This window comes from Nelusetta ayraudi, unplaced genomic scaffold, assembly GCF_046127955.1.
Source record: "Nelusetta ayraudi isolate G7.1 ecotype Tasmania unplaced genomic scaffold, CSIRO-AGI_Nayr_v1 ptg000004l, whole genome shotgun sequence".
In the NCBI taxonomy this organism is placed as follows: Eukaryota; Metazoa; Chordata; class Actinopteri; order Tetraodontiformes; family Monacanthidae; genus Nelusetta; species Nelusetta ayraudi.
Window position 1 is genome coordinate 10,040,490 of NW_027466054.1, and position 139,723 is coordinate 10,180,212.

General features: G+C 44.8%; 10 protein-coding genes across 20 annotated transcripts in view; 2 read left to right on the forward strand and 8 right to left on the reverse strand.

The window, feature by feature from the left end:
• trim2a (tripartite motif containing 2a) overlaps positions 1 to 9,795 on the reverse strand; it is an 18,721-nt gene extending 8,926 nt beyond the window's left edge. The window contains exons 1-5 of one of the 4 annotated variants that reach the window (XR_012927693.1): positions 4,205 to 5,829; positions 3,987 to 4,052; positions 1,761 to 1,939; positions 554 to 791; positions 1 to 122 (exon numbers count right to left, since the gene is read on the reverse strand). The exon at positions 1 to 122 is cut by the window's left edge and continues 30 nt beyond it. Coding sequence is in view for 3 of the 4 variants with exons in the window: in XM_076033808.1 (XP_075889923.1) it covers positions 1 to 122; positions 554 to 791; positions 1,761 to 1,894 (494 nt within the window). In the remaining variant the exon portion in view is untranslated. Of the gene's footprint in view, positions 123 to 553; positions 792 to 1,760; positions 1,940 to 3,986; positions 4,053 to 4,204; positions 5,830 to 9,587 lie in introns of those variants that run through there. The other 3 variants (XM_076033808.1, XM_076033816.1, XM_076033824.1) reach the window with 3 other exon arrangements.
• A 9,464-nt stretch (positions 9,796 to 19,259) lies between these two features.
• On the reverse strand, positions 19,260 to 30,207 carry fhdc1 (FH2 domain containing 1). The gene is made up of 11 exons (XM_076033839.1): positions 29,377 to 30,207; positions 28,258 to 28,319; positions 26,916 to 27,018; positions 26,741 to 26,826; positions 26,104 to 26,204; positions 25,345 to 25,415; positions 25,047 to 25,154; positions 24,440 to 24,510; positions 23,792 to 23,909; positions 23,473 to 23,637; positions 19,260 to 22,884 (listed from the first exon to the last, which is right to left on the reverse strand). The coding sequence occupies exons 1-11, from the start codon at positions 29,881 to 29,883 to the stop codon at positions 20,848 to 20,850; spliced, it is 3,429 nt and encodes a 1,142-aa protein (XP_075889954.1). The 5' UTR covers positions 29,884 to 30,207; the 3' UTR covers positions 19,260 to 20,847.
• Positions 30,208 to 42,909: 12,702 nt separating this feature from the next.
• arfip1 (ADP-ribosylation factor interacting protein 1 (arfaptin 1)) lies at positions 42,910 to 54,724 on the reverse strand. 6 transcript variants are annotated; one of them, XM_076033890.1, is made up of 11 exons: positions 54,422 to 54,724; positions 52,863 to 53,251; positions 51,861 to 51,929; positions 49,861 to 49,962; positions 48,657 to 48,765; positions 48,056 to 48,142; positions 47,088 to 47,191; positions 46,733 to 46,954; positions 46,284 to 46,441; positions 45,069 to 45,243; positions 42,910 to 44,970 (listed from the first exon to the last, which is right to left on the reverse strand). In XM_076033890.1, exons 2-11 carry the CDS (start codon positions 53,247 to 53,249, stop codon positions 44,815 to 44,817), a joined length of 1,569 nt encoding a protein of 522 aa, XP_075890005.1. In that variant the 5' UTR covers positions 53,250 to 53,251; positions 54,422 to 54,724; the 3' UTR covers positions 42,910 to 44,814. The 6 variants fall into 6 exon arrangements, with proteins under 6 accessions (XP_075890005.1, XP_075889996.1, XP_075889986.1 ...); XM_076033881.1 differs by having other exon boundaries at positions 48,041 to 48,142; XM_076033871.1 differs by having other exon boundaries at positions 48,026 to 48,142.
• A 305-nt stretch (positions 54,725 to 55,029) lies between these two features.
• On the forward strand, positions 55,030 to 69,956 carry fam193a (family with sequence similarity 193 member A). 2 transcript variants are annotated; one of them, XM_076033853.1, is made up of 23 exons: positions 55,030 to 55,405; positions 57,442 to 57,513; positions 58,314 to 58,556; positions 59,460 to 59,635; positions 59,747 to 59,914; positions 60,196 to 60,442; positions 60,532 to 60,656; positions 60,781 to 60,928; positions 61,018 to 61,092; positions 61,193 to 61,267; positions 61,361 to 61,476; positions 61,737 to 61,979; positions 62,055 to 62,211; positions 62,412 to 62,573; positions 63,216 to 63,500; positions 64,147 to 64,369; positions 64,463 to 64,822; positions 65,708 to 65,990; positions 66,079 to 66,262; positions 66,381 to 66,620; positions 67,154 to 68,054; positions 68,604 to 68,685; positions 68,889 to 69,956. In XM_076033853.1, exons 1-23 carry the CDS (start codon positions 55,187 to 55,189, stop codon positions 68,980 to 68,982), a joined length of 4,878 nt encoding a protein of 1,625 aa, XP_075889968.1. In that variant the 5' UTR covers positions 55,030 to 55,186; the 3' UTR covers positions 68,983 to 69,956. The 2 variants fall into 2 exon arrangements, with proteins under 2 accessions (XP_075889968.1, XP_075889977.1); XM_076033862.1 differs by having other exon boundaries at positions 64,463 to 64,774.
• A 4,951-nt stretch (positions 69,957 to 74,907) lies between these two features.
• tnip2 (TNFAIP3 interacting protein 2) lies at positions 74,908 to 78,247 on the reverse strand. Of its 2 annotated transcripts, none has more exons than XM_076033940.1 (6): positions 77,627 to 78,247; positions 76,852 to 77,154; positions 76,654 to 76,743; positions 76,286 to 76,549; positions 76,074 to 76,190; positions 74,908 to 75,967 (listed from the first exon to the last, which is right to left on the reverse strand). In XM_076033940.1, the coding sequence occupies exons 1-6, from the start codon at positions 77,945 to 77,947 to the stop codon at positions 75,647 to 75,649; spliced, it is 1,416 nt and encodes a 471-aa protein (XP_075890055.1). In that variant the 5' UTR covers positions 77,948 to 78,247; the 3' UTR covers positions 74,908 to 75,646. The 2 variants fall into 2 exon arrangements, with proteins under 2 accessions (XP_075890055.1, XP_075890045.1); XM_076033930.1 differs by having other exon boundaries at positions 74,908 to 75,970; positions 77,627 to 78,244.
• Positions 78,248 to 80,380: 2,133 nt separating this feature from the next.
• On the reverse strand, positions 80,381 to 83,142 carry sfrp2 (secreted frizzled-related protein 2). The gene is made up of 3 exons (XM_076033952.1): positions 82,481 to 83,142; positions 82,152 to 82,232; positions 80,381 to 81,818 (listed from the first exon to the last, which is right to left on the reverse strand). Exons 1-3 carry the CDS (start codon positions 82,983 to 82,985, stop codon positions 81,514 to 81,516), a joined length of 891 nt encoding a protein of 296 aa, XP_075890067.1. The 5' UTR covers positions 82,986 to 83,142; the 3' UTR covers positions 80,381 to 81,513.
• Positions 83,143 to 99,979: 16,837 nt separating this feature from the next.
• dchs2 (dachsous cadherin-related 2) lies at positions 99,980 to 128,140 on the reverse strand. Its single transcript, XM_076034098.1, has 20 exons — positions 125,816 to 128,140; positions 123,762 to 123,953; positions 123,424 to 123,655; positions 121,884 to 122,120; positions 118,281 to 119,312; positions 117,876 to 118,063; positions 117,371 to 117,470; positions 117,115 to 117,275; positions 116,115 to 116,967; positions 115,022 to 115,261; positions 110,975 to 111,109; positions 108,909 to 109,118; positions 107,391 to 108,251; positions 106,629 to 106,742; positions 105,696 to 105,907; positions 105,337 to 105,488; positions 104,794 to 104,924; positions 104,425 to 104,711; positions 103,804 to 103,945; positions 99,980 to 102,891 (listed from the first exon to the last, which is right to left on the reverse strand). Exons 1-20 carry the CDS (start codon positions 127,562 to 127,564, stop codon positions 100,286 to 100,288), a joined length of 9,834 nt encoding a protein of 3,277 aa, XP_075890213.1. The 5' UTR covers positions 127,565 to 128,140; the 3' UTR covers positions 99,980 to 100,285.
• A 616-nt stretch (positions 128,141 to 128,756) lies between these two features.
• Positions 128,757 to 130,521, forward strand: LOC142893424 (uncharacterized). Its single transcript, XM_076033983.1, has 4 exons — positions 128,757 to 128,959; positions 129,049 to 129,249; positions 129,340 to 129,545; positions 129,828 to 130,521. Exons 1-4 carry the CDS (start codon positions 128,823 to 128,825, stop codon positions 130,364 to 130,366), a joined length of 1,083 nt encoding a protein of 360 aa, XP_075890098.1. The 5' UTR covers positions 128,757 to 128,822; the 3' UTR covers positions 130,367 to 130,521.
• Positions 130,001 to 135,831, reverse strand: plrg1 (pleiotropic regulator 1). Its single transcript, XM_076033964.1, has 15 exons — positions 135,486 to 135,831; positions 135,184 to 135,290; positions 134,591 to 134,718; positions 134,396 to 134,449; positions 134,022 to 134,115; positions 133,856 to 133,946; positions 133,646 to 133,744; positions 133,419 to 133,511; positions 133,077 to 133,226; positions 132,205 to 132,306; positions 131,886 to 131,988; positions 131,633 to 131,741; positions 130,993 to 131,132; positions 130,680 to 130,873; positions 130,001 to 130,589 (listed from the first exon to the last, which is right to left on the reverse strand). The coding sequence occupies exons 1-15, from the start codon at positions 135,492 to 135,494 to the stop codon at positions 130,530 to 130,532; spliced, it is 1,533 nt and encodes a 510-aa protein (XP_075890079.1). The 5' UTR covers positions 135,495 to 135,831; the 3' UTR covers positions 130,001 to 130,529.
• Positions 135,832 to 136,343: 512 nt separating this feature from the next.
• Positions 136,344 to 139,438, reverse strand: fgg (fibrinogen gamma chain). Its single transcript, XM_076033976.1, has 9 exons — positions 139,282 to 139,438; positions 139,142 to 139,189; positions 138,875 to 139,061; positions 138,614 to 138,698; positions 137,896 to 138,026; positions 137,490 to 137,623; positions 137,219 to 137,403; positions 136,816 to 137,093; positions 136,344 to 136,705 (listed from the first exon to the last, which is right to left on the reverse strand). Exons 1-9 carry the CDS (start codon positions 139,339 to 139,341, stop codon positions 136,521 to 136,523), a joined length of 1,293 nt encoding a protein of 430 aa, XP_075890091.1. The 5' UTR covers positions 139,342 to 139,438; the 3' UTR covers positions 136,344 to 136,520.
• Between the last annotated feature and the right edge of the window lie 285 nt (positions 139,439 to 139,723).

Sequence of the window (139,723 nt, forward strand, 5' to 3'; positions counted from 1 at the left end):
AGCGAGGCCTTGTGCTGCTCCACCACATCTTTAAGAGGCACAGTCGGGTGTTCTCCATGTTCTCCGCTCGTGCACTCCTGACACATGGCTGTCTCACAGGGTGGACAGTAGTACTCCATGACCTTGGCAAGGGATCAGAGAAATATGAAGGAAAACATGGTATTAATCATGACGCTGTGTACAGGTTTAAATGCTCCATATAAGGAAGCCAAGCAACTCTGCCGCCAAGTCAATCTGTTCAAAACAACACCCAGCTTCAGCTTTACTTTGCCACTATGCTAACAACAGACTTTTGCTTTTTGTGATTATCATTAATACAAAACAATGTCACAGGCATAACATCCTTAAAATACTATATATTACTCCAAATCGTATATTTAAACCCTTTTTTAAAAAAAAATTAAACCCCTTTGCATAGATAAACAAGTAACATTTCTTGTCTTGCCCTGAAAAAAAAACTTTTAAAACAGACTGAAATTAATTTAAAAAGTAACTTACTCAGAAGAACTGCAAATAATGAGTGTTCTATTGTGAGTATGTGTGTGGCCCTTACGTTTCCCCCATGGTTGGGGCAGGACAGCAGCTGGCCCGCGGCCACCGTGGTGATGTTGTTGAGAGCAGCGGCCTCCTGGCTGCAGCTGTCCGGCGCTCGCTGCAGCACGTCCATCAGGTTGGTGATGAAGAAGTTGTTCTGCAAGGCCGCCACACCCTTCTCCGGCAGGATGGAGGTCTGGCGGCACACTGGGCACGACAACGTGAGGCTGTGGGCCGGGATGTAGTTCTGCAGACACCTGGAGGAGGAGGAGAGCAGAGAGGGGTGTATGTCTGGAGACAGCGTAGGTGGTGTGAGTCTATCTATCTATCCATCTATCTATCCATCCATCCATCCATCTATCTATCTTCCCTGAACACATTAGGGCAACTACTTCTACTAAGTCCCAGCAGCAACTGAAACTCTTAGAGGTCTAATTAGAAGCTTAAATGAAAGAAATCGAGCTCTGTGGAGGCTCCTGTACCGCATAATGCGAGATAGTTTGATTGATGATGAAAGAAATAAGTGGCAATACCAGTAAGAAACAAGAGAGGAAAGGAAGCAGGTCGAGTGATCACCAGGGAGAGGTATCAGGACCTTAACTAAAGTTTCCACTAAAAAAAACAACAACTTAACAATAACTTTGTGAGGAACAGAGAGAACTGATTAAAATTTCCTCACTTCCAAGAAATGTTACCATGAAGTTGATTAAAAAAAACATACTGCACTTTATACAAAGCCATATTTACAAGAACACACGAACACACAACTCCAGGTCAATCAATAGCACCTTCACTAATGTAAAGGTTTCATTGATTCAGTGTTCTACTCTAACTAGATTTCACTAATATAAATGATCATCAAATAAACATGGGAGTAAATTATTTCTTTGGCAGAAAAAACAAACTTCAAACCAAATGTGAGCTGATAAAAAACAAATGTGAAGAAGTACTTGTCCCCTTACAAGTCTGGAGCAAAGACAGCGCGACACCAAACTACGACTACACCTCAGACTCAACTCATGGCATGTCTTCAGGTTGTAAAAATAAAAGAGGCAGTTTAAAGTTCCACACACCACAACCACCAGCATGCAGCTCCAGCGACTGTGGAACCATCCTTTTCCATCACAACATTATCTTGTATCCGGTTATGCATCCAAACACTGGCATGGCCTGTTATCAGACACCCTCCAGTAGCAACCCTGATGACGTCCCACAGCTGAACTCACCTCTCACAGAAAGTGTGCAGGCAGGGAAGGACTTTAGGGTTGTCGTAGCGGTCCAGACATATGCTGCAGATCAGGAACTGCTTGTCAATCTGGCGGACGACAGGACTGGGAAGAGTGGCGCCTTCACTGGCCATCCTAAAGCTCTGACATAGGAGTCCCTCTTCCTCTTACCCAGCACCCTGCAGGGAGACACAAACACATCATGTGATCAAACGCTCTGCAGAAGGCCCGCAGAGGTGAGAGGAAGTGTGCTGGCTGTAAAGATGACGCTTGGGGGGGGGGCGTCTCTCCCTGCCGAGGGGGGGAAACGCAACAAGGACAAACAGAGACATTAATCACAGCCTGAAGGAAAACCAGATGAGAAGCAGTTGAGGTTCACATCTCGAGTCAGAAACGACTGTTCTTTTTTTGGAGTCCTTTTGATGAGGTAAACAAACCAAACCACCTGATGACGATCAACAGCTGAGAGGCTGCAGCCAGGAGAAGAGTTCAGAGGGAGGGAGTGTGAGAAAAGAGTTCATGTGTGGCTTCAACATAAAAAAGGCAGTGGAAGCGGCGACCATCAGGTAAGACAAACATAGTTGAGCCTCAAATCACTGTCATTTAAAGTTCCTGTATTAGTTCCTTTATCCAGTTTAGCATTTTTGTCAAATACAAAAAACCAAAACAACTTCACAACTGCATATTTAGCCCTCTGTTTACAACCGTCAACAAAAAGACAATTTCAGCAGGAATCCTTTTTTATAAACCCGCGGTTGACTTTTAGAATATTTCATTACAGCCTATTTGGACAAGCAGAACAACAAAAACATTCACCACAGACAACATATTAGAAAACATTGTCTTGTTAAAGTACATTTTTCTTATCTGGGATCTTATAACCTGAGATCTAATATTAACATTTGGGGGCATTACTGAACAAAATATATGACCTTGAAGTTGCTTCAGCAGCGTTATGTGTTCATTTTTTTGTCCCATAGTCATTGGCTTTAGGTGACAGAAAGTCATTGCCACATTTGGTTTTTTTCAAACCTCAATTTCCAGTTATCACAGAATGCAGTGATGTTGAAGCTGTACTTGAGTAATTTCATATTCTGACCCGACTTGGGGCATCACACAATATCTGGTGGCGCTTCCTCAGCTATCAAAGGCCCACAGAGGTGAATCTGTCCTACAAGGTTTGAGAATAAGTCCAAGAAAATCAGCCGTGACATGAATTTTGCAACCACCTCCCCCATGGGCTTTGGAGCTCCCACCCTTCACAAGCCAGCCAATAAGAGCACGGCTTGACTCTACCACGCTCCCTCTCTGTTTGCTGTAAAAAGCACTTTCGCTCATAAATATTTCAGGTTAAAGTGGAAGCCGGGAACCGTGCGTTCAGCACTCAATGGCCGAAAATATAAACACTTCCCTCCTGTCGCCGTGTTTACTCTGATTCTTTGCAAACTGCCCTCCCTTCCTTCCATCCCCTGGTTTTATTTCCCTGCAGGCTGCCCTTTATTGCCCGACATGCCACATGGCGGCCAACATAGACGCGGAAAGTGTGTCAGTGCGTTCGCCGTCCCTCCACATCCAGAAACAGGCCACCTCTGCTGTCAGTCGGGGAGGGACCCTGAGGGAGCAGACACACTGCACGTCTTCCTCCTGCTCCTCTAGCTGCTCCTCATCTGCCACATGGCTCCTCCTCTCTTCCCATTCACTGAAAACACATCCTCGCAGCCCACGCTGTGGTTCTCTCCTCATCCACTGGACAAAACAACTAGACAACAACTGCTCACGGCATGTTAATAGCTTCCTCTACCAGTCTTAGCTGATATTCACTACATCCTGCGGGTGGTCTGACGTTTTTTTTACAAGCCCCAGGAGCTACAACAAACCTAAAGGTCATCACGTGCGCTCAGGAAAACACAAGAAATTCTTTGCCTGTCAGATTCAAGCAACAAAAACATCAGCACAGCAGGGCAGCTCTGACGTGCTCGCACACCCCAGTTCTCTGTGTGCGTGTGGTGCAGCAGACTTACCGGCTCCCCCAGGGGCCAAAATAGGCAAAGAAACAGGGCATCAAAAATAAAAGGAAAGGAAGATGAAAATGCTGTAACTTCCGAAATGTGCTGCAGAAGGCAGAGGCAGCCCCGAACTGGCGGTACACAACGTCGCAGCAGCAGCAGCAGCCACACACACACACACACAAAAAGAAAAGAAAAACCCAAACCACTCTGCTCTTACATAATCAGATCTGCGCCAGCTAAGCAGAATAATTCCCTCTGGAGGGAGCCGTCACACTGTGGGCAGCTGATGGTGCAAATAAAATAAGGAAAAACAAAAAAGAATCATGGAGGCATTTTATTATCACTCAGAGCAACTTGACCTTTGCGTCGGCGTGTCATGCAGAGTTGCCCCCACCCCCCGCGAGATTCGTGGCCACGAGTGAGCGTGAGACTTACGGCGCTGCATCGGTGCTTCGATCAACAGGCTTCATCTACTCCAGCAGGCAGGCGAGAGCCACTGATGCCTCTCAAGAAGTCATGTCAGCGATGCATGGGAGCCCGGCAGGGTGGGAGAGCGCGCGCATGTTTTTGTGTATGTGTGTGTGTGAGCAAGAGAGCTCCTCCACGTCTGTCCAGGTGCTCACACACACAGCAACACAACGGTGCATTTAAGGCAGATTTTGTTTCAGTTTTCACATCGTCTCCTGCCTCTTTCCATCCTCCTCGTCACTCAATCATCCCCCTGTCACTCATCCATCCTCCTCTTCATCCTCTTCCTGCTCCTGTGTGTGCGCGCGCGCGAGGTAAACGCTGGCTCACTGCGGTGCAGTGAGTCAGCCGAAGGATGTTAAAAAAGGAGGAAGGAAAAAACTGGGACAGCGGCGAGGGGTCCCTTCCACAGCAGATAGCTGTGTGTGTGTGTGTGTGTGTGTGTGTGTGTGTGTGTGTGTGTGTGTGTGTGTGTGTGCGCGCAAGCTGCTGACTCACCGTGCGCACAGCGAGGAGGGAGAGAATAATCCGACAGCAGAGAATCAGAGGCAAAATATCAAAGGCAGCCATAATAACGGATGACGACAAAAGTAAAAAGCTTAAAAAGTTGCCATAAAATCAGAAATGCAGAGTGTGAAGCTGGATTTAACCAAGTGAGAATGTTATCACAGAGCGAATGTGGCTGAAATTAACGAAGGGGTTTGACTTGCTCTTTCTTCCACTGCCAGGACCTGGCCGCTCAGACACACCTCTCTCTGATTTCTCGGCTCTGTTTCCTTTTCTAGCTTTAAGGAACTGCGTGTTTTCAGCAGCCCGAGTCAATCTGGCCGGGGATGAGCCGCACATTTCTACACGGCTGGCAGCTCCGAGGCTGTTCCAGTGATGTCATCTGAGCCCCGGCCAAAGTCAGTGAGCTCATTCAGAAACACACAGAGACCGAGGCGACTCTGGTGAAGGGGGGGGGGGGGGGTTAGGTGCTGTGTCCACTTGGAGCAGCAGCGAGACTGCCAAGCACGGACCGGTACACTTTTTGACTTTCTCATGGGACCCGTTTGATGCTCGACTCTGTGAAGGTTAGACACAAACCGTTACACCACAGCACAGCCTAGTGGCTAAAACACTCACAATCTGTTTGAGGTTTGTTTAAAGTGCCTTTTGCAATCTTAGCACGTGCTAAACAGTAGTCCATCATGGCCTTCAGTGAAACCTGCAGCCTCAAAACCTAGGTGAAGGAGAGCTCCTCTCTCAGGGTTCACACATGAAGCTGCTGAAGTAACAATTCCAACACTGCATGTATGTTCAGCATGCTCCCAAAATCTACATTTAGAGTTTGCTGATGAGCTGTATATGGTTCCTGCCATTGTAAGGAGCCTGAATGGAATAGTCCCTGTATTTTTGTTTACATAGTAGGAAAAAAAAGAATTCATAGTGCAATCTGTAGCTGTAACTTTAGCAGATTTGTCAATGCTAGTTGAACACGCTCAGAGCTTCATAATTGGTACAAGAGGTGAAATGAGCCACATGTCACCTCCCCACTGATCTGTCCATCTTAGCTTTTAACTTTCAGTGCTTTTTAAATTCCTCCTATGCTAAAGGCAAAGTTTTCACATATTACAATGCAGGAAAAACACTGTCTGCAGAACTAGTAACAGCGTGTCATCTGCAGTAGGTGTGTGCGTGTGCGTGTGTGTGTGTGTGTGTGTGTGTGTGTGTGTGTGTGTGTGTGTGTGTGTGTGTGTGTGTGTGTGTTGATGACTGGCCCGGCCGGCTTTACAGTCATGTTAAAGCATGCAAATTTCCACTTCCTGCCTTCAAATCCCTTTGAGTCTTTTTAGTAGCAGCGACTCAGTTGTGGCTTCATCCTGGTCTTCATTTGTGGGTTTTCAGAGTAGATTCAAGCAGTCGCCTCTTGCTTTCAAACTAACCTCTCTTGTACCTCCTGTGTTTTTCTCTGTGTCTTTTAGAGAGCTCTGCTGAATCATTATATCAGCGAAGCCTGTTTAAAGGCAACATTAATCACTGGCTCGGAGCAATGAACTAATAGACAGACACACACACGGCGAAGTCAACATGTCACCAAACCTGTTTACAGTCCTCACACCCAGCAACATCACACCTGAAGCATCGAGATGCCTCACGTAGACACACAGACAACAGTACCAGCTGACTTCGCAAATCATCCGCTCTCCTTTGATCCTATCTCTGACAAAAACAAACCCCAACTGGAGAGAAGGCGGGGCAGCTTCATAAGGAGAATCAGAGGCACACTATAATTTCACAGCAGCTTGTTTCCACTCACCAGTACGAAGGGAAAACCATGTTCAAAGTGGTGATGTGTATTTTAGGCCCGACACGGCGCCTTACTCTGGTGTACTGTGGCCAGAACACTGACCTCAGCTCTTTTCCAAAACACGCAACATGGCGCGTCACCACACACACAAACACACACACACACACACACACACACACACACACACACACACAATAATGATGCTGCTTTATTCAAAACACTGTAAACAGGGCGAGTGAATAGGTGCGTCAGCGGGTGTTTTCTCTTTGGCAGCAGTAAGAGAGATCAGCTGTTTCGCTGCACTCCACCTCATCACTGCTAAACGCTCTAGATTTTTTTTTTTTTACTGATGTCTGACTCATTCCATTGTTAGTTGACAACAGAGGTAAATAGCTGCATGCCACAATAGCAGTCAGCTGATTGCTGCTATTAGCTTGCAAAGACATCCTGTCTTACAACATGTACAACATGAATAACTAACTAAAGTCAGACAGTTTCTTTGTCAGTAAACGTTTCAAATTTGAGAAAAGTTCAACTTTTAAGTCTTATGCTTATTCCACTTTTCAGAAAATGTGTGTAGAAACACACTTTTCTTGTGAAAATATCACTTTGTGATGTCACAAAGGGTGTGGGTATGTCAATGACCTCTCCCATCCGCCTTCTAAAACTGTATCAGGGCAACCAAGTTTCGTTCCGTGTGGAAGTTCCAAAAAAGTGTTTAGTTTGTCGAGGTTTTTGCCTACTGGTGTTTTTCCTTTTCTGCCTCATAAAGGGAAAAAAACTTGATTCCAAATGCTTGGCTTATTACTGCTGTGGCCTCACACAAATAGGAAACTTCACATCACACTTGGATCTATTTACCACTCATTCAGTCTGGGGGCACAACAGGACTAATATTTGTGTTATTGTGAAGTTGCTGTCATTAGACAAAAAAAAACAACCCAAAAAACACACCATAATCATCTGCAGCCAAAATAAACACTTTGCCCAGCACTCACGCTAAGGAGAGTGGAGCATCATGGGATGTTGTGATGTTATTGTGTGAGCTGAGTGAGGAATTCATTGCACTTTAAATCCTCTCAGTGTCCGAAGCCAGATGGTCCGACGAGCACCCATCATAATTTTGTAATCCCACCAGTTTAGTTCAGTGCCGTCGCGGTTTCACAACAAAATACTGGGAAACGACACAAGTCACTTAAAAAATGAAGTTAGGATTCGGCAGTACGACAACGTTAGCTCTCCAGCTCACGGTTTCAGGGAAACACGAGAGGTCAGCATTGGCCCCGCCCCTTAATTATGAGAACACTCTCATGCTAATCTACAGCATCGACTGTGGTTGGGATGATTAGAGATTAGAGCGACAGAGCCAACATCCCTCCATTTAATCAACCTCTCATCCAGCCGTACAGCAATGAAGCCAGGTCGGGAAAGGAATGGTTTTATTTTGGGGATTTTCAGAGGACCATTATTTTTCATCAATCCAAAACAATAACATTTCAGACTTCCTGGAAGGGTTGTGCAACATCCCCTGTCAAATAGTGAATTCCCCTCCTCCCCTCTTTAAGCGCCATCTCGTCAAATCTAGACAGAAAATGGCAGCAGCCAGACTGAGTGAGACAGCACGCGTGCGTCACCGGATTGTATATCTGTCCAAACAAGCATCCTGGAGACAGCAGATAAGACGCCGTTTTTTGCTGCGTTCGTTGGTGCAGACCTCAAATGGTGGCCTACACATGTACTTCTGCACTCGGAAATCCGTCAGCGTGGCACATCTGTCAACTGGAGTGAAATGAGAGCTGCGGCTCAAAACGAAATACACCTGGAAAAAAGTGGTTGTAGTCGTCCTGTCTGGAACTAAACGCAACACAATGATGTCAAAGTCAAGGCAACAATGTGTGTAACTCGAGTGTTATGAGTATCTTAATGAAAAATGAGTTTGAATACAAGAGCATTTCCTTCAGAGACTGAACCCTCTTGTTCTGTGAGGAAGATTTGTTTCATTACAGAACTGCTGACATTATTCAGAGGAAACCCATCGCTGACGGCCGAGACACCAGACAGTTACTGACGGTTTCCAGTCAAGAAACAGTATCAGTAGTAGCGCAAGACCTCTTAACCACGACCATCAAGGTACCACGTCTGAGCACACAACACACTGAACTTTGGAGCAGATGGATGCAGAAGACAAGACTGCGCGTGTGCTACGGCTACAGGTCACACAGCCTTGGTACCAGCTCAGCACCTGTATACACACCGTGACCTCCCTCTGTGTTTTTTGCTGACCACGTCCATCGCTTTGTCACACTGGAGCATCTCATGTTGGCTAGTGGCAGTAGGACACTGCACCGTGTCACAACAAACTGGTTTTCTTGAACATGACAACAAGTTTATTGCACTCAGAAACAGCCTCCACAGTCACCACATCTCGATCGAGCCTTTTGGGAGGATGGCACCGCGTAAACATGGCAACCTGTTGCATCTCATGTAGACAGTTTAGATGATAGAGGAGGGTCCAACTTGGTACTACCAAGGTGTACCAGATAAAGTGGCCAGCTGAGGTTGTAATGTGGTCTGGAAAGCTTATGAAAACAATCCATAGATATTGAATTCCTCCTAAAAATGCACCTGCCAGGCCTTAAACTGAGGCCTCTGGGGGAGACAAACAGGAAAAGGAAATAAGCGCCGAGCTGATATAATCCTGCAGCATGCACTTTATATACACTCAGAAAAAAAACTCCTCAACCAAAGGCTGTTTGACTGTACATATATATTCAAGTGATCACTGAAGGGCATGTTCCTCCTCACCTGGAACCTGTATTTCTAGTATTAGTTTTAAAAGCCTTCCAGGTAAAATCGTGCAGCCGTCTTCTAATAATAGGCTGCCAGTGGCGGGAGCCACAAACACTGACACGGCAAAGAGCCTAACGACGTGCACTCAACCAGCCGCTGGTTAATAGACGAACCCTCTCCCTCCAACCTTTGTCCCCCACCTGTCCCCCCCCCCCTCCCCCCATCCCAGACGAACACCCTCCATCCGCAGAACCCAAACACTCCACTTACTTCCACTCCATGGCTGCTCTGCTCTCCTCTCTCCTCTCCGGACTGAAAACAAGCGTTGCTTCTCTGTCAACTAATCCGCTTCATCTCTCTTTGACTCTGGTGTGTGTGCACGCGCGTGTGTGTGTGGTTGTGTGTGTGTGACTGTAGGGGGCGGTGAGTGGTGAGCGCGTGTGAGAGGCCTGAGCTGTTACAATAATCCAAACAGACTGACAGGGAAAGCTCTGACAGTGGAGGGGGCGGCGGCCTGCAGCCTGTGGAAGGGAAGGAGGGACCAATCAGAGGGTTTAGTGCCAGAGTGAGGGGGCGGGGCTTCAAGCTCGTGCTGCTCTTTAACCTCCGGCGAGGGCAAGAGTCCCGCAGGCAAGAGTGTAGAGAGGCAGATAGGGGCTGACAGAGGAGGAGACGCTATCGGACGGAGTGGAAGAGGGAGAGTGGACTGCAGCAGGAACAGGACCATCACAACAACAACAAAAAAACTCTCGACAATGACCAGAGCACAGCCACACTTCTTTAAGAGACTTGCAGCTTTACACAGAGTCAACACAAACCACACCATTTGTTTCAAAGGCTGTGGTAAACAAGACAGAATATGATGCAAGAGAACCCAGACTTGGGAGAGGCACGAGTACAATTAGAACATCTAACCAGCCATCAGTGGGATTCACAAACACATCTTTAAGACTATAAGGAAAAGAACAAGACTGAGGGGAGAGGCGAGAGGCTAGTTGGAGCTGACAGAGGAAACTCTCAAGGCAAAGCCAGTCGGCGCTGCTGATTTCTATGCCGGACATTTAACAGGATGGACACCAAGTCTTCTTTTCCACCCACTTGTTAACAAAGGCCACATGCACTGCTGGTGATGTCATCTACTACCAGAGTTCGAGCAAATAAAATGAAACATCGCATTAGTCAGATCTCTGGTACAAGTCTAAAAAGGACCATCAGGCATCCTCAGCCCTGGTGGTGCAAACTAGTAATGCGACGAATGGCCAGAGTGAGCTGGTCAAAACAGTCATTAAACTAAATATCCGTTTGTTGAGTTTTAACAATTAAAAGGACATTTCTGATTAAAAATATACTATTACTACTACTACTACTACTACTACTACTACTACTACTACAACTACTACTACTACTAGAACTAATAATAATAATAATCATCTTCATCATCACATAAATGCATCAATAAATAAATAAATCTTAATGATCCCACATGATGCCAGCTGCATGTGAATCATCTCACAGATTGTGATAGATAACATTGTGTTTTTAAATGGACTCTTTTCTTGATCCGTGCAGCAAACAAAAGCAAAGCTTCACCATTGGCTGATACTTAATGTCTGCTTTAAGAAATTGAATTACTGATGATTGAGAGACCTTTGTACAGTCTAAGCAGTTCACACACACACACACACACACACACACACACACACACACACACACACACACACACAATGTAACGCAGACATGTGTGGCAGGCCATGAATGATGTCTGTAGTAATTATCCAAATGCATCTGTTTCCTCCTTTGCTACTCCTGAGGTCCCACTTAAATGGATTACTTGGAGTGCAGAAAATGGCTCTGTAATGATTCCGTTCATTCTTGACTCATCTCTAGATGACATGGCTGTGTTATTTGTATGAGCGGCCCAGTCCACATCATCTCTTTAAAAAAATGGAATCCTTTCATGTGAATGATGGCGCTCAGTGGAACACAAAAGGGACAAAACAAAACATTGTGTAATCTGTGTGTGTGTGTGTGTGTTTACACATTTAGCCATGTGTAAAATATACATTTGAATTACACAATTTACTCTCATCAGCCCTTTTTTGAGCGTTTGATGAGAGCGTCAGGATCAGGGCCCATTGATCCTGCGAGGTCTCGGAGTCAACAGGCCGTGGATCAGCCTGCAGGGCCTCTAGCTGGAGACCAACATCAATACTCTATCAGACCACCAGCCAACATGGAATAACATACCCACCTTCACGGGGACAATCAAACACTGGCTGATCTACCGAGGTCCATTACATTTTTGTGGGATATTTCAAAATATATATTTTAAATTTTTGTTTTGGTTATGAACCCACTTTAGAAATTGAATGGTTGCACAATTTAGTATGCACAACTGTCAACTAATCCCCAACCCCTCTCCATTGAAACTGCGTGTTTTGGCAGAGGGCAGACAAGGACCACAACTTAGACACGGAGAAGGGGGGTGGTCACTCGCCGACAAAGATCCTGACAACTTGATCAAACTTAAATCAACGACTAATCATGATATAAAAAAATGAGTCATCCAATAGCGTGACTCTGGTTACGAAGCACAAGAGATCTTAATTGTTCTATGTGTGCTGACTTATTTATAAAGCCCTTTTTCTTATGGTTTATTTACTGTGGCAGAGAAACCCATACAGATTTTAATCCTCCGTCCTTTGCTCCATTTAGCCAATAAGATGCATACAGGGTGATATTATATCAAGATGATGACACTGAATGTCTTCTTTTTAATTTTATACACTCCTAAAATGTTTTTCAAACTCAACCTCACCTATTGTGTCCTCAATAATAAAATACACTGACTTTTAGGTCCTCTTGGTGGTGCTAAGTGTTCTCTGCTCATCTGCAGATTTACCCATTTCTTTATTTTCTCTACTTTCAGGTCGTGGGTTTAAACTGATTTATCAAGCATCTTTTTTATATTTTTCAGAAATCAATGTAATTTTCACATTGCACATGAATAACATTTCATGGGTCGACATATTAAATTTGAAAAGCAAGATGGACTTTAAAAATCACAGATTGTGCCGCATTCCATTTGTGGACTGAGTTTAATTCCAAACCACAACTTTAATGCAACAGAACAAAGATCTTTAATCATCAGATTAATGAACCTTAATGTAACCTATTGATGTTTGCCTAAAAAAAAAACAAAAAAACACAAGGACAGCAATTTATATTGACTGTGCCTCATCGCCAAAGGCCAGATGTCACCAGTTAAAGTGAAGGCATAGGCAAAACATCAGGGTTGAGAATGCATAAACCACATTGCTAGTATTATGCATTATAGGAAATGAGCATGGGTTAACTGGACACACACTACAACATCATGTCTGGCAGATTTGGCATGAGCTGCTTAGAGACTCACACAGCAGGCAGGTGCAGCAGCAGCAGCAGTAGCAACACAAGGGTCCATTCAGATTTCCACAGATTTAAGATGCAGATGCTACTGCAAGCTGTCAACTCGAACCAGAAGTTGTGCACATTTACTCAGCACAGAGAAACTATTTTGGGCACTTTGGTGGCAAGGATGACACAGTGAACCAGTGACAGTGATCATCCAGATTTTTAGCGCGTTAGTTTCAAAGTGTCAAACAGAATCAATGCAGACACGCGTGAACAAAATCGACAGCGCGTGTTTTTGTGAAATCAGACAAGCAGGAAGTTCCGTGTCACTCACCCGGAGGTTTTCTCTGATCTTAAGAGGAGCTGGGAACGCAACGAGGATGTGTGCGGTCCGCCTCGGCTGTGTGTGTCCGTCCCGTCCCGTGCCGTGCCGGGGGTTCGTGTCCCTCTGATCCGCAGCTCTGACTGCGTGTGAACTGGGAGCTGCTTCACTTCCAGCTCAGCTCACTTATTAAAGGCACCAGCCGCCTCAATAAAAAGGCAGAGGCGACCGCCGCAGCCGGATGGCGACTAAATCCCGTCCGACACAGCGGAGAAAAGAACTTCATCAATATTACACCCACGTTTATAAATAGCCTCGGTGCTGTTGCCATGCATTATTTCTGCTCTTACTCTCGGTTCTGGCACTGTGGAGATTGGTCACTTTCGCGTGAGCCAGTATTACTTTTAACTGAATAGTAATATTTTTTGTGTGTATGAAAACACAATAGATACACGTGTGTAAATAAATGAATACTTGAATGAATGAATGAATGAATGAATGAATGAATGAATGAACAGAGTGGTGGTGGATCTATGAGGCCCAGGCGTACACAGGTGGCCACCCAGACCGGTTAAAGAAAACAGTCTGAATGAATAGACTGATGACTTAAAAAAAATAAATAATAATAATAACAATAGTTTTTAAAAAATAATAATATTCAGCTTGTTATTCTGCTTTCTCAAGAACATACATATTTATTTTGTGTATTGTTAATCTGAGAGGCTGGTATTTACTCTGATAAAAGCACATGACATAATTTTTTTCTATTCATGGAAAATTTCCCCTTCTACTTTTTTTCTTGTAAAGATACTGAACTGAATAAAATTGTTCACCACCAGAAAAAGATGACAAAAGGGTGAAAGTTTGTTTGCAGTAGCAGCAGCAGCTACTCCAGCAGCACTCCAGATGGGACATCCCAACACCAGCACGATTTCCAGTCAGGCTCCTCCCTTTCCTACCAGAGAAGATGTCGCCATGGCGACCATATATTATGCAGCCGCCCATGAAAGAGTCTTTTCAGATTACAAACACGGAAAAAGAAAGACAGAAACAAGTTATTTGCATTCCTACTCCATTTAAGATTTGATAGAAGAAAGGCAGCCTGAGGTTTCATTGTCTGGTGTATCGCGGGTGGGGGAGGGGCGGATCCCAATGCATCTGAAGGCCTCACGAGTTTTTTAAAGAAAACTAATTCAACTGTGTGTGCACCTGCTTTGCATTCAGTGCACAGTCACAGGCTGTGTGCAGAAATCTTCATGGGTTTCCAATTTCCACCTCTGTCTTGTAAACAGGTCGATTCTGAGATCTGTGCTCTGTGCGTTGGTTTGAAAAAAAAAGTTAGCATCATTTTTGCGAAGTTGGCTGTTTGAAGGTACTGAACAAGTTGGCAACACAAATATGTCGACTGCAATACAGAAACAACTGTGCAAATTTATAAAATTCGAAAAGCCTGTTTCCAATTCCACCTAGAGTTACTGAAGAACCAGAATATTGTGATCAGAGATCAGCCATAATTTCACCCTGGACTCCCCGCAGCTGCCTGCACCTGCTGCTGTCATTAGTCCTGCAGAGCATGCTGGGATTATCACTGTCCCATGAACGGCTGTTGAATAATTGATCAGCCTCTTTTGTCTCATTCATGCTCTTCTGATTAAACGTGTGAAGGGTCTGAGTGCAATGAAAGTTGGCGGTGTCATTTTTGGATTGATAGTGAAGAGCAACTAAGAGCCGGGTGTCATTTGTGGTGGGTTCTTGTTGTGATTGCAGGAGAGAAAGAAAAGAACCTGCATGTCCTGATCACGATTCTTCTTTCATCTTCATCTTCTACCCATGTGTGTATCAATCTGATGATTACATGTGGCAGTTTGAACAAATTTAAAGTAGGCAGATACAGGGACAACTTTGGATATGAAATCAATTCAGTATTCATATTTTAGTCAATGGGGAGAAAATCTAGATGTATATCAGCATTGCTTCAAGTCTTTGAAAAGTTTTGCACTGTTTAAGCTTTATGCCAAACACAGGAAAACTGCGATTTCACTTGATCAGACTTTATCCTTTAGCACTTTTACTTTCTTAAAAAATATAAATCCAAATCCTTTACAAAAAAGTCAAAATATTCTTACCATCTATTATCTTGATTTAAATATAATGAAGAGCTAAAACTGTCCCATACTGTCCCATAGGTAAAAAGACAGCAAGTTTTGACCACAAAGAACTAATATGTTTGCAAACTATTTTGAACTTCTCATTCTCTCTGCTGTTGTGAACGGATGAGCTGAGACAGAATAAGCCCAATGGAATAAGAAGGAACTTCCAAAGAGGAAAAGGAAACAATTTGTCATGAGCGATAATACAATGCAAACCTCACCCCATGTCTGTTTCTTCCGGTCTGCTCTGGTGTCTCTGCGTCTTCGAGGTCACTCCACTTTCACTGTGTGTTGTTCTCTGGAAGAATATGAAAAGATTGACATGAGGATCATTCAATATAGCCTCTAAGCATTAAAGATAGCGAGTCTGGTAAACATTAGGATGATGCTAAGTTTTATCAATGTTTTCCCCCCAAAATTTCCAAATTTCGAAAAGATTGTCACTGTCCATGCTTGGCTTCTTTGTTTCTTACAGTGTGTGCTACAACGTGCAGTTGTGGAAATTATTCCGCATGTAAGAATATATTGACAACTGCCGGCTTACAGGCACAATGTTATTTGTCTAGGTCTTGTTTCTGTCCACGTCTAAACATGTTTAAGGTGCAACAGAGCATCATTTTTACCAGGGAGTTAAAAGCCAGCATCTTTGCTGGGAGGCTGTAAACAGAAGAATCTGCTGTGACAATTGTGTAAATTTCCCCCTCAGATGAATAACCTCATGCAATCTCTTGACTTCAGGCTGACACGTTAAATTAAAACTTGTAGCCTGATTTTCATTTTAAAACTATTGAGCCGTCTGCTAAAAATACTTCACAAACATTGGATTAAGGATAAATTTGCCTTTTATTTGTTGTTTATTTTTCATGTTCAAATGTTCAGGACTATACCTTCTGTATACCTTTACCTCCCATAAACCCCTGTAAAATAAAACATGGTACATCAAAAGTGTGACTCACTCTTCTTAGATATCCTGTGGTTGTGTCCTCCTCCCTGTCCAGCCTGTTGCATCACATTCATCAGACACTTGGCATGCAGGGGAAGGTTCTAAAATGTAACTCCAAGGGGGGGATCAGGTAACATAAACTCTGGAGATTAAAAACAAAACCAACAACAACAACCCTTCAGCTTCCAGCGGCAGTAGGAGAGTGAAAGCGCCTCTTCTGCTCTTCAAGTGTTACACTGAGCTGCGGGATGAAGAGGAGATTATGAGGAGCATAATCCCTCGCACATGACTCCAGCAACTTTGATCTGAAGGTAAACGTGCCAAGTCATGAGCAGTTTGACCCGTCAGGAAGCAGAGAAGCCAAAGGCCAGGTTGGGTGGTCACATGAAACTGATAAGTAATCAGTAGAACGTTGTGCTTTCGTTTTGTGATCTTTTGAAATACTGAACTCAACGACTAGCTAACAGAGGACTTCCAGGTAATTTACCATCCACGAGGGATGGTACGTGGGCTACCCTCTTCAACCACCAGGTGGCGCCTTACTATGACGCCAGTAAAGCTGGCTGGGAACCACTGCCAGTAAATCTGCCTGTCAACTGTCCGGTATGTTAGTCGGTGACAGCACAGTTTGGTCACCTGAGCTGAACGTGCTGCAACCGGAAGTCTTTCCGTAAACGTGACGTAAACCACCTCCATCTATGAGGGAACCTTTAAAAGCAACATGATTAAAAGTCGTTTTTCGCTCTGTTGAGACAACTATTCGAGTGGCCTAACAAGAATTAGCATAATTAAATATTTAATATTAATGTTATTATTAATTAAATCATTGTGAAAGTTCTACTATTTGCCTGTAAGTCGAAAGGCAAAGTGCTAATGTCCACGAGTGATTGAGCTCTTTTTAATACCAGTCTGTGACATAAGGCCGTATGCTGCTCTCTAGTGGAGACATAATGAAGTGCAAGAAGAAAGAAAAAGACTACTGCTCCTCAGAAAGCGTCACAAGTAGCCCTCTGTGAACAGCCGCAGTTTTTAAGTTTAGCTTACTGACGTTGACGTAGGACCTTCCACATATAGCCGTGTTTCAGCCTCAGACAGAGGAATGAAAACCTGCGTTTGGGGTGTTGTTACTGTAAAGTAATGGAAAGCAACTAGTGGATGGATTTTCTTTCTTTTGTTTAAAAACATTGATTAGTTCTATATTCTCATTTGTTCGTGCTTCTTATATTGAAATCCTCAAACGTATCTTCAAATCAATTAATAGTAATTCCTTTTTTAAATCAACAACTGCAAGCTAAGGAAAGTGAAGATGTGAAATTAGATTTCAGTGTTTACTCTCACACTTCTGCTTTTAAACTCAGAAGACCAGAAACACGTTTTGCTTTGCACAGCAACAAGTGATTTTATTCATTTCTTAGATGTCAGAATTACAAACTGCCCAAACTGCTCTAACGTCTAGACGGAACCATTTGCTCAACACAGCGGATCAGCCTTGTCTTTTTTTTCACAGGCAGAGCAGTTCAGAGTGTGAAAACCACAGCAGATCCATTACAGGTTTTTACCACATTTACTGACAAACAGGGGCCTTTTTCCTAGAGTGAAAAAAATACCACGGCTAAAATGAAAAGACACATTAAATAATTTGGTGAAAGATCAACAGAATCTTTTAATCTGTATGAATGATTAAAAACAAAATACACAAATGGAAGTCACAGAATTCCATACAGCAAACAGTTTTGGTGGAATGAGTTTTTTTCCACTGTAAAGTGACCGACAGCACTGACCTTTCTCTTCACTGGGCCTATACTTAGTAATAGTAATTGATGTTTGGACTGTCACTACGGTAACCCTCCGTCGCAGGAGGGAAGTTATGGTGAAAAGGAAGAGTATGTATTTAAATCCCCCCCCCTGCAGGCCGCTCACATGTAATGTAAAGGGCAGCCATTGTGACGCTGGGAGCTGGTAAAAAAACGAAGGCAGCAGGGGGCATTGTGGGATACACAAAGGAGGGCAGACAGAGAGGCGGGGGTGTGGGTGCACGGGAGTGAGGCATAAACTGTGTCCCACCACAGCGGCTCTGCAACTGTGAAAGCTCAAAAAGTAGTGTGTCTGCTCCCATCTCATCAACCAGGCCCATAATGCAAATGTACACAAAGGACGATGACACAGTTAGTGTGTGTGTGTGTGTGTGTGTGTGTGTGTGTGTGTGTGTGTGTGTGTGTGTGTGTGTCGTTTTGTTAACGTGTCACACAGTGACAAATTCAGTGGCATCAATACTAGGGACATATTCTATAAGGCTTATAGAATATGTCCCTAGTAACAGGCTTAGTAAGCACTGTTAAGTTTTAAATAAATAGTGCTGTACTGGTGTTTTTTATTGTTTTGTTTTTTTAATCAGTTCTCACATCAACATGAAGCTGTAATTTTCTAATTTTAATCTGAATCAGGAGATATTTGCACTTTTCTGGTGAAGAACATATACAGACACACACACACACACACATATATATATATACACAGTATGTATATGTATATATATATTTACAAAAGCATGCTTATGTGTCAGCAGTGAAGGCACTAGATAGATTCTACAATGGGCTCAATTTGTGTTCATCAACTCTAAATGGAATGCTCTCAGAAATAACTCTGCAACCGCTGTTGCGTGTTTCCTTTACAGTGTGACAGTCTAATAAATGGGAGCAACATGCAGGCCAAAAGCTCACGGCCTTTGGAGCAGCCGCCGGTTCATCCACTTCATTTGCATCACAAGGGTGGGGAAGACACCAAGAGCACGTCAACACCCAGTCAGGCATCACCCAACTGAAGATTTAGATTTTTAGATGCTGGGATTATTTTTTTAAATCGCCTGTGCACTGACATGTGTTCAACTTTTACCTTGTACTTTTAGAATGTCGTGTAAACATAGTGATAGTCAAAAAAATACTATGTCTTTACATTATGTACAAACTAAATCACTGTTGCACTTCCACGTTGTGGAAGCATCTCCTTTCCTTCTACAATCGGCTACATTACGCTTTTAAGGCAATGCACTGCTGTGAGTGTTAGCGGCACAATGCAGTGAGAAAGGCAAGAGGCGTGAAATGGTCGACTGAACTCAAGTGAGCGACCGGTTTTGCAGGTCACAGCGCTCACTTAGTCACATAAACTCATGTTACGAGTATTGATGTGTAAAAACCTGAGAAGGCTGCAGAAAAATGCATTAAGACTACTGACAAATTCCCCCAAAGAGCAACTATATGTTGAGTCAAGGCAGTGGATGGCAGTTTGAGATGTTCCCATGGATGTCATTTGGGGATGAAAAACATTGGAGTCACTCTTTACTTTTTTTTGTAATTTCCTTTTACCTTAAACATGAAACATTTTTCATTTCTAATAATTACAAATAAATTGTGACCGTTTATTTAAAATTTTTGTTTACCAGGTTTTATAAACACTATTCTTGTGCAACAAGAATGTTTAAGGGGCAAATTTAGTTTCCAGCTCCTTGTATTGGAAATCACAGCTCGGTGAACTGGCCTTCCAGGTGACATATTAATATAATGGTATTACATAAACCATTCTAATTAGCAGAATTTGCTATTAGCCGCTTTTGTGAGAGAGACTCTGGTGACACTTTCTGATCATGTAATCATTCTTGAGTTTCACAGCCCACACTGGGTGAAAATCCCTTTAGACTACTGTACCGTTTTCATCTTTCAGAGTGACTGAAGTTTCGTCAATCAGATGCAATGACAATGCATGAGTGGCGCAAACCAAAGAGAGAACTCCACTTTTGCTCTTTTCAGGACGTGAATCAGGACGTGAGGTCATGTCAGACACGACAGACTACCATATCGCCAAACTAGAAAAACAGGAACAGGCAAAACAATAATCAGTCACAAGTCAATCATGTCAGTTATCATCAATCAGGATCGTCTTAGTGTCATTCCAGTGGTTTTTCTCTTTAACGCGCTGTCATTTATCATATCGTGTGCTAATCTACAGTATTCGTGCACGTCTGCTCCACGACATTATGGAGGAGTTCTGATACATTTACTCTCTAAGGGACACACTACTATACAAGTTACGAGGGCTACCATTATCTTATAGGAGGGGCATCAAAGTGACATTGCAGTTTGATCGGGTTTATCTTATTTACACTCATCATGCAGCGCCACGTGAACATAGTTTGCATCCCAAGCTGGTAGCAAGGCCCCTGCGATCTGTCTGAGGTATCAAGCAAAAGAAACCATGAAGCAAACCAGAGCGATGCAACCAACACAGGAGACACCAGAGCAGCAGCAGCAGCAGCAGCAGCAGCAGGTTAAAGTACAAGTCTTGTGACCCTGAATGGAAGAAAGGAAAAAAAAAACTAAAATCTCTGTGGTGAATTGTCAGAGCCAAGTTAGCAGCAACACATGATAGTTCAACATTGTCGGCATCATCACAGACACGACGAGAGCACGTGGATAGCAAAGCGGGCAGAAGAGGCTCCTGTGATAAAAAAAAGCACCAGTTTTTGCCGTTTGTCAGCTCAATTGAAGCCCCCCAGAGGGGAAAAGAAGGAAGCGCGCCATCGTTCAGAGCAGCGTGGAGATCTATCGCACTCTGCAAACCTGAAGCCGTCGGCTCCTGGAGACAGTTCATAAAGTGAAGGGCCTTTTTGCATGATATGAGTTTCTGCAGCAAAAAGCGAGAAATTCAGCTCCACTTCTCCGAGTGTTTTCATTTCCAGCTGGGTTTAGTGTTTCTTCCGGCCACCACCGAGCTGCCGGGCTTCCGTCCGTCCTCGTGCGCCTGGGCAGGTGGCGGGGTGGCGGCGCGGCGGGCGTTGCGACTCGTTGCCCTAACGCTCTGCACCCGATGCAGGCCTGCCCCTAGTGGCCGCTCCTCATCCGACGGGACGGCGGTCGACGGCCTGCTCTGCCTCAGCGAGGTCTGGCGCCCCCGCAGGGAGGGGCTGCGGGATGGCGTGCCGGGGACGGACGGTGGCGGCGGCTGTAGTGATGGCGGCGGGCCGAGCTCTTTCTTGGTCCTGGAGGTCGAGGCCACGGTGTTGCGGGCAAAGCTGGGCACATCGCAGGCCGTCCGGGCGCTGGCGGCGCTGTTGTCGGAGGAGGCTGCGGTGGCGGCGGCCGGAGCCTGCAGTACCGCCAGCGCCCTCATGGTGGAGCGGCACATCTTCTCCTCAGGCGCTGCCTTGGCTGCCTTCCTCGCCGGCTTGGCACCGGGCTTCCTGGCGGCAGGGTCACGGGCCCACCTGGAGGGGGCACCGCCACCACCACCACCTCCACCACCTCCACCTCCTCCTCCCCTCCCGGACGCTTTGGCCTCGTCCGGCGGCAGGCTGGAGTGTCGCGGGGGTCTGGCCAGCCTCTCGCCCCTCCCCTGGGCTGCCGGCGTGCTCTGGTCTCGGAGACCCCGGCGGGAAGCCTCGCCCTCGCGGACCTCAGCCCTCCTGGCGCTGCCGGCCCGCGCCTGTTTGCCGATGGGCACCACCTTTCGCAGGCCCTGGCTCTCGCTGCCAGTCAGGGTGCGCACGACCCGGCCGGCGCTGGACTTGGTAGCCTTGTGGACGCCGCTCCGGGTCGGAGCGGCTCTCTTCCCGCCTTTCTCCTCGCTGTGCCGCCCCTCGGCCGTGTCGCAGCTCTCCGTGTCCCAGTCCTCGGCGCCACCAGAAGGTGTCGCGGACGCTGCAAGCTCGTTGGTGGAGGCTGGTCGGTCGCCTGGGGGCTCCTCCAACAATCGGGGGCTCGGCTCTCGCTGCTGCTCTTCGCCCACTCCGAGGAGTCGCTCCTTTCCGGGTGGCGAACTCTCCACCTCGGAGTAATCCAGCGCCACCGAGCAGTCCGTCTCCGTGCAGTCGGGGACGCTGAATGCCGGCCTCCTATTGGACACCGAGGTGTCCAACGGGAGGGGCGTGTCGCAGGTGGTGGACGAGATGGTGCTGGTGTCCTCGTCCTCCTTCTCCCTGTCGGGCGAGACCAGCGGCAGTTTGAGATGAGCTGTTTTGCTCGCTCCTCTTCCCTCCAGGTCGGCCGCTGGTGCGTCGCCTTGACGGACAAAGTTCAAGTTACTGCTGCTGCCGTTGTTGTTGTTTGGACTCGGCAGCTCGAAACCTTGCGGCCCGCGGACCAACGTGTGCTTCTCCACGCTGACGTTCATGTGGCCCGTCAGCGTGGCGACGGGAAGGCGGGGCGACTTCTGAAAGACGCAGGCGGGGGCGCTGCCCTCCGACACGCAAGACGAAAGCACAACATTGTTGTTGTCCTGCAGCCCTGGGGATGAGAACCTGGCCAGTGGGCTGATGGGCTCGGTGTCGGCGCGGGGGGACGTCGCAAGTCGGTCGATCCCGGCCAGCTCCCGGTTGTCGTCCTGGGCGAGAATCCAGGGGGTCGTCCGCCGCTGCCCCGCGCGACCCGACCGAGGCAGGCTGTTGAACTTGGAACAGTCGGCCGGACCCCCGGGACCCTCTCCGAACAACTCCAGGTAGCCCTGGAGCTCCCTGTCGGCTGTGGACGTCAGCGTGTGGCGGTGGCGCCGGGCGCTGGCGGAGCGCCCCAGGGGGCGGCCGGGACTCTGGGACCTCTGCTGGAAGAAGTCGAGCAGCCCCTCCTTGGTGAGCATCTCCACGTCGTTCTCGCTGCTGCTGCGGCCGAACACGGAGCTGTCGTCCACGCCGGCCCAGGCGAAACGCTTCTCTTCCAGCTCCCGCAGGCGCCGCTGCCGGGCTGCTTCCTTCAGCTCGCGGTCAGAGTTGTCCTGAGAGGAGGAGGGAGAAGGAGCGGGAGGGGATTAAAGAAGTGATTCTCAACTGGTAGAGTCTCAGGACCCACATTTTTTTCCTTGTTATGAAGTTGCGTCCCAAATTTAGTATACAGTACTTAAATTTATTCTACAGAAATAGAAACGCTAGTCCACTTTCTATCATATTTAGTAAATAAATTGTTCAAATTGTTGAACTGAATTGCGACACAGTGGCGCAGTGATTAGTGCTGCCGCCTCACAGCAAGGAGGTCGGGGGTTCGATTCCGCAACCTGTGTAGAGTTTGCATGTTCTCCCTGTGTCTGCGTGGGTTCCCTCCGGGTTCTCCAGCTTCCTCACACAGTGCAAAAACCTGCCATCGCCCTATGAGAACTGGTATAGGCTCATGCAAGACACCTGCGACCCTGAGTGCAGGAACAAGCGGGTATTGAAAATGGATGAATGGATATATGAAGTGAATTGTATGTCCTGCAAAATAAATGACAATTTCTCTAAATATATATATATATGTATATGCATTTTTTTTAAATCCCCCTTCTTTTAAGAAAAAGAGGGATCCAAATCCAAAATGATTTTTTTCACACCTTGACAGCTTTTTTGAACTTGATGCAGAAGTCCTGGAAGATGCGGAAGCACTCGTCCAGCTTGAAGGTGTCCTTGTCTTCGCAGAAGAAGTCGATGAGCGCGCTCCCCTCCCTGCGCAGGTCCATCCTGCGTCTCTTCAAGTCCTGGAGCGTGTGCGCTGAACTCTGCCGTGGCAGAAAGACACATTTTTCATTCAAACGTGCGCTCAGCGAGGGTGATGGAGGCCTGAGTCAGCAGCATCACACTGGCCCAGGTCCAGCGCTCCCTCGGGGGCGCGTGTGCCTCTTTATGTTACATAACTGCTGCCGTATAGTTAACCTGCAGAAAGGGCTCCAGCTGCCGCTGCAGCCCCTCGTCTCCCTGAACCTTCTCCTCCAGGGATTTAATGCGAACGTACAAGGAGGAGAACTCCAGCTCGATGTTCTCCACGGAGATCCTGCATCAAGGCGTTTGAGAAACAAGGAGTTTGGTGATGAAATCACATTATCCCAGCTGCAACAGTACCAACAACACAGACTGCATGATAATATATTACATGGGGGTAGGAGGGAAGGAGGGAGGAAGGGAGGGAGAGAGGGGCGTCTTGGCTCAGGAGCTACACTGATTGCACAGAGGTGACCTTGGAAGACTGACGGCTGCAGCATCTTGCTACATTCCCACCCTCAGAACACAGCAATTAAGTTCAAACGGGGTTACATCCTAGAATCAATTTCACTTTTTGTTGAAAAAGTTCTTTACACTTTGACATATTTTGTGATTTTTTTTGTTAAATGAACTATGCAGATAAATCTCAACCGCAGTTTGTCTGAGGTAACTCTGAATAAAAATGTAAAACTGAAAGGGACGACTGAAGGTTCTTTTTTTATTCAAATAAAATGTTGGTGTTAGGTGAACAATAAGATTCCTGTTGAATGCTTGAACAAACATCATTGAGAAAGATTTGTGTCAGTTACTGAAAGATCTTACCTGGCTGCACTCTGGACATCCTGAAGTCTTTCTGGAAACTTGAGAAGCATCTCATCTTTTTTCTTTGCTTCCTGAGAGGAGAAACACATGTGACTGCTGTGAGTTGTACTGCTATTTATCTGGTTATATAAGACTTTGGCTTTTCTCTCTCCTGGCTCTTTTTTTTCTGTTTCCTGTACCATCTGGTGTCCACCTGTCCTGTTGCCGAAGACTTTGTACAAAATTAGCACTTTCCGCTGTTGCTCGCTGCACTGAAATATGTTATTTTAGTTTCTTACTGTTATTTAGAGTGACTGTTGTAAGTGAATAAAAACAAATCATTTTGGAAAACATACGAGAATAGATTCAATCAGCGGTGATTCAGCAGATAATTGATCATTGTTCCAAAAAAAACACCATAGGTCTCCGAAGAGAATGTCCTTTTCCATGAATATAATTAAGTTTGACCTCAAGCAGTAGCACCAAAGCACAACTCACACTAACACAAACAGTAGATTTAAACAGAGAACTTTTACCCCTCTGTTCTGTTCTAACTCCTGGATTACATAATAAGGTGCAAGTCTTCAGGCTCCTGTGAGCATCCCATAAACCCTCTGAGGATGTTTACCAGGGCGACAAAGTGCAGCAGGTTCATCCCCGGCTTGTTGGCCTTGGTGTCAGCCAGTGACAGGAGGGACGGCAGCTTGAAACCCACAGCGTTGCCTGCGTAGCCTCCCTGACAGCCAGAGGGACAAAACGTTCAGAGAAAAGCAGCACATGTTTTTTCTTAGAGTTTACAAAATTCTAAGAAAACAACAAAAGCACAACAAAGACCTTCAATGAAAACAGACCAGCTGAAGTGGCCATGACCATACGGCACTTGCTGAGTTCGGTCTTTCACAGACTCAACAGCAACATGGACTCACAGCGTTCATGATGTTTCCAGCCTGCAGCACCAGATGCAGAATGGCGTGAAGCTCCTCACAGCTCATCAGCTCTACAACATCAGAAAATATGTACTGAACACAACTGAAGAATCTCAAGCGTGAACTGTCACAGACTGCAGTCTGCCTGATTTTTTTTTTATTTTTTTTTTATTTTAAAGGGATTGTGCATTTGTTGTGAATTTTGACCATAGCATAACAAATGGCAAACGTTGAATACTATTGGGAGTTTTCATTTAATGTCATGCTTTAATTTATCCAATGCAGTGTCCTGCTGCAATGCAGTAAAAAGGGTCACACTTCTGGGAGGGAAGGCTTAAAGAGAATCCAATAAAGTTCAAGAGACAAGTGTGACTCAGCCAGAGGGAGGCAGTGGTAGTGCAGAGTTTTGTGTGTTACAGCTACTGTAACTTTTCTTTACTGCATTTAGCAAAATTTAAAAAAAAATGCTTCTGTCTGTTTCTGTCTGTGTCTGTTTTCACAGAGGTTACCACTTCGAAATGCCTGTCAACTTTGTGATAACTGTATCTTAGTTCTTTGTTACTGCTGTACATTACACCATTACAGAAACAGCATTAGAGACAAGATGCAGCCTTTCTTCTTCCCTCTCACTCCTCTCCCGCTCGTGTCTCGGGTGACACATCCTGACGCTGTGTTCAGCACCACTGACAGCTCAGATATCTAGGTTACTTGTCGGAGCGTGTGTGTGTGTGTGTGTGTGTGTGTGTGTGTGTGTGTCACCTTTAGTGGCGACACGGACCACATCGATGTCGTGGCTCATTGCGGTGCAGGAGGGGCCGAACTCTTCACGGAGGACCAAGGCCTCGATCCGAACCTCGAAGCTGTGAAAATGATTTGAGAGGCTCCAGGTGTGACGTCACGGTCCGTCTCATTCTACAGGATTCAATTCACTGCTTGAAATGCTACAGTGCAACAAAAAAATGTGTCTTTCTCCGCCTTAAACGTTCAGGATGACGACTAATGGGTTCACATTCATTCATATATTTACTTTATAGGACACCACTTCATTCAGAAATACTACTGGGCAAGTAGAAGAGGAAAGCTCTCTCTCTCCCAGTCAATGTATTACAGGACATTCATCAAATCTATAACTAGTGAGTGCATGATGTTTATATAACTTTGTCAGCATGTTCTTCTTTTAAGCTCTGTTATGTTCTAACATGCAGGAAGTGTTTTCATTAAACTCAGAGCAAATCTAAAGTGTCAATCAGACTGGTTTCATGAGCGAGTGTGAGTCATAATCAGGCTTTAAAAAGGCCGAACATTTTCTTCCTAAACTGGCTGCCGCGTGAGGGGGATTGACATTTCCCATTGACTGAAACTTCAATGATTTCAGCGACCATTGAAATCAACTCACCGAGGCACCTGGATGAGGAGGTGCATAAAAGAGTCGACCAGTGTCAGCTTGTCTGGATCTCCTTTAAAGGCCTGCAGTTTTCTGATCTGTGGGGGAAAGCGAGAGGAGGAGGAGACGATGTTCAGCGGGCCTGATTGTTCTCCGTCTTTATTCCCAGCCTACACATTCAGCGCACCTCCTCTGCATCAGGCAGGAGCTTCAGCAGGTCTTTGAGCAGTTCCGCCCCGTAAATCTTCCCTTCTCCTCCTCGTATGTCCTCCACAATGGAGCGATTGGACCTGGAAGACAGTCCAGTGATTAGCAGTCTGAATATGAAAGGCACAGGTGCTTGATGTCAATGTCAAATATCCTTTATTGTCATTGCAACAGGTAGCTACAACAAAATTGGTTTGGCTTTCACCCCAAAGTGCAATAAAAAAGTAGGAAGAGTAAGACATAAGATTATAGATACAAACAATTATGAATAACAGGTTTAAAACTTTAAGTGAGATTCAGGAAACTAGACTTGACTTAACTATATGTCAATGTTTTCAATTTAACTAAGCCATAGTCCAAACAAGTGCATTAGATCATATTATGAAGTATAGCTGAGGACTTGAGTGTTGGATGTTGATCTGTGTTAAACTGGACCGTCCAATCCTGTCTTGCAGGACAGAGGCACAGCAAAAGACACAACTTCACAGCACACAATGGGTTCTGCTATGTTAATTAAGTGAGAGGAGAGCTACTCTACACATATGAATATGAATTCTGGGAGATAATATTCCACACTTAAATGCTCTTTGAGTTATGCATATAGCCTGGAGGGGCAGGGGGAGTGCAGATAACAGAGAACAGAGGTTTTGGAGCCTGAGTTCAAGAGAAAGGATGAACATAAACATCAGAGATATCTGATGATTCCACTGCTCTTACTCAGCCCCAGCGGGCAAGAGTAGAGCTGACAGTCAAATTCCATTAAAATACAGTGGGGAGCCATTCAAATACACATTCATGCAAAGCAGAGGCCGAGCACACTTTTCTGTGCTTAGCTCTGCTATGACACAAAGTCCAAAGTGCAGCCAAGAGTAACTGAATTCATTCATCCAACAATGGGGAGCGAATAGAAGCCTATTAAAATGCCAGTATTGACCCCAATCTCCTTCAGTTACCAGTTTTAAATGGATCCCTTTTCAGTCAGACGCAAAACTGAAACAGTGAGTGGTTGTCAGCATTCATATCTTTGGCACAACCAGGTGAAATAGCAACCAAAGCTGTGCTGTCCTTGGAATCTAATGACACATTTGAACCGTCTTTCCACTGTTGCTTATTGCATCCTTCAGGCCACATTCGCTCAGAATTGGCTGGTTTATTTCACTTAATCGCTTCCACTGGTTTCTACTGGCTGTGAGACCACAAACAATGAAGTTCTGCGAAGGACTGTGAAGTTCCAGGGTAAGTGGGTAGTTCCTGCAACTAAGTTCCTAACTAGGTGTTGGCATGAAAACATATTTAGCCGGTGGCTCCCTCTCAGTACTTACTTTTTGAACTGCTTCAGAAAAATGCCAACGTTCATCCCCCTCTTGGAGTCAAGGATGCTGATCTGTAAACAAGAATGAAAAGCGCCGTCAGTGACTTACTGACACGCATTTAGACCTTGTACAATTTGTGACGCCCAGGGCTGTTGTTGGTTCAGTTGCCGACAGCAACTCTTGTTGGTCGTCACCCTGTGGGACAATGAAATCCACTGGGTCACATGCAGAACATCCTTGCTTAGTAACAACAGGCTGAACATCTGTCCATTAGCAGCAGAGTGGACCGTTTTTCCAAGTCAGAAAAAAAAATACTTAATTGCTGCCTCTTGATCACTGACTGGCGCTTGTGAGTGTCAATGCAGAGTCAGACTGACAACGACTTGGTGAGAGTTTTTCTAAATTGAACTACGTTGGACTGTCAGTTTGGGAAGATGTGTCACGACCTAACTGCCACAGTGTGATAAGACGAGCTGTCAATGAACAATTGACTCGCTGCACCAGAAACATGAGTCTCCCAGTGTCCCTATCATGAGCCTCGGGTTCGTGCTGCCTCACAGTTCACATGTTACTTTCCAAGAGTCCACAATGACACAAACAAGCTTTTGTTGTTATTGTGAAAACATTTTTTCTTCTTTTTTTTTTTTACACACATGGAGAAAAGCCGTAACTGAGCACCATTACCTAACTGGTCCCTGCAGGGATTCCTCTATACAGTGTCCCGCAATGCAAAATCAGATAACGTGTGTGTAAAAAAAAGATGCTGGAAATGAAAGACTTTGTCACTTCTTAGCGGCAAAAGTGTGAGGTGAACGTTTCAGAATATGAAATGAATGAGGTGCACCATAATTTCACGACAATGATGTTGTGAAAAGCGTAATTTCATACATATTACAACATAATGTTATTCACGATTGAAAGTGTGACATTCTGAGCTCTGATGATTGATACGACTGTTATCAGTGAGAGGAACCATCCATCCATCCATCCATGGACAAGTCACCAGTTCATCGCAGGGCCACAGAGAGACAAACAAAGACAGGCAACCATTGGCACTCACACACACACACCTACGGACACCTACACACACTTTCCTCTGTTGCTGGTGTCAGTTTCCCCCTCACGTACCTCATCCTTGCTGCTCTCCTTGAAGGAACGTGACCTGGAGACGCGGGCCGAGACCCCGGCATGCTGCGTTTGCCCTCGCACATCCGCCGCCCCCACCGCCGCCCCCGTGGCCGCCTCCTGCTGGCCAAACAGCTCCTCCACGGAGCGGACGTCAATCTGGTACTGCTGCTGCCGCACCGCCAGCGTCCAGATGTTGGGCTTGCCGCGCACCTTCTCCTCGGGGATGGGCTTCCAGAAGAAGCTCCGGACGCGCCGCTTCCTCCTGGCGTTGTGGCCGGCACTCGCCGGGGGAGGCGGGGGGGGCGCCCCGGGCGGCGGCGGGGGCAGTGGCGGGGGCGGGGGAGCGTGTTGCTTGGAGGCGTCGCTGAGGGAGGAGGCCGTGGTGCTGCTGCTGCGCGTCTGGCCAGACGCGGAGGTGCAGCTGCTCCCGTCGCTGCTGCTGGTGCAGCAGCAGCAGCAGCAGCTCTCGGGCTCATTGGCTGCGGACGGACAACTCATAACCAGCATCACAGGGGAAGGAGCCGGCAGCGTGTGAGCCGCTTGTGCCGAGAGAGCACACGCTGATTCAACCGGTGTCTCAGAAACGTGTCTCAGGGAGAGTAAGAGTTTCCCTCGGGGTGCATTGGTTTCCAGTGAGGCGTCAGAGTGCCGCAGGGCCAGTCCTCTCAGCGCTGGAGGAGGTCTGCCGTCCCTTCATCTGGTCACAGCGAGGGGGACGTGTGCGACCGCGTCCATCTCCGTTGCTCAGCTCGCCGTCCGCCGCGTCGCTGAGCCGAGGCTTTGAAGGTCGTCTCCCAGCAGGGGGGTGCGGTGGTGGGCGACGATGGCCATGGGGGCTGCGAGAGACACAAAACACAGGACGGGATTATGCGGGAGGAGGAGTCTGGGGTTAGGGGCCAGTCATGCAGGTTGTCATGGACAATCTGAAATTAATGGAAATTAAGAGGGGAGGCAGATCAAAAGGGAAGGGGTGCGCCGTCAAAGGGGCTCTCGGCGAAGGAACGGGCAGATCACCATTTTTTTTTTTTCCTGCCCCGCGAGAGCTTTGAAGTGAGGCTCTGGTGTGTGAAATGGACGGAGACGTCGCGCCCGCAGCTTAGCTTCTATTACACTGTTTGCTATTGTTTTCATCCTCCAGGAGTTCTCACGTAGCTAACCAACGCTCGGATCAACGCTCAGCAACTTATGACTTTCACCGACGGTCTCATTAGAGTGAGCTGATGCGTGGAGACTTGGGGTGGGGGAGGGGAGGCGGGGATCTGATTCATTGGTTTTGCAAACTAATGTCCAATGCAAAATAATGTCAATTAAAAAAAAATATGGATGAGAATTAAAAGAAAAAGACGACTTATTTATCCAGTCTGGTACTGTTTTCTGGTATAAATCTGCAATCAATGGATAACATGATGTAACGTTATTGGTTGGTTAGTTGGCATAAATCTTAGCCAATAAGTCATTTGTTTCATTCGGTTATTTATTGGTAGTTCACACCTGTGTCAATGGGTCTGGTGAACATAATGTAGTGCACTGCAGCTTTGTGCCAAGGAGGAACACATTCGAATAAAATCAGCAGCATATTGACTTGATTTTTAATTTCCCACAGTGGAAAAATTGATCTGGATGCCTGGATCTGCTCAAGCAGGTATTTTCTTGCCTTTCCAGCCTTTCTGTCACCTGAGCCTGTGCTCTCAGTGGGAATATTTGGCTTTATTTTTTTTAAAAAAAGAAAAAGAAACATGGCCTAGACCTGCTCTACACTGTTAATGCTTTGGATTAGTAAATAACTACACAACAGTTATTTACTTTTGGCCTGAATAACCAAACTAACAAAAGCTTGGTGGAAGGAAAAAACTTAAACAAACTAGTTCGACCAAAAAACAAAACATAAATAAATCAGAGTAGTTATGGAGGCGGTAATCCAGAAACATTTGGTTTCAATTCTCCAGTCAAGTCATGAATGCAGATAAATGTGAAAAATAAAACACTGACAGATTACTGAAGTTGATGGTCCGATTCTTGTAATCACTTTCTGGCTTCTACTGTCATGCCATGGTCATCCCCATCCTTCAGCGGCCCAGTTCACCTGATAGCCAGAGAATATGACTAATTAATAAAGCAGACGTCACAAATGGCTCATGTTGCTAACATCAGCCTGCAAGCTCAGTCCATCTTCAGAGCCGGACCACACGGTCGCTCATGTCTAATTCATTGGACTGTTAGAACATCTGACCTCACACTGAGTCATCTCCTTCTGTGTTGCTCGCAAGAGGACAAGTGTGGTTGTTTAACAGATGCTGAGGAGGACAAGGACAATGCTCAGTGTCGATTGTGTTTGAATTTTGTAATCTGTCTTTATTGTATACACTTTCTGCTCGGAAATGTTTAAAAATCGGTATCTTTAAAGAGTTTGGAAAAGATTCAGTCAAAGGCAAGTGGACTGCTACAAACTAGTCCAGTTGCTACGATGACTGACTTCACAGGCAGATTTGCAGGAAGAAGTTTGTTGACCATTTTAAAGAGTATAACAAGAATCTGGATCACAACACTTTTGAAGCTCTGTGAGGTTGTGAGCCTTTTGTTTTATGGCATCACCAAGTTTTTAAAACAAAATTGACCGTACATAACATGATTACTACAATGACTCTGAGTTAGCAAGTGTTCTCTGGTGTTTCAAGAAGGAAAAGAAATTCTAAGAAAAAACAAAGCAAAACAGAAACGATAAGAAATCTGGAGGGAAGCAGAATTGTGCAGCTTCAGCCTTTGACCTTGGATGAAAATCTCAGGCTAATGTTGGTATCTATAGTTAATGGACTGCATGTTTTACAAAAAGCTGCCGCTGGGAGAAATGGGCTAAAGGTTTCTTTTCAAAAAATGCTTTTAACTTTATGTTTCAGTGAAACCTGTCACAGTCTTTCCATCTTGCCTCTTGCAATGAACGGTGTATTCCGCAGTGTTAAACCATTCTTCAAATCTCACTGACACTTGGAAACAGTCTACATCTGTGCAGACTGTTTAACAGCCACCATACGGCAGTTCTCAGGTTCTCAGGGGTGCATCCATCACATCTCTCAGTGGGTCTTGAAAACTTAACATTCATATTTCAGGCTTCCACGAAGAGACAACGAGCAGCCAACAAGGATGTGCCTGACATCCCTTGTTAAACATGATTTAGAGGGACGCACACACCTTCCGAAATGCTATCCAGACAGACCCTGGGGCAGAGAAGAGGCACCGCGCTGGGCAGACTCCACACATCCACCTGCTGTCAGCGCTCCACCTGTTGTCGACCCCGAGGCATTCCCACTGTCATCACTCTTCATTAGCGACAAGGAATTCCCCGCCCGCTGTCAGAGTCTCTTTATCTGTAACACTGCCCAAACAGGAGATCGGATATAGTCTGTTTCCAAACTAGGACTAAAACCCAATCCATGGTACAAATATATTCCAGGTTAGGGAATCGTTAGTTCGAAATGGAATTTATTGTCATTCTCAGAGTGGACCTATGTTCTAATATAAAACAAACTTTTGAAATGTCTTATATTTACCATATTATATAGCATACGTAACATGTTTGGGCCTTTTGTGAAACAACTGTGTTAAATTTAAGTGCATTAAACCTTACCTACTGCCATGACCTTCATATAGTGTAGTTTCATTCATTGAATTATGTTGTATGGATGGACATATGGCTGAAGATGCCTAAAGATAAAAGGACTTGAAAAAAAAAGTTAGGTGAAACTAAATTGAACTCTGGATTTACCTGATCTGGTCCGATATTCTTATTATTGTTAAGATGAGACAGACAGTCGAGAAAACTCATTTTAATGTGTGTGAAGTTACTTTATTCCCATTTCTTCTCACCACTAAATTCTAGCACACGATGTCTCAAAAACTTTAATAGGCATTTTCTTTGAGTTTCAGATCAAGTTTTCCTCAAGTTGAGAGTAGTTGGCATTGACTGAAGGAATAAAGGTTACTTTAATTTGTCCCCCGGTACTCAGTTACATAATGCCGCTGACTGCTTGCAGGGTGTACTATGAAAAAGTCATTGTGGAAGGCTCGGATGGTTTAGAACCGGAGGTAACTGTCAACAAGCAAGCGGGGAGCCACCAAAACAAATGAAAGCTGATCTCAATCACAAATGTGCCATGATGAAGGTCAAGGCACTGCTGCCTGTTAGAATAATCCCCTGTTGCTATACTTCCACTTTAATTTCCTTTGGGTCAGCGAACTCCCCGTCGAGCCGAGGTCTTTCACTCACACCGTAGGGGCAAAGAAGTGAGTTTTCGAGGAATGTGCAGGTCCAGTTCCGTCATCATTAGCATGGGAATGCTCGTTAGCGGACGGAGGTTTTCTGCATGGCTCAGTGGGAAGCAGCTGTCAGACCTGTTCGTTTTAAATCCCTTTGAACACCTGGGTCTCTACATGTTCAAATGTTGTCAAGAGGGCATCCGGTGACAAGGTCGCGGTGACACAAAGGGTTGAAATGACGACGATAATGCACTGGCTATTTTCCATCTTGCTTACACATGTCGACTTTTGTCTAAACAGCTCCAAATGTTTGCAAGGTTTGTGAGGCAAAACTAGTTCTTGACAGTTACTTTAGTTGTTCAACTTCATAAACTGTAACTTCCACCATGTTTGAAATGTAATTTTCTGCATTTACAAAGCCCTTTCAGTTGTCATCCGTGTAAATGGATATCAATGTAAATCTTGGCATTTTTCACTCTGATTGACAATAACTCATGTGCACTTGTGGAAACAACTCTGTGTGTGTATCTGTCTGATCTCCACATCTGGTTCACAGTGCGGAAGACAAACAGAGACATAAACTGAGTAGAGATGCCTGAATACCAAAGACAAATGAGTGCATTTAGCAAAAAAACTCTCTTTTCATACACAGAGGATATGCAATGACACCTCTGAGGTGAGCAGCAAACAGAGACAGGTGTTTACAGTACAGCAGTGCTTGCCAACAGCAGGCAAGAAGCAGCAGAGGCGGACTGACTGACTGCAGCAGCATCACTAATGTATGCAAGTCATATAAATCTCCTGTTACATAAATCACTAAGTCTCAAGTCTCGGCCTCGAAAGGAATGCAGTGTTTCTCGATTTGTGTTTTCCAGACAAAATATCAGAGAAGCTCCAAGACATATTTCGTGTCACCTGACTGACTAGGTAAAAAAAAAAAAAAGAAAAACCCACACACACACACAAACAACAAACAAAACAGAAAGAAGGCCAACTGGAGAAATTAAAACCCATTGACAAAGAGTCTTTGATTCAGGGAATCCAGGATTTATCAAATTCCAAAGGCCGAGCTCAGCCATGATGCTGTTTAGACATTTTTAGTGAGCGAACAGGAGGAGAACATGACACGGTGAATTATTCATGCCCCTGGGAAGTAAGTCTTCTGCCAGCCCAGCTGCAGATGTCCTGAACAGGTTAACCACTGAGTGAACCAGGAGGGAGAAAAAAAAAACCCTGCACATTCATTGGTCAGTAAAATATTCATAGCGCAAAGCAACATGTTCCTGAAAGGCTCGAGAAAAAAAAAAAGCCTTGTGGATTTTATTTAGAGAAGAATGACATGCTTGATGATATTCCTGGAATTCTGCAGGATGTCACCATCCTATGCATACTGTGGTCAAAATAACTGATAAAAAGAACTTGCCACAGGATTAAACAAAGGCGTGTGTGAAATGAGATGAGTCGCTTTATGTGTAGTATGGTTAGAAGTATAGGCCTCCGGCTCTTTCTCTCAAACCCAAAAAGAAGTGGTTGCCCTGTCTTTGTCAGTTGGCCTTTGAGCCGAACTACTATTGGCCGTGGCTGATGATGTCTGCAGATACTATGAGGAAAATGTGAAAGCACGGTCAGAGTAAACAATTGACACGTGAATATAGTGTCCACTCGACTCACGTCATGCTCACGTTCTTCCCATCCTCTCACTTACAAATGCGCTCTTTTCGCACAAATGAAAATCAAACACCTCTTAAAATCATCAGCCTTGATACAGCAAAAGAAATTCACATACCAACAGGGAGATGGAAAGCAACGCACAAAATGTGTTAAGTAACTCATGGGGAAAAAAAAGAAGCCAAGATAACAATGCAACTGCACATTACAGAGTGACATGGCTGGCTGACTATTAATGGGTTAAGCTGGACCAATGTTCTGTACATACAAGGCTGACCCACCTCAGACTGCCTCTGGTCACACACACAGAGAATTAATTAAGCCTGAACAGTTCAACTCTGAAATCTGCTAAATCGCTTTGGGGCGGTTGAGATTAACACTTGTTCTTGGTGTTATTTGTCTACAGCGCAAAACATAATTCCAGATGGGGGCCAAGGTTCAAGTTATGGCACCTCATGTGTGTCTAAACCCAAAATATTGAACAACAATAAAAGAGACATGAGACTTTTCACTGGGAGTAAACAATCATCCGAAGGCGGCTGATTGTGCTCGTCACTATCTGGTGTTACGAAGTTACAAATAGCTCCCAGTCATACAGTCTGCTGTTAAAGCCACCTGAAGCTGTCCCCAATGTCCCTCTGCCTCCACTCAAAACTGGTGCACAATTCACAAACGCTGCTAAAAATACACAGCAATCTTCCTTCAGCCTCTCTTCGTTTCATTCAGCGTGATGGAACAGCTGATAGCTGAAGGTGACAGTCCAGTCTTTAGAATTTAAATGCTAAGTCATTAACCACACACACACCCCTTGATATTTTGTACTCGTGTCTCTAGTGGATGTTCCCTAAACTACTTGAATAATGCAATATAAATTATATCTTGAGATGGATATAGTATTTGAAAAAGTATGTTAGCAACCATGTTGGTAGTCACATTGTTTGGACTTTGAATCAGTTTAACCAAGTCTGAGATCTGTCCATGAGATGTGAGGTGACAAACGTGGGTTTGTGGGTTGCGTGATCAAGCACAAAGGAACAACATGCCAAATTAACGATTTGAATTCTAATAGATAATTATGTAAAATTATTAAAACATTGTGTTCTTCTCATAGCACCTAAGCCCCCAATAAATGACCCATGAAAACCAGCTGCACACTGCTGTATCGGGGCAATTTGATGACCTGTAAATTATGGCACAATCTATATGAAAAAACAGTCTGACAATGTGAAGAAACAAAAACACCACAGCCTTTAGCGCCTGGTTGGGACGGAGGAGGACGGTGCCTCAGCAGAGTTTAATTAGCCATTTTAGAAGAAATTTGCAACACACCAAAAACAGGCAGGCAGAACTGGACTTAAATGTATTTAATTGAAATAAAATGTATTTTTTGAGGAGCTGGAGCTTTATTTTGATTTGATCCTGACCGATTATTTAAAAAAAATCAAACCTGATTTCCCTTTACCTCCCCTATGACATTGCAGACTGTAAAGACTGCAGACGAGTGAGGCAGAAAATTTGCCTAACAAGCATTTCTTATTAGAGGAATGTGCGAGGGCGTCATTATAATCTCCAGACAGCCGGGGGAAATTATTACTGATAAGGGACTTAATTGAGTTAAGAGCAGGAACTCGACAAAGCCAAGAGAATTAGAGACACCAAGACAAATTGGACTTACATCAAACAAACGGCATCTTACATCAGCTCTCAATTCTGCAGCACATCAGCATAAAACAATCGTATTTCCCCTGAGCTGAGGAAGAGGAAAATACATACATGTGCTTCAAGAAAAAGAAAATCTGAAAAGTTGTTTTGTAACTGCGGCCCCTTCTCTGGGCCTGTTACGCAAACACCTGCAAGGTCAGAGAATGAAGGCTTTTTACAAAGACCGTGTACAGGGACTTTGCAGCACCCCCCTCCCTGCCTCACACATACACACAACACATCGCCCTGTAGCTTTGCACAAATCTGCTAATAACAGGCTGTTCCTCAAATGAGGATTTCAGATTTGCAAGATTAAAGCAGCTGGGTTGCAGAGCATGCATGCCTTCGCTGTCAATGACTGTTTAAAGTGACTCGACGGGGGTTTGGCTAAGTAAGACTTATATGAATGACTATCCTGCCAGTAACGCAGGCTATCATCACACCTGTCAGCTGACCTACAACTGAGGAGGGAATCCTAATCGCACAAGCAACCGCAAAACCTCCTTCCAACAAACAAGTGGTCTATGCTCATCCTAGTAACAACCAACCAAGGAGGACTTATTGCAAGGCTGCCGCAAAACGATTGATCTGTCAAAGCCACAATTAAATCAGATTTGATCAAGATTTTCTTTCAGGGCTAAATGATTTCACCGGCAGACTGATGGCCACTTAGATACAAAGCGAGTGGAAGTGGAACGTGTATTGCTCGATAATTACTAACGACTTTAACAGAAAGCGATTCAGTGCCTTGTTTGTTTTCATAACAAAGGCTGTAAAAACTCATAAAAACAACAAACTGTATGAGTGTAGATCACTCACAGTGAGTAATTTATTATAAGACCTCTAATTTTTTAAGAGGCAAGGTGCAGGTTATAAGCTTACACAGAGATTGCAGTAGAGTGACTTTGGGGTTGTTTGTAGTAACTTTTGCTTCTAGAATTTTCCATACCATAAAAAATGAGGTAAACATAATTTTCGAGATGGAGGTTTGAATTATGTAATCCAATATTTAAAAAAGCATAACATGTTTCCATACAGCCTGTGTGGTGACACCCAAGTGTGCGGAAACAAGTGGCAGTCCAATTTGTCTGAAAACAGTGACGTTAACATTGTGTTTGAGCCAAAATATCACCTGTAACCTCCTCACCAGGAGAGCAACTCGGCTGCCAATTCTGACATGCACCCGGAAGTTTCTGCGCATAAGCCTTCCCAAGACAGAGAGAGTGAGGGGTGGAGGGAGCAAGAGCAACATGTGCAATGAAAAGATGTATGCTACACTAGGTTTCTTGCGATGTGTTTCTGGTAAAAAGTTGCCATTAACATTGCTGTTGGAAGCCAAACACCTGGATGACAGCCCAGGGGCAGGAAGGAACCATTGTTAGGATTTTCTTCTGTTTCTTGTCTGTTTGAGTGAGTAGCTCCCTCAGGCTCAATGAATGCAATTCTGTTTGTTTGTGAAACACCGAAATAACTATGTGGATTGGAAAAGGCCACCCGACTAACAATGACATGATATTCCAACCTTTTTTTCTCTTATATTTACATTATGACACTGTCAAATCTGTAATCACTGTAAAATCATCTATAGTAAATGTGATGATGAGTAAGATTGAAGTGTTTTTTCACAAAATAATTAAATGCACAATGGTATGCACCACAATGAAAATGTAGAACAAACACTAAAAAACTGACTTGCTAAACATACAGAGAAATAAATTGTTTATTTTTTTTTTCTGCGGCTGAACATGAAAACTCCTGAGGAGCCGATCTTCCTGTTTTCCCTTCAACTCGTCTCGTGAGATTCGCTGACGGCACTGAACTATTAGGTGAAGCAACAGCGAACATGAATGGAATCGCCCTCAGAAAATAACAAAAAACACGAACAAGGTGGAATGAAAGCCGGTGGTTCAGCTGATGAGCAGCAGTGTGGGGCGGACCGAGACAGACTACACCATCTGTGGGGCAGCGGATCAAAACCCCGAGCTTTCAATCTCACGTTGTTTGTTCTTTTGTTAAAAGGCGATCGGTGTCTGGCCCGCGGCACACCGCTGGCTCTCTATCACCTCTGGCTCTGCTCTCCGGTTGTCACTCCAGCAATCTGAGCCCGGCGCCAGAAGGAGCTCCGGGGCAGTTTTTTTTTGCGCAAACCCTCTCCACTTCAGCAGAAAGGAAAGAAAAAAATAAAATCAACGTCTGCTGCAAAAGCTCCCGTGTACAGATCGCGGCGATCCTCAGCATCACATGGACACATGCTGGATGAGCAACAGGTTATTATGGGATAAATGTGAGAGATCAGCGGGTCTGCGGGTCGCCATAGAGACGACAGCAGGGGAAACACGGAGGGAATGCAAACATGTTTACACAGCGATGGGAAAAGGTGTTTACCCACGGGACCAGAGACGCAGCAGGGCTTCGTTAGAATACACTGCCTCCTCAATAGCAACTCACGCCTACTGATCGTGATGGCAGAATCTTCCAAAATAATCACGACTACATTTTCTTTGCAGTTGTTTTCCTTTCTTTTTGCTCTGCTTACAGTTTGCCTTCCCCCCTTTATTGGACACCCAACAGCCGAAAACCTGGGTGGCATCGGGGAGGAGAGTTTGGGGCGTAAACACTGAGAAAGGCACGCAAACAAGGACACTTTAATTCTCTCCCCCCTTTGTCGTCCTCCTTTTGTTGCTGTCATCGCAAACTGAAATTGAATTTATTAGGCCAGGGCAGATTTTTGGCCCATAAAAGCCACTTGATTCGTCCCAAGTTGGCAGCAGCTATTCAGGCCCCTCTGCGCTCCCACAGAAGTAAATCAAGGCCCCCCAAACATCGTCCTCCTGGCGCTGACGTCAGAGAATTAAGTTTTTCATGTTACCCTCAGATTCCACAGCAACCAGGGGGGTGACACCACCCTCTCCCTTGACCCGACCCGGGGAGAAAACCTTTTTTTTTCTCCCAACAGGGGTATTGTTTCCAGCTCTTGAATGGATTGCCCTCTAATTCATCTCAGCATGTGCAACAGCGAAGAAAAGCCAAAGGAGCCAGCGGCGAGGCGAAAGGACAAAAGGCAACAGGGGCAGAGTTGTAAAGTCGCGTACGTTAAGCTAAAAGGGGCCGAGACAGATCCGTGACGGCATCGACCACCGCGACAACAACAACACCGCTCCTTAACGCTTCCACCTCCAAATGTCTGCTCACAGTTTTTAGCCGTGTTCCCTGAATGGGTTGCGTTGTGACGGACTTAACCTTTGACCCAAGTACAAATTTGTGAGATAATTTACACTTGCTAAATATGCGCACACTCTTGCCGTTATCATAAAATCAAAGATGTTTACTATCACCAAGGCAAGTCTTTGGTCTTGTCTTTCAGTCCGTGACTTGCCACAAAGTTTTCTACAAATGTCAGAACAGTTGGATTATCAAACCCCTCCGGTGTGTGGGAGGCATTAGTGGTGAGCACAATAAGAAAATCTAACCAAATGAAAAAAGTCGAACTAAATAAGTATTAAATGAGTATAAAATGACAGCTGTTTGAAGGTTTGTTAGATTCAATTGTCAGAGATGACTTGGCTTTGAATTAAATATTTTATATTATTCCATATTATTTTATAATTACTGTTATGTTATATTTCTAGATAGATATTTTATGCGAACAAAATTCAGGGATACAATTGAACATCTTTGTGATAAACACGTAAAGGTTATATTTGATGGTGACCTTTATCGCAGTTCAGGCTAAAGAGTCCAATTAATCTTCATTATAGAGGGAAGGGGGTCTGTGACTGCATTGAACGACACACTTAAACGCGAAGAGAGACGTGAGGGCGAGCGGTAGGACACCCAGACAGAAGGATAGAAGCGGACGTGCGCGGCACAATGACTTTTCGGTCAGTTATTAGCGGCTCGTCGCATATCTCCGGTGCCCACACAGCGGGAGATGCGGCGGCGTCCCGCTTCACTTACCCGGGTGGATGACAGGGTCCGTCGGGACGCGGTAGTCGCTCCGACGCCGTTAAAGGTGAGCCAGTGGACACTTTCCGGAAGAGAAAAGCTTGCGCTGGCCTGTCAGGTTAGCCGGCGGTCAGGTGAGCTGCTGCCGCCCTGGCCGAGCTGCGGTACACTCACAGTGCGGAGACCGACAGGCAGCCAGGCAGCAGCAGCAGGAGGCGGCAGTGTTGTGAGCGTTCTGATTCCTGATTGGCCCAGCTGGAAACGACGCGTCCACGTGCGCCGCTCTGCGCTCGTGCCCGGCACTCATGCAAGCAGCCTGTGATCACTGGCGCAATCGGCGAGAAGGACAGAGCCAGACAGGACGAGGAAGATACCAGGTTTGAGCCGTGATGCTAAACATGTCTTTTTTTTCTATTCTTTTCAAAGGTGTCGGCGCTGGTTCTTTAAATTTCACTTTTTTCCTCTCTTTTTAATTTTTTTTTTATTTTTTAAAAAGCAACTTATATTTGTGCAGCGCTAAATCACAACCAAAGTGGTCTCAAAGCGTTGTGTACAGTCAGAACAAAACCAGCTGGGGCCCCCAGAGCAAGCAAGGTGCGACCGTGGCCAGGAAAAACTGCCCTGTGGGAAGAAACCTGGAGCAGATCCAGGCTCCAGAGGGCTGTCATCTGCTTTGACCAGTTGGGTGAAAAGGAAATACAAAAATGGAGAGAGAGTGAGGGAGAGAGAGAGAGAGAGAGAGAGAGAGAGAGAGAGAGAGAGAGAGAGAGAGAGAGAGAGATATAAGTAGCTAGAGTGGCAGACAGGCCAGAGTGAGTTGCAGGGTGATCAATAAAGCTCTCATAATATAGATGTAGATATATATAAATAAATAATTAAAATATAGAAATACAGAAAGACATGCATAGCTGTATGACATATATAGACAGAAACATACATGTCTATAAATAGTATTATTGTGTAGTTCTTCATTGAGTTATTCTACATTTAAATAGACCCAGATGTACAGTATTGGGCTGCTTTAGCTGTTGTCCGTGGTTGGGAGTGCAAAATCCCCTTGAAAATGTTTTCTAAAACTGTGTCTTGGTACTGGCAGCAAACGTCCTTTCAGTCCTGTAGTCTGCTTCTTTTGCTTGTCCCACCATTCAGGAAGTCTATTAAAACACACAGTTTGCGCTGGTCACAAGCTCTTTGTGATGTCACAAAGGGCAGCAACGTGTCACTGATCCCTCTCCCAGCAGGTTAGTGACTGTGCCAGCAGCCACGAGTTTTGTCCTCAGAGCCTCAGCTGTGGCAGGAAGCTAAAATCAAATCACTTCAATGAGGCTGCTCTGAAACCCAACCCCTTTGTGATATCACAATGGGCTCAGATACAGCTCCCAAATGAGTGACAACTCATAAACTCAGCCAGATGTCTGTGTCCCCTCTTCGAGGCACCCTGTTTATTTCCCAGAGGTGAAAGGTTAAACAAAGTATTCGTTTTTTCAGTTTTATGATTGTTTGAGTGAGGCTGCTCCACTAGCGTGCACAATCAGTATGAAGTGGGAACTTGCCCCTTATTGAAGTAATGTAATATGAAAATATTTTTAAGAGACAAACTACTTTACAAATCCAATACATGGGAGTCCATATCTGGAGTTTTGTTGCACAGATCAACCATAAAATGATGCCGTCAAATGTTTGCCTATAGGTGTGGTCGCTTTTGAATAGTGTAAACCTAAGGCAGCTTCTGTAATGAGGCAGTTTTGAGATTTGAGAAAAAAATATGCTGTTTAATTTTTGAAAACCACAGCTGTTAGTCAGGAGAAGAATGCAGATTATGTTCATGAAGTACAAATGCAAGAGTGTGGAACTGCAACTGACTTCTCTTTTGTCTGTACTTCTCTCTGTGTCTCTGTTGGCCCCTGCTGGTGACTTTTCATAGTAGATTTGACCCGACCCCTTTAAAAGAACAGTGTCTGAAGATGCTTTAAGAAAAGAAACTTTTATTTTCCCAAAGAGTGTCACAACATTCACAATCCTCCCTCAATTAACATTTGTTAATGTTTCATTTCCATAAAAAAGTGGACAGCCTCTAGCGCAAAAGGAGTACCAGCACATCACCCAGTAACTCTTCAAGAAAACAAAACAAGGCCCAACGGCAGCATTGGTCAGACTTCATAGGCAAGTTAAAATAGAGATAATTACAAATATATATTTATCTATTTCAGGGAAACAATAGATTGTTTTACAAGATACACACTTTTAAACTGCTATGGTGACCCATAGGACAAGTACAAATGAGCAAAGTGAGGGCAAGACTGCTGGTCATCTGTTCCAGTACAATATGCCCTCTTTGAAAATATACTTTTTTATATAGTCCAATGAAAGAAACTGTTAGCAGCTTAGGCAAAAGTCGTGGATCAGTCAGATTTACAAAGGCAAAAGTCGCTCAAGTTAACCGCATTTTGGTTTTTCACCATGCAGTTCACCAAGTTTTTTTTTTGTATTATACTCAAATGCATATTTTTTGCATTTTGTGCGGTGTGGTGTGTGTTAATCTTTGAGAAGTCTTTGAAAACATGAAGACTTTCTGAAGTTTCTAGAGTTAAAGAAAAACAAAAACACAACCAGTGTATGTTGTGTGGAGTGTTTCAACTTGTACAAGATGTGGAGGCTCTGAATGTGTGTGTGGATCTGCATTTGGTCCATTGTAAATGTTAGTTCTCTATACGGCAGCAAAATGGGAGCGCCTGATTTAAATATCAAGACCACGCATGACACAGACATAGAGTGGAAGAGAAGAACAAATTCAAGAAATCAAGGCACATTTAATTACATACAAGCCAGTCCTTCATGTTTTTAAGCCCTCTGGAATTTAAGAACATTTTTACCCAATTCATCATATGCAAAGAAAGGGAGAGCTTAAAAAAAAAAAAGAAAAAAAAAGATGGAGAGCAAGCAGGGATCATTGGATAAAAGCAGCATCATGTCTCAAAAAGCAGGATGGGTTGTAAACAGCTATTAAGATGACGTGAAAACATGTTTGACCTTTCCAGTGCTCCTCGCATGAGATTCATTAGTCTGGCTGAGTGTTATGTGAGAAGTTTGATACCACTTGTGTGTCTCTTTAGATAAGAAGCTGGTTCGCTCACGTTTGCATCCCTGTAGAATTAGAATGTTAGCAACAACTAGGCCAACACGTGACCTCCGCTACGGTCACAGCCTGAGTTCTCACACTCCGAGTTTGGGATCATCCTCAGAGCTTTGGTACAACTTTGCCATGTGTCGCACACAAAATAATTCCCAAAATATAAGACAACAATTCTGATTGGAGTTTGCTGGTAAGAGTGTCAATGTCGCATGATTCAGATTTTCTGTTCAGCACAACAGGGGGTTCAGGTAAAATTATAGAAGAAGATAGACCGTGATTCTCCTGAAGCGTCCAGACTTTACTTTTTATAAAGCATTCATCCCCATCAAATATGGAGTGAAAAGATCATTGTTTCGATCCCATAGCTGCCCTTACAGAGCCAACATGTTTCCTATGCTGAGATACAACATTCATATGCTGGAATACAAAGGGCCATTTTATAAACTGCCAAATGCTTTTACTGCATTAGAAACAGATTAGTCAAATGGGTAAAAAAAAACAAAAAAACAATTGCATTATTGTTGTTTTGAAATAATGTAAAGAAAACTAATTGGGTACCAGCAGTAAAAGCTGATAGTACATTGTTGCTTTTCTTTTCATTTGGAGTTTCAAGATTCAAATTCTGAGAGTGTGCAAGGCGGTGGCAGAGATGGGAGGGTTTGGGACTCCTTGTCATTTCTGTTGATTTGGACATGTTGTGTCAGACCGAGTCGCAGTAGCTTGACGAGGGGCGGCTGTCATTAGTGCTCTTCCAGCCAGGATGGACTCTCGCCACCCGGCACTTTCAACTTGATGTGGAACTGCTTCAGTGTCTCTTCCAGCTGCTGTTGGTTCCCCGCGTAGTACGCCGCTATGGCGTTGTGGAACAGGATGAGCTGGTTGTGCAACACCTTCACCTGCGCGGAGGCAAGAAGTGGCGAGAAAAGGAGATGAGCGCATTGAAGTCAAACGTCTGCGTTTTCCCAGTGAGGACAAGGGCCAGCCTTCAGCTCACCTTGTTCTCCTCCAGGAACCGCAGCTTGACCGAGACGTCGTTTCGCATCCTCTCGTACTTGTCGCGATGGACCTGGAACTGCTGCTGGGACTGCTCCATCTTAGGAGTGGCGGAGGCATCGCGCGGCCCCAGATTCAGCTCCTCCAGGTCGGTACGGTATGCGTCATACTCAACCCTGGAAGTTGTGTTTTTACTCGTTCATTGTTATTGTAACCGAATGGCTGGGCCAATATTAAATCACAATGAGATAATAACGAGTGCCGCATTTCCCTGCGATGACAATTACTGAGGCTCTAAAAAGTTAAACACATCATTGGACAGTGCAATGTCTCTTCCGTACAACTTTAGTACATACGATAGTAACAAGATTGAACGTTACTGTAAACCTTTGTTTTAAATTCTCTCATTCCCATACAATTTCTGACGCTATATCAATTTTAATGTACACTCCCAGTCAAAAGTTCAGACAAACCCTATGAAGTTAATGTCTTTTCTTTCATTCTCATGACTATTGACGTTGCAGTTTCTCACTGAAGGCATCAAAACTAGGAAAGAACACACACGGAATTATGGAGGAAACAATAAAAGTGTAAAATATCAAACATATTTAGAGTTATTTGACATGTTTTATACATATATATTTGATGTCTTTATGATCTATCTGTGGTGTAGAAAGTTGAAAAGATAAAAAAAATAAATAAATTGCATGAGAAGGTATGTCTAAACTTTTGACTGTAGTGTACATTAAAGAGCTTTATAGAAACTGACTAAAAGTCTGTTTCTAAGAGCAGGTAAGACATGAATGTTCATCAAAAGGTTTGCAACTTTCATTTTATGCTTTGCACAACTGAAAATACAAAACTGCATGATCTACCCCACGTCAACTGAGGCATCAAATGAAGAGCATCTCTCTCTGAATAAGGAAGACGCTCATATATTAAACATTTCCAGACCAAACACTTGCACAGATGTGTTTGTAATAAAGAAGGTAAGCATCACAATAAGAGACAAGTGAGATACAACAGTGTAAATAGTGGCAGCTGTGTCACACAGTGGATGGTGTCTCTAACAGAAGCTGATGAACGGGGTGCGTAGCGACATTTAGCTCCTGTATTGGCGGCTACAAACACATTGAAATGTCACTGAAGTCGACAAACTGGACCAATGATTTTGTCGACTTCCTAATCTGAAAATCGAGTGGAATCAGCAACGCACCTGGCAGTTTCATACTGCTTGATGTTGAGCAAGGTGTCCTCGATCGTTTTGTCCACCAGCGTGTTCACACTGGAGATGAAGAAGTTGATCGCGCCCAGCAGTGTTTCCCCATTTTTGGCCAGAAGCTTCTGAGTGTCCGCATTGTAACCAAACTCCTCCTGAGGATCAAATGACGCGCAATTAATATCCCTGCTGAATTCTGGTTAATCACGTTGTGTCTGCGCACATTCAGAAGAATCAAAGACACAAAGTGACGGTTGAATACTAAAAGGCCCAGTGTGTAGGACAGAGTCACATCCAACGGTGAGACAGCACACTGCAGGTGATGGCGAATAAGTGGAAGCTCTTCCCCTGCAGAGACCCTCAAAATAAACCCACATCCTCCCGCCTGTATGTTTGCCAGTTAATCGAAGTGAGGATTACGAGAGCAGCCCGTCAACCCGACTTACATGGAGTTCTGGTGACTTGAGGCTGAGGTCAGCGAAGGCGTCGCCCAGCTGCCTTTGCGTCTGCATGATCTGGGAGAGCTGACCGGCCAGTGTCTGAGCCAGCTTGATGACATGCTGGTACTTCCTCTTGTTGTCGCGCAGGATTTCGATTTGAGCCTCCAGCTCCATGTCCACCGTCCTGGAGCCTCGACCCAACCTCTCTGACAGAATCTGCCTGGTGCACTGCACAGGGAGAGAGACTTTACGACCATGGACACCCTCACACACAAGATGGACTATAATAAGCATGAGGACGGAGAAAGGACAGACACAAATAATAATAGTATAAAAAAAAAAAGTGGGGAAGGAAGGTTACTTTATAAGTGTTGATGCTCCACTTTCTCACAAGGTCCAGTTTTTCCATGGCTGGATTCTTCAAATCGTCTGAGAGGACCACTGCTCCACTTTGTGGCGATGAGCCTGGATAATTAAAGTTATTAACTGTGTGAGCGATGACACAATTGGATGTGTGAGGTCGAGAGGCGTCTCAAAAATGTAGACGGTTTTTGATTGTGCGGAGGGATTGTCTCATTAATAGGGTTTCAATGGAACAAAAGCTTTAAGTTCACACATGAGAGGGATCATTCAAAACAGTGATGATTGAAATGAAATGTGACTTAACTCCTTTAAATTGGCAACAGGGATATCAAAAGAGATGAAAAACACTTTACTGGGGTTTAAGCATACAGGGAAGAGGCAGGAGGATATTGAGCCCCAAACTATGCAACTTTACACACTGTAAAGTTAGTTGAAAATTAGGAAATAGTGGCTAATGTGCATTAATAATTGCTGCAGCAGGTGAAAATCACACTCTTTAGTTTAATGAATCTATTATTCTTGTCAAATTTCATGTTTCAGGGCTCCACGGAAGCGTGACGGTGCGGCCTTTGGCAGGGTCAAAGGTTGCGAGCGGACACCCGAGTTAGAAAAGCGGCGCTCGCACCAAGATGAGCCAGTGTTGGACATCGCCAACAAGTGGCGCAAGATCGAGATCCCAGGACACGCCAGGGTTGAGCTGCGAACTGAAGGCCAATGACTGGCCGGCAAAGAGCAGGAAGAGGCTCCAACTGGCCTTATTGACGGGTTAGTTTTGCAGAGGCGACAAACAAGAGAGCGGGAGAGGGAGAAAGGTTTGATTTGAGCGCAGCGGTGCCTGTGTAAACAGGGAGCAGGTGAGAGCCAGGAAAGGCACGGCGGACAGCGGGTCGACTTAGTAGTGCATGACTGGTGGTGATTCTGCATCGTCTGATTCACCCTCGCTGCTGGTACCTTTCTGGGCCTCACTATCGCTGGCGGAGCGAGCCAGGCGGCTAGCGACAGCCGAGCTGGGAGCTACGGGCGTCACCGGTGACGTGGGCAGGCTCGCTGACCCTGGGAGATATTCAGAGTCTTATTAGCATAGCATGTCAGGTGAGGGAGGAAGCTTTATTATTAGGATCAGAATTAGTCTATTTATGTTTGTTTAAACTGTGCCGTCTCTCTCTCACTCTCTCTCTCTGTTGAGTGTATCAATAACTGAACAAAAAGGTTACATTAACCAGCGCAGGTTAAGATGGAAGATAGCCATGGCAACATCCTGGTCCACTTTTCTATGGAGCGATTATGATTTGCATTTGCAACGCGGGATCGGTGATAAAAAGGAAAGGAGGTTCACACGGCATCCACATCAGAGGAGGCTCATTAAATTCAAATTGGATGTCCGGCTTGACAAATTCAAATCCTGCCCAAATATAGCACTAGAAATATAAACACAGGAGGAAGACAAAAAGTACAAATGCAACAAATAATTGTTTAGTTTGTGCAATGTTCAGTGGCAGACTCAAATGCGGAGGGGGAAAAAATGCACAAAAAGCATCTGCGAAATACAGGAAGGGAAGTGTTTTACCCTTGTATTGTCCTGATTCGATGATGCCTTCGGTTGTGGAGGCAAAGTTGGTGGGGCTGCAGCTGGATTCTGAGGGGTTCAAGGCCCCTGGAGCGCTGGGATAAGAGTCCTGTGGGACACGAGACACAGGGATGACGCTGTTCTCCGTGGAAACACTGGAAGTCAGTATTTCATATGTGCGTTTGACCTCCGGCACCAAACTGATTCACGAGCAAAGTAAGAAAAAAAAACTGTGACAATTTCTTGTTCGGTTGTGTAGAACATCAACGATCGCTAGCAAGCCGTCAGTGCTCGGTCAGTCTTAACACGTCTTCATGGCCGTTTATGGCTGTGCTGCACATTCAGTGGGCTGCTGCTCCATCCAGAAGCACCATAAACAGAAACAAGAAGCTTGCGGGTGACTGCAGAAACATTCCTACAGAAAAGACAGTCTTATCAGAAATGCATATTTCCATGTGTCTACGTTGTGGTGCACCACAGCACAACGTACTGTGGAGTTCATCCTTGGCCATCCTAATTATTTTTTTGCCTCATTTTGGCCTTTTATTACTTGCATTCTTTATCTTTGTCATACTCATAAACCAGATGTCTTACTTATAACTCACTTAGTGCTCGTCCACACAGATCTGGATATGTTGAAAAAGGCAGCATCCAATTAAAAAAAGAAAAGTCATTCAGTCCAATGTTATTTTAAAATGATGTCACATTGGGACTGACGAACAAGAGTAGTTTCTGATTCTGACCGCGCTGGAACACAAAGTCAATAAAAACAAGCTAATGCCATCATGTTGCCATGAGACACCTCTTGTCTTTAGCGCACTGACAGTTGATGGACATTTCTTTTTAGTCACAAGTCAAACATTCATACTAGGAAGGCAAACACTAGCGCTGCTCGGCTCGTGTCCGCCATTTACCGGCTGTCGCCTTGGAGATCAAAAAGCATAAACAACACGCACACAAAAGATGACGTAAAAAGAACAAAGCCAAATGCACAAACACTGTTTCCTGTCTAGACCATAATGTGGAGGTTACTGAAAGTTTTTTCCAATGGCCTATAAATACATTTGCATGAGGACCCGCAAAGAAGACGCAACCGTTTACCCACGTGTGTCGCTCTGACACATGGCCCGTCTCTGAGCAGAGTTCTCGTCCTAAACACATCTTTACCACTGAGTGTGTCACTCCACTCTAAATGGGCCCTTACCCTCTGGAACACTGAATCAGGGCTCTGATCCAGGTCTCCATTGCTGGTGACTGAGATCTCCGCGGCTGAGCTTCTGTGGGTCTCCTCAGCCATGGTGCTCTCCTGCAAGGAGGGAAGGAGGCGACATGAAGCAGGTTATTCTTTCGCAAATGTTCTCCAGGCTTCACACACAGGAACAAAAGAGTTGGGCTGCCATCTTGTGGACGCAGCTGCGGTGGACAGGAAGCTCCTTGACCGGGAACTGCATGAGGCTTTATGTATCCTGTTCACGTGACTTTGGAGCTTCTGGCACAAGGATTCCTTTGGGATTCATAAAGTTTATCTAATCTAATCTAATCTAACCCTGCCATGTTGATGTTGCCCCTGATCCACCATTATCCACATGTATTTTTTTTTTTTTTAAAACAGACATTGGAAAATGCATGATCCTTTTGACTGTGTGTCATTAAGGCCAAGGCCGAAACTACAAAGGGGAACCAAAGAAATAATCTAAAGGTGATCATCATCTGTTCTACATCATCTATTCTGCAAAGTGAGACGGCAATGCTGATGCCACTGCTTCCTCCGCTTTGATTTACAATGACAATAACAAATATTGTAGAAAGCAATACAGGTCGAAGAATTTTATGGCAGGTCATCTCATCTCATTGTCAGGAAGAGACTTTTTTGTAAAGTAGGAACACATAGGACACAATTGTTGCAATGAGTTTATGGCAGCAGCTTTCTTGAGACTGCACTGGCTGTTTCTGCAGGTTAAAGGTTCAGATAAGTTACTTATGTGTTCCAGAAGCTGTGTGTTTAAGAACTATGACATGCCCAAGTTGCAGCACTGACTGCTTTTCTCCTTCTTGACATAGTCCATACAGTTTGTAACTCACACTCCAAACAATTAATCAGAATTCGCAATAAAAGATAAAGGATACATTTACATCCGGTTCTAAATAACTGAAGTAGCTGCCAGGCCATCAAGTTACACAGTCTGAGTAACTGTCTTTTAATTATTGAATTACAACATCAGACATATTTTGTTCAGAAACTTAATAATATGTTTCTTACGCTTCACTAACCACATGCTAATACAAATTATGCAAAGAAGTGCTAGAAAAACTCAAAACGCAAACTTTAAAGAAACGAATTAGAAGAAATTCCACTTTGGAATTTGTTTTTTAATTTGATCAGAAAAAGCATAAAAAACAGCCTGACATTGTCTTTAAAGCTCAAAGTGTGTTTCCTTCTTGGGTAAATCTGCACATCTTTTTCTTTATGTTTAACCTGAGCGTTGTCATGTAACAGACATAAATACTTAAAGGCCATATGACACCAGCAAGCCAGTAGGCAACAGATGGTTTGGCTGGCATACCACTGATAAGACAGTCCTGTCTTGCAGTCCTCTATGAAATGAGTTTAATAGAGGTAAAAAGCTTAAGAAAATAAATAAGTAATTTGTATTGACTCTGGATGCATGTATAATTTGAGTGCAGTCAAGAATGACGCAGCTGTGGGGTTTTGCCAACACTGTGTAGACCTCCATGATCGGGATAATACAAAAGGCAAAAGCAAAATACGTCATCCAACACCGTTTCCTGTGGTTCAGTAGCCGGGATACAAGCCAACATGACATGGGAGGAAGGGATTACAACAGCGAGGTTAGCGCCCATTTAGCTGCGTCAGCTCAGGGGGAAAAGAATGTTGTCTCTTGGGACTATATAAAAAAAAAGTGACTGCACCACGTTGCACAATGTCAGAGCTGCACTGCAGAAAGTACGGAAAACTTTTCAGACAGTGAAAAGGGAGAACTTCCCATAATATCTCTGCAACAATTTATGAGTCAAAAAGAAGTTTTGTGCTTTGATTTATAGCCACTTGTGATATGACGCGCAGCTGTAGCTTGGCGCCTGAAAACATGACGAAAATCCAGAGTTGCAAGAGTCACATTCCAGAAGTAGAGAAGAAATGTGGGACTGCGCAAGAATGCACCAGCCCAAATCTGTTTCACTTACCTGGCCATGTGACTGAGAGTGTCGGGCTCTGTGTGCACCCGGCTTACAAATAGGATGGCAGTTGCAAGGCTAAGGTATCATAAATACATCATGTTCATGTGAAAAAAAAAGGAAGCGTTGAGAGAGCACTGAGCAGGTGCTGAGTGAGCGGTCGTTTATAAAAGGGAAGTACAGGACAGGAAAGATAAACTACCTCCCAACAATCACTGAGAATATTAAAGGTCCCACATTCTGCCCCATTTTCAGATGTTTACATTATTTAGTTTTTGTTTTTGTTTTTTTAAATCTGAGACTGCAGAGACACAGTCTCTCACTGAGCTCTATTAAATCTTCCTTCTTCCGTCAGTGAAGTGAAGCAAAGAAAATGGCCGTGATGTGGTCCGCGAGACCGGGACAAATATTGGGCAGGGATCTTGTCGCCCTCTGTGACATCACAAAGAGCTGATTTCCAAAGCTGCATATCAAAACAGCCAATTTTTTTGCACATTATTTTTTTGAAAAGTGGAGTGAGCAAACAAAGTAAGGGGTGAACTGTGCTCAGGAAAGAGATGTATTCTTACGGAAATATTGTATAATATGGGACCTTTAACGTAAAGCAAAACAAAGAAAAGAAACCTTGATTATTCCCCAAACACAAAAAGCACCTCACAGCGTCACAAAAATAGTGGAAGGGCACCATCAGCTTCACCTACAACACAGAACAACAGCCGAACCAGCTACAGATTTCCAAAGGATCCCAACTACCAACAATTCCAAAAAAAATCCTTTTTATAATGATACAAAGCAACAGAGAGAAAAAGAAAGCAACCACAATAAAATTCCAGCTGTAACTCTGATTCCAAATGAGATCAGAACTTAGAAACAAACTCTTACAACTAATTACAAAAGGGCAAAGGCAGCCACCACCAAAGCAGATAAAGATGAAAATGGCCATATAAGCGGGAGTTCACAGTGTAGAGCTGCTTGAAAAGGTTGATTGTTCAATATGAGGGAAAATATCACCTTTGTTTCAGCGTCTGCTTCTCCACTCTCCTCTGGTGCCTCAGCTCTCTCAGCGTGACGTTCTGCCTCGAGTCCCCCATTGTCAACACTGCTAGACATGCGTGTCGCTTCACCGTCATCACAAGTCCCCACATGCTCCCTCTGACTGCCTCGGTCCACCTCCTTGTCACTTGTTTCTCTATTATCTTCAGTGCTGTCAATATCAATTTCATACATTACTCCATCCAGGTCATCTCCACCCACATCGCTGTCTACACTCGCCTGCTTTACATCGTCAGTCAACCTCTCCTCCGCTACCTCATCCTCATCCTCCTCGACCTCAATATCCAACTGAGGGTCCTCGCCAGAGGTCTTCCCAGATTCAGCCTCAAGACTAACTTCAGACATACCTGAAAACAGATGGCAGATGGAAGGTATGAACGTGCCCAATCGTGAAATCAATGATCATATTTAATGGCTCGTGTTTAGCAGGAGTAGAAGCACAATCCTCAAAAATGAACTTTTTATTCAAAGCAGGATAATGTATTTTGCAACCATTATGAAAGCTTAGCTGGGGGAAAAAACATAACCTATCGTGTACATTGTGCTCACAGTAGAAAACTAAACAAAACAAGAGAACTAGAACTGAATGACTATCGATACAAGTAATCCTGATGTAGATATAGGCATGCTGAAACATTCACAATTAACAGTCAACTATGCAAGAACGTATATTCATACTGGTGTTAATAATGCCGCTCCAAAAATCACATACATACAAACCTACATATAAGACTGATGTATAAACGAATAAAGTTTGGATTAAATTGGATATACATTGTACTCGTTAAGCAAAGTTATTAGTTATTGGAATAGCTCATACTATTCCAAACTCTACGGTTTGCCTCTATTTAGCTCTATTTTTAAATACACTCCTTTACAATCCCATGCATTACGGTTACGAATGAAGGACGCAGTTAATGAGAAGGCAGAGCAGACTGTGGGTTGCCGGGTTTCAACATGCTGCACAACAATATGACACGTTTACACTCTGACGGCACGATCAGATTGGGTGTTAAAATACGACTTCCACAACTTGAGCATTATGACACAACATGCCGTGTCCCTGCGGAACGGGATGCAAGCTGAAACGGTGGCAGCTTTCGACGAGGGAATTAAATTACCTGTTGCAGCAGTCACGTGACCACCGAACCCGTCCAGAAGTGGCAAAAGCCTCATATACTGTAGCTGTATAAACTAAAGTATATGCGCTTGGCTGCTACCAACTGTCAGCGCTATAGTATGTTTTATTCTCTAATGTGTGACAGTACGAAAGGTGATAAAAGAAACTCTCTGGGTTGAATGCTATAATCAGTTAGCTTAAATGAAGCCGTCCACTAATTTGTATTCAGGCGAATGTATGGGAGTCGTTGACGTGTTGTTAGCAGTTAGCCGCTAAGCAGCAATTAATACGGAATGTGAACTTTCTTAAAACTTGAAACTGAAATCGCTGGCACGGCGCTAATATTCGGCCACTCGTGAAACTCCACCATGATGGGACGGCAACAGCCAAAACTTACCTCTCTGCGCCCGTGGCTAACTGTTCAAGTTAGCTTTAAACGGTTAGCCGTCGTCTCCGCAGTAGTTTATTCACTGAAATCCGTGGTGCCGCCTAGCTATGGGTTTTTCTTGAAATAAAATGTCCCGTCTCTGCTAATAACAAGAGTCTTACTCAAACGGGTAACTAAAATTTCATCGGTGGTCACTCCTGAGTTTTCCTCCAGCACATCAAGATTGCTCGCAGCAATATCCCGGAAAGACTATTCCATCGTGGGCCCGAGTTCGGGCTGTCATCATAGACAGAATCATTTGCTGCGTGCGCTCTCCCCCTACTGTTGCAGTACGTTCCCTGCGGATTTTTGTACCCTTGCAGTGACTTCGTGACGTTTATGATATGCATGTTTTAGAGGTTTATTCGCGTGGTGTGGAAGTCTAATAAACTGGAAGATTGCATGCCTTTTACACTAGGTAAACATATTTAAAGTTCGCTTCAGTGTGCCTCGCGTACGTCCAACGTACAAGAAACTCAATTTCCCACAAGGCCGGTAATAGGTGACGCACGCTTACGTAATTACGCAAATGGAAGCCTGGATGAAGCGGTCCAACTAGAGGCCATATTGGAACCTAGGAAATCGACTTACACTTTGATGGAACTGAGTGTCTGTCGTTTTGGGGAGTCTCTAAATTGCTATCCCGGAACAATACCCGAGTGATTGCGCACAGCATTCCGACAGGGACCCTTCCGAACCCGGACGGCAAGTTGTCTCGCTTCTTTCGGGGGGAAAATGAGCCCAACTGATGCTAAACGAGGGGCTAAACGCAGGAAGAACAAGCGGGGCGGTGGCAGTAGCTGCAGTGCTGTCTGCACCAGCAGTGGCAAGGCCGGTGTTTCCTCGGCCCTGGGCTGTGCAGGAACAGCAGCCCCTGCCTCTGTGGTCAGCTTTTTAACACCTGGCAGCGCCGGCACTGGGAACATAGGGTCCATCCCAGGCATAAACGGGGAGGTAAGAGAAACACACGTTGTGAACCAGTTGATGTCAAGACGGGTCTGAGTAGCTGGCAGCAGTGCCTTCGACAAAACCTGTTTCGGGCCCATCGCTGATGCGAGCAAGGCAGCTAGCTAACTTAACCAACGAATGCAACGTAGCAATAGATTATGTGCCCTGTTTACTGTCAGAATCAGTCAGTGTTCTGGGTCAACTTTGATGACAGTTGTCTGGCCACGTTCTGTCGGTGTTGTCACGCAATCAGCGTAATATTGTAATAAACTGTTGTGAAGCAGTAGCTACTTGCGCTCTGCTCAAAATCTGTAACTGCGATCTTTAGCTCAAGTTGAAAGCTTGTATACGAATTGACAACAACATAGACACCTGGTGACTTTATTTTTTGTTTTTCGTGCTAATACGCCCTAAGCGTGTTGCGATGAACTCGGCCAAGCTATTGTTGTTATTAACTAGGGTTCTCTTAGCTGTGAACCACTTGGCCGTCGGCCGATATTTACGTACACAGATAAACATTACTGCTAGCCATTGCTAACTCAGAGGAGAACCTGGGAGTAACTTAAGCCTGTCGGGCCTCTTTGGGTTTTTTAAATCCGGCCTTTTATTTCATGATCGTCAAATTTGTTGGAGCTTAATGCATCAATATTTGCATACACATAGAATAAGCGAGATCTCCTAGCTTAGTTTAGCCAGCGAGCCCAGGAATACACCCGAAGTTAGCACCAAAATAACATCTCGCTTCAGCAATACATGATAATACCTCACTTATTACATTCATATTATAAATGCTTCTGATAAAAGGAAAACAAAACTGTATATTATTTCACCACAATTTATGTCGTATCCATTCTTATACTTAATATACACACATTTGCCTAATATTTGTGAAAAGCAAGAATGTGTTGAGACTTCAGATGCTTTGAGCTCACAGTTGATGTGAATGTGTCAGCTATGTGAATGGAGAATGATCGGATTCCCAATCTAATATCTACTAGAGGGGGAAAATATCATTTTATTCACATCATTTTTTTTATTATTAGAAAAATATGTTGTATCTCTGAGTCTCAGGTTTGAAATGTAATGTCACGGTTTAGGCAGTGCAAAGTCAATTGCAGAACATTTTATACACAGAAATGTTGTCTTTTACCCTCATTTTTGCCACAATACCAACAAAATCAGTCTTTGAACAGAGCATTAAAAAGCCTCACACATTTTGGAAACTTACTATTCATTGACCAGACAGAATGTAATGGAAAGGATGTGATAGCCTGTTCTGACCTGTCCCACTTCTGACGTGTGTGTGTGTGTGTGTGTGTGTGTGTGTGTGTGTGTGTGTATGTGTATGTGTATGTGTGTGTTTAGTTAAGTAATTAATTTAATTAAAATACTTCAATGACCATACTGCACTTGGCTTGTTGATCTTAAAGGCCACTCCCCTATCTCATACAGCCAGTCAGTGCTGGTCATGTTAGGCTTTGCTCCAGTAAACAGGCTTTGGGAGTGTTTATGCTAAGCTTTTCTTAAATAGGCTACACTAAGCAATGTTTGTGATATAATTAATTCAATAACGTGAGAGACAGACAGTGTAGCTCTCAGATGTCAAGCAATGTTACTATTATGATTTGATGGAAGAATCTGGAGCTGATCAAACTGCCCTAAAGTCATTGAGCAGACAGTGTTATCTCCCTCACAGTCAGTAATTTTCGTTTAGAAGTCTGTTGAAGTCTTTGTCCTTCCTGAGCTACAGTCAGTTGAAACGGCAGCCCCGGAGCTAACAAAGTCATCTGACTCTCAACAGCAACTCATTCAGAGCATTTTATATATTGCCCTTAATGTGCTGATTTAAAGTTGATGAAATGTCTTCTTAGAGTTATTTAATATATATGTGTGTGTGTGTGTGTGTGTGTGTGTGTGTGTGTGTGTGTGTGTGTGTGTGTGTGTGTGTGTGTGTGTGTGTGTGTGTGTGTGTGTGTGTACGTGTCTTTGCAAAAAGTCTGAAGCAGCAGGGTCTTTCAAGTGCTGTTGCTTGTATTCCTCAGGTCAAAGTGAACAGTGTGACACCGCAGTTTACCGATGGGCCCGTAAACGCTGACTTCTCCGGGGTCCTTCAGGTAGAAGTCAACAATGTCATTTCCCCCCCTCCCCATTATGGTCATTTGCTACAATGACCCTAACCTTGACACTTGGGTGCCAGAAGAGACTGTTCTGTTCATTAATTTCAATGTAATTACTAGTCAAGTTGTCAGCTTGTGTGTTTGATATATATACAGTTAAACACAGTTTGTTTACAGTAGAGTAGAACAGACTTTTCCATTGTACTGTGCAAAATGAAATTCGGCAGATTTTGCAGGGCAAATGGACAGTGAAACTCAGTTGTCAGTGACAAATTCTTCCTTAAATGAAATACTTGTTGCAAAGAATTTAGTGTTATCTTAGAGGTAATTTGAACTCACCCTGAAGGAGATACTTGATTTCCTTGTGTGTATTGTTGCTCCCTCCACTGGGTCAGGTAGAAACTGTGTGACACAGCACTGCATAGCGTCCAATGAACTCTGTAAGATTTAAAAAAGTAAAGAGAAAGAAAACAAACATATTGGAAACGTGTACATAATGTGCGGCATTAACAGAAGGCCGGGCTCCACGGCACTCTGAGCTTAATGGCCTGTATTGAAAAAGAACACACTGCCTTGGCCTGTGCAGCTGCGTCATTTCCTGTTTTGCCTGTAGTCTTGTGTGAATACTGTCACTTCCCGATGCTAGGACAGCATGCAAAACCGGCTGCCCCACTGAAAATTCCCACTTTTTTTTTTTTGTTTCAATTTCAGTGTGGCATTGTACGGTCATGGTAATGAAGTCATGGCTTTTACATAATGTTTGTGTCCTGCTCTCTCTTCGCCTCTGCACTACCCAGACACCGTTCACGTTTGGCTTGAACCAGCGGGCTCCCTACACCGCCGGCGACCGCTGCCTCTTGTGTCGATGTGAGCGCAAAGACGGCGCCACGCTTTCGGACGGCGGCATGGCGGGCCAGAACGGTACATCGCAGCCTGGCAAGACACCCAGCGCCCTGCAGCTGCCCCTGTGGGTGTGCTCCGACTGCAGGCGCACGGTGGAGAAAGAGGACCGACACACTGCTCTGGAGCAGTCCATGGGGGTGAGGGCAGTTGTGTTGAAAAATTCAAACTGTCAGGCTCGTTGTCTGTTCTTTTTGCTACTCGGAGAGCAACGGCTAGCTATTGTTACATTATATAAGCGCACTGCTTTAATATCAGCACTAAGGTCACCTTGACCAGATAGTGGTTTTGCTCATAAAGGAAAATGCAGTGGATGCAAGACTTACATTTGAGTGTCATAGACATGTCTACATTAAAATTACACCTTTTTGACGAGCAGTTACGGGGGCTGCATTTGCTTTGATCCATAGGATGCCTTCTTTGTTTCTGTCACAGTCCGTTTCTATTACAAGCCTGGGTGTTACTGCACCATTTTCAGCCTCCACTTAAAAACAAAAACATCTACACACCAACGGTTACACAAAGGTAACACAATCACCTATACGCTCATCTTCATATGTGGGCTGCCAGACTATGTGAAGTGCGTGTCAGACCAAGAGGGGGCGATATAACGTCACAACCGTGGCAGCCGTGGCTCAGAGCAGGTTTGAGTGTTGCGGGTACTGACACGGAAGTCGAGTTACTTCTGAATAATGCACGCAAAAAGTCCTGCCAGTAAGAGTGAGATAAATAGTTTTGGTTTTGTCTGTGTTTGGCCAGCGTCACATCACACTGGAAAGTGTCTGGCAAGAGAAAAACAAATGTTTCCAGCGTACAGGTTTAAAATAAAAAGGAGGGTTTACTGAAAAGAGAAGAACATTCAAATTGTTATGAATAATAAGTCTTTTTTTCCTTTTCTTTTGTTGATAAGTTCGGACTTGACACAGAAACCTAGCAAAGATAAATATTTCTGACTAAACAGTTGGTTCTGTCAGATCTTTTTCTTACCTTTTTTGTGTAGTTGGATCTTGATGATGGTGTTAAACCCACTTGCTTCCCCTCAGAGCCAGGACTTCCTTTTGCACATGCCTGTGAGTAATGGGAACATGGGCCAGGACGCCGCCACAGAGGACAGACTGACCACGGCAGTGCCTACATTACCCATGCTCCCCGCCCCGGACCTCACCGCACCGATGCCCGCTGACACAGTGTGCAGCTGTGAAGCCTGCAATGAACGGCGGTCAGTTCCGATTGATCACCAATAAAATATTTTCATGAATTTAAAAAAATAAATAAATAATAATGTGTCATGCAATTTGCGAGCTTCACAAGTCCTTGTCCTAAACAACAGGGAGGTCTCGGCCGAGTCAGACAGCGAGTCACTGCAGCTACAGAACCACTGGTCAGAGGTCCGCTACCTGGTCCGCTGTATATACCGACAGACGGGGACGCCACTAGCGGATGACCACGATCAACCGTTGGAGAGGGACAAGGAGGGCATGAAGGAGCTGGTCGATCGGTACAAATGTTTTCCTTGAGTTTTATTATCCATGTTTCAACTAAAGCAACCGAGGCTGAGAAATAAAAGCACAATCGGCATCAGTTTAAACTGGTCAAGTTGGAGAAAAACAATGAAATGGCATCTTTATTTTCATTTGTCAAGACGGATTAACCGAAAATTAAGACAATAGGGCCAATTCTAATTGGGAGGAATGTCAATAGCCCTTTGTATTGGAGGTCTCGTTCATACCAATGTCTCTAAACTGCATCCTATACATTTATGTCCTTTCCCTCCTGCAGGCTCTGTGAGAAGGACCCGTTCCAGCTGTACCAGCGGCTGGAGCAGCAGGCGCGCGAGTACGTCTTGGAAATGAGGGTGCGCCTGCTCAAGCACCTGGCCGCAGGGTCCAAAGTGATGGGCCCGGCGGCGACCGTGCCCGCGGTGCAGGGCCCTCCTCAGGCCTACCAGCTCATCTCCATGCTCCTGGAGGAGTACAGCACCCTCTGTCAAGCTGCACGCACCATCAGCGGCTTCCTGCTCACCCTGGTCAGTGGATGACGTGACGAGCGCTCTGCGGGCATCGATCGCATCTGGGGGTGACGGGCGGTAACGTGAATTATGCTGTTTTCCTCCAGGAGAATGAGCATCTCCAGAAATTCCAGGTGACGTGGGAGCTGCACAACAAGCACCTTTTTGAGAATCTGGTGTTCTCTGAACCAATCTTGCACAGCAGTTTACCTGCACTCGTTGCACAGCTGAAGTAAGTCCAAGGTTAACTCGAGAGACAACCATCGTTGCACACATACAGCATTTAAAACGAGCCGTGAAGGTGGTTGATGAGAATATTGCTCACTTTTTGGTTCTTCCCCGCTATCCTTCCTTAGACATGGCACAGCCTCCCATGATTCATACAATGAAGATATGTACAGGACCTTGTTAGAGGGCTACCAGCAGCTCCAGCAGGAGATGGCGTCGGTGGCTGTTGAATGGCAAGAGTGTGAGAAGAGAATCGATGACTACGTAGACGAACAGGTATGAATGGCCGAGGACGGACGGAGATGATTTATGTGGCACATGACTCAACCACGACTGGAGTCGGTGCTTATTAACTTGTTTTTCAGCTGCTTTTTAAGGTGGAAGGTCAGGGTGTCACCAACCAAAGAACAGAGCCACACAAGTCCTTGATTAGCAAAAACGTGAGTCGACCTTAGCAGTAACACTTTTTTTTTCTGTGTAGAAGTTTACATCCTTCTTTGTAAAATGAAATAAATAAATAAAATAAATTCCCATCACCAGACTTTAAAGACAAAGCAGAGGATGCTGAAGGAGGACTGGGAGTTCTTCAAGCAGAGGAGGTTCATAGAAGAACAGGTAAAAACAAAGTCGAACTGAGAATCGGTCACTGCTGATTAAAACGAGGGTCGTCTTTGCTTTCGAGTCACGTTGATGCCGTTCTGTTTTTAGTTACCCCACAACAAGAAGTCCCCCGGTGGTGACAACAACAACTTCACAGACACCATGAGAATGCTGTCGTCTCGTCTGAGTATACCAGACTGTCCGAACTGCAATTACCGCAGGAGGTGAGAGTCTTGTTTTTGTTTCCGGCGCCTACAGGTCTGGACGTTGCACGAATCCCCATTTTTAATCTGGCCTTAGTGAAAGATGAAGTAAAATGTCAAATTTTTAATCAAGTTAATTGACTTGATTTTATCTTGGCAAAACAAATGTATATTTTTGAAGGCTTCATAAACTCAAATATTAAGCTGTGTTGATGGTTGCCATGTAAAGATTGTTTTGACCTCCCATGTTTCATTTGTCGTGTCTTAATCCCCGACGCCAGGTGCACCTGTGACGACTGCAGCCTCTCCCACATCCTGACGTGCGGCATCATGGACTCTCCCATCGCCGAGGACCTGCACATGAAGCTGCCCCTGCAGGGGGACCCTCCCCACGAGTACCTGGCCGAGGTGCACCCCCCTAGCCTCTCCTCCGGCAGCTCGGCGTCGGGCTCCAACTCCAGCTCCCCCATCACTATTCAGCAGCACCCCAGGCTCATTCTACCAGAGGGGGACGCCAACACTTTGTAAGAGCCGCCGCGTCAGGCGCACTTCAGTGACGTCATTTCGCGACACCCCTCACCGCCGTTTCTCTCTTCTAGTATTAGCGATGACGACGAAGTGCCTCCACTGTCCAGTAAGTTCGGAGACATCTACCCCATGAGCGGTTACGAGGAGACCAGTGTGGGGAGCGCCGCTGTCAACGGCCTTCACGGTGACGTCAACGGGGAAGCTGTGAGCGCCACGCTGAAGGCAGGGGTGAGTTCTGCTCTGTGCAACTGCCGCTGAAAATAAAAAGAAAGGAAAAAAACGCGACAATAGTTGAGAATTTCCCGTCATGGTTTCTGTATGATGTATCCGGTGCTTGTTATGAGTGAGTCACTGGTAAACGTGTAGCGTCGCGTTCTCAAAATCCCTCCTAACCGCGTCCTTCTTGGTCCACCGTCTCCTCGGTTCAGTCGCCACACAGCTCCAGCAGCAGCAGCTCGTCAGAGGGCGACGAGGAGGAAGGCGACGGCGAGGTTGGTGGGGAGCCGCAGGGACTGTCTGAGGAGTTCTCCTCAGGAAAGAGCAACAACAACAACAACAACAGCCCCCCACCGTCTTACAGCCATCAACAGGTGTCTAAACACGAGACGCATAGTTTCTGTGCCGATACCGTTTGGAAATGCTGCTTTTGTATGACAAAAAAATGGCAAATCCAAAACCTAGTAAAGAATATATTCATCATGAGTTCAATTCCATGATTTACGCTAAAAATTTGACCAAAACCAGTTTTGGTCAAGATTTATTTTTAAATGGCCTTTCCACCCCAGGTTTGGATTTACAGTCTAATAATTGGTCAATTTCTATATTTTCAGAATATTTGATTAAGTTTACAAAAAACACATACAGTGTGTGTGTGTGTGTGTGTGTGCATATACACACATACACTCATATAGACAAAAAAAATATTATATTCAAGCTTATTGTTTCAAACTGGCTAGTGGCACGTCGAAGCTGCCACTTGGAACAAAAACTATCTTCCACTTGTAATTAATGAAACAGAGAAGCGGAGAAACTCACATTTGAGGAACTGGAACTTTTGCTGGGATGTTGCTGATCAATTTTAAACATGAAACTGCCGATGACAACCAAAGCCATTGACTCGTCAAACGGTAAACTTTAAGGAAAGTTTAGGGCCAGACATGGGACGCCACAAGCCGTTTCTCAGTTTTTGTGTGTGTGTGTGTGTGTGTGTGTGCGCGCGTGACCACCCTCAGGTAGAACAGGTCCAGCACGCCTGCGAATGCCACGTGTGCAACCAGGACCCCGGCTCCACCGCCACCACCCTGGGACCCGCCACGTGCCTGCCCCCCAGTCGGCTCCATGCCGCGCATCCGCCCACTGTCGGACCCCAGTTCTTCACAGACAGCAAAACTCCCCCGGCCCACCCTGCCCTCCACCTCTACCCCCACATCCACGGCCACCTGCCCCTGCACAACTTCTCCCGGCCCCTGCTGCACCCCACACTCTACCCACCCAGCACTCCGCTCACACACAGCAAGGTGAGGGGAATCGACGCTGAGGCCCTGCGCTGAAAAATGTGCTCACCTTTTTCCAACCACAGAAACAAGACTTTAGATGTAGTACTAATGACTACCACAAGGGGTCAGAGTTAACCCAGTCTAGATGTGCAATTTGAAACTATAACGTTTGCCGATTTAAAGGTCCAGTGTGTAAGATGTGGCTTAATTTTAATTTTATATTGGTAAAAACTAAACATACTTCCCATAAGAACATAAATAAAAGTGTAAACTCGTAGTACAATAAAAGTAATTTGGTTTTCCTACCCTAAGGATGCTTCTCATATATATAAGAATATACATAGAGCAAAAAGGGTCTTGCTCCTGGTTAGCTGCCATCTTGCGCCGCCATTTTTGAAGGAAGCCCTCCTGACAGTGCCTGAAATATGAAATGCGCAAATATACTGTACATGAGAAGCGTTCTAAGAGTAAGAAAACCAAATGGCTTTTGTTGTACTGTGAGTATACACTTTCTTGAAAGCATTTGTGGGCAGTAGGTTAAGCTTTTACCAATACAAAAATCACAAATTAAGCCAAATTTTACACACTGGATCTTAAACTCTGTCTCCTCATATCATTTTGTGGCAATTTTGTGTTTTATCGTCCTCATTTTTTACATTTTTTTTAGCCTCTTCCCTCGAATCCCACGACCAACCACACGGCACCCAAGCAGCCGGCATTCAGCCCGTCGCTGCCGGAGCACGTCTACCAGAACTGCTTTGGCGGCGCCGGCGGCACGGCGGACTGGAACAGCTCCATGCAGTGCCACCCGCTCAAGTTTGAGAACCTGTGGGATGCGGCAATGATGAAGAGCTGGAATCCATCTGTGCTGCTGTCAGACTCCCTCCCCAGTGAGCCACCCACTCAGAGACTGAAGCAAGAGGTTAAAAATAATAAGAATAATAATAATGATCCAGACTCACCACTGTCATGTTCGTCAACAGGCGAAATGCTGGGACCCCCCCTCGCCGACGTGCCCCTCCCGTCGACGTCGTCAGCCAGCCCCCAGGTGGAGCATCCCTGCCTCCCCGCCTCGCTGCCCCCTTCCTCCTCCACCCCCTCGTCGCTGTGCTCGTCCTCCTCGTCCTCCTCGTCCTCGTGCTCCTCCTCGGAAGCCAAAGAGCAGAAGAGGAGTGGCGCCAAGAAGAAGTGTCTCTACAATTTCCAGGATGCCTTCATGGAGAGCAACCGGGTGGTGATGGCCACGTCGGCCTCCACCTCCTCCGTGTCCTGCACTGCCACCACTGTCCAGTCAAGTAATAACCCCCCCATCCACCTAGCATCTAAAAGACCCAACTCTTTAGGTAATATAGGAGATTGGAGGTGTAGTTAGGTTTGTACGGATGATATCTATCCAAATGATCATTGCTTTCCTCTGGTGTAATTGCACGGCACCAATCACTTTTGTACAGTATGACCTGTGCTGTTGCAGGGTGTCAAATGAGCAACTGCGTTCACATTGTGATCAAAGTACTTTGCAAAGCAAAATGTTAATTTAGAAAGAAAACTGATAAAAACTGTGAGGTAAATGCATAGAAACCATCGCTACTCAGACAGAACCAGTGGCGTGATTCACAGAAATCAAGTTCATCAAGCAACTACGAGCGCAAACCTTGCGTGTCGCCGTCATCAAAAATGTTGCGTTATATCTTCGCTTGAAAAAAAAAAAAAAGAAATTTCGATGAGATTTCAAGAGCTCCAGGGTTTTTCAAAGAGCTGAAAAAGACAAAAAGATCTAAGATGTCTGCGGTAGTGATGTCTCAGATTCGGGCCGACAGGTGGGCGTTGACTTGACACAATGACATTTGCAGTCGAGCGTAAGCCTCTCAGGTGTCAAGAGATATGTAAATTTTCTTTGCCCTGTGGCAGCGGCAGCAGCATGTTAGGAGTGAAAGGAGAGTGAGTGAAACCAGACACAAGTCTTTGTGATGATTGTGTCTGATCTCAGAGGGTACTGAATGCCAGCCAGCTAACTCTTTGAGTTCACTGACCTCTGTCGCAATAGTTATGCATCATATAGCACCATTATTACAAAAGAGTTATCCCTTTAAATAAACTGCCTTTAAATGTATTTTTCTGTATCCCACTTATCTTGAATTTTCAAATATTTTGGAAAAAGTTGACAGATTGTGTGAAATCTGTGTCAAAAACGTGAGTTTTTCCCTCACTGTGTCTCTTTACCTCCCCAGATGACGTATTTCACAATTTAGTCAAAGAGGACCACCGGCAACCCCCTCCCACCGCCCCCAGGAACGGCCCTGCGGGTCTCACCCCCCTCCCTCCGCTCTCGGGCCCCACGCTGCCCCCCACGCCCGCCACGCACCTCCCCACCATGGCGTCGCAGCCCTTCCCAAAGATGGCCACCCCAGCCCCAGACTTCATGGAAGCCCACCAGGGTCTGTGCCTCCCGCCCACAGACCCCCCCACCTCCTTGGCAGACGGTCACATCAGCGCCCCGCCCAGCGTCTGCAGGTACGAGCGCCGCCCAAACTTCGTGTGCTCCCTGAACGCAGCATGAGAGGACGGTGTTGAGTCATTGTTGAATTGATGTCGTCCCCAGTGATCCTGACTGCGAAGGGCACCGCTGCGAGGCCAACGGGGCGTACGACCAGCCGTATGATGGGGAGGAGAGTCAGGATGAGGACAGCTGCTCTGAGCACAGCTCCTCCACCTCCACTTCCACCAACCAGAAAGAAGGAAAGTACTGTGACTGCTGCTACTGCGAGTTCTTTGGGCATGGCGGGGTAAGACGCACACACTTATAACTTGACTGAAAATATATATAAATATTTGATGAAAACTCATTTTGAATTCGTGCACAAATTAACTTCCTTTTGCAACCCAATAATTGCATTCCCGCAGCCCCCTGCTGCTCCGACTAGTCGAAACTATGCAGAGATGCGCGAGAAGCTGCGCCTGCGCCTGACGAAGCGCAAGGAGGAGCAGCCCAAACGTGAGGAGCACCAGCCGATAATCGAGCGGGACGGAGGGGTAGAGGACCACAGGCGGGTGGAGGACCTGCTGCAGTTCATCAACAGCGCCGACAGTAAACCCGCCTCCAGTTCGAAGGCAGCAAAGAGGGCGAGGCACAAGCAAAAGAAGGTTAGATTAGAATGTTTTTTTTCTCCATCTTTTTCTTCCAATCTGCTCTGACATGCTTTCAGCAAGGTTCCCACGGTCATGGAAAACCTCTAAAAGTCATGGAATTTGCAAATGCCATTTTCCACGCCTGGGCAAGTCATGGAATTTTGTAAAATCACTGAAAGTGAAAGTCATGCTATTTGACAGCACCCCTCACAAACTAGTAGAACTTTGTTGTTCTACAACAATGCTACGGCTCCCTGAACAAAATGAGCCTAGCCAACAAGCTATGCCCATGTAAAGTAGTTCAGTCACATTTGATTAGATTTCACCTGCAGTTTCCTTCATCTTTAAGCAATTATTGTATCATAAGATAATTTGAAAAGTATCACGTCTTTTAAGTATGAAAAATCTATTTATAGGTTGCGATAAGGTCATGGAAATGTCATGCTAGGTCAATGGAAAATTTTTGAAATCTTGTCTGGTAAAAATGAGTGAGAGCTCTGTTTTAAGTCTTGCTGCGTGACGCTGAACGCGTGTGTCCGTCCACTCAGATGGAGGAGAAGGCCCGTCTGGAGGCAGAGGCCCGCGAGCGGGAGGAGCAGCAGCTGTTGGAAGAGCGGCGGCTGCGGCAGGAAGAGGAAGAGGCCGCGCTGCAGAAGGAACTGCTCCGGCTGCAGGAGCTGCAGCACCAGCACCAGCACCGCGCCGCCAAAAAGAAAAGGAAAGAGAAAGCAAAGGAGAACACAGCGCCCCCTCAGAACAACCCGCAGCCCCTAAAACAGACAGCTCAGAACGTCCTGGACAACTTGCACAACGGGAAGTCGCGGCTGCTTCAGACGCTCATTCACCTCCCCGACCAGAAGGAGGCCAAGTTCGACCCGGCGCCCAGGCCCAACTCGCTGCACAGCCTGAAAAGCGGCAGCGAGAAAGAATTTCCCAGCGAGACCAACGCCCCCCACCCCTCAGCCGGCCTCCACAACGGAACGTCTGCTACGTCACGGCTGGAGGCCAACGGCAAGTACAAGGCCAAGCAGCCCAAGGTGACTTCCTGGGAGGCGCCCGCTAAGAAAGAGTTGCCCAAGAGCTCCGACTTGACGGTCAAGCTGGCCAACGGCACCGCGCCCGCCGTCGTGACGGAGAGCAAAGCGACGCGAATCAGGCCCGCCGAGACCACTGCGACTCTCGTAGCGACCGTTGAACCGAGGAAGGAGGACAGGAGCAACGTCAGGAGCGCCAGTGGCAAGCGGCAGCAGCAGCAGCAGCCTCCCACCCAGATGAAGGAGGACAGGAGAAGTCCACCGGCGTCCAACCCGTCCCCGTCCCCCCCGCCCGCCTCCCAGCCCGAGCAGACCCAGCAGAATGGGAAGCCCCCCAGCGCAGAGTCCCCCCAGCCCAAGGGCAAGACCAAAAAGAACAAGAAGAAGAAGGGGGACAAGATGAACAGCTCCATAGGTGGGTTCATGTTGCGGAGTTTCAGATGTGCTTTCCTGAAAGGCACCATCGTCTCACTGGCAGCCATCATCACAGACACCTTCAACCATAATGACAACTATATATATATCATTGGAAAAAAATACATTTCACACCACAAATCGAACAGAAGTAGCAAACCATATTCCTGGGACCTCTTTAATAGAAACACTAACCAGCAGTCGGAGACTGACTGTGACCTCACATTACAAAAGCATGTTGCCAGATCCTTAATATTCCCCAGTGCCATTTTTAAAATTGAGAAGTTGCATTAAACATATGGGCCTTTCAACCAGCAATGTGCCTGCAAACAGTTATGGGACAAAATAGTTCAAACGACAGAAGATGCTCAGCTTCACTTGGTCACTAACTCTCAGTCCTTTCAATTTAAAATAAATCCATTTCTCTGTACTTTCTATGAAAAGGGATTTACACGGAACAGATAATTGCATTTATTATTCTTTGCATTATCATTTACAATGAAGGATAAAAACAACATGACATAACATGTGCCTACTTGTCTTGCCATAGACGATGTCTTCCTGCCCAAAGACATCGACCTGGACAGCACTGAGATGGATGAAACCGAGAGGGAGGTGGAATATTTCAAAAGGTGAGTTCACTTGGAGAATCCCATGAGTTTTCACGAGTGCTGGACGTCACTGCGGCAGCAACACTGACACATTTCAAAGTCACCGTAACGCAACGTAATCAGCACTTTTCATTTCAAGGACGTCATGTTTGTGGATAAACACAAGCGGAGCAGCTTGTGGACGTGGAGGCGTTTCAGTGAATGCATTTTGTTTCCCTCCGCAGGTTTTGCCTGGACTCTGCTCGACAGACTCGCCAACGCCTCTCTATCAACTGGTCAAACTTTAGTTTGAAGAAGGCCACATTTGCTGCACACTGAGGGTGTGCTAGTGAGTGACTGTCAGGACTCAATCAGTACCTTATAACGGCTACAGCCCACTCTCACGTCTCCCCCAGCACTCCTCCGTCACCGCCAGCTGTTGTCCTTCCCAGAACTGCTGTCCTGCTGTGCCCAAATCACACCCACGCTGCCTTGCTTCGTTCTTTGTCACTGTGTGGTTCCGACACAGACCCATCTGGACTGATCCAACCGCAGAGCTGAAATGAAATGACAAACACACACACACTCAAAAAAGGAATCACAAAAAAAAATGCTACTTCTGATTAATTTTCTTTTCTCGCGTGCTTGTGTGCTTTTAGTCTGAATGGGCATTTCTCTTGACTGAAAAAAAAAAGCCATGGTCTGAAATTATTTTCTTATTAAGGCTTGTAGTCCTAGAAAAAAAGATCCTTATGTCTGAATGTTTCCCTCCAAAATAAAAGACAAAGGAAACGAGAGAAAAAATATGAAATATGAAATGAATTAAAAAAAAAGAAGAAGCTGTATTTGAGATATTGTGGCTTTACTATTCCATGGTTTACTATTTGGAGCATGGCATCTCATCCACATGATTGACAAGGGAATGGGCTCGGTCAGCTGGTCTCCACTCACTGCCCCTCTACCACCACCACCACCACCACCTCCTCCTCCAACCCCATTTCACAGAGCGGAGGAAAGCGTAATACTTGACAATGTTCTCTCTCTTTCTTTGGTTTTTAAGTACTGTTTAACGAGTAAAAGTGTTCCAGTTCCACTTTTTGCTTTCTTCCTTTCTGACCTGTAGCCAGCTTGTATCGGGAATCTTCTCGGAATGAAATTGAAGCAAGAGCGGCTCTCACACTATCAACCTGTTATAGAGTGTATATTGTATTAACACTAAAGCCACGGGCAACGGGCTACTTTTTAACATATTGTTAAGATTATTGAATCTTGTCTTTCTTTTTTGAAAGATGGAATACAGTAGTACGGCAGGATGATGTGTCTTGTGTCGAACCTTATTTCTCACACGCAGTGGAGGCGGGTCAGGACTACGGTGCGTCTGGAAAGTGTTCACAGTGCTTCACTGTTTCCACATTTTCTTTTGTTACAGCCTGATTCCAAAATGGTTTAAAATTCACTTTTCCCTGAAAATTCTACACACAACACCCATAATGAAAATGTGAAAGTTTTTTTCAGATGTTTGCAAATTAATTAAAAATAAAAATAAAAATCTTAAGAGATCACACATACGTAAGTATTGCTCAGGTGTATCCTGGTTCCACTGATCATACTTGAGATGATTTAGAAACTTGATTGGACTCCACCAATGGTAAATTCCATTGACTGGACATGATTTGACGGTGCGTGTCAGAGGAATTGTTTGTAGAACCTCCAAGACAGGAGGATTGTCTTGAGGCACAAAGAGAAAATGTTGTGCTGCTATGGAGGTCCTAATGAGCAGAGTGGCCTCCATCATCCATAAGTGGAAGAAGTTGGGAACCACAAGGGTTAGGGGCCTTAGTCAGGGAGGTGGCCAAGAATCCAAGGGTCACTCTGTCAGAGCTTCAGAGGTCCTGTTCGGAGAGGAGAACCTTCCAGAAGGACAACCATCTCTTTAGCAATCTACCAGTCACGCCTGTATGGGTATAGTGGCCAGAAGGAAGTCACTCCTTAGTGAAAGACACTCGGCAGATAAAATGCACTTGAAAGACCATGAGTAACACAATTCTCTGGTCTGGTAAGATTTTTTTTTTTACACCAAAGATTGACTGGATTTAACCCCTATTTTGGTTTAAGGCCATAACATAATGTGGAAAAAGTGAAGCACTGTGAATACTTGGCGGGTGCACTGTAACTTCCACACACCTACACACTGACGGAAAAACCACAGGGCCTTGGCAATGAAGCTTCAGGAAGTCGAGTCTGATACCATGTCTTTAAATACAAGCTACAAGCCTGTTGGCTGACTTGTCTGCACATCTACGGTAGGAACAATTTGGCATCATGGAACTACATGAAGAGTGACTATTTTTTTTCCCCCTTGCTAAGCTACCTAGCTTCTGATCTCTGTTTCTAACACAAAATAACCTTGAGATATTGAGCAATTTTAATTTTGATGTTTTAAGATCTTCAAGTTTCTTCCCAATTGACTCCAGCTGAGCTGCCAGCAATTATCCAAAGGAATCCGCAGATCTCCTTAATTTTTAGCCCTCTGTTTACAGCATTCTATTAAAATTGATGCTTTGTTGAACCGTAAATGCGTTTGGAAGGGGACAAAAACAAAGTGGTAGTGAGTGAGGTGGTTGTTGCTAAACTAGGAAAGGTTGTGGCACTTTGTGACATCACAAAGGGCTGGTTTTCTGAGCAGTGTGTTTTGACCACACTTAAAGTAAAAGGTTGACTTTAGTTATTATTGAGGAGTTCACTGAGAGGGGCGGATGACATCTTGGATAACACTGATAAACTCCAACTTGATACCCTCAACACCCTTGCTATTCATGTAAGCCTGGTTAGTTTCAGGCTTTTAATGCCCGTATGGGGCAGGAAATGTCACGTTCGGCACCTGCAAAAGCCGGAAAATCACCTACTGTTGTAGCTGTAAACATCATTGGCCACGCCGAGTGAGTCACACCCACAAATACTCATTTTTGGGAAATCCAATGATTGACAGTCATATTCAATGTTAAAAGCTGCTGCAGAATGAGTCACGTCAAATTAAGAGTTTCACTTTCGACTGCGAGGCGGGCTGAACGAGAAAGAGACGAGACAAAAAGAATAAAGTAGCTACCGAAGGGTCCCTTTAGGTATTTACATGTAGCCTTATTTCAACTATGCACATGAAACTCAAGGGAAAATTGATGTGAGGCCATTGTGAAATCTAGTACATTCCCTCAGGGTGAAGACGGTATGAAATGAGGTCACGCTTTGGCATATCTAGACACAAGATGACTTCATACATACCTTCCGCGTGCACGGTGCTTACAGGACAGCCTCAAATATGCTTGGTTGAAAATTGAACTTTTCAGGGTGTGAACTTTGAGAAAATGGCTGATTTCAATTTTAACTTGATTCTAATATTTCAATATATATGGAGAACTTTTTCTATAAAACACAACATTTCACATGTCTGTTAGCAATGTAAACACTCTCCTGTAAAGCGTTCAGTTCCATCTTATTGAGCATCAAGTAATGGAAGTGTATATACACAAGGAAAGACAAAATAGGACAATAGCAGTTTGCTCTGGAATTTTAGTAATGGTCCAATAATGACAAGTACAACTTTGTGTACAGTTAAAATTAAATGTGTGTTTTTGTTGCTTACTGCAGGGCAACATAAAATTGGATAAAAAAAAAAAAAAATCTGAAGTTTAACAACATACGTCGGTTAAAAAGACAAAGGCTCCCTGAGACATTTTTGTTTTCAATGATAATTAAAAAAAAAAAAAGTTACAGCAACCACTTCAACAAGGTAGTTTAGATTGTCTAGTATAGTTATATCAGCAGAAACCTAGTCACGTCATCCTCCCGCCACGCTGACCTGTTTGTGTTAGTTGTTCCCACTTGTTTTACACCTCAATGCTGAAAGAACGTGGATTATTACAATAAGAACAAATGTTCCAGTGCATCATGAAAGTTGCACCCGTAATTCACACAAGGCCTCAAAAACAAGGTACCGAACCAGAGGCGATCGTGTTAGCATGCTAGCTACCATGCCTCTTGATTGATGCCTCATTTGAATCAAGCATTAATGCTTTAGGTTGTGGTGTCATATACAAAATATTCAAAAAGTGGTAGTAGTAGTAGTAGTAGTGGAAGAAGAAGTAGAACTACAAGTAGTAGAAGTAGTACTAGTAGACTGTCACAGGATTTGGGATTTGGGACAACAGTACTTTAAATGTTGACAATAAAAGTGCACAGCGTTCATAGAGGTATGTGAATTGGAACACAGCTCATAAGGGTGAGTGGTGGGGGGCTCAAAGCAGTTTGACAATGACCGCAGTGAGCGACAATAAGATTATTACAAGGTGCCCCTGTTGCCTTGTAGCTTGTCATCAGCACTGATGTTTTCAGGATCACATCCACTTCTAAAGGCCACTTCCCTTCCCCCACCCTCTCGCTTCCTGGCTGTACCATTGTTACCAAAGTTAAAACCTCAGCACTTCCTCACCTAAAAGCACTTAAAAAAAAAAAGGCAAAACAAACATCAATACCCACAACACCATCATACTAATGAAAAGTCATCTTCACAAGTTGACAGCACTCTGTTGTCAGATACACTTGTCTGCCTATTTTTTTTTTCTTTTTGGGAATTCCCTCACGATGCCCGGGAAAGTCCCATTCTTTTAGGATACACAGAAGATTAAAGGCCACATCAATCCATCCCATATTTGCCTGGATAAGTGTCACGCTGAAGTTTTTCCCTCTTTTGATAAGTACATAACTAGAGCCGGGACATCCTGGTGCTCTAAAAAAAAAAATCTGTTTTCAAGAAGTGGAAACTGCTCTGCCACAGCAGTCACCTGACTCCCCTCTGAAGTTCTTAGAAAAGTTCCCAGTCATTCAGGTGGTGGGACCTGTGAGCCATTTGTTCCACTCTCTGATCAGTGGGTAAAGCGCTGGGGTGCGCGGAAGTTCAGTCACTCATAGACCCTGTTATGCGTGTGTGGCGGGGGCTTTGTGTGTGCAGTAAGGGGGAGAATCCCCTATTTAGCGAGCAGCGTTTGAGGGCGTGTGTGCTTTTTCTGCTCTGTATGTGGTGGGCTTGTCACTGACGTTGCCCTTTACACCTAAAATCGGAAGCAAGTCAGTCTGTGGTTGTATGAATTAGTGCTCAGTCTGAGAAAATAGTGCTGGAAACTAATTTAGTCACAATGACCCCCCCCTCCCACACCACCACCACCCTCCACTGAGCTGATGAGCAAGTTATCATGTGATGCTGCCGGCTGTCACTCAACAGCCCTTGGGGATTAGGGTGATGAGCCAACATTAATTTCGGTCTGAAAACTGAAAAACATTTTCAGCATTAAAGGCCCAATTATCTTAAATTGGAGGTTTGACACTTTTCAACGGGTTTCAATTTTTTTTTTTTTTTAAATAACAATTTTATCTTTGCCTCTCAAGTTGGCCAACTAATCTAAAACCTTTGATTTAAAGTAATGAATTGTGAACCAGGGTAATTTAGAGAACAAGCAAAGCTTTGGGGATTGACAGAAATTAAAACGTCTGTAAAATTTTTTTCACTTACTTAAATCTATAAATACACAGTGCCCTTAGTCTTCTGTAACTGACAATGTGTGCGCGCACGCACACGCGCACACACACAGACACAGACACACACACACTTCCTTTTTAAAACACAAAGGGGATGTCCAGCTTCCTGTGCTTAGTACACTAAACTCATGACAAAGTAACCTGGCAAACAGTGCAGCTTGCCTGTTTGCGTCAAAACAATAGTGTGCGGCCAGCGACCCGTCAGCACGGTGTCACACTGCCAGGTCATCAAGCGCCACGGAGGCGGGCCGGAGAGGCTCTTTGTCTGCAAGCCGAGCGTCTCGACGGCTTCGACGCCAGCCTTTTCAGGAACGCTCTCGCAGTGTTTACTTCAGCTGCATAACAGCTGGGTATAAATGGCTGTCACAGTACAGCGTGCCCATTCAGGCAGCTCTGGTAGAAGGGGTTTTCCACCGGGCGCAAGCAAGCACGCACACATGACAGATGGACACGCACATGCGCGCGCGCGCGCGCACACACACACACACACACACACACACACACACACACACACACACACACACACACACACACACACACACACACACACACACACACACACAGATTAAGTAGCATCAACATTTTCGTGGTTAGGCAACGGCTGTGGTTACAGCTCGAGGCTGCAGAGCAACTCTGTTGCGTAGCGTTTCAAGGAAGACACGTCTCAAGCAGTCGCTAAGTGTGCCGAGCTCGTCTTTTATTACAAAAATAATTTGCATTTCCTCGGGGAAGGGTCTAGATTGGGGTGGGGGAGCACTGCATTAAAAAAGCGTATTGTCAGTTGGTATGCATTCCTATCAATACACCATTTTCCACAAGTGAGCCTGAACATTTCTCCTGCTGTGACAAACTTTTTTTTTTTTTTTACATGTCAAAGGTCTCCCCTGGAACCCAAAGAAAATGGCTTGAACTGTACATGTCACCACATATTTATGTATAGAAAATAAATATTAAATCTTATTATTATAATATAATTTACAGAACAGAAGTGTAAAAGTTAATTACAAATAGCACCAGAGTCAATTAGATGAGCAGATCCCAGACAAGCTTATACGTCGTGAATCTCTTAATTACATGTGCAACAATAATTGTTTTCTTTTTTTGTGGCTAAATCAAGAAAGTGCAACTGGACAAACTGAGGTATTTCATTTTTTCTCTCTTTAACTGCGTTGCAGTGGCTGCAACATCCCACCACCGTGACCAGCAGACTCAACCCAACGCTGCCAAGGTGCGGCACAGCCTTAGACAAACATGAACTCAGGGAACCTTTTCCCGTCTCTTTTCTCGCTCCAATGTGTCCAAAAACATCTGTCATCCAATCCTCCGGAAATCAGATACTCCACTTCAGGAGGAGGTCCTTGGCCGTGTTCACGCCGCACCTCGAGCGGTTGGGTCACTGCTTTGCGGTGACATTCTAGACTTTGGCGCACTCTTCGCAGTGATTCAGGTACTCTGCGGCGTCCCTGTCGTGGAAGGTGGCGAGGCAGCGGGGGCACTGGAGCTCCGACAGGCCCGTGAAGGTGTTCCAGTTGGTGTTTGGTGCCGCGGCTGCACCTGTAGTGGCAGCGGCGGCCACGGGGGCGGCGACAGCGGCGGCGGCGGTGGGCTGTTTTCGAATGTCAGCCGAGGCCCTCAGGAGGGGCTCCGAGGAGTCTTTGTGTCGCCTCGTCGAGATCCTGTGCCCGATGTGCACACAACACACGGGGACCATGTCTCTGCTCTCTCTGCTCGCTCCCTGCTGAAGTCAGTGAAGTAACGCTGTTTATTTGGGTTTAAAAAACAAAACAAAAGAAAAACAGCAAGAGGAACACAGCTGCTTCATACAGGGTTCGTCCTCTCACCTGTTTGTGCAGCTGCCGTTTCAACTGATAGACCTGCTCCTTCAGGTCGTCGATCTGGCCCTGTGCTCGCTCTCGGTCGGCGCGCTCCGACTTAAAATCCTCCGTGTAGATGAGGACCTGCAGGGAAGGAAATGAGTAAGTAAGCAAGGGGGGGGGGAAAGGATTTTCCCAAACAGAGGACACGTCAACCACAAGTAGGTCAGGACACCGACCTGCTGCTCCAGAGTCTGGATCCGCTCTTTGGATTTCCTCCTGACGCTGGCCGCCTCTCTTTCCAGCTGCTCGCACTCACTGATCTTCTCCTCCAGCAGGGCGTTGAGCCTGGAGATCTCCTGGTGGAGCAGGCTGGAGCTCACCGAGCCCAGGGCCGGCATCAGGCCCTGCTCGGGGCTCTCCTTCAGCCTCTGGCACAGGCCTCTGATGTAGTCCTCCCTGCTAGAGTCGTACTTCTGCCACTGAGTATTCAGACCTTGGACCTGTGAGGTGGTCAGACGGTCCCATTAAAAGTTGTTTGGACAACTGGCTTCATATTATCATTAATATCATCATCATTAGTTTTTTATTAGTGGTGGGGACCTACGTATGAAACACGCTGCTTTAGCTGTCGATTCTCCTCTTTAAGTTGAAGGATTTGGGTGTTCAGACTGTTTGCGTCTGAGGAGTCCAACACCTGTAGAACACATGGTGCTTCAGTTAGAACGGATGCGGAGGAGGATGCGTGAAAGCAAAAGAGGTAAACATCTAAAAAAGATGCGCAAAGCGGCCAACACGCACTCACCTCTTTGGAATTCTGCTGCGAAGACACAGCCTCTTGCCTGTCTCCACCCCTCTTCTCCTTCTCCAGCCTGGCGAGCAACTCCTGGCACACCTTCACCGTGGCCCCTAGCTGACTACGCATCTGATCAGCCTCCTCGGCCAGGGATGTGCATAGCACGGCTCTGGTGGCCTCTGCGCACTCCCGCTCCTCCAAAGTGGAGCGCAACCTGTGGATCTCCTGGTCCTTCTCGTGGTCTGGCTGACTCCGGAGCCTCTCCAGCTCCTGGTCCTTCTCCTTGAGCTGCACGCTCAGCCGCTGGATTTCCTGAAGTGAGATGGAGGAGCTGGGTTACATGAGCTCAGTCAGAGAAACAGTGATTCAAATGTACGGGGGTGGTCAACAAAACAAAAGTGAAAGAGGCAAAATTCAAACTAGTCCCGATATTCTGTTTTGTTTTTAAATGTATACCTAGACCATCTTAATTCTTTCTTCAAGAATTCAGCAGTCAATATTAATATTAAGTCAATCTTAAGTTGCGCCACTTAGAAGTAATTAATTTTCAAATAGAAAAAAGATAGAAAGAATAGAAAATACAGTCCCGCATTATGTGTAATAATAATAATAATAATAATAATAATAATAATAATGATGAGTTCAACACCGCCATAGGCAACTAATTATAAGTTTCTAACTCACATATGTTTATAATTTCCCCTGATCCATAATGAAATTATTCCTAATGTATTATACTGTAGGGTATAAATGAACCCGTCACGGGATTTCAGCCCATTCGTACCTCCACCTGTTGCGCATCCTTCAGCTCCATGTCGCTGTTCTTCTGCTTCAGCTTGCAGATCTCCTTACACAGGCTCTCCAGCACCGACTTGGACGGCCCCACCACCACCGGCTCGTTACTTCCAAACTTCAAGTATATCCGCTCGTATTTGCCCAGCCTGGCCTTGAGGTCGGCGATGATATTGTCCTTGACGCGGTTCTCGCTTTTCAGCAGGTCCACCTCCAGGTGCGTCTCGTGGTAGAGGGAGTTCATCGCGCTGTAGCTCCGCATTTTGCCGCGCAACGCGTCGTCGCCGCCGTTCGCGCTGTCGTGACGATCCATGACGAGCTCAGGTGCGACTTTTTGTTGTTGTTCGCTTCTTATTTCGGTTCCACCCCCCACCTCGACCTTAATAGTCCAGCATTTGTACCAACCTCTGTCCTCGTCGGTCGCGCGTCTTTAAAACTGTGAACGTTGGAAGTCAGTTGTATCGGAGAGTGTGGCGCATCAAGAAGCACTCTAGGGGGATTTCCTGGGGAACTTCCCCTGGGAGTTTTCTTTTTTTTTTTTTCTTCTTTTTTTTTTTGAGACACTCGATGCGTCAAAGTGAGCCCGGCTCGCTCTCAAACAGTCCCCGACGACTGTCATTAGGACGCAAAAGGGGCTTTATGGCCTATTTGGTAGTAAAAGTAAACACACGCCAGTCTTTAATTCGGGTTTCAAGAGTTAAACCGGCGGCGAGACGTCGCTCAGGCGGCTGGCTGGGGAGGAAACGGCTGTGTTGCGTTTGAGACTGTCGTAAATTCCCCAAGCCCAGGTGGACCCCGCGTTCTAACGCACTAGGCAGCATATCATTAATAATTATAGAGGGATGAAGTAGCGTTGTATCATTAAAAAAAAAATTATTATTATTATCTGCGCCACACAACATGAATAACAAGGACGGGAAAAATCCCTCACGGGTTAGACATTGTCATGTATAATTCCAAACAAATTCAGACACCGCGGCCAACACAAACTCATTTTAGAAGAGTTCCCCGGCATCACTCGCCCATGGTTTTATTTGGAATCTACACGACTATTGAAATGTGAGCCAAGATTACAATTGCATCCTGTCCTCTGATGGCCGTATCAGCACACCGCAAATCCCCCCCATGTCAAAAAGCACACAATTTTCAGGACGTGAATGCATCATGAAGTGTCGTCGTGATGCAATACCCGGGCTCTGGTAAACGCACTGGATTGCGCAGTGGCGGACACGGTGGTTTAGTGTTCCAGCGCTGATTCATAACGTCTGACGGACCGTCAGTCGCCTCGTGGGACATTTCTGCCTTCCGAAATTTTGGGAACAGAACAAGAACGCAAACGTTTACCGTAACAAATTATTAACTGATCTGCATTTCCATATGACCTCATGAAACTGTATTTCTGTCGTTTGGTGATGAAGTAATCACAATTTACTGTAAAGGTGCCAAATGAAATTCAGGCAATTTCCCATCCTGCCTTTTGAATATGACCAGTTTGAGATGTATGCCACAATCCAAAATCAGCATTACTGATATCACCAAACAGTAGTTAAAATTACAGTGCATATATGAAAGTGAAGTTCAAGAAGTGTAATGTGACAATGTGATATAATGTGGTGCCACTTCATTCATATCTTCAGTGATACAATTGTGCGCAAAGGAGTTAAACAACTCGTCAGTGACCTTTATCTCATTCAATGTTGGATCCTACTGACAACAGTAAGTGTTTTCTAGACAGTGGGTGTTCTAAACTTGAAGGAAAAAAAAAAAGAAAGGAAAAGAAAGACACCTATTAATGTGAGCTCATCATCCAGTGGCCAGCGGAGAGTCCCAGAAATGACTGGGGCAGGCTGAGCACATTGAACGTGGCTGTGGAAGCAGTTATAGGGACAGGCACATGGTAGTCATGTGACAGATGTCAGGGTCATCATGTGACTCAAGGTGAGACACAAAGAAGACTTGAAAAGTATTGTGGTCGCAGCAGGAATGTTAATGACTCATCTTTCTATTAGGTTTTCTATTTCTTTTCTTTTTTTTTTAATTAGGTCAGTTGAGCCATGAAACATGTTTTTCTTTTGTCGATGTTTGAAAGTCACAAAGAGTAATATCTTATCAATACTTCACAATGTAGAACTAGACCAGGTCAGTAAAAAACACCACAATTAAGTGTACTTTTAAAAGTATTTAGACATAAAAGAAGACAAAAAAAAAAAAGAAGAAAGAAAGAAAGAAAAAAAAGTCTGTTTAAATGTCAGTAAATGTCAGGATCTATCTGATGTAGACTTCTGAAACACTGGAAGCCTTATTATTTAGCTCTTATGAACCCAAAGTATTTTATTTGATGGTATCAGTCCCTTTATCTGAAGCTATCCTTCAGATTGCACCCAAAATATTTAAATGACACATATAATACATATAAATGATTGTTTGGAATGATGACTAATTTAAAAAGTTCTCTCAGAATTAACAGGACCTGAGTTGTGTCAGGTGTGTGTTTTGTTGCGAACCACTAAATACCAAACACTAAATTAGAATATTGCAATGCAAACGTTTGATGTTCCACTTTATATGAGTTGTTTCCTTTTTCATTTATCGTACAAATACCTCTGAATAATAGCGACTGAAAAGCACTGTGACGTAAAACACAATGGAAGACTTCTAAGTGCCAGAATAGATTTCTCATAAAAATCCACTAGATGGCAGTGTTTAGTAGAACGCCAACACTGTTAAAAGACGTCGCAAAAGTAAACCCATGTTGGGACATTTTATTAACTAAAACCTTTATACAAGAATAAAAGACAGTATTTTGGTATTTACACGGCAATACTTCAAAAAGGAATTTACAATGCACGCAACAGCATGGTTATATATGATTTTGCAAAACAACACTACAGAAAAAAACTATAAGGAAATGAACCTCTTATAAATGTTTAAAATTGAAAACGAAAGTCTGGAGTAGAAAAATATTAGAGTTTAGACTGTGGTAGAAAAGTACATAGTGACTCAAGTATAAAAAGTTCACCAAGAACATTATTAAAATGTTAAACAGGAGGAGAATATAGCCAGCTATCTCTCAGTTTTGCTTGAGAAAACAGATTAAATCAAAACACAAAGATTATCCACACTCTAAATGTCACACTGCACTCAGCTTTAGACACTGGGCCCATGCGATATGAAAGTGACCCTCCAAAAAAAAGACAATTTAATTGGACACGCACACTGCGAGTAGGACTCAAAATCTCTAAATGTCTTGATAGAGCACTTGCAAATGCATTAACTTTAACTATCAAGACATCAATTTATTTCTTTGTACCTTAACTATATATTTATTCCAAGATATTTTAACTGTCTCAAACAACTGCTGACAGTGACGCCAATTTAAGGTTGTCATAGGGTCTAATTCATAAATCGGGGGGAAATGAGGCCGAGAGATTACAGGGAAAACTCACCCTGGTCTCCTGCTCCACAACCGCTGTAGTTTAAAGGGGTTAAATGTTAATTCTTTGTGTTCGGTTTGGACTTCAACCAAATGATAACTACAACAGCCCCCTGGTCTTCCTGGGACACCAGCTGAGTGCAATCAATGGGCTAACGTCACTAAGTAACTACTTAAAAAGACCACTAGGGGGCACCCAGTGCCCATGAGGCGCAAACATGAATTGGGGGACAATGAATGGACAAAACACAATTCCATCAGTGCTAGCATTTAAATGACTTCTCTACATAAGCTCAGATATGATGCTCCCGATGGTCGTGTTTGCTCTTTGCACATCAACAAACAATTGCCGTTCAGCCAGTCGCGGCTAGTCACGGAGATTACACACGACAAGCTTCTATGACGCTTGTAAAAACAGGAGGACACGGCGATTCTCCAACTCCCTCCTAGCACTGCAGCTTGCGGATGCTTCGGGAAATCCTCTTGAACTCTCTCTGTCCCTTCTGCCAGCGCCGCAGCGAGGTGATGACCAGGTTTCCGTCCAGCTTCTGGCCCATGACCAAGTAGGGGGCGTTGATGTCGTTCATCTCCTCGCAGATGCACTGCAGGCCGTCCTTGAGCCACAGCACAGTCTTCCTCAGGTCGCGCTCCGTCACGCCGTTCAGCTTGTAGATGGTCTTGCTCTTGGTCTCCGGCACGATCTTGGTGTCGCCGTTGATGTAGGAGATCTCCTTGACTTTGATCTTCAGGGCTTCAGGGCGCAAACAGTGGGAGGAAGTCAATTAAGATGTCCAAATATAATCCATTTTAGCTTTATATATATATATGTGTGTGTGTGTGTGTGTGTGTGTGTGTGTGTGTGTGTATATATATCTCGCTGTGTGTGTGTGTGTGTGTGTGTATGTATGTATGTATGTATGTATGTATACACACACACACACACACACACACACACACACAGTGAGAGAGAGCGAGAGAGAGAGAGAGAGAGAGAGAGAGAGGGGGAGAGAGAGAGAGAGCGAGAGAGAGAGAGAGAGAGAGAGAGAGAGAGAGAGAGAGAGAGAGAGAGAGAGTTTGGACTTACCAAAGTCATTCTTGCACAGGTTGTCCACAATTTCGTTGTCGTTTTCCTCTGTTTCCTTGCAGGCGTCACACACCCTGGGCACTGAACCAATGATTGGCACACGCACCCACGTTAACCCAAGCAAACCCGCAATATATCATAAATTAAATTAACAATTTTTAGACAGATTGTGCAGTAGGATAGAAACAATTGCAAGAAAAGAAAAGAAAATAGTCTATGTGTACCATTTCGTATGTTATATATATTTTAGGAAATTCTGAGGTTTTTCTTCAAATAAAAAAAGAAATAAAATAAAACGAAATAAAATAAAACGAAAAAAAGTACCGCACCTTCTTTGGTCACTGGCGCAAAGTTGTCGATGCCTGCAGGCGGGATGCACAGGTCGTTGTCCAGCGGGAACCTCTCGCAGTCCAACATCTTGGGCCAGGGGAAGCCGAACGCGGACATGACCGGCGCGCAGCCGTGCTTGACGCTCTCGCACAGGGACCTGCACGGTTGGATGGGCTCGTCCAGGTCGTCCAGGCAAACGGGGGCGAACAGGGAGCACAGGAACTTCCTGGTGTCGGGGTGGCACTGCTTCTGCACCAGCGGGATCCAGGACGAAGCCTGCTGCAGCACCTCGTTCATGGTCTCGTGACCGAGCAGGTTCGGCAGGCGCATCTCTGTGTACTCGATGTCGTGGCACAGGAGGAGGTTGGCGGGGATCGGCTTGCAGTTGTTCTTCTTGTAGAACAGGTCGTGCTGGCCGAAGTTGTACAGTCCGTGGATGGCATCGGCGCAGGGGACGGCGAGCAGCCAGAGTAAGGCCACCGCGCACCGCATCAAGACTCTCATTTTTTATATTTTTTATTTTTTATTTTAGCAGCGCGCGTAAAAGATGCGGGGGGATTTATAAAAGATGCGAGTCAGTCAGCCAGCCAGTCAGTCAGCCAGTCAGCCAGGGCAGGTTTAGAGCGTCAGTGATGGAGGATGGAGCCTCTGGAAGTGGCCAGCTCCTCATGCAACGAGAGGTTTTCTTCCCAGCGTGTCTGGGAGGAGTCTGTGTGCGGTGCGTAAAGAGCGCGTCTCCATTCAGCACTCGGTTCCCTCACGAGTCTCAAAGGAAAAACCCATTTCACTCATAGACTGTCAGGAACCCCCTACCACCCCACCCTAGCCTACCGTCCCACCTCCCGCTGGACCTGACAGTCATTTGTCTCATGATAATCTCCCTACTCTGCATCCTCACTCTCTGTGCGCTTCCATCCCTTGGCCCTCTAACAGGAGTCATATAGGACACGTTTTTTTCATTACACCCCAAAATCGGCCGCAACATATCCCGTGCCAAGACGCCCCCCTCCGCTCCTCCTCCCCACCGCGACTCGCTGTTTTTAGGCCCATGCTGTAAATAGATTGGAAATATTGCCAGCAGGGGCGTTCGGCTCAGCGCAGTGGAGCGTTCATTTTTCCATCATTAAGAGTTGAGCGGCGAGCTCCTCTGGGCAGGTCTGCAGGTTCAAGGCGCACGGTGAAATATTGCTTGGCAAAGCGTCGTGAGGAGCAGGCAGGCCTCCAGTCAAGAGCACCCGAGGGTGAAACCAGATCCACCCCTCCTGCTCAGACCCCCCTGGGCTACAGTCTGGTCGCCACACAGCCCTCCTCCTCCACCCCCTCCCCCTACTCCCTTGGAGGGGAGAGCATTTAAATGTGGGGTATAACATTTGTGGAATTTCTGGCTAAAACTCAGCTTTCCTTGAAATCACAGAACCATATTTGCCCCCCCCCCCTTGTCATGGCTCCGAAGCAGTACTTATATTTTTTGGGTTCACTTACACAGATTTATTGATAGCTGTCACTGGGAGCTGGACTAGCACGATACTGTGGGAGTGTTAGTAAAAAAAACAACAACATGGTTTTTTCCAGCATTGAGAACAGCTGAAGTATTTGTTTTCCTAATTGTATCTGTCCCACTCGAAATCTGAGAATTATTCAGAGAATTTATGCGTCACTTCTTTTTTAAAATCCTGGAACTGTGAGTGAGAGTGTTTGTGTCATTCCAGTTAACCCCATTCTGCGGATATAGCTGTATCTTTTCTTTTTTTCTTTTAACATGATTTACTAAGGACAAAGAAAACAAACAAAAAACAAACAAACTTGCTCCAAACAAAAACAAGACAGAATTTATTACAAAAACATTTAGCACAATTACACACTGTGTAATTGGAAGAATATGGAACAGCAACTCCAAATAAGCTCAATGTCAAATTATTTTCTAAAAAATGTTTTCCATAATTCTAGAAATAACCCACAAAGCATCTTCATTCTCTATACTAGTGACATACGAATTGTGAGTATATAGTATAACAGCATAAGCGATTACTTGAAACTGATTAGTGTAATGGAAAAACAGAAACTCTGGCTCAGTCACGCTAATTTACATTTATAAATAGTTTAATCTGAAATGGTTGAGTGCTGTTTTGTTTTCAGCCATGCAGTTGTTGTAGTGTTGGTTTTTGTCATGTCCATGTACAAAATATGTATGCATATATATATATATATATATATATATATATATATATGTATTTGTATATATATATATATATATATATATATATATATATATATATATATATATATATATATATATATATATATACACACACATATGTATACATACATATATATATATATATATGTGTGTGTATATATTTTAATTATATATATTAAAATTGTAACAAAAAAAACCCAAAAATTGTAACCCTCCTTCACATTCTAAAGGAGTGTGCTTGTATGTCTTTGATAGGAAATATTTCTCTTCCAGATGATGCCAGACCGCTGCATGATCCTTCACATCACTGACACACTGGACTGGCTGGTCTGCATCCAGAACTCTTTTAAAAGTTGCCAGAGAGTCTCAAATGATTCTCTGGTCTCGTGCCACAATCTCAAGATGTGCATCACACCCCAAAGTAAAAAAAAAAGAAGAAAAAGTACAAACATGTAAACAATATGTGGAATATAAGTGGTGGAAGTGAAAGGATTCCTGGATGCCTCGGACAGCTTTCGCAAATGATGAAGCTGAGGATAAACGGAGTGAACAGCTACAATTATCTGACCTTGCAGGCACAGGACTGTACTCCCCCAAACCTTCGGTCTCTGTTGACATTTTCACAGACAGAGTCGCGGCTCGGGCTGGTTGGTAAACTGATCCCAGGCCTGTGCCTTCAAGTCACCCCCGGTGGGTTCTCGTTTCAGCTCTGTGTCAAAATGAGACACAGCTTGTCAGACCTCTCGCTCCATCTGTAACCCAGTAACCCCTCCATAGTTCCTCCTCAACAATGCAGATTTTAACCTCCCCCTCCACCCCTGCCCTCGGCCTCTGCAGAATTAAGGACGAGGCTACTGTCAAAAGCGATCACAGGATGTACTCCACAGGTTCCATCGAGAAAACGCTGAAGGAGTCGGTTTATTCGGGGACCCCATGAATCTCTCTGTGAGGTGCATCTAAGCCAGCAGGAATTCTGTAATGTAAACCAAACCAGGCTCCTTCTTATGCAGAGAGACAGCCCCGCTCCATGCAGGGCCCTGGGCTTTGTGCAAAATTGCATCCGGTCAGAACAGATTAAAGGAGATTTGGTTATAGTTGGATTAAGCGTGCACGTCTGACTGGCTTGAAATCTTAAAAAGCGATCTTCATAAACAACTATAGTCTGCAGTCCGAGCCGGATTCTTTCATCTCGCACTGCAGCCCGAAATACATCAAAGAAACACAACACTTATGATACGGGCACTAAATCATTTCCAGCAAACATCATCTTGCTCTTGTGAAAACGGGTGAAGGCCACCAAATGTGTACGAATCCACAGACCAGTGGCTTTAAAACCAACAGCAGCGAGTAATTTGACGGAATGTTTGAGCCTCCTTTGATTTTCTTTCTATGATTGGCGCGTTTGGCAGACAAAAATTGTGTTTGCGGCCGAAGAAATCAGAGAGAACTCAGCAATTGTTATTATATCTTAGTTTAGTTTCGCTCATGTCATTTGTTGACAAGAACATGAAGCGAGTCTATTATAGCGTCAAACCTTGTTATTCTGAAATCTTACTCTGCAATTAGGCTAAATCACTTCCAGTTCAGATTGAGTGGAGGGGTTTGGACTAAACATCAAAACAAAAAAAAAAGGGGGGGGTTTATGGTGTTAAATTGCCTGATGAAATACGGATTACCTCCGAGTGAGATAAAAAGCTCGGCAAGCTCCACTGCTCGGGCCGCTTCTCTTCCTTTCGACCCCAATGATTACTGAGTGAGGATCAAGCACACGGCTCTGAACATTGTCCTGAAGTGTACTAATGAGCTTGTTAACTTCAATCACGTCGCCTCCACGTTGACATTTGGGAAGGAATTCATCTCCAGCAAGAGGGATTAATCTCATTAGTGCGGGAGAGTCATATAGATTGTGTCTGCTCGGCGTAATTGATGGTTCTACTGTAGCGGTCGAATTGCCACAGTATGGGGTTTCAGAGCAGCTGTGGGACACCTAGACGACTCTACCAGATGCACGTTGCAGGAACTTGTGTCGACAGGGTTAAAAAAGAAATGGCATTTTTTATTTATTTGTTTAAAGACTGTATAGCACAAACTAACAATGAGGCTCTACATGTGGCATTTTTCTGTAGTTATGCCAACTTGCTTCTCTGATTTAATGAAAACATTACTCAGATTTACCCGTTTGCAGCAGTTAGCTTGTGTGAAACTGGCACAGTTTGAGGAAACTGGACTGAACCAATCATGCCGGATGGAATAGTTTCCGGTTGCTTCGGAATTATCTTATGTGTCTGTAGTGTGGTTCACAAAAAGCACATAGAAAGTACTTGCGAAGGGAAAACAAAATGCAGAAGCGGATTGGCCGAACTCTGTGTCAATCGTGTTCAAGCACGCCCACAGCATTTGGCGGCGCTGATTTTCCTCCTGGGCTTCCTATTGGTCTGTGAGACAGCATGAACTCCACCATTTGTTTATCTTTTCTTTTGCACTGAGCTCTTGAAATAAGCCAGAAGTAAAGTAAAATTATAGATTTTATTATTTCTATCTATTTTTTCTACCTGTTGTAAAGCACTTTGGTTCTCTGAAAGGACGTTGTAAAGGGCTATATAAAGAAATTACATTACATAAAAATATATTTTCTTGTTCCCAGTCATAATGGTATTCTGCAGCAGACTGATGATTAACTGATAGTTTCTCTGCCATGTTTGTGATCAGGCGAGCTTCACTAGCATCAATACTTGCACGAGTCAGTGCAGTGGATCTCCAATTGGACTCTTTGCAAAGTTGCTAATTAGATGCAATTAGCGCTAAACCAATTCCCAACTGTTCAATATTTGAAACAAAATAAAGCTTGGTAAAAAAATATCCAAATTCTGCTACAGCACAATGTCATTGCGCGATAAACCACTGCAGTGAGTGAGACAGGTTTATGCCTGCAGGATGTCCATGGATCAGTGTGACAAGCAGATCCTCCTGTAGGGCTCTGCCCTTTGACCCTTGACCGACACTGAAACCGCAAGACTCACGCTGTGAAGGCTTCTATGGGGACATTTTACAATTGAGACCAAAGTGCGAGCAGCTTGAAGTGGGTGTTTTCTGAATGACCCGTACCTGATCTCCGGCACAGATGGAGCCCAGAGCCCTGCCACCCTCTCCATCGCCACATTCCTCGTCGGTGTAATGTTGCTCCTCTCCACCTCGTCTGCTTAATAAGCAAATGAACTTGAAAGACAGACTGAGACATTAAATGACATGGTTAGCTGGGACGAGTTTCCCTCTTGTTAAGACAAGCTAAATTGAATCCCAATCATGGAAATTCATAGTTAATAAATTGCAATTGTGCTTCTGAGACATATGGAGAGACAATAACATACATTGATCATATATGGCAAAAAAAGATATTCTTAGCAGCGTTGCTCCATAAAATAATCTATTGTATAGAAAGAGATGTACATTAAAATATGTTCTCTGTGCTGAACGTCTTTGCTATAAATGACATCAGACACGGGTGTATTTGTTAGTATCTCTGTTCACTTGATAAGTATAAGTGTGTATAATAACGCTGATGTGTGTCTGTTTGAGAATTTGTTTGTGCTGTAATTCTCTTTTTCGCCCCCCTCAGTCTTTTAGCAATTTGTGTCCTGTTGAACTTTGCATTGTGTTTCTGTGGTCTGCTTGCTGGGACAGCAGTTGTTTTTGTTTTTTTTAATTCTACAATTCCGCATTGGAACATTTATTTATTTCCTCATGCAATATGAATCCTGTCCAATTTCATATTTCTATTAGTCTTCCTCATTAGTTAAAAAAAAAAAAATCTGAGTGTCAAATTAATTGCTTAAAGGGTTATCACTCTTTTACAATTGAAAAAGACAAATTCAGTGCTATTTGACAAAGCACTCCAATTCATTTCCCTCCAACAAAGAAAATTTTAATGAGACAAACTCATTTCCACAAGGAAATGGCCGCCGCCGCACGGGACACTGAAGTCAGGGATCATTTGCCTTTTAACAGTTAGCGTTGTGAAATATGATCTCGTGCATTCATCGCAGGAATTTGCGAGTTAAAAAAAGAAAAAAGACAGAAAAGAAAAAGACCCCCTTAATTTTAGCGTGGTGGCAGCAGGTTAGCAAGTGACCCGCAGTGACCCGCGGAATACCAGACGCGGGCTCAAGTGTAAATAAAGGTTTGGCATCCAAGCGCAGTCGTGGCACCACAACAAAGAAAGACTTTATCTCAAGATATCGCCGAGGAGCTCAGCCCAGACTGCAAACAGTCCAACAGTCACCCATCTAACTGCTGGAGCTATATATTTTTTAAGTTGTTTATAGATGATCCTCTATTCTCGCAAGGCTCTTACCTTTAGCACAGTTACAAGCAATTACTGTGATTCTGTCCAGACATTCTTAACTTGCCAACAGCTACTGCAATGAATAAACACAACACGCTCTCTCATTTTTCTCAAAATCTCACTGTGCTCCCGGACACCAGAGTCTTATTTTGATAGCAGAGGGAAGAAAACAGTACATAACTAGCAACAGAGTCCTGCAAACGCTTAATAAAAGTGAGAAATGATGGCAAAAACGTTAACATCAATCAATGACGTACGCGGGAAGAATTTTCAGCACCTGCAATTAAAATTCAAGATTAGAATTCAGATTCAAGATTTAAAATTTCCCTCAGTTTCCCTCAATTCTATCGAATTCACAATTAAAACAGTGTGCCAGCCCTCTTGCATTGACAGTATTACAGAAAATCTGGAAAACATTGGCACCATTTGTCTGGGCGTCTTGTCTCTGCGAGACGGCACCCTCTCTTTTTGAAGGTGAAGCTTTCGCTTCCAGATTGTCTCTGTTGAGTGCAACGCACGTGGCAAGAAAAGGGACAAACCACATTTTTCTTGACCTGAATGTAAATCCTTAAAAGCATTTGGATTGTATAAACGTTCAAAGAAATCTCCACATCGATGATTTGCATGTTGCCCTCGCTCTTCAAAGAGCGCCCCAGGTTCGCTGAAACGGCGCCCGTTCACCCGCTGGTTCCTCTGACACAACTCACTTCGCGCCATCTGTTTTGCACGTTTGGCCGTTTAAATGCGAGTGTGGCCGAATATGTGGTTTCCCTCTGTTAGCGGCGCGAGGCAGCCGTTAACGTTGTTTGCCGCGTGTTTACGTCCGTGATGAAGAAGGTAAACAGCTGAGAGAATCAGAGTAAAGCATGGCTGGCAGTCCTGATATGTAAAAACACAAAAGGAAAAACAGGTTAGAGAGAAAAAAGGGAAAATACTCAACATGTCCGCTTCGGTGTTTATGCTTTGAGCCCAGTCATTTGTTAATAAGACTGATGGAGATGTTGGACGCACAGAGCAGGTTTAGATTAACCTCATAAAGCCCAGACAAGCTTTATCTGATGATTCATGTTCAAAATGTGGCCCGTGTCTAATGTTTTCTTGCTTGTTTTTCATCACCTAAAGCCTGGAATTTTTTTTCCTTATACGACTTCTCTGCAAAGATTATTTTATAGCTTTTTTTTTAATTATTATTTTCTCCTCAATTAAATTATATGTTCTTTTCCAAACGTGCCCGCTATGAACATTAAGTTGTAAATTTCCTGTTGTTTTTCTCCAAATGAGGCAACACTAAAAGGGTTTATGGTGAAAGTCGCCTGTGTAGACAACAGAGGGAACGCACTCTTATGTCAGTCAGAAGGAATCACCGCAGCCTTTACTACCCCTGAGTGCTCTCCCCGAGGAGACGGCCTTTATGCTGACTTGCAGAAGCGTCGCTCCCTCCATGCAGAGAGACACATGGAACAAGCCGGAGGCAGCGCACAGTAAACCTGCAGAGTCCCGCTGGGCTTGCACTGGGAAAAGACCCTGAGTTATGGCAAACTCATTGGGCGGACGCATCACAGTGTAGTTAGAGAACCCGGTGTGTCAGATTTAATAGCACACTGCAAACAATGTCAGTATTAATCCCTGGTTTGATGATTTCCCTCTTTATTGTTGCACGATTCTTATATCAACTTTGAAATCCACAGGAGCCCCCTCTTCAAAATCAAATATATTACTAAAGGACGCAATGCAAATCACTTCACTTCACTTCACTTCAGCAAGATGAATGTTATTTAAAGGTAAATGTTGCCAAAGCTTTACTTTGACGCTCAACCAATGATGCAATTCAATCCCTTTAGAAAGTCCTGGTTGAAGACTGCTAATCACACAACACTGGCATCGACCCACCAAAAGCATCAACATGGACCTCACTCAAACCAGAACACCTCCAGCCTGAACGTATCATTTATCATCGTGATGCAGCTGTTGTAGAAGGTGACTGATGAATGGCAGGAATGGAATTGGAGTGAGAATGTGTGGAATTGGAAGACAAAATGTGTAGTGTCAATGATGAGATGACATTAGTGCGTGACAAAAATGTCTGCTTGCTTTCACAACGTAACAAAAACGAGCAAAAAAGCCGTTTTGGATAAAAAAAACAAAAAACATGTGTTATACATTATTTTAAGGTCACCATCGTCACGCAAAGTGCACAATAATAAAAAGAATGAAGTGATTTGTTCTCAAGTACATAAAACAGAAGGCTCTGGCGCAACCGATGGAATGTCATTACGCTCACTCAGGCAACCTTTGGGCTCGAGAAAATATTTAGTAATTCCCCTTTATATGCAACATATCTGCAGCCAACACATGCAGCCTGTCACCATGTCAAAATGACACAACAAAGGCAGTGGGGAGGTGTGCGATTCTATTTTCATTTGAATCGCAGTTACGAAAAGAGGTAAATGAAATATGTATTTGAAAATATATGTGATAAGAGAGTGACATGCGCAGGACACTGGGGAGGGACGATGGAGGAAAAGCCTGCAGAAACTGGAGGGAAACCACAGCTGCCAAAAACAGATAAACATTTGTGAGAATGTTGTTCTCTGCATTTACGCTGGAATAAACAGTAATACGGCAACGTGATTATCAGAGCTCGGCTGTTTTGACGCCTGCTTTTTGCGCACGACAACTTGCACATCCCCAGCAGCTGCAATGTAAACGAGTCTTTCTTTAGGGCAGCTTTGTGTTTGGCAAAGACTGAGGTTTTACTCCCGGTGCAGCAACAGTATCTGTCTTTTTACGCTGCTGCAACCCACCGTACACACATTAAGAAGCACGGGCACAGTAACAACGTATACCAGGAAAAGAAATAGAGAGAAATGACGTATAAATGCACACATGCTTAATGCTGCCACGCTGTGCAGCTAATCCCCAAAGTGAAGGGCTAAAATGAGCTCCACATGGGACAGTGTGCAAAGTCCTGTGCCACTGCTTTCACAGGTCACACCCCCCACCACACACACATAGTTTTTCTTTATGTCCTCCACATCTGTGTCTATGGTCCTAATTGTTTAATACCTCTCTCCTGTGCAGCTGAGGCACTAATAGGGCCATCAGAAAAGAAAGCCCTGCCACGGCCTCCGATTGCTGCTAGCCTCGACGAGCTGATGGATATTTACCCAGTCAGTGTGTGAACTTGTGCTCCTCCGCACCTGTGTTTACTGCACTGCGTCGGTGTGGCAGGCCTTGTTTAACTAAAGTGTGCACAAGCGGCGGCAGGATGGTGTTACGGACTTTGGTTGTGGCCGTCTGCCAGCCTGCCCTTAATTTATGCAAGTTGCTGCTGAAACGAAAGGTTTTGGTGGTGAGCATCCGCTTTTGTTTTTGTTGAGCCTGGAGTTGCTACCAGCACTTTTAACCATCCCATCACATGTTACACTATATGCCTTGATTGATTAACTATTTTGAAAAAAGAAAAAAGGGGTAGAACATAGATACTTTTTTTTTTTTAACTTCATCCCTTCATTCCCCTTTTGAATATGCAGTAGTTACTTATTTTGATTTATTACTTCTTATTATTACAGAGTTTACTTTTTTTTTGCAAAAACATGTTTACATATTCTTTTTTTTCATTTAACCTTTAACCTTTTCATAAATAAATGAAATGAATGAACTGACTTGATGGTTTTCTCACATCCTGTGTTTCTGCCCCCCATGAACAAACTCCATCCTCAACTCAACTTTCTTTGCCTGTTCACACTTTTCAGATCAAACAATACTGGAAATGAGTTCTTGCTGGTATCAAAAAGGCCGTTGATACAAAGTAACCTGGGACTGTGTGATAACTCCCTTTTATTGGTCTCCCTGAAAGCACGTGAAAGGTTTATCAACAAAGGAGGCTAAAACGTATCTTTTTTCTTATTGGCCAGAGGCTGCAAACAGCGGGCTAAGCCTGCTCTTGCAGAGTATCTACTGAAGTGTTTTTCTTGCACAACAAACTCCTCCTCCACTGGATCCAGGGGGTGAAGAACCAAACAGCACTGACACCTGAGTAATAAAGGACCGCGGACGGCGGTTTGGAAAAACTCGACCCCCTGGTTGTTTCAACCTCCACCAGACAAAAATGGATGGACTGCTTTTAGACCAGAAAGAAGGAAAGCTGTCACTGCCACCTTGTCCACGCCGCTCGTCAGCCGCAGCCGGTTGAACCTGAGGTTGGGGCATAAATCTCCACCCTCGGGCGAGCCTTGACATTCTTCTCCCACGTGGTTCCTCCCCCACGGTGGACTCTGCCCTGGCATCTCAGGCCCAGCCATCCATCACGGGAGCTTTGTGGTGGGAGCGGAGGCCCCGGTGGGGAGCACCTGCCCGCGTGTTTTCACCCTCGTGGCTAAAACAACTCCAGCGACCGTCGAGAGCACTTCATCGCCGCCCGCTTTTCCCAGGGGTCAGAGGTCGTTTGAGGTTGTGAGACAAGCCTGCATGTCCAAAGACACTCTTTTAAGGTGACATTCACACGCTGGGCCCGTTGATAACCCGCTAGGCATCCTATTGCGGGGGCAGGGCCAAAGGTTGAGATATTGTTAATGTTAATGGAGGGCCACACATACGTGTGATCAAGCGAAATCGTGTACACACGCACACACACACACACACACACACACACACACACACACACACACACACTTTACAAGCATAATACAGCTGCAAATAGTAATTTAATTTAATAAAACAAAGAAAGAAAGCTGAAGCAAAAAGTTGAAATAAAACGGAGTGATATTTTTATCCACAACAGTTTCTTTTTTCACAGAGCAACTCCACAGTATTTGGTCCATCTGTTTTATATATTGGGGCCAACAAAAAAAAAAATCACTGATTTGATTGAAGCCAAATGTGATGCTCGAGGCTCTTTCATACATCCAAAGCCTTTTTGACCCTCCTTCTCTTGCCCTCCACCTACAAAGCTGCCTTCCCCCTGACCCACCAAGGGGCTCCACGTCTGACGTGTGTGTATGTGTGTGTGTGTGTGTGTGTGTGTGTGTGTGTGTGTGTGTGTGTGTGTGTGGAGGTAGGGAGAAAGAGTCTACATTATTAGGCTTCCACCTTCACCCAAACTCCATGGAACACAGCAACAGTGATTCAGTGGAGCTCGGGTTGAATTTACTGTTGCTATTTCATCAGCCAGACATGGCAAAACTGGCCTAAATGCACAGCTGATATCCGCTGAAATAAGAGAACTAGCCCACCACTAACACAACCTCACTTACTGTCACTGGCCACTTTATAAGGTACACCTAATAAATTGGCCACTATACACTGCTCACACTGTTTCAAGGTTGGAGGTGTCCATGGTTGTAGCCAGCGGTTATCTTCTCATCACTGGTCTCCCACCAGTCCGTCCATTCTCCTCCCAACATCAACAAGGCCCACATATACACACAACTGCAGCTCCACGGATGTGGAATCCCAGTAGGTCAGCAGTCCGGTGTTATCATATACAATTGCAGAGCCCGGTCCTCCTCGTTAATGAATCATGGCTGTTAACATTTTCAAACGTTCTCTCTTTTGTTTATGGAAAAAAAAAAAAAGAAAACATGTTTTCAGCCTGCAAGTAAAGCATGGCTCATACTTTCAGGCTGACAATGTATACCCAATCATTCAGCAGCACACTCTAGAATGAATGTACAGATTTTTGGACGACTATCAAGACTCTCAACATATGTTGGTGGTCTGCAGTCAAGGGACCCTTTAGTGGTTAAACCATCCTCCAGATGATTTATATATATGTATATTTATATATATTTTTTGCCAACAAGCTGCTGATAGATCGTTAACATATTGCGGCTTTCCTGTAATTAAATTGTTTCTAAGCTGACTCAGGTTTTCAACTGTCCAGATAATTCTTTCCTGAAAACACACTCTCCACGTTGACTGGAAATAAAACCTACAAACTGCATCTATTTATCCATCTATCCATCTATCAAAAATCAGATGTGCTTAATAAAGTTAGCATTGGCAAAATTAGCAGCTAGCAGTGATAATCCCCTGCCCCCCTCCTCCCCATGTATTGCATGGCTAGTTTACTGTAGCCTATCGTGACACAACAGATGAAGAATTTCCCATGTGTTTGATATTCAACTCGTAACTCACTGTTTAGGCTGTTTGGCTTTTTAAAACAAAGCAAAAAAAATCTGTTACAATTTCCCAATAAGATTCCTTCAGTGTTGGTGGGGCAACTTGATCCCTTTGCGACATTTCCCATTCGCAGCTTTAGTCAGTCAGAACCAGACAGTGCCTACAGCAAGAGTCTTTCTCCTATAAAGGCATTGATTGATCTAGTCACATTCCAACAGCTGAGAACAAATCAGATGTGAGAATTTAGACTTGAAATGCTTATCCTAATGCAATCCTTAGCCTCTATTCCGTTAGCAGTATTGGAGCCTGAGAACGGATCATCTTGAAGGTCCCAAGTTTTGAATTTATAAGCATAATAGACAAAGAGTTTTGATCCTATCATCAGATCCCTGCACCAGATCGAACAGCACAGCATAGATTGTTGATGATGCTGTCATGAATGGTGTAAAACGTAGTTTTATAGTTTTAAACAGCAAATGAGCACTCGCAAACTCCCTTCGTATGTTCCCATCATGTTTTATCTGCATTCTTGGATCCAGGTTCCACCTCCTAAACTCCGACTAGTTGGACTTGGAAGTTACCATCGTGCCTTCAATTTCACTGTTGCACAAAACTACCACAAGTATGTTCTTCTGTCATTTTTCATTGGTGTAAAAATGGTTCCAGTCCCTGCAGACTTCCCTGAGCGTCCACTGCTTTGTTCCCCAAAAGACGCGCCAATAATGACACAGAGTGGAGCAGAAGTCGCGCCCTCTTCCAGTCCATCTCCTTGTTGTACCGTAGGTCACCGTGAGTCACATACGAAAAACACGACGATGAAAAGGAGACTGCAGATTCCTAAAACACTCAGACCGCATTCTTGCACTGTATTATCACAAAGACACCAATATACACAGCGCAAGGATGCGCCCCCTCTTTGATAGACCTCCAAGATGGCAAATAGAGATCTCTGAAGCCCACAATAATGCACAGTCATCTGCTTTGGATTATCACTTGTCAAATCTGGTCAAGGATAAGCTCACAGTGTTCGCCCTGGGCCGTACTTCCCAGCAGAACAAGAGAGAAGATCATCTGATAGTCCGGTCCGATCGCCCCGTGGAAGAGGAGGTGGTTTGGAATAAAACACAGCTGTGCGCCTTCCTGTGGTTTCAATTTTACGCTCATCTCTATTAGCATTTTATTGAGATACGCACTGGGCCTCTGTACATGTTTTGCATTGTTGTTTCTGGCTTGTTTTTCTGCGGATTCAGTGACACAGCAAGTTACATTTCACTTCCACTGTGAATGGTTGCGGTGCAGAGAAGTGCACGACTGCAGATTTTTGAATTAAACTGTGTAAAACATGGTTTAAAGGGTTTCTATGTCTGTATTTTTCCACTTGAATAGAAAATATAATTTGACAGATTAGACCATATACAGAGCGACTGAATGTACAGATTGTAAGGTAATACACTGCATTACCTCACATGTGTATATAGCAGGCACACATATTTTAACACTGACAAATGTAAAATCTAATTAAATATAATTGCGGCAGTCTGATGTGGGTTTGTTATGTTCCGTGCTGCCGGAGGAACAGAGAGAACTGAGCCTTTTCGCCTCGCTCTGAGCGCAAAAACAAACTGCAATGCTGAGTTATGGCATCAGTTTTCCGTTACAGATTCCACCTGTTGTATGTAAAGCCACAACAATAGATTGGAGGAACTCCTCTGAAGTCTTCGCACATGAAAGATGGTACACATTACAGGCTGAGATCAGACAGAAAAATAAAAACAGCCAAAGTATCTCATTACAGCGTGGGCAGCTGGCCTCTAGTCTGCAGACATTCCTTACACGTTATACTTTTTTTTTTTTTTTAATTTTTAACTTTTTCTCATTTTTCTTTACCTACATGAGCACTTCCAACAATCAGTCCACTTTCAATTTAAAAGTCCCTGATTTATTTTTTAGCAGCATTTAACGAAACAAGACACATTTTTCCGTCTCCTGCTTCGTTAAACATAACATTGCTTGTTATGTTTAACGAAGGAGTTGGGTGGCTCGAATACACGCCGACAGCTACGTTGTTTTCTGTGTAAGACACTTTCAGGAACTTTTCGGGGCTTGCGTGTGACTCATTTCGGACACTTGCCGCTGACGGGTGTGAAATTATAAAACCTAACCGTCAGTTGTGCAGTTCTCCAGAAGGCTGGTTTGCGTAAATGAGTGACGGGATGATGATGATGATGATGATAGAGATCTGAGTTACATAAATAAAGTTTCCATGGAACATTAGGCTTCTTAAATATTTACGGCCCCACATTTAATGGTCCACAAAATAGCTATTTTTGTATTTTCATTTTTCATCCCAGACCCCAGCAGAGCCATCTAAATTAATTAGCTCTCCTGAAAAAACAAACTGCGAAAAAAAAATCCACCCAAAAAACCTTTAACATTATCTCAAGAACAAAGCATATTTAGCCTTATGTTTGCGGCCTCCAACAAGTTAGCTTCTAGCTTCTAGCTATTGATGTGTCATTGTACTTTCCACGTTTGGAAAGAGGATAAAAACAAATCAGCTAGAGGGTGTTTTTTTTTAAATGTAAATGTAACACCTTACTGTTCGTGCTGGGACATTAAGTTATCAAGGCCCTCTGTGACATCAAAAAGGGTAGAAGTCTTTTTTTTTAGCATCAACTTTTTGAAAGTGGAGCAAACAAAGGAGGAATGAACTCTTAATTCCTCAAAAGGCTAAAGACGGCAACATGGGTTTGTATCGTAGTGTATACTATATTTTTGCATAAACTATAAATTGTCAGGGATCCAATATGTAGTTTTCCCAGCATATTATAGACACCGTTCGTTCATAGGGTGGGTTAGAGGTTAAGAGTTTGAGACTTCATCTTGCCAAGCCGTGGGTTACGATCATTTTCACCTCTTCAAGCTCTAAAATGTGTTGATGAATGTGTGCATGCGAGAGCCAAGTACTCTTACTGTATTTTCACAAACTGCGTATCCACAAACTTAGTTGTCTAAAAGACACAATCAGCTCGACAGCTGCGCAGCCTGACTCCTGAGCGGCTCAGAAACAAGAGCTTCTGCCGGATCTCCATTGGAAAAGATCTCTTCTATCACCATGATCTCAAGGCTAGGGAGCTGCAGGAATCACAAATAAGGAGAAGTGCAGACATTGTGAAAACCCGCAGAGGTGCAAGCGCGCAGACGGGACCCGCTCAATAAATAATTACACACCTATCAGCGGCTACACGCAGCGCACACTTGGCTTGTATGGTTTCGGAATCTGACTGTTTATTATCCCTGGTGAAGCTATCTGATAAAGACTTGACTCCTCAGCTTCCTCAGCTCATGTGTTCCCTGAGGGCAGCACATGAACAGCAGACCCAGTGGAGCCATGCTAACTCACTTAGCTTTCCTGAACAATTCTTAGGAAAGAGAATTCTTGAATTTTCAAGTGTATCATGCGGTGGGCAAGAACAATACAGTCCACTGCTGTAAAAGCTCAGCTCTCTGTCTTTTAAATTAGCATCTTTAAAACCAGAACGACACTGGCTACGATAGTGTAAAAAGCAATAACATCTGAAATTAAATTGACTTCAAATTACACTGCAATGACAACACACGTGAGATCTTGTGAGATAATTTCAGGACATTCAAATTTATAATTAAGAAGTTAAGAAACCCAACTCATTTTCAATTTTTTTTTTAATGTATTTATTTATATTTTTAAAGTTGAATAAAAAACTTAAACCCCCAGGATCTATGAAATGCATAGAAAGGTCAAGAACTGTGTATTTAGAAATACTTTAAAATAAACAATGCTGTCTTTCAAAAGAATATGAGCTGATAAAGTAAAACAGTCACTGGTAAAACATCCTGCGTGTAAAACAATACATGAAGAATATACAGATCAAAAGACCTTTATTGCAAAATTGTACACACTGTGCTGTTTATAGGGTGTCAGTATCCTACAATCAGAGCACAAACGATTCAGTCACGAAAGGGAGATTATTTCTGTCTATAAAAACGCAAACGGATGGAGTGGCTTTGTAAAAATCTGTCATCACTCTAATCAGAAACAACCAAGCAACTACTACCACTTCTTGAGTCTGTTTCCAATTAATAGCAGAGGAAAATCACTTAATTTTAAATTATTCTTGATGACGTCTGCAAAAGCTTAGACAGTTGGCTAGCTTTGAAAGAATGAACAGTATAAGACTGATAATAGGAGTTGTCCTACAAGGAGGAAATTAAGTGAACTTTTTTTGAGGCATATTACTGGCAAAATACAAAACGGACGCAAAAGAAGTCTGTATTGAATACTGGTTTTTAAAAGTTTTCAGGGAGCAAGTCTTTGCCACAGAACAAAGACGTCTTTCTTTGGTAATTCACTTTCAACCTCACCTTGGCAACTTTTTTCATTTTGAAGTTGCAACTAACCGCATTAAGAGAGTGTTTCATTTTCTGCACATATTAACATGTTTACAACAAGACATTCAGTAATTACAGTCACATTCAAACATCTGCTCTAGTTCAAGAGCTGCATTACAAAGTTATAAGGTAATACCAAACCCCTTTTCTTTAATGTAGATGTTAGTTTTATTCCAAAACACACTACGACATTGACCTCAATCTGACGGACCACTTTATATTGAATGAAAACTCTGTCCAGTGTTTCCCGCTGAGACTGACACTGGGAGAGAAATATTTTTGGACACCCTTAAATTTTCAAATACGATAAAATATTGGTTTTTTTTTGTGTGTGTGTGTGTGTATCAAAAGATGTGGGTGCATCAGACAGATGCAAAGGCAAACAATTGTTTTATTTATTGTTAAAAAGTAAAAAAAAAAAAAAAGAGGAAACACTGGATGTGTGCCAAGATCCAATTTGGAAATAGGCAGAACAGTGCACCCGTAAGAAAAAGCATCTGGGTTGTGTGCAACTGTTCAAAACAGAAAAAAAAGAACTAGGAGTGATTCTTGATGCAATACATGACAAATGCATGAGGTGTCACAAACTGATATGACTCAAACAAAAATGTAACTGTGAATTACTATTAAAGTCCCATCCTTCTTTAGGGAACACCTGATGGTGGAGGAAGATTGGGACTGAATGCCACAGACGAACTTGGTCAAAGTTCATGTCTAAACTTGAATCTCTGCCTCCAACAGGCTTGCAGTGAGGGGTCCTGAGTCCACTCTTATACCCCCCAGCCCAGTGTCAGAGACAACTGGTGAGACAGTAGGCGTCCGAACAATGAGCGACGACAGTGACGGGGAGAAACTGGGAGTCATTGCTGAAGGCGTAAGCCCCGTGTTTCTTGCTAATGGTGAATATGCGTATCTACGAGAGGATGACTTCCTACTCAGACCTGGCACACGCCCTGGCTTCCGTGGAGGTACAGTCCTAATGCCAGGCTGAGCCACTCCTGTTATGAGAGGTGGCGGGTACATGAGGCAGCTGGTCTCAGGTGCTAAGTCCTCACGGCCACCTTGAAGCTCCTCATCAGGGAGCATCCCGATATCGGTGAAGACCGAGGCCAGATTCTGGTAGCGTGGCTCCCAGTCCAGAATGTATTCCCAACTATAGCTGCCCTGCAGCTGCTCGTCCAGGCACAACAGTGAAGACAGAGAATCTGCAGATGCCTGGGCCTCTGATAAGGGAGCGTACCCATTTGTCCTCATGCTCTCTTCCAAATCTTTCACTCTAAGCATTGCAGGGAGTGGGGCCTCACCTCCTCCCTCCTCTTTGAAGTGGAAGAGACTTTCTGTGCTGGCCATTCCAGACACAAAACATTTATTAACAATTTGCTCCAGCCCCACATTGATAGAGTGGCAGGAGACATCGTCCCCTGGAACAGTTAATTGTTCCATCTCTGTGGACTGCGTGCCCCGGATTGATTTGTTTCTTTTTTGACAAGGGTATTCATTAATCCACTTGATCTCCTGGTCCTCTGCAGTCTCCCCCTCTGCCGATCCGCGGCCACTGGAGTCTGACTGACTGTATATGTTGGAGATATCTCTTTTGGCCACCAAGATGCCAGGCCGTTTCATTTCCTGCAGAGAGATGCCGCTTTGAATTTGGCCATTGGGTCTTCTAAATGAGCCGGTGCTATGGTTTAGGCTTGCAGCAATGGAAGCAGCCTTTTTGATTGCCGCTTCCTTGAGTTTATATCTCAGAACCAAGGCCACGAAAATAAGGAGGATGAAGAGAATCAGCGTCAGTGAGACACTCAAGCTTAGCATGTGAGTATCTAGAGGTACACCAGTTAGTGCCTCGACAGAACTTGAAATATTGATGAAAACAACACAGTTTGTGGTCCTGGAGGACAGTCTAGGACTACTTGCAGATACCACAAGCTTCACCATTTCCTCACTGGCAAGGCTGCCTCTTCTGCGATACACGTGTTCCGACACAAAAATGCTTCCAACAGTTTTGTTGACTGAGAAAAATGGAGACGGATCTTGGAGAGAATACTCCACTATTCCATCCACTCCTCCGTCATGATCCATTGCCATCAAGTAGCCGACCACCTCGCCAGGCTTGGCTTTTTCTGGCAAAAGAAAATGGTACTGTTTCTGGGTGAAGACAGGACTGAACTCGTCAACACCTTTGATGGCTACCTGCACTCTGACGGTAGCTGCTTTCTCTCCTTTGTCTCTGGCTTCCACAACAAAACAGTACTCACTCTCACGTTCATAATCGAAGGTCTGTCTGGTGTGAATATCACCTGTTAGGGGGTCGATGACAAACGCTTCCTTCTTCTCAGGGCTCCCGCTGCCATAGTCCATGAAGCAGGAAGACAGAATGGAGTAGGTGAGATGGCCGTAGGGTCCCAAGTCATTGTCAATAGCGTGGACGGAACAAGCGTGGGTAAATGCTGGGAGGTTTTCTAGCACGGAACAGTTAACAGTGGGGAACATGAAGTATGGGGTGTTGTCATTTTCATCCAGCACTGTTATGAAGACCACTGCAAAAGCCACTTTACGCTCTTCCGCTAATTCACCGCCGTCACATGCTCGGATAGTCAGGGCATATTGCGAGTCTTCTTCATAGTCAAGAGAGTGGTTGACTATCAGGATCCCAGTGTGAGGGTCAAGCTTGTGGTGACCTTTACTGTTCCCTGAAACAATCTCATATCGCAACAAACCATTGGTTCCCAAGTCAGGATCATGAGCAGTGACCTGAAGCAACGTGGTGCCAACATGGCTGTTTTCGCTCACCTGTGCGTAGTACTCTGTGCTGGAAAAGACAGGGGTGTTGTCATTGCAGTCCGTCACCGTCACCATAATGACAGCAGAGCTGTTTAACGGAGGTGTGCCACGATCGGACACGCTTACTGTAAGCACATAGCTCTCGGTGGTCTCACGGTCTAGAGACTTACACAGGACAAGTTTTGCAACATTGCTCATCTGATTTTCAACTTGCACCATTTTTTCCTCCAGACAGAATCGGTTGTCCTCGTTACCTCCGAGCAAGGTGTAGTCTAAATGGCTGTTTTCAGGGCTCCAATCTTGATCTTCTGCAGACAGTGTAAGCAAGGTGACATCCATGGGTGTGTCCTCTGGGACCGTGAGCGTGTAGATGTCCTGGTGGAATGTGGGTGCGTGGTCGTTGGAGTCCAGGATCAGCACATCGATGGAGGCGACAGTTGACAACGCAGGATCACCGTTGTCTTTGGCCTCAACCAGAAGATGGATCAAGTTGCTGTTTGTGATTGCCTTCAAGGGCTTGTTGGTGAAAACAGACCCTGTGAGAGAAAAACTGTTAGTGAATGAATCTGGTTATGTTTAAACTTTTGCATTCAAATAAGATATAGTGACTTTGGAAGGATGGCTCTGAAACACCAACAATCAACAAGCTGTCCTGAGTGAATGAATTACGAATAAGGGCGCACTCACACTAGGCAATCCGTATCGTGAAGTTTCAACAAAGAACCGAAGATGAACACACATACTGTAAGATCTTGTAGATGTAAAACTATAAACTATAACTATAAAAAGACAGTCTACAGATGGCAAAACAAATCCATGACATGTTCTTTGATTTTCTTTTTCACCAGAAAAACATCTATCAAACAAATCTGGCTAGTTGAGATTGAAGTGCAAGCTTAATCAAACTGCCTTGTCAGTACATGGCACACAGCACCCTCTCCCGCGTTTTGATCATTTCCATATGCAGACTGTGGGATGGCAATTGAATTTTTCTCCATTTGATTAGTCCTTCCACTTCACTGTCACTTTGCTATAAGAAGATTTTATTAATTCCGAGGCCTGTCTCGAAAGTTCACAAAACACAGGAACGGAAAATCTGAGGCAACTCACCACAAAAAGCCCAATTACATTTTTTTTTAATGTCATTTTGGAACACTATGGTCAACATTGATAAAATGTTAACTCTTCATTTCAGCTTTTTGCAGCAGAACAGGGCAATCACTTTTCTTATGATATAAAACGTTGGCATTAACAAAGACATAGTTCTGTAAACCAGCCTCCGTTGGTAGAGACCTGCCAGAACTAAGGAGTTGTGGTTTCAAGCCATCACTGTTGGAATTTATCGTCATACTATGTTTTTAGGAACTTAAAGTCTCAAGTTTTACTTCCAAACATGACAATGAATCTAACTGAAGCTATTTATACTTTTATTAGAGAAACGTTCCTACCGTTTTCCGGCTGGATATAAAAGCCTTGCAAAGGGGATGAAAGCAGCCTGTAGGTGACCTTGCCATTGAGTCCAGCATCCCGGTCTGTCGCAGAAACCGTCAAAACTAGCGTGTCTGCTAACACTAGCTCTGACAACTCCACCTGAAATGGAATCCGAAAGATGAGTCACTTGTGCCAAAAGATTATGTTCTGTGTTGTGATGAATCAGTTGACAGTTTAAGGTTGTCAAGATAAAAAGCGAGAATTAAATTGTGCGATTGATTATGGAATCAGATGAGATTTTAAGAATGCCTGAAAATACTATTTATTGAAAGGCAGCAACATGGAGGCTTAGTTGAAACTTGAGCGATCCAACTGCCTTGCTAGGTTGTGAAGATTGGCTACTAAAAACATACTAAACTGTTCTAACTGGGGTATGAAAAAAAGCAACAGTGAGTCAAATTTACACATGTAAAGAAATAAAAAATAAATAGCAAAACCAAAAAAGTTGTGATAAAACTGGAGAAAATTGTGGTTCTCTTTTCATTATTTACAATAGTATTAGTGTAGTCAATTACGCTGATGGAGTTATTCTAACAACAAAGTTATTCCCTTTGACCCAACAAAGATGTCATCTCTACCTGGTAGGAGACCTCGGTGAAAACAGGGATGTTATCATTGACGTCAACCACTTGAACTTTGACCTCTCCAATGGTGTGGTGGAGGGAGTCGGATGCCGAGACAGCCAGTGTGTACTCTGTCTGCTGTTCATAGTCCAAGGCCCGGGTCAGGGTGACCACGCCAGTATAGCAGTCAATCGCAAAAGGAAAATTGATACTACTGTTGTCAGAGAAGCTGTAGGTGATAACTGAATTCATGTCCACGTCGTTGGCAACCACCTGGGTGACCATGTAGCCTGCTGGGAGATCTATAGGGAAGTCAAAAAAAATATACAGAAATGAGGTGAAAATCCAAAAAGTTTAAATGAAAGCTGCAGTGTTTGGTATTACTTTCTGATATGAGCACAGGCTCCATGGGAGGGATGGCTGGACTGTTGTCATTGACGTCCACAACTTGGACCCGAATGATTGCGGTGGTGCTGAGTGGAGGATTCCCCTTGTCCACTGCCTGCACAATCAGCCTGTGAAAAAACAGCAGTGAGACACTAAGGCTGGTTCATTGAATACAGGTATTGCAGTGGACATACTGATAAATGATGCAACTTCAGTTTGTTTGTTTACATTTTTTTTTTTATTAAAAAGGATGAGATGAATATTTTGATAAGGATTTCATTTTATTGATTTGATACAGCAAAGTGTGTCCAGTCCTCAAAAACAAGTATCGTTAAAACCTGCCACTAACTAAAGTCAGATTGGATTTGAAATCCAGTGGTGACATTTTCAATGTTGACATGCCTGTTTGCATCATGACAGTAAAATCAAGGAAATACTTCTCGGCAAAACTGGTAATGCAGAGGCCAAAAATGAAGAAGTATGACTATCTGGAGCTCTGCCTCGACACTCTTATAGCTTTTATATGAAAAGTACTCTTACCTGTATGATGCAGTGATTTCCCGGTCCAGTAACACATTGGTGGCAAGAATCCCACGAACCGAGTCCAAGATAAAAGCTTCATTGGGGTCACCTGATACTATGGAGTACTCAATATGCCCATTAAACCCAGTGTCAGCATCTGAAGCAAACACCTGCAGGATAACATAGAAATTATTTAGAATAAGTATGATTTAATAATAATTTTTATTTATAAAGCGCTCTTACAGGAGCTCAGAGTCGCTTTACGGGTAAAATGATAAAACAATGCGAGAGAATTAAAAATTAAAAACTATTAAAAAATTTTAATCGCTTCCAAACAAACAAACAAAAAATATGGTTTAGATTTTCATCTGACTGACCTGCATAATGTAGGTGTTGTGTGATTGGCCCTCCCAGACCGCAGTTCTGTAGCTGCTGTGTTCAAACACTGGCGCGTTGTCATTTACGTCCAGCAGGTTGACAGAGACCCTGCAGTGAGCCGTCTGCAGTCCATTGTCAGCCAATACCACCAGTTGGATCTGAGGGCTCACCTCAAAATCCAGACTGTTGTCCTTCTGCACACGGATCTCGCCTGAAACACAACATAAGGCCGTAAAATAACCTCCGAAAGTCTAGTTGTGAAACTTGTGCAATGTTGTAGCCAGGTGCAGCTTATTCTAGTTTTAGTCAGAAACAAAGTTTCTTTCAAAATATGTCCAAATAGTCAGTTGAAAGAATATTTTGCACAATTGAGGAGTTGTTGTTTTTTTTGCTTGGCCCCTTTTTCCCACTGAGAGAGGAGTTGGGAAAAGAAAACAATCCCTCATCTATTTAATAAATGTGCTGATCTAAGCTTTTACAGGCTCAAATTTTGTGGTTAGAAAGTATCCAGTTGAGTGTCATCATAACTACACGGGCAACATATTGTGGTATGAATTGGGAGAAGAGTTTGGGTTGAAATATGATAAGAGTCAGACAGGCAGCAATCATAACCTTTTTGGAAATACTTGAGTATAAACAACAAGATGAAGCTGATAAGTGGAATGGACATTTTGAGGCGAGACAGAAATAACATAGAATGGTTGGATTTGGATACTTGGGAGGGGTGGATGTACAATAATTGAAAGTGACTATAAATGAGGGGTATTTTTGATTAAATGACTGGGATTTTGTGCTATTATAACAGCTTGCATGGTAAAAATGTGAATGATGTTCCAAGAATGACATCTGTTTCACATCGCCCAAGCAAAGGCTCAGGATACAGTTTATCAAATCAGAGCCTTTACATGCAAGATTTCAAGCGTGTTTCTTACCCGTGTGACGGTTGATGGAGAAATCGTGGTTCTCATTGCCACTAAATATGGTGTATGTGATCCTTTGCCTGCTGCTGGTTTGCTCAATGGCCTCCACTTTTGTAATCCAAGTGCCTTCATGAAAAGAAAGTGAGACATTTAACTCCAAACCTCCTCATACAGATAACTTACACGAAAGACAGCAAGTTCAAAAGCACAACAAATAAAAAAGTAAAAAAAGGAATGGTACAGGCGAAGATTGCCTAAACATTTTACATATTTAAAAAAAATATTAAATGTTAATCAAAACATGAAAACCCTTTTTGCTGTATGATTGACCACTGAGAAGTCAATAGTCCACAAGTCGTTCTAAATTTGTCATTCATTCTTTTGTGTGATGACCTCCAGTTCATCAACTCATTGATCCTGTTTATTATTTGCAGTGATGCCAGCAGAGCACAGCATAAAAACACGTAAAACAGCTTGTAATATGTTACCAGCTAAAAAAGAGCCAGCCTCTCTAAAATCTTGGTCTTTGACTTGGTGCTAGACAGCTGTCGAGATGAATTAAAACGGAGATAACAGTGTGCCCTGTGGTACTCCATTTTCAGTTTTGAAGACCGAAAAACTTTATAAGCGACAACAGCTGATCTATAACACAAGCAATGATTTTGTCGCATAATTTAATAAAATCATGGGCTGATATGTCAGGGTGATGAGGTGGTTGATGAAGATTTCACCGATGTTGTAAAAAAAAATGGAAAAGGAGTCGGGAAGACATACCCGCTCTACTGCTTTCCTTAATAGTCGTGTTGTACTCCTTGTTGATGAAATGCAGACCCTCATGCTCTCCCTTCAGATGTATCAGAACCAGGCAGGTGGAAGTCAAAGGAGGCTGGCCACGGTCTGAAACCACGACGTGTAACTTCCTGCCGGAGAAACCTGCTCTCACGCGCCTCCTCAGCGAGATCTCGCCTGTCTCGACGTTGACATCAAACAGGTTCTCCTCATCCGATAAGATGAACTGCACACTCCCGTTCTCATCCTGGTCGCCATCCGTCGCTGTCACAGTGGCTATAATCTGGTTGGGCAGGGTCCTCATGGAGACCCAGGCGTTGATGGGATTCTGCTCACAGACCGGCACATTGTCGTTGACATCCTCCACCTGTATGGTCATCGACACGGCGGAGCTCAGCGGCCCCTGGGTGCAGCCGTCTGTGGCCACGGCTCTGAGGGTGTACTGGGCCCTGCTCTCTCTGTCCAGGGACCTGGTGGTCCGGATCACTCCGGACAGAGGGTCTATCGAGAAGGCTCCCTGGCTGCTGTCCTCCGTCAGAGAGTAGGTCAGGTCCCCATTTGATCCCTCATCGGGGTCAAAGGCGCTGACACGCAGGACCTCGGCGCCTGCGAGGAGGCCCTCGCTGACGGAGGCGTGGTAGCTTTTGCGGCTGAAGGACGGGACGTTGTCATTCTGGTCCAGCAGGACCAGCTGGAGTCGGGTGAAGGAGCTCAGTGGGGCGGGGCCGTAGTCGCGGGCTTGGATGGTGAGTGTGTAGTTCTGCCTTTCCTCACGGTCGAGCACCTGCGTGGTGCTGACGACACCTGAGTGGCTGTTGATGGTGAAGCGGCCCCTGTAGTCCTCACCTGGGGAACCAATGATGATATTCATGAAGATGTAACAGTGTGTCGTTATCCGTTGTCTGTTGTGAAGTGTGTAGAGGTGGCAAAAGAGTTCACATTCTATACTTAAAAGTATGTATACTTGTGTTAAAAATATCTGGTAAAAGTAAACGTACTGATTTAACTCAATGAACACAATTAATATATACTGACTAGATACAGACAAAATTAATATATACTGATTCAACTGAAAAGAGAATCCTCTGAAATATGACCCAGTTTTATATTGAATGACACAACAGCAGAGTTTAAATAGCTCCAAGCAACCACAACTAAAAATAATAAGTGAATTTGTATAGTTTAAAGAATTTAAAACACAGCATGTTTTTCCGATGCAAGGAGTAGAAAGTGCAGCGATTTGTGTAAAAACGTAGGGAATAAGAGTAAAAAGACCTCAGAAAAAGAAATAATCAAGTTATGTGCAGATACCTGAAAAATCTACTTGTAAAGCAGCACTGTCACAAGTACACACACACACACACACACACACACACACATACACATACACACACACACACACACACACACACACACACACACACACACACACACACACACATTTCCCACCTCTGAAAGTGTGTGCAACACTGCAGGGCAGCGACACACTTCTTATGTCCTCACCTGATATGGAGTAGTGTATAGTTCCGTTTTCCCCGTGGTCTGGGTCAGAAGCTTGGGCAGTGTGTACTGGGCCAGGCGGCAGGTTCTCTGGGATGCTGATCTGGAAGGACGACTGCATGAACTCTGGGGGGTTGTCGTTGTCGTCCAGGACTGAGCACAACACTGTGGCTGTGCCCGTCATAGGCCGAGAGCCGCTGTCCCGGGCCTGGACTGCAAACCGGCACCACCATAAGAGAACAGTTAGACTTCAATCACAATATATATTTAATTCGAGTTTTGGTCTGCTGGCCTACATGACTTCTAACTGTATCTAATGATATTGAACTATGAATTAGTCAAGTGGTAACAGTCCTGCCTATTTTATTTAGATAAATACAGCACTAACTTTGGGCGATCAGAATTGTTATCAGTAATTATTTTGCAAAGAAGGTCTCAACCAACAACCACAACCATTGCATTTTGACTGTGTGATCAACTTCAACCGGCTGCTTAATTTTCCCCTGTAGTTTTAACTGGATGGCTCAGGTTCTACAAAGTCACGTAATGCAATACACCATGTAAATGTCCCGCTTCCCTGCACAAAACTGGTATGAACAATATTAGGAAGTTATCAAGACATTTCTAGGAGTAGAGTTTTGGCCGTAAAGCATAAAGCAGTGACTTTATGGATGTTTAACAGTGTTGCAGACATTGTGAATTTAGATTAAGACCCCGTCAGCAGAGCGGCCTGCAGCAGCTTTAATACAGGTACACGTTACAGACAGAACCTTGCATTTGTTTTATTTCCAGCCAAATGCGTCTGCAGCCCGAGATGATTGTCGCCATATATTTCAGCATTTCCCAGCAAAGCCCCCAGAAGATTCTGGCACCACTTTAAGACGTCCAGGCTTTCCCTGCCATTACTTTTGTTATTACATTTAATTGTTCATCGTCCTGCTCACTGTACAAATATTATGATAAAACATCTGAAAGCGTTTTATCGCTAAACACTGCTGACTAGATTGAAGGTAATTGCCGTGTGCGCCCACAAGAGAGTGAAAGAAAAACACTTCAAACAGGCAGAGCGGCGCAGCAGTCAGTGGACGTGAGCGGCACTGTACTCGGCCCCATAAAAGTCGACCGTTTCCTCCACATAAATCCATCTGTGGAATATTGTCGCCAGCGCACAAAAGACAGACTGTGAATTCTTTATGACTCTGGTCGTCAAGCATGACAAGGGAGAAGGTAGAGAATGAGAAACAGACAGGGCCAGTCAAATGCCCCGCTTTCGAAACTGAAAAGAAATGATGCAGGAAACAGTTGTTTGAATTTAGAATTGTTTCGAATTTTTCCTGATATTTGTTCAATGTTTTTAAAGTAAGAACATTTCAGCGTCGTATGGCTGAAACGGAACAAGAAAGTGAATCATACAGACAATCTACATTTTCCTCTATCTGGCTTACTGATGAATGGTCTCAGGGCATCAGTCTTATGGTGGAATCCCTTAAATGCCCTATTACTTTCAGTTCTTAGTTTTTGTTTTTGTTCTGACATTATTATGGCAGCCTCACTTGATCTTTCGCACAAAAAAGCTCAATAAATCTATGTAAAACAGAATATTTAATATGAGCTGGAGGAGGTGTTTTATTTATCTTTTATTTATATATTTTTTTGTTATATATTTTGTTTACATCTCCCTGCAGCTTTTATTACAAAAAGTGGACGTTGCTGTGGTTTAAACTTTATGACATGTTGCCAATTAGGAAATTTCAATTTGGTTTCAGACATGCAGTCAGGTTTTGTCTATTTTTTGTATCTTTACATGACGCACATCACATGATCAACATGTGTCACTTCTGCTTCTAAACAAAACTGAGATGTTTTTTTTTATTTTTCACAATGCAACAGGCCACTGTGAAAGAAGACAGAGAGGCTTCGAGGCGAGAAGCTCTTCACGTAATGCAGTTTATCAACAGACCTCTCAGACTCTAACTTAGCTTTAACAAACACAGTTACAAAAACAACAATAATACATTAACGATTGATAATAATGAGTCTGTGCGTGTGTGCGTGTGTGTCCCTCCTACCTCTGAGAGTAAAGTGCTGCTGCTGCTCTCGGTCCAGGTAGGAGGTGGTGGTGATCAGACCGGTGTAAGGGTTGATGCTGAAGAGTTCGTAGCCGGGACCAGGCAGTAGACTGTACCACACCACAGCATTCTCCTCTGTGGGGGGGGGGGGGGGGGCACAGGTCGTCAATACACCGACGAGAAGAAGGAGAAGAAGAAGAAGAAGAACTCATCAATCATAAGGCACACAGAACATTTTGAGTACTGCTTATCTCTCAGCATTTGTTGTTCACTGACTTCCCTGCCAGTGTTGCGACTGAGCTGTGAATCAGCGAAGGGAATCACTCGGCTGCTCGTCCCACTCACCCAGAAGAACCGATCAATCTGTGGCTCGGGGAGTGGGTGACTCAAATGACTCAAAACCCGATTCCCTTTGATGAGTGACCCCAATAAATGCGAGTCAGTAAAAAGAAGTATTCCATCACCTATCATGTTACCTGACACCTCAAGTTAATGAAAAATAGAGGCTTTGTTGGAACAATAATAATGAATTAATCATGAAGTCCTAAAGGGCAAAAAAAGGGTCAATACATTTTTTTGTTTCGGACTGTTGCATGTATTAACTGAAAATTTCTCTGCATTTTTAAATTGAAATTTGAACTTAATTTGCCGAGCTGTGTGTCATTGATTTGAACAGTATGCCTTGTTAACAAAAATATTTTGAGTTTCTCATGCGTGGAAACAAGCAGATAGAGTTTCCCTCATGTTCAGTCCGTTCAACGGGAACAGCATGCTTTGTGTCTTTCGTCTGCGCATCTGTCTTAATTCTAGTGCTGGGGTTTAGCACCTCATCAGGTGAGCTCTCACCAGCTCTGCTCCTAATTAAAAACGGGTCGTGCGGCGCACAGATTGGAAACAGAACCTGTTCGCCGTGTCACCCCAGAGCCCCGACAGAGGAGAGAAAGCTCCGTCTGAGTCGTCGGCACGGCGGCCGCTTCGGGGGTCGCAGCATGACCACAGCCAGCAGGAAAAAAAAGAAATCCCTAATTAAATAGTGTACGAGCTACTGGTGAGAGAGAGAATTAAAAAAAGTGCATTGTGGGAGAGGGGGGAATATCTGCCTGATGCAGTAATTAGGCCTCACATGATGACTTCCTGTGATCAGTGTTTACCAGAGCTGGAGCGGAGCAGAAAGAGCCCTTGTGAAATCAAGTGAAGCGGAGAAGATGGTTCATGTGCAGCTCAGCCTGTTTTAACTGTTTAAAGGGGTCAAAGTCAAAGAGGAAGTACTCATTTACGAGCTCATGATGCTATTCTTTCTGTCTTAGAATCAGCTGTGCGCGTGTGATTTAGTGGATGAAGGCACTTCTCACACAATCTGAGTGTAATTTTGAAAACCCCCCTTTCAAGGAACACTTACTAATAAAGTTTCTCAAATTGTCCTAAAACACTCGATATTTCAGAATATGCCGCTACATTTATCTATATTTTATCTACACTTTATTAAGCGTTGTCTCATTATGGGCAGTGGTCACCAGGTGCAGACTGGCCATCTGGTCCACTGGGAACTGTCCCAGCGGGCTGATGGCTTAAGTGGAATTTTGTTTATTTATTTGCACGGCCACAGAAACTGTCTGACAGGCCAGTTGTCGCGGTCCGTCGACACATCCCATCGGTTTATACAGCTGTCAGTCACTGGCGGTCTGTTAATCACATAATTACTAAATTGCTAAAGCTATTGAACGGGGCAGGTGTGACGGAGCAGCGGCCATCGTGTCCTGGTGCCGCTGGCAAACAGCTGAAGGTCTTTTTTTTTTTTTTTTTTTTTTCCAAAAGACGTCTTTAAAAAATTTTGTACTGGAGATCCCGCTTTTCATTTTTGCAGCCCTCATCGCTGTCAGTTCAAGGGACCAAAAAAGGCCAAAAGCTGATTTTGTTTGGTCCCTGGGAGGCACTGACTGCATTTACAGTGTCTTAATTTCATAGCAGTCGTTAAAACATGAGAACAAACCAGCGCAATTCTCAATCCGCTCAACACGGGAGCACAGACGGACCCAAGTAAAAGATTGACAAGAGCCATTAGCGTAGCATCTCTAGCTAATGAAGTTCTTAAACAGGTGGTGGGCCAATACAAGGAGAAAACAAAGGTCATCTTGGAGCAGTGTGTTTGCGGCCCAGGCAAAGCTGTTAGGAGGGAGCTCCTGAGCGGCCAGACGAGCCGATTCAAGGAGACGGATGAAAACACGGCGCTTATTGGCACAGATGGCTTGGATTATGGAAATCATCACGGGAGAGAGAGACTGAGAGAGGACCTTTCAGATCTCCCAGAGGAGCTGTGTGCTTGCTGTTCTTGGACAATTCTCACCCCCCAAAAATGTTGGTTCAAATCTAGGGACCCACTCCCTCGACCCCCACTCCTGTACCGCCACACAAAACCTCCCACCTCTGGTATTCCGGAGGACTGGCACTGTCAACAGGACCAGATGAAATGGGATTTAGGAGGCCCCTGTGCGCAGCGTGTTAAAATAAACAGGCCTGATGTGTGGATTTGTGAATGCGGCTGCGGGTCAGATTTGCGGGGGTGAACGTGTAGCACATGGAGGAGCCGCCGGAGGAGCGAGGCGTGAGGAAATGGGCCAGGGTTTGGTTCCAATTAAAGAGCTGTTTCACTCCATTAAACTAATGGAGTGAAGCAAAAGAGCGAAGGGCCACCGCTCGGTGCAGTGTCCACGTTCGCCCACAGCATGGCAAGAGCGGCTGTTTGCACTGATCAGCTCTGGCACCCCAAAAAAAAAAAAATCACTGTTCATTATTGACATTTAAATGAGCCATTTGGATTGTTATTTTGTTCCTTCCAGGTCAGTTATTTGAAATAAGTGAACCGACTAAGAGCTTGAATTGGTTCTCCAGGCTTAAAAGCTTTTCAGTACAAATGAAAAGCTTGGACGGCGTGCAACTTTTTGCTTAAAGGCCTTCTGGTGTGAATCAAGACGAGAAAATATCAGCAGCCTTTTTTATGAACTATTAGAAAGAAAACAAACCAATCAGCTCAAAATCAAAACCATCTGCGGAGCCTCACAGCCCAGCTTGCGTGGACTGGGAGACTTGCATCAGCGGTCTGACTTTGAAAGAATTTGGAAAAACACATCAAAGTGGACTGATCCACCGTGCATTGATTTTGTTTTCGTTGAACTACACACATTCATTTTTTAGACAACAACAACAAGAACACCATTTCTGCCAAACTTTGGTGTCGACTTCATTAGTCGTTGCTTTGACCTGATTGGTTTGTTTTTTGAAGAAAGTACAAAAAGCTCTTTACTGGGATTGTCCGATGCAACTGAACCAGATATTTCGGGACACATCAAATTGAATCGTTTCGCTCTGTAACAAAAATATATTATTTTTGAGTCACATTTGTTACCATCTACCTAGACATGTGTCGAATTGAAATATCACAGACAGTCGGCAGTTCTACAATTTACCCTTGTTTATGGTTCCACAACTTTTTGCCAAAATAAAGTGCTAAATTAAAATTTCGTATTTATATTTTCAGGTCAATATTTTTTTTTTTTTATGATTTTTTCTTTGGTTTTTGTCTAGCGAATAAGTCACAAATGTGGCCACCATAACAAAACCAGATTCATAAGATCTTCTGCAGCGGACTGAAGGACATTATAAGATGAATTTACGACATAAACTTGCAACTTTGTACGTCAGGGAATGATGTCAGTCTTCACGCAATCATACACAAAGAGAAAATGCCCATGACGTCACCAACACTCGAATGCTGCCACCTGGACGCTTTTAAAGCATATTGTACTTCCTTATCTGCTGCACTTTACACCTGCAGTTACACATGGAACACAATAAAAATGCAATAAACCCAGGATGATAGAGTAACTAGCAGAAGAGAACTACCAAACATACATATCGAAGCCAGTGTGAGTGCAAGCAACAGCATCCAGGACTTTTTACACTTTTAGGACACTTGAGTCAACTCAGTCCTTATTCATCTGATATTTAAAAACAATCTTATTCTGTTCATACTGTCGACTGGACTGTTACCTGAGTCCCCGTCAGTGGCAGAGACCCTGATCACTGGCTCTCCAGGGTCTCTGTTCTCCGCCACGCTGGCGTTGTAGACGCTCTGGCCGAAGACGGGCGACTGGTCGTTGACGTCGCCCACCTCCACCGTCAGGGTCTGGGTGGAGGAGAGCGACGGCAGGCCCTGGTCCACCGCTCGGACGGTGAGACGGTGGAAACGCTGCGTCTCGTAGTCCAGAGGAACTGAGAGGAACAGGAGGCCTTAGAGAGAAGGAGGAGGGTTTGGCGGGTTATTGTCACTCAGCAGATCTCTACTGTTGGCACAGTAACACTGGGTATAAGGGTTTAGTTTAGTTTTCTTGTAGAGCTGTGCCCACTATATAGAAAAAAACACATTATGCAAGATTCATACAACAGCTCAGTCAGAAAAGGTTTTGGTGATCAATTCTTAATTAATCATGTTGAATATTTCTTCTAAATCAACTAACTAGCAAACTAATCTAAACTGACACAATACTGTATTTCCCTCAGGGAAGACTCAGTAAAAACGTCAGGTTGCATCGCCCCCTACTGGTGAGAAGCTTAATTGCTTTGGCTAAAACCTTCACTAAGCCAAGACTGTCCTTGACAATAGACCACGTTTTCAGTTTTTGTGCTTTTGTGTCAATATTTCTATTTAACATTTTGAACACACACTGCCCCTCACTGCCTCTATGTCACGTGATGCACGCACGCACGCACGCACACACACACACACGCACACACACACACACACACACACACACACACACACACACACACACACACACCTGTATACATAAGATAGCTCTGTTCTTCCTCCTTTGATACAGTAAGTGCATCAGGTTCTTATTAAAACATACTCAATTAATTCTTAATAAACCTTAAAACTAGAACACATCTCTATCAGTGAATGCATTTATCTCTTTGTTTGTATATCAATATTTTATGGATGTTTCAAGCTACTGCTTATGCTATTTAGGTGACACTTAACATCCAAATAAAAAATGACAGCTGCATTAAAAATCTTCTGTAAAGTGTTTCTTGTAAAATCACACCAATTTCCAGAAGATAATTTGTGATTCATTCATCTCACCTGTTTTCTCCTCCAGTGTGAAAAGTCCATTTTCATTTCCAGCCATGATGCAGTAGGAGACGAGCCCATTCTCGCCCAGATCTCCGTCTATGGCCACGAAATGATGGAGCAGGCTGCCCAGCTCGGCGTCCTCCATAACCTGGGCCACGTCAGCTGACGCAAACACAGGCCGGTTGTCGTTGACGTCCAGCAGGACGACCTGAGCCGTCACCGACGTCCGCTTGCGCTCCTCCTCCCGCTCGGCCCGGTCGCTGGCCGTCACAGTGAAGGCCAAGGTGGGCGTGGTCTCCCTGTCCAGGGGCGCCGCCACGCTCAGGCGCCCCGTGCGTGGGTCGATCCGGAAGGGGGGGCGCGACAGAGGCCCGCCGCTGAGCTTGGGGTCAAAGGTCAAGGAATAGCGGAGGGCGCTGTTGGGGAACGTTCCGTCAGCGTCCCGGGCGTCGAAGGCGAAGGCCAGCGAGCCCGCGGCGGCGTCCTCCTGCAGGCCGAACGTCACCAGCTTGTCGGGGAACCAGGGCGTGTGGTCGTTGACGTCCTCCACCGTCACGCCCACAAACACTGTCACGTTCGCCCCGGAGGGGGCGCTGGAGGCCACATCCTCTGCGCGGACGATGAGGAAGTAGTGCACGGCCGACTCGTAGTCCAGCGGCTGGTTGACGTAAATGTCTCCCGAGGCGGCGTCCACGCCGAAGTGGACGCTGCCGTCGCCCTCGCAGATGGAATAGTGGAAGCGGCCCTGGTCCGCCAGGGAGGCGGAGCCAATGACCGTGGAGGGCGCTGCGTCCTCCTTCACCGTGAACCGCCGCATGACCTGGTGGTCGCTGCGACCGTAGACCCCCTCCAAGCCCTGGACCTGAGAGTGAGAACCAGGGTTAACATGGCGGGTGAACTGTCATGTGATCCTACTATGGAGATGTGTATTGAAAAAATTGGCCAAATGCTTTCCTTAATGGTGTTTATTTATGATGTAAAGGAACAACTTTTATACTATTTATCCAACCTGAACATAAATGACTGCCTCCTCCTCCAGAGGTGGCGACCCTCCATCCCTGGCTGCAATTTTCAGAGTGTAGTACGGCTGAGTGTTGAGGTTGAACAGCTCCGTTGTCCTGATGTCGCCGCTCTCGCTGTCAATCTCAAAGTGTCCCTGCCCATCGTTTTCTAAATTAATTGATAATAAAAAATAAAAGCCTGTTAATCCTCAGGAAATCCCCCACGGTTGATGTATGATACACAGAGTTCAGCTCCGTTGTCACCTGTGAGCAGCGAAAAGGTGACCGTTCCATTTTCTCCTGCGTCCAAATCTTTGGCAAACATGTTTGTCACCAGCGATCCTGCTGGTAAACCGGCCCAGGTCTGTTACAATGAGAGGCATAGAGTGGTCCAATGTTAATGCAGCAAGTCCTTATCTCCAAATTACACTTTGATGGACAGTGCAAGGCCACGTATATTTGAATACAAGAAATATGCAAGAAATACAAAAGTGTTAAATGTGCTAAATTTTGATGAACAGAAAATCTAATCTGAAAAAGTTGCGGATATTTGGTGTCAAATTCGTCACGAAACCAGAGCAATGTTCTTATAAGAAGACTGTATTTAGTTTAGTAATGCTGACTGGAACCTTTTTTTACTTACTTTATCAGGCTTCTATAGTTTTATTCTCTATATCAGCCTCTTGTGCTTCTATAAAAACTTGACTTTATAGTATTCCAGGACCGCTAATAGTGAACAAAACAAAGATAAAAATCTCTACATGCACACCTGAATGTTGAGCTGCTTGCTGGCGGGGACGTGTGTGAATTGCGGAGCGTTGTCGTTGACGTCGGTGACCAGGATGTGGACGGTGGCGGTGGCGTTGAGTCGAGGACGGCCCTGGTCGGTCACCATCACCCTCAGACTGTGCTGGCTGTGGTGCTCTCGGTCCAACGCCACCCAGTTGATAATTTCACCTGGACGGGAGACGACCATCAGTGAGGATGTGGACACTTGACGTGATAAGATTCTGAGGCTTATGTATCAGCACTAATCTGTGGATTTATATCTTTCTTTTAATCCGACATAGGTTTTTACATATTATTTTATTGGTCAAAGGTATAAAAACGTATGTCTGATGAAAAGAAATATATAAACCAAAGATATAATGAACACAATTGATCTAGTACTCACCGGTTTTAGCGTTGATGCGAAAGAACTTCCCATCCGACAGCAGGATGTAGGACATCTGGCCGTTCTTCCCAGAGTCTCTGTCTGTGGCCCTGACTGTTCCCACCAGGTCCTGAGGAGACGAGCCCTCCGAGACGGTGAAGTAGTAGACGTCCCTGCTGAAGACCGGGGCGTTGTCATTGATGTCCATCACCAGCACCGTCACCGTGGCCGACGCCGTCGTATTTGCTGTGGCGGCCTCGCCGCTGGCGGTGGCGAGAACCCAAAATCGGAACCTGGTCTCTGCCTCGTAGTCCAAGTGGTTGGAGAGATACAGCCATCCCGTCTTCGGGTGAACCCGAAAAGGGACCGGAGGAGATCCGGCCTCCGCCTCCAGAGAGTAGGATATACCCGAAAAGGAGGTGTGGGCTCCTCGGCTGCGGTGAGCCCTCACCTGAATGACCCTGGAGTCCTTCCTGAAGGCCTCGCCGATCTCCACCTGGTACGCCAGCGTCTCAAAGGCCAGGCTGTCTTCCGCCAGCGAGGAATCAACGTTGAGTGCCAGGGTCAGCGTGGAGCTCTGCGGTGGCTCGCCTCCGTCCCTCGCCACCACCTCCAGGATGTGCCTCTGCTGGTGGTCCGCCAGTAAACTCTGGTTTAACGTGAGCGTCCCAAGTCTGCGGTCGATGCCAAACAAGCCGTTCCTGGTGCTTCTCAGGTGGTAGAGGACTCTGCCGTTGGCGCCGCTGTCCGAGTCGTGAGCGTGGGCAATGAACAGCACCGTCCCGGGTCGGGTGTTCCGAGACACGGTGATGACGTCGCGGGATTTGGGGAAAGCGGGGGCGTTGTCGTTGATGTCAGCGACGGTGATGTTGACCTGGGTGGTGCTGTACACCAGAGAGGCGTCCGTGTAGGACTGGAGAACCAGCAGCACGTAGGGCTGCGACTCGTGGTCCAGAGGTTTGACGTTGCTGATCAGGCCGGACTTGGGGTGCACGGAGAACCAACCCTGAGGGTCTCCAGAGGAGATCCGGTATGAAGGTGACCCCAGCGAGTCTGTGAGGGTTGAGATGTTCATTAGTGGAGAAAAAGACAACAGAAGGCCTGTTGATTTTGATCTCAAAAGTACCCAACAATGGACAAATCTAATCACCCAACATAGTTTGGATTTGATTTCTCTAATCTCTACTGAAGGTCCCATATTTTGCAAAACTCCCTCTACCAATGTGACAATGTGTGTCTCTAGCCAGACAGTGAACTTCTCAGAAGTGAGGAAAATCCACCCTTTATGTCTCTTGCTTGCTACCATTTTCAGGAATTGAGTGCTTAAGCGCACAGCTCTGGGATTTAGCCCCTTGTGAAACGTCACAAGGGGTATCACAGCTCCCTCTGTGACATCATAGATGGAGCACATAAATCTCTGGTTAGAAACAACATCCCTGAGCAGAGGTTCTGTTTGCTGCTACTCAGACCGCCGTGCTGCAACCTCGTTTTGTCACCACGAACGTGGAAGGTCCAACAAAACCTCAGTTTTAGCTGTTTTATCCAACGCTGAGCCCATAGAATCAAAAATAAAGATTTCCCAGTAGTGTCGGATCTACAGCCAGCAATTAAAGATAGAAATAATAAGCGTCTATCATCTAACTGTCAACACTAGCAGACTGCAGGAAGCTGGACTTGGTAACGGAACAGTAATTACAGTACAGGTCGGAGAATCTCATTAATCTCCCCTGAGTGTTTGCCACACTCGAACAGTGACTATGGCGATCTGAAGCAAGCAGAGAGCTTAAGGCTGCCAGACCTTTGTCAAACAATCCCAGTGCTCTTATTACGTCCTTAAATTCAGGCGTTAATCTGTTAATTGATGAGACAACCCGAGACGACTTGTCTTGTGTAGACAAACGGTTTAGCCGAGGATAATCCCGGCGGACTGAGGTGTTTTCCCCACTGTTACTGCAAATCAAAAACACCTCTCTGAATGCTGAGTGGCTGCCCCACTCCAGTCTTACCAGCAGCTTCAGCAAAAGAAATATATTACATTTGTTGATGTATTTATAATAGGAGTGTGCTATGGCAGGTCGTTGACCTGCAGCTGCTGTAGGACAGCGTACAGTGTGTCGCCCCCAACACTTATCAACTGTGCATGTGGCCTGAGAGGATTAAAGATTAAACTGCAACCTTCCTCTGCACCACCCGCTCATGTCTGGAGGGAGATTTGAACAGTGATGATGTCGACAAAGATGATGATGATGACGATGTTTGTTAAGATCACAGGTCGCAGTCACAGGTAGAACCCTACTTGATCAGGCCGTTACTGTGAATAAGAATTTGTTCTTAATGCCTGATCAAATAAAGCTTTAAATGAAAAAAATTGAAGACGCTCAAACTAGCTGCTGCAGTTCGACATTCTGTTTTAAGTGCTCTTGGTGGTGTTACAGAAAAAATCTATACAATTGATGAAGGTGGTTTGCTTTTTCTTTTAAGAGGGTTGAATACAATCAAAGACAACAAGCAGAACATATTCAGTTTTACACCTGAACAGCTCCCAAACAGGTCATCTGTGAAAGTCAAAGGGTGAATTCCAATTCCTCCCTTAACCCTCAATCTCAAAAATGCGCGCACCCGCGAGGTGCAAGTGCTGTCCCGATTCTAAGAACGTCAAGTTGAGGGACAAGATTAAGGGCTGTATCGCCCTCAATATTGAGATTCTCCGGCACCACCCTTGGCAGTAAGGGCTACCCAGAAGGCATTGTATATTTTCGCCAAGACATCTACGAAAAAGATGCCGATGAAAAAGCGAGCTACAAATGGAAGTATTTTCTTAGTTAATAAAGATATATTACGGAACCATTTTATTGTCTTAGTTTAAGAGTTTTTTTTTTTTACGGATTATTGACATCGTTGTTGAGTAACATTTTTTTTTTTTACTTTACGATGCTTGTCAGCCGGACCGGGGGTCCCGGCTTCACGTTACTTGTATACATCGTTGTGTAGTGACGGAGGACTTCTTCCTTTTTCTTCTTCTTCTTCGTCATCGTCGTCTTCTTGACAGACTGGACCTAGCTTTGGCGTAAGGCCGCCCCCCACAGTCTGAAGACGTAACTGCACTTAAGGGGTGTCCCATTTCTAAGTCACAAGATACCCTTACACTTATTTTTGAGGGCCAAGATTGAGGGCCAGAGATTGAGGGTTAAGGGCGAGGGTTGAGATTGAGGAGTTATGGGAGGAATTGAAATTGGCCCAAAGTTTATGTATGCAAAAATGTCATTTAGACTTTAGCAGACACTCAGCTATGTAGGTTATGCCTGCCAGAAGTTGTTAGAATTGGTCATGAATGTCTTTATCTCCTTTTCATGTTTGACTGCCATCACAATCAGCCATCTTGATGACATCACATGATAAACACAATTCTCAGAATTTACGAGTGTGAAGTAGCACAGTCACAGATTTCTTTAGAAACAAACAGGAAGCACATGACAGACACAACCACGCTTCACACTCACTGTTTTCAAAGTTTACATTGATACGTCTTAAAAATGAAAAACAATTACTTTTATTTTACCTGCTCTGGTTACAGCTAGAAAACTGCAATCACCAAAAACAAACAAACATACGGATTCCTCTCACCTGCTGGGTTTACTGCCTCCACCGTCCCCACGGACGTCCCCGGCGGTGCATCCTCGGACACAATGAAGGCGTAGCGGGACCTCTGGAACACAGCTGGAGCCTGTGCGCTGCGTAAAACGTTGATGTTGACCTCTGCTGGCCTGGCTGAGGTCAAGCCCTCCCCGTCCCGCACTGCTATTAAGAGCTTCACACTAGCTGCTCCCAGGTGGGTCAGGCTGGAGGTCAGGAAGAGCATTCCTGCAGACCAAGGTTCAGGTTCAAGCACTCTCACTGTTCAAAGCCATAGCTGGTTTAATTAGTTTTAATGATTCCCACAACACGAATGGTCCACTGAAAGGACCTTTAAAAAAAAATTTGGTCCAAAAATATTTGCAACCAATACACTTGTTTTGTTCCCAACAGTGATTATTATTGTCATTATTATTATTATCATAAAAACATTTGGTTTGTACTTTAGTTTCTGACAGCTGTTCTCATAAAACAAGCCATTTGTATTAACATTGGTATGTATTGATTTGACAACGTCAAAGAAGGTGGACTTAACAAATAAAGGGGTAAACAGAAAACTATTTTTAGAAATTCTAAATATGATTAGAATGGCAACAGATAATCTGTTGTTTACTATGTGGGCAGACAATGACAGATGGCTTCAGAATTGGACTATTTTTTGTGTCCTAACATTACCCCAGCATCCCATCGGTGGCTAGACACATTATTCTAAGAGACTCTGAACACACTTCTCTTTAAATGATGTCAAGTTGAAAAACAGAAGAGCTTTTGACAAGTAGTACCCCTTTCAGTACACCCTTCAAATACAGAGTTTTATTAATCAAATGTGTGTTTCAGTGTGGCAGAGTGCAGCTCTGATCTCACCCTCCCGCCACATGGCCACATAGAGCTCTCGGCTTTCTGCTGCTCCCCTGCTGAGAGGTGACACCAGCAATCACCTCATGGGGACTTAGACAAAGTAGTAGTTGTTTATCCCCGAATGCTGGGACTGCCAGCCACACAAGTTACTTAAAGATTCGACAGAGTGGACCAGTGGGCCGCTGAGTCCACGCTGATGCTTGTGTTGCGTTGTCTGACACAGACGGCTCAAGAACCCAAAGCTTCCAGTCAAAAAGAAAGAGCGTTGTAAGTATGTTGTGTTGCCTTCTGCCGGCAGGATTTCGCTTTGTGTCCTCAATCAATCAACTACTTTCATTTATAAAGAGATTTTTTAGAGTTCTTAGGGTGAGTATTCTGATTCTGAAATCACATCCAGAGGTGTCTCGAAGTGCTTTGCACAATTAAAAGAGAAAACCAACAGCCCTCCAGAGTAAGAATGAAGTGGCAGTGGCAGCGAAAAACTCGCAGTGGGAAGAAACCTTGACCAGACCCAGACACTGAAGGGCAGCCATCTGCACTGACCAGTTGGGGTAAAAAATGATATACAAATACAAAGGAAATACAAATACGGTTGAGAAATACAGACAGAGTGGTACACAGGCTGGGAAGAAGAAGTACTAAAAGTATGAGTATTATTATTGTGTCCACATACCAGTTTGTTTATCCAGTGCAAACAGACTGGACATGTCCCCAGTGAGGAGTTCATAGGTGACCTGACCGAACCTGCCCGAGTCTCTGTCTGTAGCGATGACGTTGAGGATCTCGGTTCCGGGCTGCGTGTGGCTGCTGATGCTCATGGTGTACTGGTCCGGGTTGAACACCGGAGCGTTATCATTCAGGTCCTCCACCTCGATGTGCACGTAGGTCTGAGCGCTCAGGCCTCCCTGTCATGGGGGAAAAAAATTATATAAAAGACAGAACGAGTGGGAAGGTGTGAACCAAAGCTGGAAATATTTCCTGCTTGGAAATCAAAGTGGAACGTCCACCCACTGGGTCCTCAGCTCTGATCAGGATGTCGTGGACCATCGGCCCGGAGTCGCGGTCGATATCCTGAGACACACACAACTCTCCGGTGTGCGGGTGGATCTGGAACAGAGGATGGTGGTCTTCCATGTTGAAGCCGTCAGACAGAGAGTAGAGCAGTGTGCCAAACTCGGGGCCGTCGGCATCTGTAGCAATAACCTGTAGAGGAGAAAGAAAGTGTTTGCATTAGATTCAGGCACAACAGGCAATTAATTCCATCCATTTTCAAGACCCGCTTCTTCCTGAGCTCAGGTCACAGGGGTCTGCTGGAGCCTCTCCCAGCTGTCATAGGGCGAAGGCAGGTGTTAGTGTTAGATTGAGTTCTCTTTGGTTTGGCAGACATAAAAGCAGCATTTTTTAATTCATGATATTTGGCATTGATATGTTACTTGGGGAAATAATCAAGCTTTTATTTTTTTTAAAGCTTTTTTTCAAACACAAGGGAAAAGCCAGGTGGAGACACGCCTCACGTCTGGGCTTTTCCTTGTGCGACTGAGCCCTTGATGAGCGACACGTCTCACCGATAGAGCCGCTCACTTTCTAGCCATAAAGGGATTTTATGAGCGCTAATCAGAGGAGCTGTTCAGGCTTTGGGTCAAGGTCTGAATGAATGTGCAACTCACCTGACAGGCTTTTGAACTACCATGTTGTCACCTTCCAATTTGTGTAAAGCTTTCAGCCATGGTGGCTCTTCTCAGCTCTTTTTTTTATGCTGATCGTAAAGCTAATCTGACATTGGCAGAACATAGCAGGAAGACTGTCTGGTTTTATGGCTGCAATTTGAAACGCCTTACTGAAAGATAAAACTCTCTTTAAAACATAAGTTCTCTTAGATCTGCGAGAATGAGTTGTTGGGACATCAAAGAACGATACGGACTACAATCTCTTTGAACAGTGACGTTCTTAAAGTTCCTTTCTGACTCTTTTCTGATCTTTTTTTTAAATGGTAGACTTCAGTGAGCAGCCTTGCATAATAAATAATCCACAATAAATGATCAATCCCCCTGTTTAGAGCTGAAACATTTCAGTGATTTCACTTCCAGCTAAAACTGAGACTGGAACTGGATACAGGAACTTCCTTATGTTTAGAAGGGAACATGAGCAAGATGGCTCCGATACAGGAACGCCTGCCTGGAAGTGTTGACACACTATGGGGTGCCTTTTATGACATCACAAAGAGCTAATGTACAGAATTTTCTGCTTTACCTCACACTTTCTGAAAAGTGGGGCAAGCAAAATGAAAAAAAAACATGACTAACTTGTTACAAGTTAGATAGAGACAAATTGGGCTTTTGCTCAAAACCAATTAACGATATAAACTCCTACAGTTACATGGTTTCTTATTATATCTGTTGTGTGTTTCAATAAGAGACTTTGCTAAAGAAGGCTTCTCTTGTAGTAGGACTCAACTTGTGGTACCAGGCATCACATCTGTTACATCAGAGTCTCAGTACTGAACTCTCTTGTGTGTGTGTGTGTGTGTGTGTGTGTGTGTGTGTGTGTGTGTGTGTGTGTGTGTGTGTGTGTGTGTGTGTGTGGATCTGGTGGAAGGGGGGGTGTGGTACACTGATGCCTTTGTGCTTTTTGTGCAACCAATCGAGTCTGCTGGTGAAGAGAATTTAAATTGTCTGCTGAACTGTGTTTTATGTGATTTTTGACTTGATCCCTTGAAATTAAAAGCAAAATTTGTGTTAAGGGAAACTAAGAAGTTGAAAATGAAGAAAATAGTGATAGAATAACGTCTTCATTCTGTCTGTAAACAAAGGAAGTGTTATTTGTGTGCACAATTTTTTCAAAATGGTTAAAAGTGATATTCTGAGAGCAAGAATGTTTGCAGCTAACACAGTGTGTCAGCATTCACACTTCCACACCAATACCAAAAACTCCCTCCTAAACCTTAAACAAAGAGTTGTGAGCTGTCCTGAAAATGCCCTTCACATTATCAGGACAGGTGCATCAGAGTGCCGAAAAACCAAAAGAACCACGAACAGTTCTGGGTTCTGCTTCCCCCTCCAACGTACTTGTAAGAAGCAGCTTCCGACATCGCTGTGCTCCAGTACGGAAGTGTTGTAGAGCTGCTGCAGGAAGACGGGCTCGTTGTCGTTGACGTCCTCCACTAGCACGGTGACGGTCGCCGTGGACGACAGCGGCGGATCTCCCTGGTCGGCTGCCACCACTAGGAACCGCAGCTCCGACTGCGTCTCTCTGTCCAGGGCCGCCGCCGTGGTGACCAGGCCCGTCTCTGGCTCCACGCTGATCAGGCCGTCCCGGCTGGACCTGAGGACCGAGTACCTGAGCTCCGAGTTGACGCCCTCGTCGGCATCTCGGGCCCGCACCTGGAGGAGGGAACTCCCCTTGGGGGCATCCTCGGCAATGCTGACAGTGTACGAGTCCTTCTCAAACACCGGGCGGCAGTCGTTGGCGTCAGACACCCTGAGGACGAGGATCTTCTCGCTGGTGAGGGGAGGGTCCCCAGAGTCGGACGCCCGCACCTTCAGCTCGTACAGGTCCCTCTCCTCGCGGTCCAGCTCCCCACTCACGGACAGAGTGTAGAGAAAGTTGTCGCTCTGCTGCTTCAGGGTGAACTTCCCATCGCCCCCTTCCAACGTGACGGCGAGCGAATCCTCCCCAAAGTCCGGATCCGACACCGAGATCCTGGCCACGTAGTCGCCGACCGAGGCCGCCTCAGAGACCACGGCGTCCCCCAACTCGCTGAGGAACAGCACGCTGACGGCAGGGCTGTTGTCGTTGACGTTGACGACCTTCACGCCTACGTAGGTGCTGCTGCGCTCGGGCTGGGCGCCGTTGTCCCTGGCGCTGACGATCAACTCGTGGAAGGCCTGGGCCTCGTAGTCCAGGGGTTTGTTGAGGAAGATCACACCGGTGGTCTCGTTGATGGCGAAGACCTCGTCGGGATCACTCTGCCGCCGGTTGATCTCGTACGTGACCCTGCCGTTCTCGCCCAGGTCGAGGTCGGCGGCATGCACTCGACACACGCTGGACATCAGCTGGGCATCCTCCGGCAGAGAGGCGTGATACTCTGACCGGTTGAAGACCGGCGGGTTGTCGTTCTCGTCTAGGACGTGAACGTTCAACGTGAGGGTCCCAGTCCTGGCCGGGATGCCACCGTCAAAGGCTTCCACTGCGAAGGAGTAGAAGTCCTGCGTTTCTCGGTCCAGTTTGCTGGCAAGGATGAGGTCCAGGCTTGGGTGGGTTTCCGATCCAACGCGATACTCCAGGCGGAACAAATCCAGCATCCCACCGTCAGTGATCCTGTACCCCTGGGTACCGAACTCACCCTCATCCGCATCTTTGGCACCTTCCAGCTGGAAGCGGCTGCCCAGAGGGCTCAGTTCTGACACCTCCAGGTTCACCTCATCTGCGGGGAACGCGGGTGAATGATCGTTCACGTCCTCCACCTCGAGCTCCACTCTGATCATCTCACCCGTCAAGGTCGCGGCCACGAACTCGTACTTGTCTCTGCTCTCCCGGTCCAGGACCACAGCGGTGGAGATGATCCCCGTGTCCGCGTCGATCTCCAGGTCCCTGAACACGTACGAGTCCCTGCTCTCCGAGATGAAGAAGCCGGTGCTCGGCCTGCTCAGTCCCGCCCCCAGGTCTCCGACGATGGTTCGGGCGGGTAGACCCTCTTTGACGGACAGCGTCAGGTTGAACACCTGGCCGAGCGTTTGCGCGCAAAGCAGCGCCAAGACGAGCGCAGGCAGGAGTCTGGGCGCGCCGCTTCCGCCGGCCATTCCCCAGTCACACATGGCTTAAGAGTTTTTATATGTATATGTGGAAAATCTGGTTACATAGTTCCGGGTTACTCGCTCCTCGATTGCTTTTTTTAAGCACCTACCCAAACAAAAGCAGGTAAATGCACCACTTTTGCGCGCAGTCAAACAGCCAGCCGCTATCGTCCATGGTCGTTTCTTATCGGCTCGTCCCGTAACTTTGGAAATAAAAAAAGAAAAATCCTGAATGAACACAAATCAAGTTGCGTGGTTCTCCGGGGCTCCTTCACTTACTCTCGGCAGCGCCGAGTGTCCACGCAGCCAGCAGCCCACCCACTGTGCGCACTGCGTGCGCCTCCTGGCAAGCGTCACATCCCACGCTGATCGTCTCCATCTGTGGCTCTGATTTAATTAGGCCACGAGATTAAGACCTACCGGACTGACAGGTGGCACACGAGCCTCATGTTTGAACTACAAACTGCCATGTGGGTCGCGGGAAAGCGGTTTCAGCACCGGTCCAAGTGTGGAAAGACAGCGGCGCTTCTGGAATGGTGACAGCGAGGACGATTCCGACGTAGTCTGTGCTAGAAATCCAATAAATAGACCCTTGATTGTGCTGAGGTTTGGCGCAGTTCAGTCCATGTCGAAGTAGCTCCATCTAGCGGCAAGACAATAGAAAAAGCACCTTTCAAGACGCACAACGGGCCTGATGGGGATTTTTCGACAAAGGCAAATTATTCCGCCATAAAGGTCTTCACAATAAAATAAAATAAAAATTACATTAAATAATGATCATAATAATCTCGTTTAAGAAAATTCTGCACCGATACATCCTCTAGTATTTTGAATTACCAGACTTTTACTCCTGAATATATATATTATTTTCCTATACAGATTTGTGTATAAATAGTCGTACAAGGTCGTTCATGTCCAAGATGAAAAAATAAGATCTGAAACATATGTTTAGGATATTTTTTTAAATTCAAAAATATAGACTGAAGAAAATAGAAATAAAAACATAATATGTTAATTTCTGAGGATAACAATTTTTTGGATTTGAATGTACACAGCCTCACTTTTTTGGAAGTGTAAGGCGCACAAAGGTCAGATTCATCCCCACAGTCATCGTATTACCAAAGTGAAGCTACAGGTCCAGCAGGAATTGAGACTCACCAGCACGCTGTGTCACCAGGTAACAGGTATAAGTAACCTGGGCTGGAAACAAACAGCAGAGCGACTCAGCTGCCTGCCAGGGCCATTTAGCTGAGCGCCTCCACAAGCTCCAAGATCAAAAATGCCGACCCACATCATGCTCTCCTACCAGTGGGACGACCAGGCTCTGGTGAAGAAGGTTCACGACCGCCTCAGGGACCAGGGCCTCCCGGTGTGGATGGACATCGAAGGCGGGGTGACTGGGAACATCAACGACTCGTAAGCAGCCGCCTGACGCTCTATCAACAAGAAAAGAACAAAGAGGAGAGGATAGTCATGACAGTCTGTGTGTTTCACTGTGTGTTCAGGATGGCTGCGGGCGTGGAGGAGGCCGCCGTCGTCTGTACGTTCATGACTCCGGCTTACCAGGCGTCACGCAGCTGCAAGAAAGAGCTGAGCTACGCTGATGCCAGGGAGGTCACCATTGTGCCCGTCATGCTGACTGATGGCTGGGAGGCCAGCGAGTGGCTGGGACTGATCACCGCCGGCCTGCTGTGGGTGGACTTCAGGTGAGCCGGGGCCCTGGGGGACGACTCAATTGCTGCGACATGGCAAGAAAAGAAAGTGTTTCTTTAAATCTGTAAAACGGCTTTTTTTAGAGGTGCAGCAGAGGATGAGGAGCACTTTGAGATGTGCGTCAGCTCCCTGGTGGAGGAGATCATGTTTAGTGGCGGCCCACTCCTGGCAGCTGAGGAGGCAGCAACAGACTCGACTGGTCGGGCCGGACACCTCAAACCCATCCTGGGGAAGAAACCCGGTCGTGGTTTTTGTCACAAAGTCACAAAGCTGTACATGTGTGACTCAGGTAAATGTTAGGACAAATGCAAAATAACAGTCATGATGATGACAACAACACGATGGATACACCATTATCATCAGCTTGCCAATTGTCAAGAAGTGGCTTCAGAGGGCTGGGGATGTTCTGGCTAAAGTTACTTAGCTTTCTCTCCTTTCTGAAAAGCAGAACAAGCTTAAGTAAAGTAAGTAAGTAAAGGCTGGACAGAATAGGGACACGGATTACTGTTAAAAAGTGAGTTTTGCTTGAAACCAAACCTTTAAAAATATCTGCTGTTTTTGTTAAATAAAGATGGGCTGCTGAGTGACCGTGGTGGCCCAAACACAAACACAGTGGAGCTCAACGAGACCATAGGAGACCATTGTTACTGGAAGGAGATCAAGGGTAACGGCTGTAAATACTACAGGAACCTGGTGACCAACAGATACCTGGGTATGGACAGAAACTCACCAAACAAAAGCAGGTTTATGAAAATGTGGTCTTTATTAAAAAGAAGCAAAAAACAAACATGTCGGAAGGGTGTTGTTTGTATCTTTTTTTTTTTTTTTTTTTTTTTTTACCGCGCAAACATAATTAAATCCGACTTAAATCAACTGGATTTTTTGTCCTTTCCTCTCGCAGGGATCAACTCTATCGGGACGAAGGTGTACTCAGCGATCGGCCCGTCTGTGTGTGAGGAGTGGCAGCTTCTGGTGGATCAGATGGACCAGAGCCACCAGAGAGCTGTCGTCATCAAGAACAAACACTCCGGGAGCTTCCTGGCAGTCCGAGGTGGCCATTTCGTCGGAGCGGCATCGTACAATGAAGACTGCAAATGGATTTTAGTCTAAACCAAATAAACATCTCAAAAAATGTGGCCTCTTTAATCAAAAACAAAACAGATATAAAGAAGTTTTCCAAATTAAAGGCCGTTATCTACATCAAGGGAAGCGACAGAAACGAAACAGTAACTGTGACAGCGTGGGACAAAAAAAAAAAACAACAACCCAGAAATTAAAATTTCTTTCTTTTGAGAATCTCTGGCTTCCAGTTGACTGGATGGCTTTCCTCCGTCTGCAAGAACAAATAAAACATTATTGTTGGGGCGCTGCCTGGGAACACTGGGACAGCGCAAACACTGTCAATCTGGGCGGTGAAACTTACAGCAGTGGTGTCCTCTCTGTACACTTTAATGGTCTTGTCGGCCTCGGCTGTGATCAGTTTGGTCTGACTGATGTCGAACATGCAGGCGAAGATGCCCGACTCGCTGTCCAGAGATCCAGGCTGCACGGCTGCGTGGATGCGCTGGAAGTTGTAGCCGGTCCTCCAGTCCCACATGTGGATGGTTCCGTTGTCGGCTGCGGAGAGAGCGAACCGCAGTGCGGTGTGTTGAGTGTCCCTGTTCCTTCGTTATCACCACTTGTATCACAGCCATGACTGACTAATGCTTATCAATGTCATCTGATTCATTCATTACCTCCAGACACCAAAACGCCATCGGTGTTCACAGCCAGAGTGTTGATGATGGCGTTGTGACCCGACAGGTTCTGGGTGAATTTGCCATCCGGGAACATCCACTGCTTGATGTTGTCAGCAGAACCAGAAGCAAACGTGTATCTGAGACACAGAACACAAGAGAGGGTGTTTAAATGTGAACCTAGTCTCACCTCTGCTCTGTTATTCAAAAGAGCAGCGCCAGCGACCTCTCCTGACTAAAAGGTTTAGCACGTCATCACGTAGCCAGGTGTGTTCTGGAATCAACACCCCTTGTGACGTCACAAAGGGAATAGCCACCAGAACTTTAGAGGCAGTGTTTGCGCAGGAAGCTATAAGCAGGTAGGTACAATACGACCCTCTCATTATGATCTTTTAGTGTGACCCTTGTCCTACCAAACACAACTAAGCAGGAAAGTTTACTGACATTTCTGAATTTTCATCATAACAATGCATCATATTTAAAAAAAATAATACCAATACCAATTTCTCACAGATGTCAAATTGTTAAGTGTGAGACTGTATTTTATTTTAAGTCTTCAAAATAGGAAATATGACAATGTGTGTGCAAACCAGTGGGTGCAGGAACTGACTGATGTGCTCAGAGAATGGAGGTCACTCACTGTTTGGGGTGCAGTGCGATCGTTCGCACGGACTTCTTGTGGTTTGTCAGAGTTACTCTGGTTTTCCCTGCGACCAAATCCCACAGCCTGATGGTTGAATCGTGACTTCCTGCAAAAATCAAAAACAGGCGCAACTTCATGTTAACGAGCGGCCGAACAGCAACATGTCTTGGCAACATGGATTACTTTGTGTGTGTGTGTGTGTGTGTGTGTGTGTGTGTGTGTGTGTGTGTGTGTGTGTGTGTGTGTTTACCTGTGATGACTTGAGGCTCGGCAGCCTGACATCTGACTGTGGCCACAGTGTTGGTGTGGCCACTTAGCGTGTGCACGTTAGCTTTGGTTCTAATGTCCCACACCTGCATTGAGAGAAGCAGCCAAATCCGATTGATCAACAATCCAATCACAGCTCTCCAATTTGAGTGTTTTTGATTTGAATATTAAAGAGAGCAACACAATAGAAACTGCGTAAATTGTTACGCGACTCCCAAAGCTAAACATAAGAAGGGTAAACATGACGTGAGGAATGAAAATAAATGATGTTTCAAACTCCAGAGAAGTGCAGCGTCACTTACCCTCGCTGTGGCATCTCTGCTGCATGTCACCAGCAAGTCAAGAGTTGGATGAAGGTCCAAATCATAGGCTGCACTCAGGTGTCCGTGGTAGTGCCTGATGACCTGATCAACACATCCACAAGTTCAGGAACAAAAAGAATCAGTGCGGCACAACAAAACATTTTGCATTTCAAACAACCTACAATTTTCAATTTCTAAAGTAAAAAAGAAAAAGAAAAAAAAGAAGGTGGCTGTCCAGTTCGTTTGAAATAAGACTGATTTTGTGATACTTCAGCCAAAATCCGATTGTTAGCCGATCCAGATTGAAACCGGATGGCTCTTTAGTAGTCTGAACAGTCACAAATCACATGAAATCCGATTTTTGCAAAACGGATTGAAACCACCTTTGGGAGGTAGTTTCAAATTGCATTTGGACAGATGAGTCCTGGACTGAGGAGGAAACTCATTGCCTCCTCAGTCTGTAGGGAGATACAGTAGCTCCATTCAAGCCAAGCTCCATGTATCGCAACAAGTGCCGCTGTCGCAATTATATGACGTCACACACTACATGCTACGCTGGACCAAGCCTCCGCTCCGACGTCGCTGCTACAGCAACCTGTCAGATGGGTCAATGTTGTGGCCCAGTCTGAACAGAGCCAGATCCCATTTGGACACTTGCTAAAAACAGCGTGGACAGTAAGCCCTAGAAACTGGATTTGAGAAGGAATTTGATTGGAATCAGATTCACCTACAGTCTGAACGCAGCCATGAAAATGAAAATGGCAAAAAACACAATGTTACCGTGTTAATCACATGACCAGGACACTGTCTAGCAACTCAAATATTGTGATAATTGCACAATGGGGCCTGTGGTGAGTCCCGCCCTATCTTACCTTGTTGTACTCCAGATCCCAACACTTGACCTGCTTGTCTTCTCCACAAGAGAACAGGTAAGGGCTGCGAGTGCTGACGGCCACGCCACGCACAGTGCTGATGTGTCCCGTCAGGGACAGTTTCAGCTTCCCACTGAACAGGTCCCAGATCTGTCGAGGTGGGTAAATTATTTTTCAGTTGAAATGCGTCAACTTTTTTTAATATTAGGATGCTGAAGAGGGTTCCAGAGATCTTGGAGAGGATTTGAACATCTGTTCTTAATATCTGTAGCAATACATTACAACATTTTGAACATGTTTATACCTGCACCAAATACAGAGGTGAACGTCGCCTAAACTCACCTTAATGGTTCTATCAGCAGATCCTGTGACAAACCACTGATTGCCAGGCTCCACAGCGATGGACCTCACCCAGCCAAGGTGACCGCTGATGACCTGTCACAGGAAACACAATACTGTTAGAAACAGGATCAGGCCCCAGTTTGCTGTCATTTTGCTGAACACCTTAGTAAAGAAAGACCTCAGAAACTAAAACAGAGGCTGCATGGTTAAGACCAACTTGGACTCACCCGGGACAGTTTCCACGGAGCATGCCACTGGGGTTTGGGCATGGTCGGCGCTTTCCTCATCAGTGAGGAGTTTCTAGTGCCACCTCCTTCCATGAGTGACTGAAATGAACACGTCCCTCATTAGCTTTGCACTGCGTTAGGAACGATAACAGCCGGGCTGAACGAGATGTCTGGTTTGAGTGTGAAACCCAACAAAACAGGGTGACCTACGAGAGCACTGGACTGAGGATGGGACCTCTCTCCTCCTCCGGCGTGTCGGTGGATCTCAGCCACACTGGCTGCCGTGCGGCTCGCTTCTTGCCTAAAAGTCAACAAGCATGGGTCAAACTCAGAATCCTTAGAATATCGACTACCAATTACTTTTGAAAATGTTTACCTGGCTTGAGAAGGTAACAAGGCCAGGGCCATGGAGTGGACTCCTGCCTCGCTGGGATTCCTGTGCACCTTTGTATCAGCAGTCAATGCTAAGCCTAGACAAGACATTACAACAAAATCAAATAAATACTGACGAGATTCATATTAAAGTCACACCCTAGGAGCTAATAGAAAAGAATGAGGTCAAAGCAAAGTTGGAGGTAAAGAGAAAAGGTAAAAGAGGACAGAAAAATAAGCGAACAGACAAGAAGTAAAGGAGAGAAGGGGGTGACACATAATTAAGGGCAAAAAAGTGAACACAGAGGAGGAAAAACAAGAAATAAAGACAAGAGACGATGACTGTGATGCCAGCGGCCGACTACTAAGAAAACTTACCAGGACCAGAAGGATAAGCATGAGTTCCTGTGATGAGATAATCTGGATCCTCTCCTGGAAGATAAAAGTGGGGACACAAACTTCAACATGTTATTGATAAATGTATACACAGCCCAAAATGCTGAAGGCTAACATTAAAACAAACAAACAAAAAACATAATGCCATGATCCTCAGGAGAGTAGTTGAATCCTGACCTGGCTGTGTGTAGCCCTGCATGCTGCCAGGGTGCTGAGGGACTCGGTCCTTCCCTTCCTTCAGGACGGGCATGTGTAAAACCGCACCGTAGTCCGCCTTCAGCTTCACACCCATCTTCAGCTTGGAGCTGCAAACACAGCAGATCTCTTTAGCTTGTTCTGAGTATTTTGTTGTGCTAAAACTGACGATTACAAATTCACCACGTTAAAGAAATACTTTACAGTTACGCCAATAAATACATTTTTAAAAATCGTTAATGGCAAGCGTTTTTCTTCTTGTGTTAACACTACTCACTCGATCTATATGATATGTGCTAAGAAACCATTAAGCTGCGACAGTGAGAGAAACAATTCTCTTAATAATGTTTAAATATCAAAATAAACACATTTTCTGGCTTCCTTATTTTCTAATTTGTAATTAGTTTGCAAGAACTTCTAATTCAGCGTAACATTACTTAGTAACTTCAAAACAGAAGGAGATAGTATTACTTCTGACAAAAAACCCGCTAAAAACTAGGGACATTATACAAACTTCAGATGAAGATGAACCAGTGCACAACTCTAACTACGACGTATATTACAAGCAGAATTACCTTTCGTCGTCCTGACTGATGGGCTTAGCATGGTCGGACACAAACATATCATGCGTCCTTTTGAGAGATCTGAAGACCAGAGTGTGGACTGAATGCTTCTGCACGTCCTGTAGAAACGAAAACAGTTCACGTAACGTTAAACCGGTAAATCGACCGCAGTTGTTTGAATGAATTACATTTCGAATCGATTACGAGAAACAAGCGGACACAGTGAATAGACGGGCCCGCCGAGGTTTACGTTCGCTAACGCCGGCGCGAAAACCCGCGAGAAAGCTGCTGAAACGTTTCAAAGGTTGGCTTACCTCAGTCATTGTGATTTTAAATGCGTTAATAAACCAGCACAATCGAAGAATGTTATAATTTCACAAAATAAAACTTGATCGCACTCTAAACTGTATTTCAATCGCCGCTACATGGCCACCACGCAAGTCGATAACAACAAGACCCGGAAGTGAAACTGTATTAGCGGAAGTTTGGTCTTTCTCAGCACCCTCTAGTGGCTAGGAAGTACAAATCAATGTGAAGCAGTCGCCGAATAAATCAAAATGAGGTGCCAACACGACCTCACTGCTCTGAGGTTGGACTTGCGCTTGTCGTGCAGACCTTGTTAGGGACCGAGCAGAAGCAAGACTGGCATTAGATTAGGTAACTGGAACTACTGTTACCTGTCTATGTGCTCTCTTACCAGTCTGGCCATTCTTTCTCAACTTTATATGTACTCTTGTCTTAAAACTGACTATCCATCAGGCACTTCATTTTGTCCTCAAAAAATTTACCCAATGTGTATGTATGTGTTTATGTGTATATTACCCAAACAAGGTCCTCTAGTTTTTTTGTTAGATCTTGTTCTAGTATTTTATTTATTTATCCAGCCATCCATTTTCCATACCCGCTTCTTCTACACTCATGGGAATGGGAGGGTAGTATTATTCCAGGGCCACTTTTATCCATAGATAGAATGTCTAAATCTAAATTAGGACAGGCATTGATACAAAATGTAATTAAATGATGGGCCATTGATAATCCTGTTCATTGTTTCATGCAGTTCCCGCTTTACCAAACCCTGCTCCTACTCTTTTTGGTCAATGTTTAATATTGTTGCAAAACTTCCTTTATGATAGATGTCATGTTTAATGATGTTTAAATACAGACAGACCATATTTCATAAAGAAAAGATGTTTATTTTGTGCTTCCTGAACAAAGAGAAGGAACATGGCCTGGTCAATGCCCTGTTGAGTCAGATCAGTAGAGAGTGCAACTGTGTGAAGAAGTCAGGATCATTTCATCCGAAAGAGACATCTTGCGGTGTCTACAACTAGACCACAAGCATCCACTTTTTAAGCGTCTCCAAGTCCACCAAACTGTTTGGTTCCAGACTGCTGCCCACCGGTTGCCAGGCGGCTGAGGGGGATGAGCTTCATGGTGGTCTCCTTTAGCGAGTACCAGCGGTCGTGCCACGTGACCCAAATAATGCCGTTGTCAAAGCCAAATTCACCTGCGTCCTTTGCAGTGTACCTGCCACCTAAATGGATGGGAACGCAGAGAATTAAAAGTGAGCATTGAATGATATTTTAATGTATGATAGTATCACACGTACTGAGCTGTGAAGCGCAAGAAGCCTTGCAGTCTTACCTTGGTAATATTTGCCGTTCAAGTGTGCGGCGTGGCACCGGTTCAACCACCAGCCAGAGCCGTCCTGAAGGGCACAGTTCCCGTCGAATGCGTCGTTATCGTTGTCGAAGGTGCTGAACTGTATGCCGTTGTGGGACGTGTAATACTTGTCGCTGGGATCGTCACCAAAGTCAAAGCCGGCAAAGGCATCGCCGGCGTTACCGCCAAAGTAGAAGCCATACATCAGGCGGTACTTGTCGGCCTCAGATCCAATCCTGAACATGGTGTAGTCGGCATACCTGGTGAAAGGATTCATGTGTGGTGAGATTTTTTTCTGTTCCAAAGGGTCATATTTGCCAACTCAGACAATCTGTTCCCCTCTTGCATAACTTGTTATCTCCTGTCTCTGTGTGTAGGAGTGTACCGCTTATTGCCCTCCCAGTCGACCAGCTCTATCCTCAGCACTAAGGGGATGGTAGAAGTATACGTTAGGTGGTAGATTTTCTCGTTGCCCAGCCAGAACTCTGTGGAGTCGTCTGGTGAGAGATAACCAAAGCCCTCCCTGTATTGGACCCAGTCCTTGTGGAAGTCCACGCTTCCGTCACGTCTCTGCGTGCAAAACAAACAACGGTGTGAGACTGCTTCAGGCTCATCGCTTTTATTAAGTGTGATATGGAAACAGCGAACAGGCTAACCCTTTGGATGACCGTGAAACCACGGCGGGAGCTGTCAATCTCGCAGTAGACAAGGAACTGCTCAGGGGCCGTCGCTGGCTTCACATAGTACAGACCGCTGGTAGTGGCGCCTTTGTTGGCCACGTCCTGGCAGTCTGACCAAGAGAGAAGAACGGTGAGAGTTAAATCAAACTGAAGCTTCAACTTTCAACGTCAAAAAATTGCTTCATAAGTGGAATGTTAAGACAATAACCTGTAAACCAGGTCAGCCCAGATCCAAGACATGTTTACTTTGCAGCAAATCGATTTTTGTCAAACCAAATACTGAACAAGGACAAATGTTCAGATGGTGCAGGGTTGAAAAACCTCTTGCGCAATACAAACAGCCTGAGCTTTAGTCATTTATTCATTATCATCTTTTTTCTACCTGTTCCCGTGATGGTCTGGATCTCGACGGTGTCTTTGCACGGTGCGCTGCACTTCTGCTGCAGCTGCAGGGAGAGTGTTTTCAGGTCTGTCATCCTCCTCTCGTTGGATATGAGCAAACTTTGGAGATCGCTGAGTTGGAGGAAGGCAAATGAGCGGCATGAGATGCTTTATGTTCTTTCACAGTGTTGAGTGCTGGGTATTTAAAGGAGCTGGTGAAAAAAATAAATGTTCTAATTTGTGGCATCAGGCGTCTATGAGGAAAAAAGGAGTGGCCGGCAAATGTTGCCTCACTCGGCATTCGGCCAGGACTGTGTGGGTGTATGTACTGATGTGGGCGGCAGGTCAGGCAGAAAAAGAATGATGCCAAAAAGAAAAAAAGAAAAAAAGAAGAAGAATTTGGTAGTCTACGCCGAATTGTGTGTTTTTTATTAACCATTTCTGACGTAAGACCATCATGACCTGCCCATTCACAGATGAGAAGGCTCACGACATGGAAACTTCTATAAAACTCTCAGAACTCACTTAACTTCATCGTGCAACAAGAGGAAAATAGATGGAAATAGCTACCAATGAATGAAAAGTTACCGGTTGTCATACATGCCATGTATTGTAATGATGTCATTATTTTTGAATTTGAAATGGTTGGTATTTAAAAAGATGACATACTGAAGCACATCTCCTAAACTGCTCTGTACTTTGTTTTGTGCTTCACTTACCGTATTTGTTGTTCTTGTGCCACAATGGTTTTTTCAAACCGAACAACGTCATCCAACATGCTTGTTGACCTTTTAAAGTATCCATCTTAAATAAATACACAAATAAACAGAGAGGGGAATGGGAGATTAGCAGACATCAAATAAATCAATATTGTGATGGCACACAATACTGATACCAACTGAGAACTTAATTAAAGTACAATCTTTTTTTTTTGTTGCATTGTCTATTGTAACCAAACTAACTGTGTCTTCATCTCTCACCTGAGGGGGAACTCTTCTGAGCCACAGTGACGGAATCCTTTATGTACTGTATTGTTTCATCGGCTCCTTGGGTCAAATTAGTGATGGTGTCGAGGTCTTGTAGCAATTCGTCAATGTCCCTGTTTGCACCCAGAATATAACTCCTCATGTAATCGGCCACGCCGCATGTTGTAGGACAGTATTGTCCCTGAAAGACACCAATTAGCCGTCAAAGATTAAATATGCAAAAATGTTTTTAATTTTTTTTTCTTTTAATTAGACACTTACAAAACCATCATTTTGGGTGCACGTCCTGATGTTGTCTCCTCTGATTTGCTGCAAAGTTGAGAAAAAAAAATCTTGATCAGATTTTGTGTGATCGCTCCTCGTTTAAAAGGATCGTAAAGAATAAAGAATGGCCCCCTCACCGCCGATGAGAAGGAGAAGAGCAGCAGGAGTCCTGCCGCTGCAAGAAGTGATGGAGCCATGTCCCTTTGTGTCGACAGCAGTGGTCTTGTCCTTTTGGAGTAGAATAAAGATGCGCTCTGCCCTGTGGTTTATTTATCTGACCAAGGACCTTGGCTCAGTGTTTGAGGACAGGTTCAAATACAAACATCCCACTCACTCAGCTGGGACAAAGTGGTGACTCAAAGGATCGTCAGCGATCACTTCCCAGATTTGATGTCTGTGATTGACTGTGATGACTCAAACGCCACTATCAGCATTCAGCCATGTAGTACTTGACCATGAATTCTGTGTTTGAATCTGAAGTGACGATAAAGCAATTCAATGCGATGACAAATCAGCTTTGTAATGGCTTTTTTTTTTGGAGGGGGAGGAGTGGTGGGGGTGTTGTTCTGTTTGACCTGG

Excerpts from the sequence above, each read along its gene's own strand:
- dchs2 (XM_076034098.1), bottom strand. The coding sequence starts at position 127,564 with ATGTGTGACTGGGGAATGGCCGGCGGAAGCGGCGCGCCCAGACTCCTG. Across the intron at positions 106,743-107,390 it reads TAAGGAAAGCAGTAGAGCGG|GCACTTGGATTACAAAAGTG; the intron begins GTATGTCTTCCC and ends CTTTTCATGAAG. Across the intron at positions 104,925-105,336 it reads GAAATCACTGCATCATACAG|GCTGATTGTGCAGGCAGTGG; the intron begins GTAAGAGTACTT and ends GTTTTTTCACAG.
- tnip2 (XM_076033930.1), bottom strand. The coding sequence starts at position 77,947 with ATGGATCGTCACGACAGCGCGAACGGCGGCGACGACGCGTTGCGCGGC. Across the intron at positions 77,155-77,626 it reads AGGATGCGCAACAGGTGGAG|GAAATCCAGCGGCTGAGCGT; the intron begins GTACGAATGGGC and ends ATCTCACTTCAG. Across the intron at positions 76,191-76,285 it reads TCCAGACTCTGGAGCAGCAG|GTCCTCATCTACACGGAGGA; the intron begins GTCGGTGTCCTG and ends CCTTCCCTGCAG.
- sfrp2 (XM_076033952.1), bottom strand. The coding sequence starts at position 82,985 with ATGAGAGTCTTGATGCGGTGCGCGGTGGCCTTACTCTGGCTGCTCGCC. Across the intron at positions 82,233-82,480 it reads TGCGCCAGTGACCAAAGAAG|TGCCCAGGGTGTGTGACGCC; the intron begins GTGCGGTACTTT and ends TCATTGGTTCAG. Across the intron at positions 81,819-82,151 it reads CCTGTGCAAGAATGACTTTG|CCCTGAAGATCAAAGTCAAG; the intron begins GTAAGTCCAAAC and ends TGCGCCCTGAAG.
- plrg1 (XM_076033964.1), bottom strand. Across the intron at positions 134,719-135,183 it reads ATCAGTCAGGACGACGAAAG|CTCCAAGCTGAAGATGGGTG; the intron begins GTAATTCTGCTT and ends CTGTGTTTGCAG. Across the intron at positions 132,307-133,076 it reads GGGATCTGGAGTACAACAAG|GTCATCAGGCACTACCACGG; the intron begins GTAAGATAGGGC and ends TGTGTTGATCAG.
- fam193a (XM_076033853.1), top strand. The coding sequence starts at position 55,187 with ATGAGCCCAACTGATGCTAAACGAGGGGCTAAACGCAGGAAGAACAAG. Across the intron at positions 62,212-62,411 it reads GCGCCACGCTGAAGGCAGGG|TCGCCACACAGCTCCAGCAG; the intron begins GTGAGTTCTGCT and ends TCCTCGGTTCAG. Across the intron at positions 62,574-63,215 it reads CGTCTTACAGCCATCAACAG|GTAGAACAGGTCCAGCACGC; the intron begins GTGTCTAAACAC and ends GACCACCCTCAG.
- fhdc1 (XM_076033839.1), bottom strand. The coding sequence starts at position 29,883 with ATGCTGGTTATGAGTTGTCCGTCCGCAGCCAATGAGCCCGAGAGCTGC. Across the intron at positions 27,019-28,257 it reads TTTCTGAAGCAGTTCAAAAA|GTCCAATCGCTCCATTGTGG; the intron begins GTAAGTACTGAG and ends ACTGTCTTCCAG. Across the intron at positions 26,205-26,740 it reads CTCCTCATCCAGGTGCCTCG|CTTCGAGGTTCGGATCGAGG; the intron begins GTGAGTTGATTT and ends TCATTTTCACAG.
- fgg (XM_076033976.1), bottom strand. The coding sequence starts at position 139,341 with ATGGCTCCATCACTTCTTGCAGCGGCAGGACTCCTGCTGCTCTTCTCC. Across the intron at positions 138,699-138,874 it reads TCAGAAGAGTTCCCCCTCAG|ATGGATACTTTAAAAGGTCA; the intron begins GTGAGAGATGAA and ends TATTTATTTAAG. Across the intron at positions 137,094-137,218 it reads GACTGGGAGGGCAATAAGCG|GTATGCCGACTACACCATGT; the intron begins GTACACTCCTAC and ends TCCTTTCACCAG.
- LOC142893424 (XM_076033983.1), top strand. The coding sequence starts at position 128,823 with ATGCCGACCCACATCATGCTCTCCTACCAGTGGGACGACCAGGCTCTG. Across the intron at positions 128,960-129,048 it reads ACTGGGAACATCAACGACTC|GATGGCTGCGGGCGTGGAGG; the intron begins GTAAGCAGCCGC and ends CTGTGTGTTCAG. Across the intron at positions 129,546-129,827 it reads GCTGTACATGTGTGACTCAG|ATGGGCTGCTGAGTGACCGT; the intron begins GTAAATGTTAGG and ends TGTTAAATAAAG.
- arfip1 (XM_076033871.1), bottom strand. The coding sequence starts at position 53,249 with ATGTCTGAAGTTAGTCTTGAGGCTGAATCTGGGAAGACCTCTGGCGAG. Across the intron at positions 49,963-51,860 it reads ACTCTCAGTCACATGGCCAG|GAGAGCACCATGGCTGAGGA; the intron begins GTAAGTGAAACA and ends CCCTCCTTGCAG. Across the intron at positions 47,192-48,025 it reads GAAAGGTACCAGCAGCGAGG|GCTCATCGCCACAAAGTGGA; the intron begins GTGAATCAGACG and ends TTAATTATCCAG.